Source organism: Hakea prostrata, chromosome 11 (assembly GCF_041222555.1).
Source record: "Hakea prostrata isolate BN-2017 chromosome 11, UWA_Hpros_2, whole genome shotgun sequence".
NCBI classification, from domain to species: Eukaryota; Viridiplantae; Streptophyta; class Magnoliopsida; order Proteales; family Proteaceae; genus Hakea; species Hakea prostrata.
In genome coordinates this window covers 17,053,862-17,198,040 of record NC_142610.1, presented here as the reverse complement: position 1 = coordinate 17,198,040, position 144,179 = coordinate 17,053,862, and the positions used below count along the sequence as shown (strand labels likewise).

Genomic DNA, 144,179 nt, shown 5'->3' with positions numbered 1-144,179 from the left:
TTGCTTTGTTTATTGCTTTGTTATTTACTTTCTGCCTATTCATTCATCATCTCGGACCACAAAACCGGAGCAAGCCTACAGTCGTGCCTCTGCTTCTGGTGACGGGTGGTGTTGCATCTGCATTTTAGCTATTTCATTTTCTTTTTATTGCTTTGTTTATTGCTTTGTTATTTACTTTCTGCATATTCATTCATTATCTCGAACCACATAACCGGAGCAAGCCTACAGTCGTACCTCTGCTTCTGGTGACGGGTGGTGTTGCATCTGCATTTTAGCTATTTCCTTTTCCTTTTATTGCTTTGTTTATTTATTTGTTTATTGCTTTGTTATTGTTCGCATTTTTTTTCCTGTCTTTTATTTATGCATTGATTGTGTTTAATTTATTTTTTGTTTCAATTCGATTGCATTAGACATATAGATTATGATCGTTTAGTTTAGTTAATTAGTTAACAAAAAATTGAATCATTCCACTCTCGCATTACTATTAAGAAGTTCAATTCTAAGTGGCATATGTCACACCCCACCCGTCGGTCTCGGTTACCCGCCCGACAACCCGTGGGTGCGATCCGTCACAAGATCCAAGGTTTTAGTCTATCAACAATATTTAAGACAAATACAGATAATCATGAGCAAAGAATATTCAATAACTGAATTAAATGAATTACAGAAGCCCAAAATGCTTCAATAACAAAGGAAAGAAAATAAAGAATAATGAATAAAACAAAAATGAGGGCAGCGGAATAAAAGTATTTAAATCAGTTTCTTTCCAGTTTGTTTCTCTAAGTCAATGAACTTAGATTCCAGTTTAATAAGGTGAGGGGTTCTCCAATTCTTCTCCAGTCTCAGTGCGAACTGCCTGACCACCTTTCGCCTCTGACCATCAACCGGTGCGATAAGCGCACTCCATGCACCCGCAGGAACTCCCGCACATGCTATTTCCATCTCCCCATTGGCGGTGCCACATCTTCTTCAAACGGGATGGTTCCTTCATAGGGAACCAGCCCATCTTCAGATACAAATCCTTCTTCTGTATAGGCTAAAAACATACAAAGAATAAAGGAATGAGTTCTAAAGAACTCAGTAAGAAACAATCATATATCTCATCCATCATCCAAAAATGCCATGATACAACAGTAATATGAATGAATGCAAAACATGAATGATGCTATGATTTCTAACTATGCAAGTCTCTAATAGCTGACATGCTTTAAGATAAACACCAACCCTCCTCCGGGTAAGTCTCATCACTCGATCCGGCAAGGACTGGTTACCTCTCGTAGGGATCCGGGGAAAAAGGGAAAGTCCACACCTGGCTCACAAACCATGGTTAGGGGTTAAGTCCACACTCTCTCACCACGACCATTGGTAATGAGTACTGGCGCATGTCTGGGTTTCTAATCCAATGCAAGGTCATAATGGTTACATGTCTACATGAAGTCCAGATACATCCCCTATGGCACCAACCAACTCGGTTCAGTATCCTTCGCAACCTAGGAGTAAGAATCCTCACGGACTGGCTACCTCTGTTGGACTCTACTCCTTAACCCTATGGTCATCCACATATCATTGGGGCGGATGCTCTCATGATTCCTCCCGACACCCGGTCCGGTCCTTGGACATCCATGAGCCCAACCCTAACATATGCAACCCTACCATTTCATGACCAACAGTGGACCACCAAGTCACACCACTGTCATCACGGGTCACTCGGTTTCAATTCCCCTACCGAAAGGGTAGTAGCATGTGGGGTACCTAGCCATGCAATCTAGACTCATCCTAACAATGTCATCAATTAATCATGATAGTGCTGAAGGCATCAGCAGGCATGTGTCCCATTCCACAGCCTCCTGATAACATCAACCAAGATATCCCAAAAGGAACACCCCAACTATCATAATCATATACCAACTACCACCATCTCATAACAATCACAAACCATAAAGTAAATATGAAATCAAAGTAAACAGCAGTAGTATAACAGAATTATATATGAAACTACAACAGTTTATATTGGTACAAATTAAGAATAACAATTAGTAAATCAACATGCTGAAGTATACATAAATAGATAAGATAGATTGTCCTTACTTGCATATAACTGAAACGTCCATAAAATGGAATCCAGTAACTATTAGTAGACTTTTCTTTTAAACAGTAATCACCTAAACACAGGGTTATTAGAATATATAAGTCACATAAACCAATTTGAATGAGAACCGAAATCTATTTGGTCACTGTTTACCAGCCGGTCGCTTGTGCCGGTCGCTTAGGTTAAGCGACCGCCACTAGTGACCGCCCAAAATGATGAGTTTCAATCCGAAACTCGGGCTTCGATTACTCGATTTCAATCCGGTTTTCGAGTAATCTCATCCTAAGTCTCGAATTAAACACTCCCTAAGCCAAAAGGGTAAGAGAAAACAATCCACTATCATCAGTAGATTACCCTAACCCTCTCCTTGATTGGATTTACCATCTCACGGAAGTAGGGTTCCGTTTACGGTTATTCCATCTCAAGTAGATTAAAAAAAAGAGGTAAAGAATATCCAAGGGGTAATCACAGTGACGAGGGAAAAAGGGTAAAACCAAACTAACGGAGAAAAGAGAGTAGAGAACGAAGGGTTAGTTCAATACCTCACACCAGAAAGCCAGAGAAGAAGAGAATTGATCTTCCAAGCCACTGTCAGTACTCCAGAGACTCTTTCGGATCTTCCCCGCAGCCGTCTAAACTCCCAAATAAGAAATAACGAATAAAGTAATCGTTAATGAGACGGAGGTTGCCTTTTATAGAAGTCTGGGGGCAAAATAGGGCAAAATCCCCGAAAACAAACCGGGCGGTCGCTTGGGCCGGTCGCTTAGGTTAAGCGACCGCCACTAGTAACCGCCCCCATGTAATTTGCCATACAAGGGTGCTTTTACTAGGGGGTTGATACCCAAGGCCAACCTAGCCCTAAATAAGAGATGGGGGAGATCTTACCTTCATTCCGGACATCTCTGAACGACACCTGACTTCCAGAATTTCCCACTCCAGCCAAGGCAGGCTTTTCAGATAAAGGATCCAGATCCATGGGTCTTGGGTATGGATCATGGGCTTCAATCCGGATACTCCACAAGTTCACCCGACTAGACTTTCGGGTTCTCGGACCTGGAATACGGATCTCGGGTTAGAAATACGGGGGGTATTACAGCTTTTCCCCCGGGGGCGGGCCCGTTTGCCACCCGTGCCCGCGCGCGGGTTTTTTTTTTTATATAAAAGAGGGGGGGGGGGGGGGGGGGGGGGTTGGTTTTTTTTTTTTTTTTTTTGTTTTTTTTTATGTTAGTAAAAAAAAAGGGGGGGGTCCCTTCACCCACCTAGAGGCTGGGTCACTTAAGTGAGTGAGAGGGCATTTTAGTCATTTGACCATACGAGGGATGCTTTGGTCAGTTAACCACTCAAATTTGAAAAGATAACGATCAAAGCTTGAGAAGTTAACAGTCGCTAACTTGGAAATAAATAAATAAATAAGGTAAATTGTGGGCTGTTTGAAAATTTTCTCATTTAAAGTGGGCAGTCAAGAATTGATGCCCAACTTAAGTGGCGCCATGAAAAAAAAAAAAACTCTTGTATTAATGAATATGCTGAGAAACATGTATGCAATGTGCACATATATGTATAGACACTGTTATGCCAAATTCATTAAGGGTTTCACATCTATCAATGTAATAGAACTGTTTCTCTTTCCCAGCAGACTAACTACTCAATTAGATCACTTTAAACTTGACATTGCTTACTACTAATTTTGATTTGGAAAAACATTCTGATGAGGGTAAAATAGCACTGAACTGGGTTCGACCACGATCAGTCCAGTTACCCTGGTCGGGACTGGTTTAAAGATCGAACTAGGGGGTAACGTAAGGACGAAGGAACTGAACGGTTATATGATACGTGATCCCGCAAAATTCGGAATACACAATCGTGCCACGAAAGGAAATTCCCACTAACTCCTAATGAGGGGTAAAACCCTATGATCGGGCGGCCACAAAGAAAGGGCATGGATTGATCCAACAATCAAGAATGACAGATAAACCCTATATAAACTAAGAGATGGCACACAGTGAAGGTATCTGAATCGTTTCCCTCCATTATCATATTTCAATTAAGCTATGCAACTAGCCAGGGCTCTGTAGTGTCCCAATTGCTAACTTAACCTTCGGAGGTGGCTTCACGACCGTGTGGTCTGTCCACATCTAACCTCGTTTTGCAGGCAAGCATTAAGGAACCCAGAGGCTAAACAGTTTTTGGACGCATCACATTCCCATTTAATATCATTCCTCAAACCATGGTCTAGGTCTTAACGCCATTGGTAGGTGTCATGCATCATGTCTTAGATCAATAAATTGACTGATTTTTATAAAAATCCATCACGACGTAAACACGGGCAGCATATATACAAGGAAGGAGAGCAGAAATATAGAGTGGATTGGAGCTTAGACAAATATGCTTCTAATTATACGTATCATATAGACGATTAATATCGCTTTTGCATCTCAATAATGTTAATAGTGACAATATAGATTGGAAACCACAAACTCCTCCTTACAACATAGGTTTCTATTCTTACAACGGTTCTGAGAGGAAAGTCAATTCCAATTGACTCACAAAGAAATAAAGAAAAAAAAATCCCAATTGAATCTTGGGATGGAATCGGCGAGCCTACAATGAGTCCGCTGATACCGATCTGTTGCGCCGATTTTGAAATTTTATACAGTGCTTCTCCTTATAACATAGGATCCAACAAAGTAACGAAGCCCTTTTTTTTTTGGTTAATAATAACGAGTCCAATTGATTACCGGAAAAAAAAATAACGAGTCCAATTTTTTTTTTTTTTATTACAATAAAAGTCCACTTACTTTTAACCTTTTCTAAGCAAACTTCTCACGTGCTATCTGCACGTGTGGATCACACCCACACTTAATTTTTAAAAATATAAAATTACGGAAGTACCCTGTTATGTGACTCATTCTATTTCCATTCGTTACACTTTTCGCCTTTTTAATAGGAAGATTTGCCTTTTACCAAAAAAAAAAAAAAATAGGAAGATTTGCCTATGTGCAAACATTTATTAAACAAGTATCGAACAGCCAACAAAGACAAGGCGAGAGCGTCGTTAAAGAACTGTGAGATTTAAGTCTAGAGAGAGAGAGAGCAGGGAGCAGCTAAAGCAAGGAACTTCTCAATAGTCGCTGCTGAACGTTCCAGTTTCGAGATCGGAATCGACAGTCGTTTCTGAAACCGAAACTATCACTTCGATTGCTTCTGCAGCACGATAGGTGAGAGACAACTCCTCCGCTTTCATCGCCATCGTCATTCCTCTTTTTCTGCTTCGTGGTTAGAGTAATCGTCACCATCGTTGTTTTTGTTTCTTGGCTGAGAGAGATTTCAGATGCCTATACAGGACGGTTATCATCGCTCATTGTCGTCGTCGTCTCAGAGAGATGTCACGTATAGGTACTCTTGATCAGCTTTTGTTGTTTAACCTATGATTTGGATTTTAAGTTACTGTTTTGAATGTTTATAGGGATGTTCTGTTCTGTTTAATTTGAATCCATATGGTTGATAATGAAAATTCGATTAGTATACGCCATACGGCTGTCAATCCCTATTGAAGCAGTGGTGTTTTTTTAGGCTTTAACAGATTTGGTCACTGGAGTAATTGTTTCCTGATTGCCATTGAGAGTAATTGGATTTAATCTTAGTTGCAGATTTGATGAATGCATTGTATGTTCCTTCTATTTTACTACTTCAGTGACCTAGTGATTCAGATGTAACACATTCCATGAGCCATAGGGTTTGCTATACTGCTAGATTAGTGGGACTATACAGAATTACATGCTTCAATTAAGATTGGACAGAGCTTCAATTTATTCTTCTGATTGAAAAATGGATCTCGTGTTTCTCAGTATTGTTGCTTGAAGTTTTTAAGGGAATGACCTTTCTTTACTTTACTGATTTTTCTCTATCCCTTTTTGGTCTCTGACCACTAAATCTTAGAACGATTATTATTACTAAAATTGGGGGTTTCTAAGAACAAGACTAAAGGGTTTTGCACTCAGATTCTCATATCTATCCCTCATCTTTAAGGGCAGGTGGTTATGTGACTTTCCTATCCATATGACATTCATAGATCTGACGTGGGATTGTTGTCCACATCAGCCAACATTGTTGCTTGATTTGGTTTCCAATCATCATATCAATCTATTTTCTGTGTTTCATTTGCTTGATTAGTGAGATTAAGTGAATTATAATCTAAGCACTTCCAATTGATTTTTGAGCAAGTTACACTTGGTTCTAATCCAGTGTACTTTTCATAGTTGTATTCCTTGAAAGTTCTTAATTTGATCACATGATCTCTCTGAGTACGTGGCAATAAGGAAACACTCTGTGGTGCTTCTTAAAATTTGAACCTCAAAAGATCCTAGTTATGTCTGAAAAGTTTCAGTACGAAAGGAAGCTGTGCTCTAGAAACTCACATCTTCTTTCCTTACTTCACTTCAATCCAATTCTAAGACATACGGGCTGTTTGAAAATGTTCACCACAATTTCCTGGCACCTGAAACCTCTGGAAAGTTTCTGGACAACAATGGAAACTGTGCACTAGAACCTACTGTGGAACAAAATTACTTACGCACCGTTTCAGGATTACTGATCACCCAACCTCAGCACAGCAGTGTAGGGGCGCTTATGGTATTACATGACTTACAACATGAAAAAATATCACTTACAGGTTGTTTGTCAATTGTTTATTAACTTTAAGACGGCCTGATAATATGGATTTGGATGTGAAATTTGAATGGAATTGTCTTTTTCAACCAAAAGAATTAGAGATTTAAAGGAGAAAGGTAAGGTCATATTGTACCGCACCACTAGGAAACCTGTTTCAGTCTCTTGATCTCCATGAGTTTATCTATTAATATGGAAGGCTCCTAACAATTTTTTGGGCCATGAAGAGATAAAATGACTGTGTTAATACGTGCCCTGGGAGTATTTTGCCTTTCCCTCTGTTTTCAAGGCTTATAGCTGGTGGCACTTGAAGCCTTGGAGAGCCTCCACAGGACATTGTTAACTTGGCTATAAAAGTTTACATCTTTCATTATTCTCTTTTTCCAGTTTAACTAATGTATTCTCTCTCTCTTTCTCTGCTGTTTTCCTCATAATTTGAATGTTTTTATTCTGAACTGCCCAGGAATTTATTAGATGGATATTGAAGGTCCCTTTTAATTTTTAATCATAAATCATATCCTGTTTATGATGCAGCTGTGGTTCTTGTGGGTATACATTAAACTTAAGTTCCTCCAACCGGAACACCTCAATCATTGGATCTAAATATGGAAAATCAATGAAGCGAGGGATCATATCATTCTTATCAATTGACGAGAGCAGATTTCAGCAGACTGATGAACAACGTTGCATACCTGATTTCCTCTCCAAGCACTCCTGGGGCTTGTTTCGACGACGAACAAAGATTCGCTGCCGTAAATGTGGGAACCATATAGGCTATGCTAATGAGGCTTCTTCTTCAGGCCATGAATATGATGGATCAGAAGTCAGCTCAGCAAATGGGAATTCTGTTTATAGGACATATGATGTCAGAATTCGTGCTTTACAGCCCTCATCCTCAGAAGAATATGGTACCCCATTAGTTATATGATTTACATTGGCAAGCAGCTAAGCTTGAGGAAGATTATATTTATTGTGGGTTGGAGTGTGAAAAGTCATCATCCTTCATCTCCATATCAAGTGTCATGGTTAAAAATTCATTGCATGAGAAAGATCCTCTAGAAGAGACATCCATTGGCGAATGTTGTCCTCGAATCATAAACTATGGATGAGGCCACATTACTGGAATGGTTATGGTGGTTTGTTGTGTAGTTGAACCTGTTTTTCTTATGATAATGAAAAAAAATATATCTATTTGATGCTAGGATTTTGTAATAGCCATGGCTTCATTTGAAGACATGGATCTGTTCTTATGTAAATGTATGTTTCTCTTCTTATGGATATGTTGGAATTTATTAATATAATTAATAAATTAAATGCCCAAGGGCAAATCTGGAAACTCACTATTAGGGCAGTTACAAAATAGGGTTATATATTTTGGTAACCACCGCATAATTGAGTGTGATTACATTATGAAAGTTTTTCCAAATAAGAGGCTGCTCCCATCTCTCTCCCTTTTCTCCAAGAAACACAGGAAGGAGAACCCATTGGAGGTTTCCTTCCTTTGCTTTAGATCACTCTTCCATCTTCTTCCAGCACGGCATTTGGGTTGTGGAAATAATTCCCTTTTCTAGTGCTTGTGGGTTCACCCAGTTAGAGCTTTGGTGGTGGAACAAGAACGTGGATCCAGATTTACTTCCGCTGCAAATACTTTATAAAAGGGAAAGCGAATCCAGGTAAGGATCTTTCTCCATCAATTATAGATTTGAATATATATGGAGTATTACTAACATTGGCATTAGAGCCATTGGTTCCCACGGTTCTTTGTTCCTCCCTATTGTTTAATTTCATTGTATGGATCCTATGGGAGGGTCAAGGGTTTATGGAAACCCGCGGAGAATCCACGGTTTAATATGAAACCCATGGGAAATTGATAGGGTTTTTGAAAACCCTTATGTTTTGGGTTCGGATCCGAGTCGGAGGATCCTTGTGAATTTCCCTAATGAAGTTTTGCATGAATTGATAATCCATGATAATTATTTTTGTTTAAGATTTATTGCTGATTTTTTTTTCACATGTTTTTGGATGATTTTTTGAATGAAAAATGTGTTTTTTCGTTTTTTGAGAAAATTTCGTTCAAGAAAAAATTGAAAAAAAAAATGAAGACACCGTTTGGTCACAGTAGACCAGACGGTCGACCGTCTATTGGTCTGACACTGTGGACCATCACAGGACGGGCAGACAGCAGTCCGTTTGGGAGATAGCTTTTTTTTGGATATTGGACTATCTAGTTTAAAATGTGTTTCTACTTACTGGACACCAATGGCCTAACAATCTGTGTGATGTTTGGGCATTGAAGGCGTAATGGGGCATAGTGGGAGCTAATGAGGTAGAAGTGTTCTATGTGAACCACCTCATAGCATTAACATGATTGCATGTTTTATTTTATTAAAACTGTTTTAATTATGGGGCTATCAATCATGTTTTCTTGCACAGAATGAAACTAACAAATAAATCTCTATGGGTTTGCATGAGAATTTGATTGAATGTTTGTTAGCATCTCTTTTGGTTTAAATGCTTACCCCATAGGTTGACTATGCTAGTGTGATTTGTTGTTGCTTGAGTTGTGTTTTATGCTAGAATAGTGGAATTCATCCTTGTATGTAATGTCTCTAGGATAAATGGCTGCTACAAAGAGCATAGTTGTTGGCCTCACTAAAGGAGATAAGCTGAATGAGAGGAACTATGACATCTGGCACCGAAAGGTGCAATATCTCCTGGAAGAGCAGGATATGCTAGAAACCATAAACCAGACCATGAACCCACCTGAGGAAGGATCCACTGCACAGCATCGCAGGGACCGTGAGACATACAATGCTTGGAAGAGGAAAGACCGGGTAGCTAGGATTACAATCTTGAGCTCCATGAGGGATGACCTGATGCTTCCGTTTGAGAAGCATAGGACTGCAAAGTCTTTGTGGGAGGCTGTGAAATTCCAGTACGGAGGGACTTCCACCACAAGAGGGCACTAGCTCAGACTCACCTTTGACGGTTATAAAATGCGCTAGGGTCACACCATGAGGCAGCATATAACCATCATGTCTAACATGATTAGTGAGTTAAGCGCATTTGGGCGCCAAAAGACTGATGAGGAGCAAGTCTCCGCACTCATCAGGTCATTGCCAAAGACTTGGGAGCATATGAAGATCTTCTTGACTCATGATGATGATGTCAAATCTTTTGATCAAGCTGCCAAGCACCTTGAGCTAGAGGAGGATCGGATGTTGGCTGATGCCCCTCAAACTAAAGTACTTGCTGCTGAGCTAGCACTGGAAAGGGTGCAGGCTTCAAGCGCAAGAGAGAGAAAGCTCAACCTCAGCGGTCCAAGCAAAGTAACCAGGGTAGGAACAAAAACAAGAGTGGCCCCAAGCGTTCAAGGGGGACTAGTGCTGGCAAGAAGAAATCACCTTTGATTTGCTTTAAGTGCCGAAAGCCTGGTCATTTTGCTCGTGATTGCACTAAGCAGGAAATATGTACTATGTGTTATACCTCATCTTGTTATGTAACAAGTTCTACTATGCTTGCTGAACTAAATCCTTTGTGGATTGTTGATTCAGATGTGACAAAACATATAACAAGGGAACGCTCGAGCTTCGTGGAATACAGTCGTATTCCAAGAGAAAGCAGGAGGATAACGATGGGGAACAATTCAAGTGTGGAGGTTCATGGCATGGGCACATGCAGATTAGTTTTGCAAGGTGGCTGGACGCTGTTACTCCATGATGTGATGTATGCTCCAGACATTCGGCGGAATCTTGTTTCTGTTATTTATCTTTTGAGACATGGTTTTAGAGTTGTCTTTGAAAACAATTCTTTGGTTTTGTATCTAGGTGATACAGTTTATGGTTATGGTTTTCTTAATAATGGTTTTATTGTATTGGATACAATTGATAATTTATCTAATCCTATTAATGCTTTTGTTTGCCAAAATACTGTGTGTATTGATTCTAATTTGTGGCATGCTAGACTAGGACATATTGGCTTAGAAAGGATGAACAGGTTGGCAAGAGAAGATCTCTTAGGCCAAGGTTCACTATCTGATCTGTCAACCTGTGAGTCATGTCTAGCAGGAAAAGCAACTAGAAAACCATTTAAAAAGGCTTTGAGAGCCTCTCTTCCTTTAGAACTTATTCATTTAGATGTGTGTGTCTCATGAATGTGCATACTAGAAAAGGACAGGCTTATTTCATCACATTCATAGATAACTATACACAGTATGGTCACATTTACTTAATTTCTCATAAGTCAGAAGCTCTAGAATGTTTTAAGAAATTCATGAGCTTAGTTGAGAATCAGTTAGATAAAAGGATTAAAAATCTTAGAACGGATAGAGGTAGAGAGTATCTCTCGGATATGTCCAAAGGGTTATGTGATGAAAAGGGGATATCTAGACAACTTACTATTCCAGGGACTCCACAAAAAAATGGGGTTGCGGAGAGGAGGAATAGAACCTTGCTAGACATGGTGAGATCCATGATGGCACAGGCAAATCTACCCATTGAGTTGTGGACCGGAAGGAAGCCATATTTGAGTTACTTGCGCGCATGGGGATGTGCAGCATATGTTCACTCTACTTCTCACCAATATGGAAAGCTTGGACCCAAAGGAAGAAAGTGTATCTTTGTGAGATATTTTGAACCCTCAAAGGGCCATGTCTTCATTGGACTAGATGAGAGTGATAGGAGAACGGAACTTGAGTCTAGGGATGCAACATTCTTGGAGAATTATTTTCCATCTCTTTTAGGAGTTAACAAAGAATCATCGGAATTCTTTGAAATACAAGATAGTGGTCGCGTCACTCCAAGGATTCAGATTCTGGATAATGAACCTGGGGTTCATCCAGAAGATCCTAGTGAGAGTGGGAGTGCAGATGTGATAGCTACCTCAGAGGGTGAGCAATTTGACATGCACTTGTGCAGTAGTGGGCACGGGCTAGTTCCTCTTCGACGTTTCGACATAGAGGATGAAGCCTACATGGTAACTCCTGAAGAGATCGACTGTGAGATGACTTCAGTCGATAAGCATGAATCGAAGAGTGTGTAGGAAGCTCTTGCGGGGTCAAGCTCAAAGGAATGGTTGAAAGCAATAGAGGAAGAGTTGGAGTCGATGAAAGTTAATCATGTCTGGGACTTGGTTGACTTGCCGCCGGGCCGAAAGGCAATTGGAAACAAGTGGGTTCTCAAAATCAAGAGAAAGGCAGATGGATCTATTGAGAGATTCAAGGCTCGTTTAGTGGCTAAGGGCTACACCCAACGAGAGGGCGTTGATTATGAGGAAACTTTTTCCCCTGTGGTTAGGTTTGCCTCAATCCGCCTCATACTAGCTATTGTTGCTCAGTTGGACTTGGAGCTTTATCAGATGGATGTAAAAACTGATTTTCTCAATGGAGAACTTGAGGAAGAGATCTATATGGATCAACCTCAAGGCTTTGAAGCTAATGGACTTAAGCGCAAAGTGTGCAAGCTTAAGAAGTCCATATATGGCTTAAAGCAAGCATCTAGACAGTGGAATGTGCGCTTCCACCAAGCTATGATGGAAAAAGGGTTTTCCATGCTTGAGGAAGACCACTGTGTTTACACCAAGAGATCTGATAGTAATTATGTCATTCTGACACTGTACGTAGATGACATACTTATGGCTAGCAATAGCAAGGAGCTATTGGAAATCATTAAGAAATGGTTGTCCTCCGTATTTAATATGAAGGACATGGGTGAAGCAAGCTATGTGCTTGGTGTCAAGATTGTCAGAAATAGGCAAAAGAGATTACTGGGTTTATCTCAGGAGACCTATATTGACAATGTCTTGACGAGATACTAGATGCACAACTGCAAACCAATTGATACTCCAGTGGAGAAGGGTTTGCATTTGAGCCTTGATATGGGTTCTAAGACTCCAGATGAGAAAACCAAGATGGAAAGAGTTTCATATTCCAGTGCAGTGGGTAGCCTTATATACGCTATGATGTGTACTAGGCCGGATATTTGTTATGCAGTGGGTTTGGTTAGTCGGTACCAATCAAACACAGGCATAGAGCACTAGAAAGCAGTCAAGAAGATATTGAGATATCTCAAAGGAACGAGTAACTACATGCTGTGTTACCAAGGATCGGATTTGCGGTTAGTTGGTTATAGCGATGCCGACTGGGCTAGAGACATTGATGAGCGCAAATCAACCTCTGGATATGCTTTCTTGCTGAATGGCAGGGCCATTTCATGGTGTAGCAAGAAGCACACTTGTATATCCCTCTCGACCATGGAAGCAGAGTATGTGGCATGCTCAGCTGCAGTTCAAGAGGCTGTTTGGTTGAGAAGATTCCTTCGACATACTAGAATTGTGATGACATCCAAAGAGGCTGCCCTTGTCTACTGTGATCGTGATATGGAGAAATTATGATCAGACCGGGTTCATACCTGGTTCGACCCTCGACCCCGGTCGATACAGAGGGAACCGACTTGCTCCCGAGCGAATCGGATCCAGAAGATGGCTTGCTGAGGAAGAAAACTTATTCAGCTACAAGCACGCCCTAATCCTACTTATGGATTAGGATAATTACCCTAATGATGGCAGACTAGAATTGACGGCTGCGGCTAATCATTATCGAAGGGATAATCATCACATAACCTAAAAGGTTATCTCAGGAGTCCTCTACTAGTCCAAACTAGTAGAAGTCTATTGCTCAACGGATCTAACTGTTAAGATCCAACGACTACCCGAAAAAGGCTCAAGTGCATCCAACGAAGGAGATTCGAAGGTACACTCTATATAAACCTCACTACCATATGAGGTGAAGGGATCGAAAACACACAATCTGAAACTCAGACTCAGATTCAGATATAGACTGATAGACGTAAACTATCAGCGGCTTATGATCTAGATCACCTTTCCCAGTTCTTTATTCCTTAGCTTTGTGCTTCTAGCAGAGCCGTTTGTGATTAAGTTCATCAACTGACTTAGCCTTCGGAGGTGGACTCCCGACCCCCGCGGTCGGGCCACATCTGACGCTTTCGTTTTGTAGGTCATCACGAGGAGATCTAAGGGCTGAGCAGATTTTGGACGCATCATTTGGCGCCGTCTGTGGGAAACGACTTGAAAAGCCATGGTGACTAGATCAGCAGCAGCCGCTGCACAACGCAATTCCAGTGTTCAGATCCCCGGAGCGAATAATCCAGATATTCCCTAGGGAAGCCAAAATCCTATCGAGGTAGATGGTGGTCAGGGAGGACGTAATCCTCCTGATACACTCCAAGATCAATTGGATTAGGTAAAGATTCAACTTTTGGAGGTGAGCCAAGCACTCCGCCTGCTCACCAAACAAGTGGCTTTACCATAAGAACCTGATCAACGCGATTCAGGGAGACGTGCGTTGCCACGTGATCAAAGATTGGCTAAAGACCGGAATATCTGTCATAATTTTCGTGAAGGAGACCGAGGACCTAGGAGGATTGACGATCAACCTAGGCGAGACGATCGGTTAGACAGATCGCAAGAGAGTACAACTGATTCAAATACAAGGTTGGATACAGGGGTAAGAACTCACTCACCAACTGTCAGAAGAACCGTTCGCGATGATCGAGCAGTTCGCGACGAGCGGAATGTTCGGGAAGGACGGGCTGTTCGTGATGGTCGAATAGCACGGGATGATCGTGTTAATTGAGGTCGTGATCATATTGCTGAAGATCACCCGACCCAGATTGGTTAGGAATTGGCCAACATCAATGAGAAATTAGGGCAGTTGGCTAAGGGAAGGATAACTGAGGATATTTACTTAGTCATTCGAAAGACCCCTTTTGCCGAGCCAATTGCGGGATATCAGTTTCCCCATAACTTTCGTTTGCCTACCTTTTCTACATTCGATGGCTCCGGAGATCCAACAGCTCACATTGGCTATTACTAGCAGACCATGGCAGTTTCAGGTAACTCTGATGAAATTTTATGCAGGGTTTTTGGTTCATCTCTAACGGAGCCAGCACAAAAGTGGTTTTCGAACCTCCCCTCTGGAAGGATCGTAAAATTTGATGAATTGGCGCGCAAATTCATAGGGCGATTCCAGAGTGGAATACAGGTCAAGAAAATGGAAGAAACCTTGTTTACTGTCAAGCAAGGAAAGAACGAATCAATCAGAGAGTTTCTGAAAAGATTCAATAAAGTAACAATGGAGATTGAAAATTTGGATGAGCAAGTAGCCAAAACTGCTCTATTCACGGGACTCACTAATCGGAAACTCCTGGAGTTTTGTAGTAATGCCCGCGACTTATGCTGAGTTGGTACAGAGATGCCAGAAGCAGGCTGAAGTCATGGAGATTCTAGATGCGCGCCAAGGAGATAATAAAGTCTCCAATAAGGAACAGAAGGCTCCTGAGCAGAAGCAGAAGCCAAAGAAAAATGTCCGTGATCGGGTTGGAAAATCTAAAGGCTTGGCGCCAAAGGTCTCCCGGTAAAAGTGAGTACACTCCATTGAATGTTCCTCGAGCTGATATTTTAAATATCATCAAAAGAAAAAATATCTTGAAGTGGCCGCCTAAAATTCTTTTGAAACCTGGAGAGCAGCAGGATCGAGAAAAGTATTGTCGATTCCACAAGGACTATGGGCATTATACAAATGATTGTCGTCATCTGAAAGCAGATTTTGAGAGATTAATATCTCAGGGACACTTGTCCAGTTTTGTTAGCAGAAGGAGGGAGGAGCCACGCGCGGCTGCTCCTAAAAGGGATCGTTCGGTTAGTTCAGAACGATCAAGGGAGGCTCCGAAGTCTAAGAAGGGCAAGGAGGTGATTGAAGCTACTCGGTCACCGATCCTTACCATCTTCGGGGGACCAGAGCCCTAATCACTCCGAAGTTTGAAAACAAAATCCAAATTTGTCGGAACCGGAGAGACGCAGAAGCGAAAAAAGCTGAATGGTGAAGATTCTATCACCTTTAGCGAGGAGGACGAAAGAGGCGTTTGTTTACCTCATGATGACGCCATAGTCATCAAGGTAGAGATTGCACGTCGGGAAGTGCATAGAGTTTTGGTTGATACAGGGTCTGCAGCTGACCTAATTTCTTATGAAGTGTATCAAAAATTGAAGGTGGATCAGGACTTGATGGAACCTTCATCCACACATCTATATGGTTTTGCAGGGTCATCTGCGGTGGCGGAAGGATCGGTCCAGTTGGACTTATCTATTGGAAGTTTTCCTAAGGAAACAACCGTCCGAATCAATTTTTTGGTGGTTCGGGAACTGCCAGCTTACAATATTATCCTCGGGCGACCATCTTTATCCAAGATAGGTGCTATTGTTTCGACAAAACACCTGAAGATAAAATTCCCGACTGATATGGGAATTGGTCAAGTCTCCTCTGACCAGAGGATCTCTCGGCAATGTTACGTTGCCTATTTAAAAGACAAGGAGGGCCCGAGGAAGGTAACTGCCCTACCTATAGAAGTTCGAGACGATCGGGAAGAAGCAGAGATGCAAAGACCCGAACCAGTGGAGAAGCTGGAACAAATCCAGTTGTGTACCGAGGATGAGAAAAATATTACTTATATCGGGTCTGAACAGCTGGAGAAATTTAAAGATGAGTTGAAGTTATTTCTTCAACAGAATAAAGACGTATTTGCATGGTCTGCTAAAGACATGCCAGGAATCGATCGGGCTGTCGCAGAGCACAAACTCTGGATAGATCCTAAGGTGAAACCAGTGATACAGAAAAGGAGAAATTTCTCCATTGAAAAATATGAAGCCGTTCGTAGTGAAGTTGAAAAACTCAAGAATTCTGGTTTCATAGAACCAATTGAATGCCCAACTTGGTTGGCCAACGTGGTAATGGTAAAAAAGGCGAATGGGAAGTGGAGGATGTGTACAGACTACACAGATCTTAACAAGGCTTGCCCTAAAGATTGCTATCCGTTGCCTCGGATTGACCTCTTGATAGATGCGACTGCAGGATATGAAACTCTAAGTTTCATGGATGCCTACTCAGGGTATAATCAGATCCTTATGAATAAGGAGGATGAAAAGTTTACAGCTTTCATGACTGATCGTGAAAGCTATTATTATAAGGTCATGCCTTTTGGCCTAAAGAACGCAGGAGCAACATATCAGAGGGCCGTCAACAAGATTTTTAAAGATCTGATAGGAAAGAATGTTGAAGCTTATGTTGACGACATGCTAGTGAAGAGCTTTACAAAAGCAAATCATATTGCAGATTTGACTGAGGTATTCTCAGTACTGCGAAAGTATCAAATGAAGTTGAACCCAGAAAAGTGCGCCTTTGGAGTCTCCTCGGGCAAATTTTTGGGCTTCATGGTATCACAGAGAGGAATTGAGGCTAATCCTGCCAAAATACAAGCTCTGGTTGATATGGAGGCTCCCAAAACTGTTCGTGATGTGCAGTGTTTAACAGGGAGAGTTGCTGCTTTGAATCGATTCATCTCCAAATCTGGAGAAAAATGTTTGCCTTTCTTTAAGGCACTCAAAGACTTGAAGGGCAGCAAGGAAGCAAAATGGACCGAAGAGTGCCAGAAAGCTTTCGAGGAGTTAAAAGAAGCACTTGGACAACCACCGATTTTGTCCAGACCAGAGAAGCGGGAAATATTACAGCTATATCTAATGACGTCCCTTTCAGCGGTCAGTGCAGTACTTGTTCGTGAAAAAGATAAAAAACAGTGGCCGATTTACTATGTAAGCCACGTGTTGCTAGATGCGGAGACAAGATATTCGCAGATTGAGAAGCAGGCTCTGGCTCTCATGATGGCCGCCAGGAAGCTAAGGCCATATTTTCAGGCTCATCCAATTGAGGTATTTACAACTTTTCCTCTTAGTAAAGTTCTTAATAAACATGATTGTCTGGAAGGATGGTGTCCTGGTCAGTTGAACTCAGCGAGTTCCAAGTGAGCTTTAAGCCCATAACTGCAATCAAGGCTCAGGCATTAGCCGATTTTGTAGTAGAAACTACTGCACCGGTGGAATCCACCATCGAGGATCCCATTATACCAACCACTTGGGAGGTATATGTGGATGGTTCGAGTAATAAAGATGGAGCAGGAGCTGGAATTTTATTAAAAAGTCTAGCAGGATTTATTATTCGATATGCTTTGAGATTTGCATTTGAAGCAAGTAATAACGAAGCAGAATATGAAGCTCTGATAGCTCGACTTCGGTTGTCAAAAGCATTGTCTATTGCAGATGTTACTATTTATAGTGACTCTCAACTTATAGTCAACCAAGTCCAGGGGGAGTATGGTATTAAAGAACCAATTTCGGAATTTGAAGATATCTCTGATTTCGAGGAATGAAAATTCAGTGGCAGATGAGCTATCCCGACTAGCCAATGCCAAAGAAAAGAATCTAGACCCTTCGGTCTATATTGAAGAGATAACTTTCCCAAGTTATCATGAGAAAGAAATTTCTTATATTGAAGCAGAGCGTTGCTGGATGGATCCGATAATCGAGTATCTGAGAGATGACAAATTACTTGAGGATTCGAAAGAGGCAAAGTTGATCAAGATACGATCAGCTAGATTTGTCATTCAGAATGGGAGACTATACAAAAGATCTTATTCTGGACCCCTTATGAGATGTATAGGCCCCGAAGGAGCAAAATCAGCTTTGGCTGAGGTTCATGAAGGAATTTGTGGAGCTCACATGGGTGGACGAGCCCTGGCTCACAAAATTCTAAGACTTGGGTTATATTGGCCTAAGGTCCAAGAGGCTGCTATGGAATATGTTCGTCGGTGTGGTAACTGTCAAATTCATGCTACAGTATCGAAGCGCCCGGCGGAAACCATGACTTCAATTCTAGATCCCATTCCCTTTGCGATGTGGGGAATTGATATCATGGGCAAATTCACCAAGGCGTCAGGCGGACGGGAATATCTGATGGTAGCAATTGATTACTTCACGAAATGGGTTGAAGCCAGTGCACTGGCAGCAATTACTGAGAAAAAAGTGGAGAAATCCGTGCTTGAGTCAATCATATATCGCTTTGGGATTCCAAAGATTATCGTCACTGACCATGGTACTCAGTTCGACTGTCCGCAATTTGAGCAATTTTGCGGAACATATATGATCGAGCATCGTATGTCCTCAGTGGCATACCCCCAGAGCAATGGACAGGTAGAGGTTACTAACCGAACGCTACTGGAAGGAATAAAGAGAAGACTCGAAGCTGACAAAGCTTCTTGGGTTGAAGAACTTCATAATGTACTATGGGCCTATAGAACTACGGTTCGAACACCCACAGGAGAAACTCCATTCAGGTTGGCATATGGATCCGAAGCATTGGCACCAGTGGAGATAATGGCCGGGACATTACGGGATCGTGAGTTCGAGGAAAAAGCAAATGAACAAGGACTGCTTGATAGTCTTGATCTGTTGGACGAGGTTCGGGCAGAGGCAATAGCACGAACTCAACATTATCAAAGAAGGATAGCGTCTCATTATAATACTCGAGTGAAGAATCGTCGGTACTTAGCCGGAGATTTGGTGTTGAGAAACACCCTAGCTTCCGACCCGCGTCACCAAAGAAAATTGGACCCTTCCTGGGAAGGACCTTATATGGTTGTAAAAACAGTTAGTTCAGGAGCTTACAGGTTGAAGAACATCAACACCCAGAAAGAGTTGGATCGGTCGTGGAATGCCAGGCATCTCAAAAAGTTTTATCCTTGATGATGATTTCAATTTTGTTCGCGATGTAAACATTTTCAACTCAATCAATGCAATTTTTGACTTTCAACAAATTATCTTTTGATTGGGGGGCATCATACACCACATTCAAGAACAAGATCCAACTATAAGGCATCGGATGAAAATCCGTGTGGGTCCTTCAACACTTATGGAATTTTTTCGGATCTTCTTAAGTCGAGGCATCGGATGAAAATCCGAGTGAGGTCCTTTTGCAAGGCGTCGGTTTGAAACCCGAGTAAGTTCCTTCAAGACTTATTGAATTTTCGAATAATCCTTAAGTAAAGGCATCGGTTTAAAACCCGAGTGAGTTCCTTCTAAGACTTATTGTATTTCTCTGGAAATCCTTAAGTAAAGGCATCAGTTTAAAACCCGAGTGAGTTCCTTCTCAGACTTATTGTATTTTTCCGAAAATCCTTAAGTAAAGGCATCGGTTTAAAACCCGAGTGAGTTCCTTCTCAGACTTATTGTATTTCTCCGGAAATCCTTAAGTAAAGGCATCGGTTTAAAACCCGAGTGAATTCCTTCTCAGACTTATTGTATTTCTCAGGAAATCTTTAAGTAAAGGCATTGTTTCAAACAACTAAGACCTAATGCAACAACAATTCAAGTGGCTAGCAAAGTTCAAGATGAAGTTAATTTCTTATTTCTTCAAAAGATCGAAAGAGGTCAGTATCAAAACAATTACAAGAGCTGGATACAATCTTCGGTCAAAAAAGAAAGTCATCATCGGTGATTATTAAGAAGTTATACAAGATCGACACAACTTTGCTAGAACAAACATATGAGTCAACCATTGGTGTGGATTCAAGAAAAAGAAGAGGAGAAATGAGGATTACAAAAAGTATCTCGGTATGCATAAGATCCTCCGCGATTTCATACTCTTTGTCTAGCTTATCCAGGAGAAGTATGGTCCTCGACCAAACTTGCATTCAAGACAATCTCGTCATAATTGACTCCTTCCAGGGGAGAATAAACAGAAGAATCTTCCAGATAATGCATAATATCTGGATCGGAAAGTGGAGGATCAATCTTATCTTTGGTCCAGTCAGGAGGAGGAATACCCAGGTCGGTAAATACTTCAGGATGGCAAACAGCATTGTAGGGAGTCGTATCAAAATGAGGATCCTTCCTTAATATTGATTCCCATACTTCATTCTCACCATCCCGGTACGCCTGCAAGTTATAAGCATTCAACATATCAACAAAGGGCTTACTATGTAAATACTTGAAGACGCAGGCTCTGTGAACATCAGTTGGAAGGGATTCGGGCAAAGGAACGACAACTTGCCTTTGGGGTAACGTTTCAGATCCTTTGGCTCCTGACTTTCCAACTGCTCGCTCCAGTTGCCGGATCTTCTCCCTGGTATCATCCAAGTCCGACTGAAGACGACCGATCATCGAATTCTTTTCTCCTACAACCTCCCAAGCTAGTTTCCGAAGGCGAGCAATCTCAGCATCTTTAGCTTCAGAGATTTCTCGAAGCCTGGAAACTTCATTGCTCAACCTATTGAGCCGAGAGGCTGCTTCCACTTGGTTGTGGAAGTTACCAGTAAGACTCTTGCAAATAACTTCCGAGTTAAAAAGGAGCAGAAGAGTAATTTTTCAGAATCAAAAGATAATGAAGAAAGACTTACATCACCAGCGATTTCATAAAGACTTCATCTGGGAGTTTGGAAAGCACTGCGCTCTCAGAAGTCATTCGAGCAGCAGTGCACCACTCCAACGCTCTGTCAAACTCGTTTGACACTAATTCGGGCGAAGGATGAGAAGGATGAGCTACATCAAGAGAAGGATGAGCTGCATCACCTGTCACCCGACAGCGCTTCCTGGTGGCAAAATCCTCCAACTCCAAAGGAGAGGAGGTGGATGCCAAACAAGCACTAGAATTGGAAATAGGAGCAGCACTTGCTGGGACCACACCTTCATCAGACGCCAACATAGTTGCCTCAGATGCCCGAAGAGTCTCCTTCGGGGGTGCACCAACGGTCTCTGCAGCAGGGACGTCAGCAGCGCCATCAACAACGGAGTGATCAAGATCTTCCTGGGAAAGACGAGCGATCACTTCGGTCAAAAGGGGTGTATGGGCAGCATCAATAGAAACTGCGGGAATCTTACTTGAAGATTCACCAACAGCAGTCGCCTTATGCTTGGAGGATTCACTAGCTGAAACCACCTCACTGGCCCCAACCACCGGCGACGGAACTATTTTCTTGCTCGACTTCGCTCTGATAAAGTTCGGGTTGATCTTGGGAGCCACTATGTAAACAGAAAAGCCGTATCGTACAGATATCCAACGACGACAAAAAGAAAAGAGGGAAAACCCTAGTTCTCTATCACTTAAGAAAAACCCGATTAACTAAACCCCAAGTACTACTACTGTGCAGTTTACTCAAGGGGGAAGTGGGGAAAGAGATGAGTAATCAAAAAAGCTCACTTGTTCAGAAGTTGATAGAGCTAGTGTTGGAGTACGAGGAATACGGAAGCAGGCAGAAGGACGGAATGTCGCTTTAGCACTTTAGCAAATCTAACTTGCAGATAGCAGGATAGATGGAGAGTACTCACGAAGGCTTTAAATAGCCTCAGATATTAAGACGACGGTTGAAAGCTAAGGACAACCAATGGCCTAGATCGAAATGACGCTTTGAAATCCGCAGAAAGCAAGATCAACGGTCGAAGGGATGCCACATGGAAACATGTGGAGGCGAGTGCCCGATGCAAAGATACCTCCAATCGTCGCACCGCCATTGTAATAATGGGTGTATTTCCGATTCATTGGAAATAGTGAATGGTATACCAGAGCAAGGAAACGTTTGGACTTCACAGATACGAGAAGGGAAACGTGTGGACTTTGCAGTAAATGAAGTAGTGGGGAAGATTAATGCATCTTTCCGAAACGCATCTTCACAATATCTCTACAAGATTATTATTCGTCGAAGAATGTGAAGTTAAGTGATAAGTTTTATCATTTATACTTTGATATTCAAGACAAGATTTCAGCAGGAGACAGGGAAATGGAAAGGCCAACATGAAAAAGAAATGTCTATTCATTAGCAAGGAGGTTAATCTTTACAAAAAAAAAAAAAGAGATAACTCCCTAAGCCTATTCTTCATTGTTGCCCGAGGGCCCCTGGTCGGGAGGACTTTTCTCAGGATCTTGAGAAGAGTCTTCCTCAAGAATGACATTGTCAGAGTCCTCTTTAGCAGCAGCTTGAGACTCGACTTGTGACTTCTCCTCTGGAAGCGCCGGCTCGTTAGCCAGGTATGCCTCATATTGAGGGTCAGCTGGAAAATGATCATTTTCTTCCCGAGCCCAGTCTGGGAGATCCATGCCTAATTTCCCGAAGACCTCTTTATGGCACGCCTCACGAAAGGAACCAGTATCGAAGGAAGGGATTAATGCGAGAATTCACTCCCAAACGTCATTCTGCCCCAAGCGATAAGCTTGAATGTTGTAGGCACCTAGCAGCTCGGAGAAAGGTACGCTGTTCAGGTATTTCCGAACACACTCCTTCCGAAGCTCTGGCTTGATATGCTCGGGCTTGCTAGGGACCGCCCACTTCAGATATTCTTCGTTCTCCCTACATTTAAATTCAAGCCTGTCACCGAACAACGTGGCAGCTTCTTTTTACTTCCTGGCCTCGTGCTCGGTAGCAGCGGCACGAGCCTTCGAAGCATCAAGGGCATCCTTGAGGGAGATCACTTCTTCCTCATGTTTTCTCTGCAGCTCCTCAGCAGCTGCAGTCAGCCGGTCTATCTCAGAATTGGCCTTAGCCAAATTCTCTTCACAGGTTTGTAGCAAAGAGCTGTTGCGGCCAACCCGGCTCAATGCTTCCATGTGTTGATAGAAGCTCAACACGGCATTCTTGGGAAGGCGGAAAATATCAGAAAAAGTCATAAGAAATTATGAAAAAATAAGTAAGCGAGAAGACTGGTAACTTGTGGATTGACTAACAAGGGCAACGTCATCCAGGTTTTCAAATTCCTGGCGATCAGAAGGAACAAGACTGAGGGAGCTCCACTCAGCAGCTTTCTAAGGGTCTCGAGTCACCCTGTCGGTCAACTTCAGGGTCCACTCGGGGGTGAAGACCTCACAATCCGTTGAAGCTTTGGATTTTTTATGGGAGGAAGCATCAATTGTATCATGCCTCCTTTTGGTTCGGGCGGAGGAGGAGACATTAGACCTCTCCATCATTGGCTTCTTCCCTTTACCCGAAGCATCAGCCACGGGCCTGATATTCCTAATACCCCTATAAGAGGGGCTGGGAGAGGGAACAGAAGCCTCTTGATCTATGGTCAAGGCTCTGGGTGATCGTTGCTCGGCTGTTGCAACGGCCCTAGCGGCCTTCACTCGCAGGTTCTCGGGGTTCATTCTTGGAGGCACTGCAAAGAAGAGCAAGAGTCAGAATTAAAGACATATCACTTCAGTAAAATTAAAGGATGATGGTTAGAAGCTCACAATGAGCCAAGCCCCAGTACTGAACAATGGAGTTATACTCCACCTCAAGTCCATGTATCTCTTGATACCATGGAATGGATTTGATCTTCCTGACGGCCGCCTCGTCTTCTTTGGATAAGGGGAGGCCTCGGTTATTCTCAGAAGAAGAAGTACACCGCCTCCAGGCGGTTGGGAAGTTAAGATCCGATGGAGGCGCTCGACAGAAAAAGTATTGTTCGCGCCATCTTTTGTGATTAGAAGGGCAAGTTCCTTTGGCAAGGATGCTGCCCCTCCAATCAAGTTCAGCCTTATTGCGTTTGGACAGATCGAAAAACCCATCTGGGAGGATGGGAGATAGAAAGAACATGAAAATGTACAAAGAGAGAAAGAGATGGCGTAATACCAAGTTCAAAACACAAACCCAAGAAGCCGATGATGAGATGCCAGCTATTGGGAAGGAGCATTCCGGGACAAATGTCCCAATGATTCAGAACTGCGGAGAACAAAGGATTAAAAAAGGGAAAGCGAACCCGCTTTCCAAGTGCATCTATGTACGAGAGAAAATTCACCTGAAAGGGTTGAATCAACCCTCTCATCAGAAAGGGGAGCCCTAACCTGATAAGAGGAAGGAAAATCAAAATCTTGGATGGCTGAAAGAAGGGTTTCCTCATTGTAAATGGAGGGAACAGAGCCAGGTCCACCGTCGGACCTGGAAGTTTGAGGCTGCCTAGAAGACTCGGCAATCTTGGAAGATCCAGACTCAAGGAGGGCAGAAGGAGTTTCGGTTTTTCTCTCTAAACCTTTTTAAGAAACTTCAGCAAACTCGCGCCAGAGGACAGTTAGGGTTTTGTTATCACTATTCGACTGTTCGGAAGGAGAAGCAAAAGCTTCATTACCACTACTATTACCAACACTGGGTACCAGAGAAGCCCTATTATCCGCCATTACTTGTTTCAGTAAACTACAAAAAGAAAAAGAACAGTAAACTTACTGATTCAGTGAGGCAAAAGCTTGAGAGCAAGAAGGCGCGAAGCAGACAACAAAGGTTCAAATTCCAGACAGGAAGAATGAAACCTACAAAGACAACGAACCGCTTTTAAAACACCCGCACGAGTGTTCGGGAATCTGAACGATCGAGATTGATTCAAAATCGACGATCGAGATTGAAAGACGTTTTGAAAGTTTGAACTCACGAATCCGAAATAGCCGTTCGGAAACCGTCGCTTGGATTACGTGAGCCACGACAGATAGACTGCAAGGAGACACGTGGCCTTACCCTCACAAAGCTCGAGGAAAAGTGACCACCACATTAAATGTGATATGACATTTAATGGAGCACGCAGAGACTATCGCCTGACGAAGAACCCAGTTAAAAACCAAGCCCTCGGGATCGACAGAATGCTTGGTCTGGGGGGCTATTGATATGGAGAAATTATGATCAGACCGGGTTCATACCTGGTTTGACCCTCGACCCCGGTCGAGACAGAGGGAACCGACTCGCTCCCGAGCGAACCGGATCCAGAAGATTGCTTGCTGAGGAAGAAAACTTATTCAGCTACAAGCACGCCCTAATCCTACTTATGGATTAGGGTAATTACCCTAATGATGGCAGACTCGAATTGATGGCTGCGGCTAATCATTATCGAAAGGATAATCATCACATAACCTAAAGGGTTATCTTAAGAGTCCTCTACTAGTCCAAACTAGTAGAAGTCTATTGCTCAACGGATCTAACTGTTAAGATCCAACGACTACCCGAAGAAGGCTCAAGTGCATCCAACGAAGGAGATTCGAAGGTACACTCTATATAAACCTCACTACCATACAAGGTGAAGGGATCGAAAACACACAATCTGAAACTCAGACTCAGATTCAGATACAGACTGATAGACGTAAACTATCAGCGGCTTATGATCTAGATCACCTTTCCCAGTTCTTTATTCCTTAGCTCTGTGCTTCTAGCAGAGCCGTTTGTGATTAAGTTCATCAACTGACTTAGCCTTCGGAGGTGGACTCCCGACCCTCGCGGTCGGGCCACATCTGACGCTTTCGTTTTGCAGGTCATCACGAGGAGATCTAAGGGCTGAGCAGATTTTGGACGCATCAGATAGTACGGCAGCTCTTACCTATGTCAAGGACCCCAAGTATCATGGGAAGACCAAACATATACAGTTGAGATATCACTTTGTTAGAGATATTATATCAAGGAAGAAAGTTGTACTTAAGCACATATTTACTAGTCAGATGGTAGCTGGCCCTCTTACCAAACCTATAGCCAAGGATGTTTTAATTTCTCATGTAAAATCATTGGGTTTGCGTAGATTGTGACTTACTTTTGTATTGAGACTTTCTTATTATTGAGTAAAATAAGTTCATTCCAGCATTTATTTTATTCACTTTTTGTGTGATTGTGTTTCTTCTAGCATAAAACAAGATATGTCAATAGGCAAGAGAATGGCTCACTCACACGAGCATTCGCCTCTGGCGCCTTGGAGGCGAGCAGAGATGAGACGGGTTGTGAATGACTTTGTGTAGGTCAGTTCATAATCATGATGTTGCCTTGATTTGGAATCAAGATGAGTTTCTCTATTGTGAAGAGAATCGACATGAATGTTCCCACTATTCATGTTGCCTATAGGAGCCAAGTGCGAGTACTTTATGTGGCACTAGGGTGGCTACAATAAAGAAACTCGGGTTAGGTGCAAGAGGTTGCAATTAGACTAAGACTAATATGGTGTTGAGATGGACATACGTTCTATTGTATATAGAATGCTCCACCATAGCACGTATATCATACTATGTGTGCTTAGCGATCACTGGAAATGAGAGGATGGATCCCTGCTCCTCTCATTGTGTGAGTCATGGACTTTATGGTCTGTTAGTGTTCTTAGTGACTTTCGACGACATCATGAAACAAAGGGTTGATGTGGCTACTTTGGGGTGTTACCTATGGTCATGATAGATTCGACCTAAAGGGGCACTACCGGGAAAGGAGTCAATCTTAAGTGTAGTGATGGTTTGGGGTGAGAGGAAATGTTTAATTCAACTGCACCCTAAAAGTGTTTGCTGGGGCCAACTGTATGTGTTATAGTAATGAACATTTTAAGGACAAGAAGGTGATCTCTCAGAGGGATCGAGATACCTTTAGTCTGGTGAGTTTGAATAAATCTAGGACATTGTGGTATACTAATAATTATTTGATATGTTTCTTTGAGTGATGTGCCATTCTGGCCTTCTGTAAAGGTTTTTAGTTTGGGGCTCACGCGTGTAGGTATATCGCCGGTCGCACAATTCATTTTGCCAGTATGACTTGTGGATGTTAGTGTCTGGGACACAGATGGTCTATGTATCTGGGATACATAGCGAAGATATCAATATATATATGTATATCTGGGATATACATGCATGTTTGGGACACAAGAGGTCTATGTATCTGGGATACATAGCAAAGACTGAATGTGTATATCTGGGATATACATGTGTGTCTGAGACACATTGAGATATTAACACTTGCCCTTGTACAAGTGGGAGATGTTGAAATTTATTAATATAATTAATAAATTAAATGCCCAAGGGTAAATCTGGAAACTCACTATTAGGGCGGTTACAAAATTGGATTATATATTTTGGTTACTACCGTATAATTGAGTGTGATTACATTACGTAAGTTTTTCCTAAGAAGAGGCTGCTCCCATTTCTCTCCCTTTTCTTGGAGAAAAGGGAAGGAGAAAATAATTGGAGGTTTCATTCCTTTATTTTAGATCACTCTTCCATCTTAAACAATTGGAGGTTTCATTCCTTTGTTTTAGATCACTCTTCCATCTTCTTCCCACACGTCATTTGGGTTGTGAAAATAATTTCATTTCCTAGTGATTGTGGATTCACTCCGGTAGAGTTTTGGTGGTGGAACCGTGGATTCAGATTTACTTTCGTTGCAAATACTTTATAAAAGAGAAAGCGAATCAGGTAGGGATCTTTCCTATCAATTATAGATTTGAATATATATGGAGTATTACTAACAGGATAGGTATTCACAAGCTAGGAAATTGAGGCAACATATTTTTCTATAAGAGACCAATTTTACTAATAACAAAAGGAGGGAAGTGGAGAGGGAAAATAAGTGTTTTCATTATGCAAGCAAGGATCATAGAAGCCTCTAAGCCTCTTGGGAAATAACTTGGAAACCCCATGTGATATGGTGCTCATTGAGAAGGCTTTACACAATCTGAATCGTCCTCAAGGCCAGAACAGTTAACGAAAAAAAAAAAAGAATCCGACAGTTGAGATGAACATAGTGGTAAATCTAATGAAAAAAAAAATATAATAGAATTGCAACTAACAATAAAATCTGATTACTCTACAAAATAATGAAAAAAAAATCTCGCAAAAAAAACTGCAAATCTCGGCATCAATCTTTTGCTGCGACAGTTGACAGCTACTTCTTTATTCCCGTCAAAACGTGACGGTCTCGTAAAAGTTTAACCCATCGAACTCCAATGCAAATCTCAGCATCTTTTCCTGCTTCTGCTGCTGCGCCACCACCGTTGGTGGCAGCGATGGTGGTGGCAGCGATGACTTCTTCTTCTCCTCCACTTTCTTCTTCATCTCCATCGTAGAGTCTCCTCCTTGTTCGTCAGCTCTTTTACTTTCCTTCGGAAGCCTTCTATATTCATCCGCTCTTTGGCTTTCCTTCACCGTTACCATCCAATTAAACATGGTTGTTGAGACTCAGAAAAACGATTTAACAGATAAAGATCAACAAAACTCAGAAAAGGTGGAGACTGTGTGAGAGAGAAAGACTGCTAAATTACTCTTATATATAGACGAGAGTTTTCTTTTGAGGGGTAACTTCGTTTCCTTTTGTGACTCAGTTTCTGCTGTTAAGAGGATTTGAAACTGAGTTCCGAAAAGGAAATAAAATAAACGGTTGGTATTTCTAGCCACGTCACCTTTTCCCCAAATCTACAGAAATCTATTTCAAGTTTCTATTGACTAAAAAACCTGTGCATCGTGGCATTTTGATTCTTTTGAATTGAACTCAGGAGGGTAAGAGAGTAATTCAGATTCCTACCTCTTACGCGTTTTCAACGTGTGGGGTTTTCTACGGTCTGTACTTCTCGCCACGTCAGATTTTCCCAATTCTAAAAGGAATCGAATTCTAAGTTTCTACTGGACTAAACACCTATCATGTCATGGCAGTTTATTTGAAATTTGAATTCTGAATTTATGAGGGTAGGAGAGTAATTTCGTTCCTACTTTTGACCTTTAAAATCTTATGCGATTTCACCAAACAGGTTTTTCACTTTTGTTCCTCGTTCTTTCCTAAAATAAGAATAGAAACAGGAGCGTTTTATAAACCTATCTCGGGGGATTCCTGAACTGATCAGTGATCATCGACTTCTAGGGCAAATTCTCTTTTCTTGATCACTGAACAGCAAAGAAGTATGAGAAAAAGAGTTATGGCGAAAGAAGGTGATAATGGTGACAATAAGGATCTTTTGGAAGCTCTTCGGCAGCTTGGTGGGCAGAATGAAATCCTAGAGTTTTTATCTGAAGGGTTTTGTACTTCGTGCAAGGGTTTGTTGCAGAATCGCTTGGAGAATATCCGCAATGGTAACTCTTCTCCTTCTTTTTCCTCTCAGTGTTAGTTTCGTTCCTTTTTTTGATGGAACAATCAGAAAAGTCAACGAAAGTTTGTAAAAAAATTTGAGCGTTGCTTACCCTAATCATGTCTGTTAATAAGTCTTCGGGCGAATTTGACATCTGGGTAGTGTTCATGCGTTTCCTCTGTTTGTTTAATTTGTTTAATTTTATTGGTGAACTTGCAGGAAAACTTGATACGACTTCGTCTTCAAATTTAAATCATTCTAAGAGCAAAGATATTTTCTGTTCTATGGAACCATTGAGTTCGTCAGAATCTGGGGAGAAACACACGTCTTTGAGAAAGAACTCTTCTCCTTCGCATGAGAGTTCTGCACATAGCTTAGTACGAACTCCAGTACCCAACTCTTCTCCCTCGCATGAGAATTCTGCACAGAGCTTAGTAAGAACTCCAGTACCCATATCTTCTGCGAGGCACCATACTGTTTCACAATATTCACCGGTTCAATCTGAGGTATCAGTTGAGAATGAATTCACAGAGATGTCACGAGTTATTAGGAAGAAAGATTTTGTGTACATGGAGAGCATTGATGGGAAGCCGGTAAATATACTGAAGGGGCTTGAGCTTCATAAAAGAGTTTTTAATGAAGTAGAACAGAAGAAGATTGTTGACTGCGTCTATAAACTACAACGTCTAGGACACGAAGGACAACTTAGAGGTATAATATGCTACCTTGGTTTTCCTTTTGTTCCTGAATTTAAATTTGGTTGCATGCTTGTTGATATAGTTTAGCATTGCTATTTTTATTTTTTATTTTTCTTTCATGTGAGGACTTTTCAGTATTCTATACAATAATATTGCATAACTGTTGTTAATGTTTGTTTCAACTGAAGTAAGAACAATGAATGATAATTCCTCTAATTTCTTTTGAATTTGATCAAACAGGTTCAACTATATAATGTCAAGAATTAAAAAAACTCCATCTATCTTACACTCAACACGACAGCTATGTAACACAGACAAACAAATTAAAAACTCATGACTTACTAAAAGGAAGTATATCATAAGGTTTTTGTTTGTTAACTTTACGCAACCAGGACTTCAAGTAACACAAAGTTACATCAGATCTTTGCTCTTGCTATGCAGTGAGAATTTTATATTAACAGAACAGTGGGTCCCCCACCCCTTTGGGTTCAAGGTTTTTTTCTTTTTTTTGGTTTTGGTTTTGTTGTTGGGGGTGAGAAGAAAATCATGTACCATATTATACCATATTAACAGATATAGAAATCAGTGACAAGGGGCATCTTATCTTACTTTAATATTGACATGATGCATTACCCTCATAAATCAGAACTATCAGGTACATATAGCCTTCTTAGGCACATAACTCAAGGTACAGCATGAATTAATTTATGCTATAATCTATATTGCCATTTAGAGATGTAGAGGGCCACTTGGGTTTGGTTGTGCTTCAGAATTTTAGATTCATCTTATAAGACTTTGGAGTTGTTTTTACTTGTACTTGTGGATTTTTTAGTGAATGCATTGACAAGGAAAGTGCAATTCTCACATCTTAAGTAGAACACATAAAATATCAAACTACATCGATCAACAGTCAACTAATGTAATCAGAAAACAGATCATATGGAGCCCAGAAACAATTAGTCTGCAATAACTGTTCCAAGATCAGATAACATCAAACCGCTAAAAGACAAACTCTCTCTCAAACCTCAGGATAAGATGTCAGACTTTTGAGTTCATCGTCAAGATTTTTTTTTTGTACCATTGAGTCCACAATCTGGTATGCTGGTGTGTGGGAGTCATTTCATTGACTTGCTGTTACTTCTACACCTGACTGGTTCTCTGGATGGGAGGTTGAATGGACTGGAGGGAACATGATGAGTGATGCGTCCTGCAAGGAAATCAAATGAGCCTGCTACACTAGTCGCATATTTTACTTTTTTTAAAATAAAATAAAAAAATAAAAAAAATCAAATGAGCCCTTATTGTTGGTTTTTGTACTTCTAAAACAAACACCTTTTGTTATGGTGTTTAACTTGTAATAGGAACATTTAAAGGGTAACTGTTACATAAATGGTTCTGTTTGTTTGCAGCAAATTATAAGTTCTCTGCTGCTGTTCCTTTCAACTTGATAATCAATAACAGAAAACTTCACTAAACAGGGAAACTTTTTCTCCAAATCAACTAAGTGGAAGGTTGATCACCTGCTGGTCATCAAGTCATGAACTAAATTCCAAAAAATCATGTCAAATTAACCTACATATGTATTTTATAGGAGTATAGCATTAGTTGGTCAGAAACTCTTTATTCTTTGGCAGCATTAAAAGGCTATGATATTTCTCAAAGTAATTTGTAATTTTGTGGTGACGTTTGATTAAATTTTTCTGTCTACTGCTTGAATATGCCTAAAGATTTAAAGGTCTATTATGCCAATTGAAGACTTCAATTCAGCTGCAACTTAAGATGTGGCTAATGAGTCTGGTCTGCCCCACCCATTTGATCTATGGCGCAACATATTTTTTAGGGTTCTTTAGCTGAGACTTCCGAAGTAGACCATTTGAGCATTTAAGATAGTAATTGTTCATCTCAACTTCTCTTTGAAAGTTCCAATGCTGTTATTACTTTTAGTTATTTGGTTGAAGTTACATCTTATTAGAATATGATAAATTTTCATCTGATGAGTGGAGCCTCCTGCATAGAAATCAAATGAGCCTGCTACACTATCGGCATGTTTATTTATATAAAAATAAATAAATAAAAGGTCAAATGAGCCCTTATTATTGATTTTTATACTTCTAACACAAATACCTTTTCTTATGGTGTTAACTCATAATTGGAGCGCATTTAAAGAGTGACTGTTGCATAAATGGCTTTGTTTGTCTGCTGTAGATCATAATTTCTGCACTGGTGTTGCTTTCATCTTGATAATCGACAACAGAAAACTTTTACTAAACTGGGAAAATATTGATAATTGATAACTGCAAACTTTTACTAAAGTGAGAAATATTTTTTCTAAATCAACTAGGTGGGAAGGTGGGTCACCTGCTTGTCATCATGTCATGATCTGAATTCCAATGTATGAATTTTATAAGAATACAGGATTAGTTGGTCAGCATCTCTTTATTCTTTGGCAGCATTAAGAGGCTATGATATTTCTCAATGCAATTTGTATTGACATTTGATTAAATTTTTCATTGTCTACTGCTTGAATATGCCTAAAGATTTAAAGGTCTATTTTGGCTATTGAAGACTTCAATTTACACTGCAACTTAAGATGTGAGCTAATGACACATAGATCTACCCCAACCATTTGATCAATGGCTCAGCATATTTTTAGGATTCTTTAACTGAGGCTTCCCAAGTGGAGCATCTGAGAATCATTTATTAGGATCTCAACTTCTCTTTGAAAGCTCGAATGTTGTTATTACTTATAGGTATTGGTTGAAGTTATGTCTTACTAGAATATAATAAATTTTCATCTGACATGTTGTTCTAAAATTTTCCAGCACGTACGTACTCAGAGCCAAGAAAGTGGATGCCTGGTAAAGGGCGAGTTACAATTCAATTTGGTTGTTGCTACAATTATGCAGCGGTAAAAGTTTCATTTCAGCATATATTTTCTGCAAGTCTGACTTGCTTCCGTTATTTATTTGTTCTACTTCTTCCTTACAAAAGTTTCTTTGACAGGACAAAAAAGGGAACCCTCCTGGTATAATCCGAGATGAAGAAGTCGATCCCCTGCCACCCTTGTTCAAGTTCATGATTAAGAGAATGGTTAGATGGCATGTCCTTCCCCCCACATGCATCCCAAACAGCTGCATTGTTAACATATATGACGAAGGAGACTGCATTCCTCCTCACATCGATCACCATGACTTTGTCAGACCCTTCTGTACTGTATCATTCCTGACTGAATGCAACATATTGTTTGGTTCAACCTTGAAAATTGTGGGTGCTGGTGTATTCTCTGGTCCAGTTGCCGTACCTTTGCCTCTCGGGTGCGTAATATGTCTCAGTTCTCCATTTGTTTTTTTTGTTTTTTTTTTGCTATTAGAGCGAGCCATTGTAGTTAACAATTGCCATTTATTTACTTATTCTGATTTGTATGGGAAAAAAGAAAGTAACGAGAATTTCATACATTATTGTTAGGAAATACCACACAGGGTTATCGTATTATTTTTGCTTTTCTACATTATTGCCATTTGCTCAAGGTATTTTGTAACATTTGCCCTGCAGGTCAGTACTAATCTTGAGCGGGAATGGTGCTGACATAGCTAAGCATTGTGTTCCAGGGGTGCCTTCCAAAAGGTAGTATTATATAAACCCATAAAAATTGGAGCTTGATCATGTTTTCATAGAATATTTTATTATTTACTAATTGGTTTTTCTACTGTAGAATCTCCATCACATTTAGAAAGATGGATGACAGCAAGCTACCATTCGGGTTCAGGCCTGATCCAGAGTTGCAGGGCCTTCAGCCTCTCTCTTCCTCTTTGATGAAGTCTCCAGTTCAGCAGGTTCTACCTACAAATCCTGTTCATCAAAATAAGCAAGCTTCAAGCAATGGGTCTGTTCTACTGACAAAACCTGTTCATCAAAATAAGCAAGTTTCAAGCAATGGGTCTGTTCTACTGACAAAACCTGTTCATCAAAATAAGCAAGTTTCAAGCAATGGGTCTGGTGAGAGTGTTTCGGAGTCAGCTATTGGTTCTTTTAACCTTGTTAATCAAGATTTCCCCCCACTTGGTGGCTCAAACTCAAGTAGCAGATCAAAGCCTAACAAGAACAAATCGTAGTGATAAAATATTAATTTTTTTGACTGACTGCTTCTTTGGCTGTAAAAGGTCCACCCGGAATCATTTTTATTGTATCTATCCATGTATGACTATAGTAGCAGGCTTTCTGTGTCTCTGTTTTGATGTATCATGATTCACCTAAGTTCAAATTTTTTTGTAGCTTATGAGAATAAGTTTGAAGAAATTTACTTTCTCACAATGTAATGGTTTTAGATAGTTAACAGTTTTGGAATATGAGATCCTTTGTATTGATGTGATTTTTTCAGTTGAGCAAGAGCAGCAAATTAGGACATGGATCTATTCTAGTACTCTTTCATGTTAACCAAATAGTTTTAGCCCTGTAGTTTTGGATCAGACCATTTTGTTTGGGGAGTTGGCACTAGTGATCCATTTCCCTTTTGGCTTTCTAAAGATTTTCAAGCTTCAAAGGGTATTATGATCCCTCTTGAGCTCTTTAACCACAAGGGAGGCATCGTTGTGTCTGGGGCATTATAGGTAAGTCTATTTAATGGGTTTGAGCTCTAAAAGCTTGTGGGTTCTATTCCTGTGTTGGAAGTTTGGATAGATGTTTAAGACTTGAGCTCGGGGTCTATTGAGATGGTTGGGCTTTTCGTTAATGGGTCGCAATGAAGAACAGGTCTCTTATGGATTTAAATCGGGCTTTCAGCTCATGTGCTAGTTTTGAATCTAAGCTGTCAGATGGTACCTGTAATTTTCACGATACGTACAGATATACAATATTCAAAACCGAAACCGTATTGTACTTGTTGGTGTCGTATCTTCCTCTAGAGTTCGCTCACCAATCACACACTTGAATTGTTAATTGAAGCAAATCTTTTCAGAGTTATTTCATTGGCTTCAAGTCTCCTAGTTTGCCTGCAAGAACTTAGAAACTCCGTTAGAAGCGGCTGATTGGAATGATTGGCGGGTCACCTCTGATAATCAAATCAGGCAATGGAGGAAGAAAGTTTTGTCTGCAGAAATTGCAGAGAGCAAAAAGAGAACGAGAGTGATAGCAAGCAAGAAGACGAAGTTAAGTGGAAAATGTGATGGGGTCGTACCTTTCTTCCACTGTACTTACCTGTTTTGGGCACGTGTCGCACCTGAATGCGCTATTAGAAAGTGGCTTGAAGTGGCATGCAACCACATTCAATAGAAGCCTGTAAATGCTCTTGTTCATAAAAGTGATGTAATCTAGATTGAAAGAATTATAAGAGTCAGGCAAACCTAAGATAACCTTGTTTAGGCCTTGTATTTAGCATGTCCTCAAATAGAGCTCATTAGAAGGAAGAATCCATGTTGTCTTCTTCTTCTTGTTTACAAGCAGTTAAGGGCTTAAACGACTTAGGGCCTGTTTGGTTACACGAGTCTGGAGATTTCAAATATCTAGAGATTTCAAATTTATAGATTTGAAATCTATGGAGTCATAATTTATAAAATTAAATGTTTGGTTGTAGAATGAAATCTGTGGATTCATCCTAAAAAACTATTTGATCTACGTGATTTTTGTGAATGTGCAAATATATAGCTTTTTTGAAATCTCTGGATTTCACCCTTTACCCATAAATCTACAGATTCACGTTTTTAGTGTAAAAATGTGAATCTCTAGATTTCATGAATCTAGAGATTTTTACAACCAAACGGGTATATATAGATTTGAAATCTCTGGATTCATGTAACCAAACAGGCCCTTACCAAATTCTTGCAATTGAGTTGATTATAGAAGAAATCTTGAAATGCTATCTGGATTTTGAATCTAGCTTATCTCATGTGAATGGGACAGCAAATACATTATTGATTTTTTATTTTTTATTTTTTAATTTTTTTTTATATAAAGAAGTAAAAAGACTTCATTCCATGAACTTGAAGGGAATGCAGAAAAAAAAAAAAAAAAAAGAAGAAGAAGAAGAAGAAGAAGAAGAAGAAGAAGAAGAAGAAGAAGAAGAAGAAAAGAAAGAAAGAAAAGAAAAGAAAAGAAAAGAAAAGAAAAGAAAGAAAAAAAGAAAAAAGAAAAAAGAAAAAAGAAAAAAGAAAAAAGAAAAAAGAAAAAGAAAAAGAATGAAAAAGAAAGAAAAAAAATAGATGCATGAAAACACAAGATTCAATCCAAACTAAGGAGAAGAAACTGACCAAACTGTCATATATACAATAGATAGGGTCATCTAGGCTAAGGGATTGGTCAAGCCTAATAGACCCTTAGAATAAGGGTGGAGATACAACACGCCACAAGGGTGGAGATACAACACACCACAAAGGTGGAGACTGACAGACTACAAGGGTAGAGATACAACATGCCACAAGGGCAAAGACAAAATAAGCTACAAGGGCCGAAAAACACTGATGGCGACTCGATTGTCGCAGCGGTGGCACCAGTAGTGCAGAGAAGGTTGTTGTTGCGATGGATTTGAAAGAAGATGAATCCATTCAAGGCAAAATGGGCTCGATCTCAATTGTCATCCGTCGTTGCCGCCAACACGGAGACCAACAGCAGTAGAGAGGAGATCAACAGAAGCTCGCGGTTGCATAACCTCCAAACCTGCGGGATGCACTTCCAGACTTGGCGCAAAACCTCTAGATTTGTGCAATGCACTTCCAGATCTCACATCTACAAAGAAATAGGAAAAAAAGTAGGAGAAAGAGGAGGAAAGAGAAAGGGTTAAGGAGAAGAGAGAAGAAAGGAGGAGACGAGCTCCGCCTGAGGATGTTGTAGGATGTTGCAGGGTGTTGTCGTTCTTCAAAGACAAAACTTCTTGAAGGACCTAACTCAGACTATGAAAAAGATAGACAATCCTTCTAAGGGATTGTTGACTTTCTTGTTGGGGGAGCTTTAAAGTTGAGCTTAAGGAAATTTTAGGCTCTCTTTGTTATAATTTTTCTTTTCGATTTTTGACCCATAAATCATTTATGGTTGTGTTTGGTACAACTTATGTAACCTATTTCTATCTAATCTCCTAATTATCATGTTTAGTAATATGAACTTTTTGCGTGTCATGATTAATCAATTTCTGTTATAAAATAAAGAAGATATTGAATACAAAGAAGAAAGACAAAATGAGTTCAATCATAACTAATTCATTCAGTTGAGTGCATTACATATTTATAGTAGAAGGAGCATCTACTCTGATATGGAAATACAATATATGATTCTTGCACACAATAAGATATTCTTGATATGGAAAGATAGATTGCTGCCCAAGATAGAAGGTGCATAGAATGGAAATATTGACTGCCAACATTGCGTGTTGAGATCATTGTAATCTTCAATTAAGATGGGAATGTGAATCACCAAGATTGTATGCTGAGGTGGTTGAGATCTTCAATTGGAAGTATTGTCTATTGGAGGGTGATGGATATCCACAATCAATATTATTTATAACACTCCCCCTTGGATGTCCATCAATAGATAATGTACCTCGTTAAAATCTTACTAAGAAAAAACCCAGTGGGAAAAAATCTTAGTGAAGGAAAAAAAGTATACATATCTAAATAATACGTATTGATAGTTGCTTCATTAAAAACCTTACCAGGAAAACCCAGTGGGACAAAACCTTGGTTAAGGGAAAAAGAGTGCAGCACGTATTTTACTCCCCCTGATGATAACATCATTGAGTATCTTTAAGTACGTACATTCCAATATCATATACCAGCTTTTCAAGATTTGAAGTATAAAACTTCTCAGTAGATAAATCTGTCAAATTATCACTTGAACGAGTTTGTTGAACATCGATTTCACCATTTCATTGAAGACCATGAATGAAGAAGAATTTCAGTGAAATATGTATCGTTCCATCTCCTTATCATCGCTTCAATTGAGCTATGCATGCAGCATAATCTTCATATAATATAATTCAAATCCCTTATTCTAGTAGAAGACTGCATCCTTCTTGAATGTGTTGTATTATTGATCTAAACCAAATATAAAATAGCTAACATTCACTTGTGAATAAATAGCCTGTTTGAGATCTAGTTGCATATAGATCAGATAAAAATCTTGCATCTGCATAACAAGTAAGTTGATATCCACATTCATAAAATAATATCATGTCAATAATTTCTCAAATATACTGAAATATATGTTTTATAACATTTCAGTGTCTTCGTATTGGAGAAGAGATAAATTTTGCTAATACACTTATAGAAAATGCCACATCCGATTGTGTATTATCAGCAAAATACGTTAATGTCTCAATTGCACTAAGATATGGTACTTCAGGACCAAGAAATTCTCCACTGTTTTCTTCGGGTCGAAATGAATCTTTCTTTATATTGAGTGATCTCACAACCATTAGGGTACTCAATGGATGTATTTTATCTAGATAAAATCGCTTCAAAATATTCTCTATATAAGTTGATTGATGAACGAATATTTCATTCGTCAAATACTTAATTTACAAGTTAAGACAAAACATTGTCTTTTCAAGATTTTCATTTCAACTTTCTTCAAATAATCTACTGCTTTTGGAAACTCTTCAGGAATTTCGATGATATTTAAATCATCATCATATATACTTACTAAAATTAAATCCATGTCCTTTAATAAAGACACAATAATAAATTGGATTATTTTTATACTTTTCATTTAATAAATATCCACTAAGGAGATTATACCATATATGCCCTGATCATCTTTGAAGCCTTATTGAACAAACTTCCTAGGAATTTTTATATGCTTCAGTCATTTTGAATCCTTCAGGGATTTTCATATATATTTCACACTCGAGTGAGCCATATAAATAGGCTATAATAATATCCATTAGACGCAAGCCAAAATTTTCATATATTGCCAGATTAATAAGATATATGAAAGTGATTGCATCCACCACAAGAGAACATGTTTCCATGTAATCAATGCCAGACACTGTGAAAATTCCTGTGCCATAATTCATGCTTTATCTCACTATTTCATTCATTTTTCGCAGAAAACTCAATTGTACCCCACTGGCTTTATACCTTCAGATGTTGGACTACAGGTCCAAAAACTTTATTTTTCAAGCGAATTAAATTTTGCTTGAATTGCGTCTTTAAATTTTGGCCAATCACTTCTTGATTTATATTCATCAACAAATTTATGTTCAAGATCCTCGTCTTGTTGTATTATTTCAACAATAACATAATATGCAAAAATGTTGTCGACAACTTTATCTTTTCGGTTCTATCTTTTTCCTGCAACGACATAACTAATTGAGATCTCTTCATTATTTTTAGGTACCTGAACCTCTTCTGGGGTTTTATAGGAAGTTATGTCTTCAGGATCTTCATAATCAATTGTCTCCATATTATGATCATCTTTATCATTTGCTCCTTTCTTTTTCTAGGATTTTATCCTTAGAACCGATTGATCTTCCACGTTTCAAACGTGGTTTAATTTCATTTGCACTGATAGATTGTCCTGTTGGGACATCAATTCTAATTGGAGCATTTACAGCTGGAATATGAGATTTTATTACTCTTAGTAGGTCAGCAAATCTGGTAGTTGATTCATAATATTTATTGCATTATCCTTCGAACTTCAAGTTCACAGTGCTCAATGCGAGGATCTAATGAGATAATGATAATGCATACAATCAATCTCTTTTTCCAACTGTTTATTCTCTCCCCCTCATGTTGGAAAAACTAATTCATTAAATAAATATCCTATCATTGACAATATATTGCATTATATAAGGAGATTCATATTCAACATATATTCCCAACTTTATTTGGGAACTCATCTTTATGCGCTATGGTGGAGCAATTAGAACATAAGCCGCACATACAAAAAATTTTTAAGATGATAAATATTTTACTTTTGACCATAAGCCAATTGTAATAGAGAGAATTTATGACAATCTTTTGGCCTGATGCATAAAAATGATGCTTTGTTCTCATAACCAATGGTTTAGCTATTAATTGGAGACATTTAATAAATGATTTTGTTAAACCATTTTGGATATAAACATAAATAACAGGTTATTCAACTATGATCTTAGTTGTTATACAATAATCATAAAGCCTGAGATGTAAATTCATCAGCATTATCAAGACAAACTGTCTTTATCTTATAATCCATAAATTATGCTCTTAATCTCATTATTTGAGCAAACAATCTCGCAAACACCAAATTGCGAGTTCATAATGAACATACATGTGACCACTTTATAGATGCATCTACTAAAATCATATATTATCTGAATGGTCCACATGATGGGTGAATGAGCCCATATATTTCACCCTTTATACGTTTTAAAAACGTAGAATGTTCAATCTCAACTTTAGCTGGTGAATATTTAATAATAAACTTTTCTTGAGAACAAGCAATACAAAAAAATTCATTTAATTGAAGAATCTTCTGGTTCTTCAATGGATGACAATTGAATTTTCAATAATTTTTCGCATCATACTTGATCCGGGATTGTCCAACCGGTCATGTCAAATAATAAAATTATTGGAATCAATGTTCATTTGATTTACCCAAGCATGTGTTTCAACCATGCGATATTCGTGTAGTACAAATTGGGAGAAATATCTAATACCTTTGTATAGATATTTACTTATATCATTATTTGTAGTCTCAATCTGATAATCATTTTGGCAAATAGCTTTGAAACTTAATAAGTTTCTTTGAGACTTACTACAAAATAATGAATTATTCATAGCCAATTTTATCTCCAAGATAATAATAGATTAGCTCTTCCGGAGCTTCCAATCAATGTTGTACTAACAATTCTTGTATGAACATTGGCTTCCGTGTCATCAAATAAAATAACCATAACCAAATCTTCAACTATTATCTTCAAGGGAGTTTGCAGCATCTAGATGTGTAGTATCTATGAAGCCATTAAAATCATCATTTTTTTATAGGCAAACATTGTTCAAGTATCATGATTTTGGAAAATCCAATTTATCTCCACATTATTTTTATTTCTTTAATTAAGCCTTAACAAAGGTTAATTAAATATTGTGGAGTACGACAGATACATGTCTAATGGCTTTCATACCACATCGGTAACAAATATTATCTTCACTCCTTGAATTGTTATATTGAAAATCTTTATTATTCACTTATTTATTTCCATAATAATGATGGTAATTATTTCGTCTTTTGTCTCATCTTCTTCCACAGTCATGACCATAATTTTAATTTTGCCTTCTTTCAGGCATATCATGAATTGTTGCATTCACTTCAAGGAATGGAACAGAACCAATAAGACGAGCTTCATGACTTTTCATTAATAGTCCATTATTTTACTCAGCCACAAATAGGCATGATATCATTCAGAATATTTCTTAAAACTCCTTTTCATGAATAATATTTTCTCCTTATAATTTCAAAAGAGAATTAATTTCAAAAACTACAGTTTTGTATTTATTTACAGTTTCAAATCTTGTAGATTCAAATCTTGCAACTTCATGTGCATCTCAGAAACTGTATTTATTTACAGTTTCAAATCTTGCAACTTCAAGTGCATCTGCAGAACTGTATTCATTTACAGTTTCAAATCTTGCAACTTCAAGTGCATCTGCAGAACTGTACTTATTTACAGTTTCAAATCTTGCAACTTCATGTGCATCTGTAAAACTATATTCATTTACAGTTTCAAATCTTGCAACTTCAGGTGCATTTAACAATATTTGTGGTGCAAAGCTAGCAATCACTATATACAATAAATAAAACCACAATCGTTAAAGCAACATAATATCTTATTATTTGATTGATTCTTAGATTTAATAAAACACATACCTTTTTATCATGATGCACTTACATTTCAAGTTGGACAAGGTAAACTCCATTGTTTACAAAAACGTGCGAGGAGGTCGATCATTCTTTTCACTTTGGAATAGAAAACATAATGATACATAGTCTGCTGTCTTTCTTCTCAAAACGCAATACTTCTAGCGGAGTCGTTCTTCGAGCGGAATCATGCTGATAACGTATTATAAAATAAAGAAGATATTGAATACAAAGAAGAAAGACAAAATGAGTTCAATCAGAACTAATTCATTCAGTTGAGTGCATTACATATTTATAGTAGAAGAAACATCTACTCTGATATGGAAATACAATATATGATTCTTGCACACAATAAGATATTCTTGATATGGAAAGATAGATTGCCGCCCAAGATAGAAGGTGCATAGAATGGAAATATTGACTGCCAACATTGCGTGTTGAGATCATTGTAATCTTTAATTAAGATGGGAATGTGAATCATCAAGATTGTATGCTGAGGTGGTTGAGATCTTCAATTGGAAGTATTGTCTATTGGAGGGTGATGGATATCCACAATCAATATTATTTATAACAATTTCAACCGTTTTGGTTTATGTGTTGCTTGTTCTACTTAGTGTAATTAAATTTAGTTTTTACTAAAAAACAAAAATTGCAAAGTCTATCCGTGTTTGGTGTACGGAAAACTACACGAACACATGCTTCACAAGCAATGCATTTATCAAAAAAAAAAAAAAAAAAGAAAAGAAAAGAAGAAGAAGAAAAAAACAAAAGGATTCGACCACATCAAGCTTAGTTAATTCCCATTTCAATTTAAATAAAATCAGTGGTTTCCTATGCAAATTAATTTACACACCCTAGATTAGAATGGCTTGCATGTATGTTTTATTATGTTAGCATGTATAATGCTTATAGTCCTAGTTTAAGGCTGATATGGAGAAAATATGATCGAACTTGGTTCATTCTTGGTTCAACCCTCGACTTCGGTCGGGACGAAAGGAATCCACTCGCTTCCGAGCTAGCCGGGTCCAGGAGATAGCTTGCTGAGGAAGAAAACTAACTCAGTCACAGGCACGCCCTAATCCGATACTTTCGGAATAGGTTAATCAACCTAATGACGGCTAGCAGAATTCGGCGGCTGTCACTCATCGCTATCATACGGATAACCATTAAATAACAATCGGGTTATCCTAGGAGTCATCTACTAGTCCAAACTAGTAGAAGCCTATCACTCAACGGATCTATCTGTTAAGATCCAATGACTACCCGAAGAAGGCTCAAATACATCCAAAAAAGGAGATTCGAAGGTACACTCTATATAAGACATCACCTACCCACAAGGTAGGGACGGACGAAAACACTCAGATGCTTACTATCTGAATCGTATTCTTGTTATTCATTCCTTAGCTCTATGCTCTAGTAGAGCCGTTTGTGATTAAATTCATCAACTGACTTAGCCATCGGAGGTGGACTCCCGATCCCAGCGGTCGGGCCACATCTGGCGCTTTATTTTGCAGGTCACTCTCAAGAGATCTAAGGGCTGAGCAGATTTGGACGCATCATTTGGCGCCCTCTGTGGAAAACGTTTCAGAAAGCTATGGTGACTAGATCAGTGGCAGCAACAGCAGCTGTTGCACAGCGAGATGCTGGTGTCCAAATTTCCGGAGTAAACAATCCAGATATTCCGGAGGGAAGTCGACCCCTAGAAGTAGATGGTGGTCAAGGAGGTAATAATCCTCCAGATTCACTCCAGTATCAACTGGATCAACTGAAACTCTAGATGTTGGAGGTAAGTCAGGCACTTCGTGCGCTAACCAGACAAGTAGTGATACCGCAAGGACCCAATCATCGTGATACAGGAAGGCGCGCATCACAGCGGGATCAAAGACTGATCGGTGAACAGAATGTCAGTCAAAACTTCCGGGAAGGTGACCGAGTACCTAGGAGAACTGAAGATCTCCCTAGGCGCGACGATTGGTTCGACGAACCGCAAGGGAGTACTACCTGTTGTGACTAAAGTATCCATTTCCGGTTTACACCGGTCAAACCAATCTTAGTCGGGTTCGATTGAGAGAATAAAGGAAGGATGATCAACGACGTCCAAAGAGGAGCGATGATCCAATGGCTATGATTGAAAAAGTGTTATAAGCGGGAAAGCTAGTATAAAAGGGAAGGAAGATTCGTAAGAAGGTAAGTCTCTGAAATCAACCAAACTCTAAACTCACTCTGATTGAACTCGATTAAAAACACTTGAGAAGCTCCAGAGAGCTCTGAAGCATCATCTTCACCATACTGATTAGATCGTCGAAGACGAGATGCTGATTAAGACGATCAGCTCCGTTGCTTACTGGTATTCTGTTTCTTTCAGGAGTGAGAGGTTGATTGATCGAAGAGCAAACCAGATCGAATCAGATCTGAGGAGTTCGGTGCAGAAAGCAACGATTCAAGGTGATTGGCAGAATTAGCACCAACATTTTGGCACCGTCTATGGGAACAGTAACTGGAACAGGTTCAGGACAGAAGCTATGGCTCAATCACCTGAGCGGGAGGAAGAATTACCAACCGAAATGGCAAAGACAAGTCAAAGAGAACCGAGGAGAGCGAATCCAAAGAGGAGAACGAGAGAAGTGGTTCCGATACCACAGATTCCAATGATGCAGACTCGACAGAGGCAGAGAATGGTGGAGGATCATTCACTTCATCCAACTGATCAGTTCGAAAGGCAAGAGAAGCAATTGGCGGATACATTGGCGGCATCTCGTCCAGAGCTAGATCCAAATCTGATTGCTGAACGATTTGAGAGCATGCAACATCAAATCCTGGAGACACAAAAATGATGAGGACATTCATCAAGCAGATTGGAATTCATCCGGAGGGAAGAGTCCCGGCTTCGCCAGCTAGAAGATCTCGAACTTTTTCCCGAGCCGATGCAATTTCTGTCCCGAGTCAGATTCCAAGGTCAGGAGAGAACCAAAGGAGATCAATTCTGAAGGAAGGATCAGGAGAGAGTGCGGATCCAAACTATATTCCACTGGAGACCGAAGATCGAGGATCGTCCAAGGATGATCAATTGAGTCACATTTGGAGCAAAAAGAGTAGAAGCGTTGGAGATCGGAGAGATAAGAAGGAAATAGAAAGGTCAGGAGGTTGCAGATCTGAAGTTCATGGATCGGAAATCAGTAAAAGATTTCGTATCCTGGATGATCAAATTCAACGATTGGCGAACAAAGACTCCGGAGAAAAAGTGGAGGAAGTGATGAATCAAAATCCATTTGCTAAGGAGATTATGTCAGCACCACTGCTGCGGAATTTTAAACTCCCGGTATTCACGATGTATGATGGAAGCACAGATCCGATGGAGCATCTGGCTCAGTTCAATTCTGTGATGATGTTGGCAGGTAATTCTGACATTTTAAAGTGTCGATCCTTTCCATCTTCATTGAAAGGTTCTGCAACAACTTGGTTCTTCAGTTTATTACTAGATTCTATTAAGGATTTCAAAGATTTGATGAAGATATTCTTGTCGAGATTCCAAAGTAGTATGAAGAGTAGCAAAACTGTTGATAATTTGGCTGCAATTTGTAAAAAATCAGGAGAATCAGTTTGAAGTTACATGAAGAGATTCAATCAAGAATCGATTCAGATTAAAAATTTGAATGAGGTAGTGGCATATGATGCTATGTTCAGAGGTCTGACGGATGATCATTTATTAGAATTCCTGATCATGAACAAGCCGGCAAATATTGCGGAGTTGACGACTCGTTGTAATCAGTATGCTAATATGAAAGACATCCTTCAGGCGAGAAAAGAAACTGATGGCGGTGGAAGCAAAACGAAGGAAGATGGAGTCATGAGATCTGATCAGAGGGATCGTAGAAGTAACAGAAATTTTATGAGAAATGGTCCTGATCGCCAATTCAGAAGGGATATTCCAAGACCATTCCAGGAAAATTATACTCCTCTCAACACTAGAAGATCAGAAATTCTGATGCGGATTCAACATCAAGGAATTCTGAAATGGCCATTACCAATGATAGAAAAAGCAGATGAAAGGAATCCAAATAGATTTTGTAGATATCACAGGGATCATGGTCATGATACTGATGATTGTAGAATTCTAAAAAATGAGATTGAACGATTAATCAGTTAGGGAAGACTGGATAACTTTGTCCAAAGAAGAAATGGAGGTAACCGGAGAAATGTTCCTGATCAGCCAAGGAGATGGAATAACCAACCCCCAACGAGGGAAGACCAACCGAAGGGAGATTTTCAATATAATTCTCTAGACGAAAATACCAAACACCAGGAAAACCAGCAAGTTCAACAGAAGCAGTCTCCTGTTATGACCATCTTGGGAAGTTTAGATTTGAATTCAATTTCAAAGTCTAAGGCACATGCCAGGTATGTAAGTGTTGTCGAATCTCATGTTATTCCTAGAAGGATCAAAATGATGAAGGAGATAGTCTTCACGGAAGAGGAGATGGAAGGAATTCAGGAACCACATGATGACGCCATTGTGGTAGTCATTGAGGTGGCAAACATGGATACTCATAGGGTTCTAATCGATACGGGATCTTCTGTAGACATAATGTCTTATGAAGCTTTTCAACGATTGAAACTAGATACAGTCAAGATAAAGCCTTGCGGCACGAGACTATTTGGATTTTCTGGAGAATCTACCTCGGTAGAGGGAACCGTGGAATTAACAATAACATTGGGAACACATCCACAAACGGTAACTACGGTTACCAAATTCTTGTTGATAAAGAGTTTGTCGGCATACAATATAATTTTGGGGAGACCAACGTTGAATGCTATTGGAGCTGTAGTTTCGACAAGACATTTAAAGGTCAAATTCCCAACTGAAGGAGGCATTGGAGACTGCAAGTCTGATCAGAGAACATCAAGGCAAAGTTATACAACTTTTTTAAAGGATTCAAAGGAAGGGGAAAAATCTATTTATAAGATAGCTAAGATGAGGGATAGGAAGAGTAGAGCTCTTGACCATGTTAGATGTATTAAAAATGGAGATGGTAAAGTATTAGTTTGTGAGGAGGATATTAAGAAAAGATGGGAAACCTATTTCTCTAGTTTACTAAATGAGCATTCTTCAAGCACTTATGTTTCGGACGATTACACTTTTCACCAAGGCACCAAGGTCCGAACTTATATACGTAGAATTTCGATGTCCGAAGTAAAAGAAGCTTTAAGGAGGATGAAACTTGGCAAGACACAAGGTCCTGATGAAATCCCAATTGAAGTATGGAAGAGCTTAGGAACCCATGGACTAGTTTGGTTGACTAAGTTGTTTAATAAGATTATGAGCACAGGGAAAATGCCAGATGATTGGAGGAGAAGTGTTGTGGTTCCAATTTACAAAAATAAAGGAGATATTCAAAGTTGTAATAACTATAGGGGCATTAAATTGATGAGCCATACGATGAAATTATGGGAGAGAATAATTGAAACCCGTTTGAGACACTTAACTACGATTCCGGAGAACCAATTTGGGTTTATGCCAGGAAGATCTACAACGGAGGCTATTTACTTAATTAGGAGACTTATGGAAAGGTATAGAGAATGTAGGAAAGGTCTTCATATGGTATTTATTGACCTAGAAAAAGCTTATGATAGAGTCCCTAGAGCGTTAATTTGGCAAGTACTAGAGAAAAGAAGTGTTGCAAGTAAATATATAGATATAGTTAAGGATATGTATAATGGTTCGGTGACTAGTGTTAGAACAGTGGGGGGACAAAGTAATGAATTCCCGATAACAGTTGGGCTACATCAAGGGTCAACTTTAAGCCCATATCTATTTGCACTTTGGTAATGGATGAATTAACCAAAGACATTCAAGATGAGGTCCCCTGGTGTATGTTTTTTGCGGATGATATTGTGTTGATTGATGAGACCCAAGTGGGGATTAATACCAAATTAGAATCATGGAGATTAGCTTTGGGATCAAAAGGCTTTAAACTTAGTAGATCGAAGACAGAATATTTAGTTTGTAACTTTAGTCATGATCGGCGGGATGATGAGGTGGTGATACTTGACGATAAAGAGATTTCTCGAGTGATTGTTTTAGGTACCTAGGTTCAATCATAAGTAAAAGAGGTGATTTGGAAGATGAGGTTTCCCAAAGAATTAAAATAGGGTGGATGAAGTGGAGAGGTGCGTCCGGGGTCTTATGTGATCGGCGTATTCCATTAAAGCTTAAAGGAAAATTTTATAGGACCGTTGTTCGACCAGCTATGATGTACGGTGCAGAGTGTTGGGCTGTTAAAAAGAATCATATAGATAAACTCAGTGTAGCAGAAATGAGAATGCTAAGATGGATGAGTGGCAAAACTAGGATGGATAAGATAAGAAACGATCATATTAGAGTTGGGCTGGGAGTTGCTCCCATAAGTGATAAGCTTAGAGAAAGTCGTTTGAGGTGGCACGGCCACGTTCAACGGAGACCTATAAATGCTCCTGTACGGAGAAGTGATATAATCCATATTGAAGGAACTAGAAGAGCTAGGGGTAGACCTAAGATAACCTTAGGAGAAGTGGTGAGAAAGGATATGTATAGCTTAGGCCTTGTATCTAGCATGGCCTCGAATAGAACTGATTGGAGGGCAAGAATCCATGTAGCCGACCCCATTTAGTTGGGACAAGGCTTATTGTTGTTGTTGTTGTTGTTGTCAAAGGCACAAGGTAAAGCTCTTGCTCTCATTGTGGAGGTCATGGACAACAGGGATGAAGAAAAAATTCAAAGAGGTGAATCAGTGGAAAAGCTGGAGAAAATTTGTTTTGGCCTTGAAAATCCAAATAAAGGAACCATGATTGGAGCTGATCAGAACAATCAGGACAAGGATCTGTTAAAGGAATTTCTACAGCAAAACGCAGATGTCTTTGCTTGGTCAGCACAGGATATGCCAGGTTTAAGTAGAGAGGTGGCAGAACATTGTCTCTGGATAGATTCTTCTATCAAACCAGTAAAACAAAGGTGGAGGAATTTCTCATCAGAAAAGCATGACGCGATTAAAATTGAAGTGCAGAAGCTTCAGGAATCTCAGTTTATCGAGCAAATTGAATGTCCTAAATGGCTGGCGAACGTTGTAATGGTGAAGAAGCATAATGGCAAGTGGCGAATGTGTGTAGACTATACTGATTTGAACAAAGCATGTCCTAAGGATTGCTATCCTCTGCCGCGGATTGATCAGTTAATTGATGCCACATCAGGTCAACAGATGTTGAGTTTTATGGATACTTATTCTGGTTATAATGAAATTCTTATGAAAAAGGAGGATCAACCCCATAAGGCATTCATGACAAACCGAGAAAGTTATTGTTATAAGGTTATGCCTTTTGGGTTAAAAAATGCTGGTGCAACATACCAAAGGGCGATGAATAAGCTGTTTGCTGATCAGATTGGAAGAAATATGGAGGTTTATGTAGATGATCTTTTTGTAAAAAGTCAATTCAGATCTGATCATCTTGCTGATTTAGGGGAGTGCTTTGATGTACTAAGGAGAAATGGAATGAGACTCAATCCTGAGAAGTGCGCGTTTGGGGTTTCATCTGGTAAATTTCTTGGTTACATGGTCACGCAGAGGGGTATTGTGGCGAATCCAGAAAAAATCAGGGCTATCTTGAACATGATGGCGCCCAGCAGTATGAAGGAGATCCAAAGTCTAACAGGGAGAGTAGCGGCATTAAGCAGGTTCATATCGAGATCAGGAGATAAATGTGCACCATTCTTCAAGGCGTTGAAAAATCTAAATGCACTCAATGAATTCAACTGGACAAAGGATTGTCAAAAGTCATTTGAAGAATTAAAGAGGAGACTGACCAGTCCACCAGTTCTATCTCGACCAAAGCCAGGAGAGATCTTGCAGATATATTTATCTTCTTCGAAGGCAACAGTAAGCGCAGTGTTAATTCGGGAAGAAGGTACTGTCCAAAATCCTATCTACTTTGTAAGCCATACATTATTAGATGTAGAATCTAGATATCCGAAATTTGAAAAACAGGCTTTAGCTTTGATAATGGCAGCTAGGAAGCTCATACCTTATTTTTAGGCTCATCCAATTATTGTTCTTACTAACTGGCCTTTAAAGAAAATATTGCATAAGCCTGATCTAGCGGGGAGAATGGTATCATGGGCAGTAGAATTAACAGAACATGATATAGATTACAAACCCAGAACTGCGATAAAAGCATAGGTGTTGGCTGATTTTATTGCTGAAAGTATTTCGCTACCGGAGGAGGAAAAGGATTCCAGTGAGATGTCTTCTGGTTGGACTTTGCACGTTGATGGGTCAAGTCATTCTCAGGGATCAGGAGCAGGGGTGATTTTACAAAGTCCGTTCAGATTTGTAATTCAGAATGCACTTCGATTTAATTTTCATGCTTCAAACAATGAAGCGGAATATGAAGCTCTTATTGCAGGTTTGCGATTGGCCAAATCTCTCTGTGTACAAAACATTGAAGTAAAAAGTGATTCTGAGCTGGTGGTCAGCCAAGTTACAGGAGCGTATGATGCGAAGGATGATCGAATGGTCAATTATCTTAAGAAGGTATGGGAGTGCAAAGAATGGTTTTCACAATTCTCAATTATGAGAATATCCCGAAATCAAAACAGTGAGGCAGATTCTTGGCGAAATTAGCATTTGCAAGATCTACTTCTATGCCACAGGCTGTGTATTTTGAGGAGCTGAATATTCCAACATATTCAGAGCCAGAGATAATGGAAATCAATGCAGAAATATCTTGGATGGAACCTATTATACAATATCTTAAAGATGGCGTTCTTCCTGAGGATAGAGAAAAGGCCAGAACTGTGAAAAGAAGAGCCGCTAGGTTTATCCTAAAGAATGAGCTGTTATATAAAAGAACAGTTTCTGGGCCACTTCTGAAATGTTTGTGACCATCTGATGCACAATACGCTTTATCAGAGGTCCATGAAGGAATCTGTGGAAGCCACTTAGGTGGGAAGGCTTTGGCTTATAAAGTTCTAAGACAAGGATTTTATTGGCCACGCATGCAATCTGAAGCGATTGAGTATGTAAGAAGGTGTCATCAATGTCAAATTCATGCACCAATTCACAGTCAGACAGTAGAACAACTAACATCAATTCTTAATCCTCTTCCATTTGCTATGTGGGCGATGGATTTGTTAGGCCCATTTCCTGTTACAATTGGAGGGAAAAAGTTCGTAGTGGCCGCAATTGATTATTTCACGAAGTGGGTAGAAGCAGAAGCCTTGGCCACGACTACCAAGAATCAAATCGAGAAGTTCTTTAGAAATCATGTCATATTCAGATATGGATTGCCAAAGATTCTACTAACTGATCACGGACCACAATTTGACAATGAAAGATTCAAGGAATTTTGTGCAGATTATCATATTGAATGCAAGCACTCATCTGTGGCATATCCTCAATGCAATGGTCAAATTGAGGTAACCAACAAAACACTTTTGCAAGGAATAAAAAAGAGACTGGATGAGGCACATAGCTTGTGGATCGATGAACTACCTCATGTATTATGGGCGTATAGGACTACAGTCAGGACTCCAACGGGAGAAACACCTTTCAGACTAGCATATGGGTCAGAGGCGTTGGCTCCAGTGGAGGTTATGGTGGGATCAAACAGATATGAAGGATTTGATCCAGTAGCTAATGAAGAAGGATTGCGAGCAAATCTTGAGTTCTTAGATGAAGTCAGAGAAAGAGCATTATACGGCAATATAGAATATCAGAGGAGCACAACGGCGTATTACAATGCTCGAGTCAGACCTAAATCTTTTAGAGTGGGAGATTTGGTTCTGAGGAAAAAATCAGCATCAGATCCAAGAAACTGTGGAAAACTTTCGCAACGGCGGGAGGGGCCATATGTGGTGATAAAACTGTGAGAAGAAACACATACTGTCACGCCCTCCCAGCCAGTACCCTATCTGGCATACCCGAGAGTGTGATCCACAGCCCGAAGATCAGGTATCGGGTGATCAACCTCCCACATAAACAATAACATAATCATGAACAATCATAATAAAAGTGCGGAAGATAAACCATAGATCCAATAAAGAAAGAATGAATCATAAATGAATCAGAATAATAGATATAATCAGAGTGTCAAACAGATAAGTAAAGTGAGGCAAAAATCCCACTTTACAACCAGCGGAAAAGTAGCTCTAAAAGAATAAACTAGACAAAATCTAATCCCAGTAGCAAGTACATTGGGTAACTAAATTGTTCTCCACTTTATAGACAACATCCTTATAAGTGTAAATCTCATAAATGGCACAAGGACGCTTCCACTCAATGGTCGGACTAAGCATCGTACGGAGCATAACCACTCGCGGGATCTTCGAGTAATTGTGGTAACCGCAATCACCTTCCCCGGAGATATGCCTCTTCGCCTTGCGCTTCTTCATAGGGACCGTCATAATACTCAAGCACTGCAGGATAGTCTAACAAACATTGTACAATAAAGGAATGAGTTTCAAAGAAACTCGGTAAAGGCGATTAAAATCCATAATAACATAAATGGCGGGATTCAGAACAATCATAAATGCAATATGATATGAGACAAGCAATGAATGAATGAATCTAACTCTATGTATGCTGGTCTCTATTAGCGCAGACATGCTTTAAGTCATAGCACCGTACTTCTTTAGGAAAGTCCACTCACATCCTCAACCATTTAAGATATCTTGGATTCTCTCACGGATCATTTCACCGGTCTTGAGCAGCCGATTGGTAATGGGTCCTTCATCCCTCGGGACAAACCTTGGCGGGGATTAAGTCAACACACTCTCTCACAACCATTTGGTATAAGTACTTGGCGCATGTCGGGTAAAACCTAGCCAAATGCAAGTCTTCTACTTAGTTACATCAAGTCGGATCCAGATACTTCCATTCCTCGTCCCCCGACGATCCTTTCCGGTATCCTTCACACTAGAGTCCTCATAGTCCCCGACTACGGACTCATCAACCCTATTGGTTATCCACATATGGTAAACGGGAAGCTCTCACGTCCTCTCACGGGTTGGTTACCGGTCTTAAGCGCCCGTGAGCCCAAGTCTAACCATATGCAACCCTACCAATAAATGGCCCCCACAATGTGATTCTTGTCCTCTCACGGGTTGGTTACCGGTCTTGAGCGCCCATGAATCCCCATTGCTACCACGGGTCATTCGGTCTCAATACCCCTCCGATTAGGGTCTGACATAACAGGACATCCTAGCCAAACACTACTAGACAATCCTAGATATGTCATCCAACAGTTTGGGAAGGTGTCTCGAGGGCATCTCCGGAAACATCCCATAATATTCCCGTAGTAGTCCAAGGACAGAAGTGTCAAAAGGACACCTCTCCTTTCCAAACCATACTTAAGCATACACATGCATCAATTCATATCATCACATATATGGTAACTTCATATATGGAAAGAAATCAATAATTACAATCACTTGTATAACATTGGTAAGTAAATCATACATGAATCAAATCAATATGAATAAGTAATGCTACTGTAATCAAAGTTATGCAACAGTAGTATATCATTGTAAGAATCTAATTTAGGAATCATATCTATGATATTCAAATATAGAAACTAGATTCATGCTATCTATGTAATTAAGGAAATAACCATCCTTACCTTTTATAACTCGCAAGGGAATCCTAAGAAATCAAGTAAGATCTTGGCAAACTTGAGAAGAATGTCCTAAACAAGTATATACAAAATATTAGGAAAGATCCCTAACAGAAAAGATACCAAAACATCCAACACAGACCAATTCTGGAGTTGCTGTACTCATTGGTCGAGTGGATTGGTCGACTGGCCCAGTCGACCAATCAGTCGACCAATGCAGACAGTAGCCTAGAAAAACAGAGTTTTAAGATATGAAATCCGAATTTGGTGGTTCAAAAGGGTACTAATCAAGGGGTAAACTACATCAGCAGTATTCCAACATATAGGGTACCTCAAAACACCAATCAAATCAAGATATCAAGATCCAAATTAGGAAACAAAAAGTTACCATAATTAGATCAACCATGGATCTTGATGAATTCGAAATAGAAATCAAAGACAAGAACAATAGGAGGATGGATCATTGCTTCACGTAATGGTATCATGAAAACATACTTAGATCTTCAAGGAACAAGGCTTAGAAGCATAAATCTAAATTAGGAAATAAAACCTACCACATATGTAACTACCATGATTCATGAAGAACACATAGTATGGTAGAAGAGAACAACTAGAGATTGATAGATCATGGATCATGAAATGAAAACACAGTAATTAACTACTAACATGATCAACATAGAAGATCCAAAGAGATCAGAATTCAAATCATATGTTTAACAAGATTAGATCATGGTTTGATCATGATTCCTTCAAAAGCTTGCAATGATCATGGTTAAGATCATTGTTCTAGCCTCAAATCCTTAGGATGATCATGAGAACATGTTCAGAGATGTTTGCAATAGAGAATGCAGCATCTCTTCTACTGTCTCAACTCAAAAAGGAAAGAAAAACAAAGATGGAGGAGAAGAAGAGAGAGTAGACATACCTTTTGATGCAAAAAGAAGAGTTTCGACGAAGATCCGTCAAGAAAACACCAAGGATGCAAGGGAGATGACTTGCAGAGGTCTTTTGGTTCGTTCCAGAGAGTTTGGAGGCAGCAAATACGAAGTAGACTCGAGATTGGACTTAAATAGAGCAAGAACAACCTAATTGCCAAAGACAACACTCATTGGTCGAGTGGATTGGTCGATTGGCCCGATCGACCAATTAGTCGACCAATGCCGACAAACAAGACCAAAACAGGGAATTGAAGGCCCGAGATCAAATCCAATCCTAAAGGGGTTTTGCACACAAGTCAAGTGACTTACCTAATAGGTAGAAATGCCTTCAAACCAAGATAGAGAGCACTCCAAGTCCATCAACTAATCCAATCTTCATCAAGATTCAGTTTCCATAAATAGAACTTCCTCATCAACTTTCATGGATTCAAAGCCAGACACCAAGTCCTCTACTGGGATGGCCCAAAGCTGACTTCTTACTTTACTTCGGGTCACTGGACCTACAAATAACAAGGTTTCCGGGTCAAGGTTAGGGCTGGGTTTTACATTCTCCCCCCCTTAAAGAAATTTCGTTCTCGAAATTGAAAGCGTACCTGTGCTTCCAAAGAGGTAAGGAAACTTCTCCTTCATATCTTCTTCCTTCTCCCAAGAAGCTTCTTCAGGGGTATGGTTCTTCCACCGAATCTTCACCAAAGGGATGGTGCGATTCCGCAGCTGCTTGTCCTTCCTATCCAAGATTTCAACCGGTTCTTCATCATAGGTCAAATCAGCACTAAGTCCTTCAGGTGCTTGCAGCAAAATGTGTTCCGGATTCTCTATGTATTTTCGGAGCATCGAAATATGAAACACATTGTGAACACCAGCAAGAGGCGGAGGTAATGCTAATCGATACGCAACAGGTCCAACCTTTTCCAAAATCTCGAAAGGTCCAATGTAACGAGGGCTAAGCTTTCCCTTAACATTGAATCTCATCACACCTTTCATTGGTGAAACCTTCAGAAAGACTTTCTCTCCAACTTGAAATTCCAAATCGGTCCTTCTCTTATCAGCATAAGATTTCTGTCTTGACTGGGCAGACTTAATCCTTTCTCTTATCATATCTACCATAGCACTCGTAGCTTCAATTATCTCAGGACCTAAGACTTTTCTTTCACCTGTCTCAGTCCAGTACAAAGGTGTCCTACAAGTACTGCCATACAAAGCCTTGAATGGAGCCATGCCTATTGTTGCTTGATAACCGTTGTTATAGGCAAACTCAACCAAAGCTAGGTGTTCATCCCAATTACCACCCATATCCACCACACAAGATCCGAGCATGTCTTCCAATGTCTGAATTGTCCGCTCGGATTGTCCATCGACCGTGGATGATGAGCTGTACTCAAGTTCAATTGGGTTCCCAAGGCCTTCGCAAACTATTCCAAAACCTTGAGGTGAACCTAGGATCACGATCCGAAACAATACTCCATGGCACACCATGCGGACGAACCACATTATCCACATAAAGCCTTGCTAGCTTATCCGGAGTATGAGTGATCTTCATAGGAATGAAATGGGCTGATTTGGTCAACCTATCAACAATCACCCACACAGTGTCATTGCCTTTACTTGTCCGAGGCAAACTAGTCACAAAGTCCATGGAGATATCCTCCCACTTCCAACTAGGAATAGGAAGAGGCTGAAGTAATCCAGATGGAGGTTGTCGAACGGCTTTCACACGTTGGCAAGTCTCACACTTGGCAACAAAATCATCAACATCCGCCTTCAGACCAATCCACCAAAAATGTTCCTTCAAGTCCTTGTACATCTTGGTGCTTCCCGGGTGTATAGTAAAGACCGATTGGTGTGCTTCCTTCAATATTTCTTTCTTAACTTCTTCATTTGCAGTGCACGCACAGTCTTCCCCTAAACAACAAAGCACCATCCATGGATATACCAAAGTCGGGGTCCGACTCAAGATTCGAAGAAATCTTCTCAACTTTGATCAAAAACTCTTGGTCAGAACTCTACAGAGCAACAATCTTATCTCTAAGACCAGATCTTGCCGTCATTGCGTAAAGAATAAAATCAGAATTCTCGGGACGATTTCCAAATCAAAACTCTCAATAGAAGACCACAATGGTAAACTCAACGCATTCAAATCCAAAGTCTTCTTCGGTTCTTCCTACTAAGAGCATCAAGCAACAACATTTGCTTTCCCGTGGTGATACTGAATATCACAATCATAATCAGAGACTAGTTCCAACCATCTCCTTTGTCTCATGTTCAACTCCTTTTGGGTAAAGAAGTATTTCAAACTCTTATGATCCGTGAAAATGGCAATCTTCTCACCGTAAAGGTAATGTCTCCAAATCTTCAAAGCAAAGACAACGGCGGCAAGTTCTAGATCGTGAGTGGGGTAATTCCGCTCATAATCCTTCAATTGCCGAGAAGCATAGGCTACGACCTTGCCATGTTGCATCAGTACACAACCCAAACCAATCTTTGACGCATCGGTATAAACTGTCATACCACCGGAACTATCAGGTATAGTCAAAACCGGGGCACTTGTCAATCTTTCCTTCAACTCTTGGAAATTCTTCTCACAGGCGTCAGACCAAACAAACTTTTCTTCTTTCCTGGTCAACTTAGTCATAGGAGCAGCCAACCGAGAAAAGTTCTCAATAACTCTTCGGTAGTAACCCACCAATCCAAGAAAACTTCTTATTTCCGTTACTGACTTCGGTCTTTCCCAATCAGCCACAGCTTGGACCTTTTCAGGATCGACACGAATACCTTCGGCTGAAACTACATGACCAAGGAATACCACTCTCTTAAGCCGGAAATCACACTTGCTAAACTTAGCGAACAACTTCTTTTCTCGCAACCTTTGCAAAGTGAAACTTAGATGACTCGCATGCTCTTCTTCGCTCTTCGAATAGATCAAGATGTCATCAATAAAAACAATCACAAACTTGTCAAGCACATCATGAAATACTCGGTTCATGAGGTCCATGAACACCGCAGGAGCATTAGTCAATCCGAAGGGCATGACTCTAAACTCGTAGTGACCATACCGCGTTCGGAAAGCTGTCTTGAAGATATCACTAGACTTCACTTTCAATTGGTGATATCCGGACCTTAAGTCAATCTTTGAGAACACAATCGCACCCTTCAACCGATCGAAGAGATCATCAATTCTGGGCAGCGGATATCTATTCTTGATAGTCAACTTATTCAACTCACGGTAGTCAATGCACAAGCGCATACTACCATCTTTCTTCTTGACGAACAAGACCGGAGCTCCCCAAGGTGACACACTAGGCTGTACGAAACCTCTATCAATGAGCTCATTCAACTGATTTTGCAACTCTTTCAACTCAGTAGGAGCCATCCTATACGGAGCTTTAGATACCGGAGCGGCACCAGGGACGAGATCAATAGAAAATTCGACATCCCCTGTCCGGAGGCACTCTCGATAGATCATCGGGAAGACATCAACAAAGTCGCAGACAACTCTGACTTCATCGACTCTTTTCTCCACTATACTCTTGCCTTCAGATGAAGCATCATCCACTAGGGCATAGACTTGCATTAGTGCGGACAACACTTTCTTACAAACCCTTCTCTTTTCACCCTAAAATTCAAAGACCGGACTTCCACAAATATGGAACTGGATCTTCTTTGAGGAACAAAGGAACACAGCTTTGTGGGCTGTCAACCAATCAATTCCCAAAATAACATCGAAGTCCTTCATGTCAAGAATCACAAAATTGGCTTCCAAGTTCTTCTCACCAATCAACACAGGACATTTAGATAACCCCTTATCTAGTTTCACAACAGGACCAGTAGGTGTACTAATCAATAAACAACTAGACAACTCCTCAGGGATTAGGTTAGTCTTCTTGATGAATGCAGATGACATGAACGAATGAGATGCACCCGTATCAAATAAGACAAATGCGAAATAGAAGCGACTAACAATGTACCTGTAATTACATCATGGCTTGAATCCCGCTCAAAGACCGGAAATACGAGAAAACTCTACGAGAGGGAGGAGCAGGAGCACTCTTCACCACCGGGGCGGCTGCTTTGGGCAAGCCGCTTCGGACAGCACGAGCAAAATGACCAGCTTGCTTGCGGTAGAAGCAAACAGGATTGCTTGGATCCAACGGGGGTGGCTGCAACAGAGGGCTTCGAACAAAAGGCCTTGCACTTGCACTTGCACTTGCACTTGCTGGTGGTCGGTTTCCGCCATACTTTGTCTAAACCGGCCGGGCTGCTGAAAACCCGTGTTCACGACCTACACTCTTAGCCTGAAAGGTAGGAGTGGGGTAGGGTGTAGGTCTCACAAAACGACGGTCACTACGATCCACCAAACCAGAATTCCTTGATCGCCGGGGCTTTTGCACACGAGCACTTTCCTTCTCTGTTTCTTCCAACTTCTTCGAGTTCTGCACCACTTGAGCATAGCTCACTATAGGCTGGACCGTGAGGTAAGCTTTAATGGCAGGGCGCAGTCCTTTGAAGAACTTCTTTGCTTTCGCGAGGTCATCCTTCGAGAATGCGGAGCAAAGAAATGAAGCTCCTCGAACTTCTGTTGGTACTCCAACACGACAGAGTTCCTTGAGTCGAATCATGAACTCGGCTTCCTTCGCATCTTTCACCGCCTCGGGAAAGTAGTTCATACAAAAAGCCTCTTTGAATAATTCCCAAGTTACAACTCCCGCATGCAAACCTTCCAAAAACAGGCCGAGTGGAGATCCACCATGCATTAGCTTCTTGTTGCAACTTCGTTCCGCAAACAAAATCTTCGAGCTTCCGAGCATTGCGGATGTCGGAAAGCCTTCTCCAACTCACGAAGCCACTTGTTAGGAAACAAGGGGTCCTTGGTAACTCCGGTGAAAGTGGGTACTTGCATCTTCGTAAAACTCTCCATCAGGCGAGTATGCGGAGTTCCAGCTAAACCTCCCGCATTCGGGACTGCGGCATGAGGATTCACATTAGCACCAGCCCGGGTCTCATTATGCGAGTCATGAAACCCACCAACATCTGGTTGAACCGAGCCGCTTGTCTGCTGCATCATATTGCCCATAATATTGGCAATATCTCGAAAACTTCCAACATTCGGGGCACCGGGTATCTCATGAGTACCCGATCAACATTTGGTATCTCACCACCTCCATGAGGTACTTCACCACCTCCCCGAGGTATTTCACCACCTCCATGACCACTGGATTCACCACGCCCACTTCTCGAGTAACCATTCGCAAAACCGAGAACATCAAAATACCGAATTTCGAAGATTCAACATAAACCACAAGTCCAAATGATTTGAAAACTTAAATCATGCTTAAATATATCCATATAGTCATCAAACAATGTTCCATAAGGCAAAAATCACATTTTCAAAAAATCCAACAGCAATTGAGGTCTCTGTGACCATTGGTCGAGTGATTGGTCGACTGACCCAGTCGACCAATGAGTCGACCAAATGATGACAATGCGAAAATTCGCATTATAAGCCTCATTTTCACATTCCAACCTCATTCTAACTTCTTCCAAAGGTGAGAGAGCCCTAGGGAAAACCTCCAAGAGTTCTCACAAGTGTTCTTGAGGTGATTTGGTGCTTCAACAACAACACAACAACACACAATCATCTCAAACAAGGTAAATCTCTTATTCTTTCTTCCATTTTCATCTTCTCATGCTTGCATTTCAAAAAAACCATGCTTTACTTGTATCCAATGCTAGAAATCATGCTTAGGAATGCTTAGAAACACATTCCCTAGGTTTTAAACACAATGCCATGCATAGACAACAAGTTTTAACATAATGGTGTTCATCTCGCAAAGTTTTATACCGAAATCAATATCTTTAGAAAAATTCCGTTTTCTCTCAAACCGCTTGAAATTTTCACACGAGATCAAATGCTACATGCTCAAGATGACATTATAGATAGGTCCATACAATTTGATTTAACCAATTTCAACTTTTCAAAAATCAAATTTTGACCTAAATTGCAAAATCCCCAAATTTCCTTCTTGCTGAATTTTTCGCTTTAATCCAAGTTTTCGATCGATTTTCATCAAACAAACTTCATAGACATGAAATTCCAAGTATTGCGCACATGCTAGTATGTTCAAATCAAATTTCCCCCAAATTTGAAATTTTTTGAAAAATTACGAAAATACCCTTTTGGCTCAAATCTTAAAATAGCACTAATCGGAATTGTCTCTTGTCTCTTTCAGGGATATCCACTATGCGAGAGGGAGGGCGAGGACGAGGTAGAGGTCGTGGTCGCATCGTAGGTGCTCTTAGGGGCAGAGGTCGGGTTCCTTCGAGCCTAGACGGGAGGTTAGGAGACCGAACATGTTTGACACACCTCGGGCCGAGTTCTGTACGAGGCCTACTTCGAGCCATCGCAATATCGAGATGGGACGTCTACTTCACTTACGCCAGCTCGAGCCTTTAGGATTCGGCAGAGATTCGACACATTGCGGTGGACTCATCTCTTCATCGAGGATCTGCCGATATACCCGGAACTAGTGAGGTTGTTCTTCGACAACCTTACTTACACGAGAGGAGGCTCGAGGCCAAGGACATCCACTTAGACTTGTCCTCGGGAGCAGTGGTCTTCCGGACTTAGATTCGCTTCTCTACCCGGACACCGGCTGAGATCTTGCGGGTTCCTTACTATCCACAGCAGTGTGTGTGGATACCTGCAGGAGCAGATCCGGACAGCCATTTGATGCCGTACGAGCTACGCGAGATATGCTCTACGCTATGGGATAGCCGTCGATGCTTCACTCCGTGGACCAGCGGACGGATGACGGATTCTCGCACGGATTATCGGTCGCATAGTCGGCCGAAACATTATGCCGAAAGCCGGACATCACCATCGGGTCACAATGATGGAGGCCTTAGTCATCTACCGCATCTACATGGGCTTCGAGATCGATCTCTCCTACATCATTCAGCAGGTCATGCTGGACTTAGTTCTGCGGCCTAGCATGCGGAACCTTTGCTATGGGAGGCTACCGACTTTGGTCTTCGGGCATTTCGGGGTGAGTTTCGAGGATACACCGGTGGACACCGGTTCACAGGGATACTCTATTGGGACTCGGACCATTCGTCGGATGAGACTACAGCGAGTCGAGAGAGATCTCCCTGGTTCGGAAGGTGAGGATGATGATGAATCGGAGGATGAGGATCGGGGGTCGGAGGATGGAGGAGAGGATATCGGTCCCGATAGTGATGATCAGGCCGGAGATGATGCAGATATGCGCGAGGCTGAGCCTGTGCATCACGAGTTTCCTTCATCACACTTCGAGGCGGGTGGCCCTTCACATGTAGTTCCGGAGACTTCGGATCTTGGAGCACGGATGAGATCGATGACTTCCATGCTAGAGAGGATGGAGGTCGGACAGAGCAGATGTACGAGAGGATGGAGTCACGACGGGATAGGATAGAGCATCGGGTGACTCGGCTAGCGGAGGAGTTCGAGCATACAGAGATCGGAGAAGATCACCTAGATAGACCGTACCTTAGGATTTCCATTTATGCATTTCGGATGTAATCATTGTAAAAACTTTTGAAATTAATGAAGTTCATTTTGTTTCCCTTTAATTATTGTATGTTATGCACCTTTCTTTTCCTTGCATTAGTGACATTTGTTCAAGTATAATTATGGTATGTTATTCGGAAATGTTCGTTATGCTTCAAAGATCAAGTTTCTAATTCGGTGTTCTATCATTCACTTCTAAGAGTAGAAGAGTCATTTCGGATCAATGACTCGAGAATGTTTAGTTGTTGTCTTTTGTGGTTAGGATCTCCTCGAACCTTGGGCTCGATACCAATCTGTCACGCCCTCCCGGCCCGGTACCCTATCTCGGCATACCCGAGAGTGTGATCCACAGCCCGAAGATCGGGTATCGGGTGATCAACCTCCCACATAAACAATAACATAATCATGAACAATCATAATAAAAGTGCGGAAGATAAACCATAGATCCAATAAAGAAAGAATGAATCATAAATGAATCGAATAATAGATATAATCGAGTGTCAAACAGATAAGTAAAGTGAGGCAAAAATCCCACTTTACAACCAGCGGAAAAGTAGCTCTAAAAGAATAAACTAGACAAAATCTAATCCCAGTAGCAAGTACATTGGGTAACTAAATTGTTCTCCACTTTATAGACAACATCCTTATAAGTGTAAATCTCATAAATGGCACAAGGACGCTTCCACTCAATGGTCGGACTAAGCATCGTACGGAGCATAACCACTCGCGGGATCTTCGAGTAATTGTGGTAACCGCAATCACCTTCCCGGAGATATGCCTCTTCGCCTTGCGCTTCTTCATAGGGACCGTCATAATACTCAAGACTGCAGGGATAGTCTAACAAACATTGTACAATAAAGGAATGAGTTTCAAAGAAACTCGGTAAAGCGATTAAAATCCATAATAACATAAATGGCGGATTCCGGAACAATCATAAATGCAATATGATATGAGACAAGCAATGAATGAATGAATCTAACTCTATGTATGCTGGTCTCTATTGGCGGACATGCTTTAAGTCATAGCACCGTACTTCTTTAGGAAAGTCCACTCACATCCTCAACCATTTAAGATATCTTGGATTCTCTCACGGATCATTTCACCGGTCTTGAGCAGCCGATTGGTAATGGGTCCTTCATCCCTCAGGACAAACCTTCGTAGGGGATTAAGTCAACACACTCTCTCACAACCATTTGGTATAAGTACTGGCGCATGTCAGGGTAAAACCTAGCCAAATGCAAGTCTTCTACTTAGTTACATCAAGTCGGATCCAGATACTTTCATTCCTCGTCCCCGACGATCCTTTCCGGTATCCTTCACACTAGAGTCCTCATAGTCCCCGACTACGGACTCATCAACCCTATTGGTTATCCACATATGGTAAACGGGAAGCTCTCACGTCCTCTCACGGGTTGGTTACCGGTCTTAAGCGCCCGTGAGCCCAAGTCTAACCATATGCAACCCTACCAATAAATGGCCCCCATAATGTGATTCCTGTCCTCTCACGGGTTGGTTACCGGTCTTGAGCGCCCATGAATCCCCATTGCTACCACGGGTCGTTCTGAAGTGGACCGGCTGAAGAAGGCAGCCGAAGAGTTGAAGGAGAAGCATGATGAAGAGATGAATTCTTTGAGGAAAGAACTTGACTCGTCAAATCTTCGTGCCGTTGCCGCCGAACGTGAGGCCAATAAACATAAAAATGAGGCTACTGCTTTTGGTGAGAGCCTTGAGTTTAAGTCCTTGGAGAACAAACGCCTGTTGAAGATGGTAGTTCCTAGCAAGCCCGAACATCTTAGACCAAATCTTCGGAGGGACTGCATTCGGAAATATCTGAACAGCGTTCCCTTTACTAACTTGTTGGGCTCCTTCAACCTTCAAGCTTACCGAGCAGGGCAAAATGATGTCTGGGAAAAGATCCTTGAATCTAATCCTTCCTTCGACACAAAAAAATAGTGGGCTGAGCAGATTTTGGAAGCATCAAGGGCAAACAACCTAAACAAGAAAACTAACTTGAAGTTTCACAAACAAGATAGTTGCCAACTTTGGTCATAAATGAGAAAGCAACTCTCAAAATTTCTTTTAGATTTTTCATTTGCCGCATCTTGCGTCTCTTTACTTGATGATGGCCTTCATATAAATAATAATTTTGCTTTTGTCTTTATAAAAAAAATTATGTTTGTTTCTTTCTTATCATCAAAGGCAAAGCTCCATCATATATACACTTGAATTTTTTTTTTATTATTATTTTATGGTTAGGATTCATCTCATGATTCATGAGATCTGCTTAAAGGGACATTTATTTTAATTTATTATTATCATTATTATTTTATGGTTATGAGTGACCTCATGAGGTCACTTATTTAGAAAGGCATGTGCTAACTTTAAAAAGAAATATATAATAGTAATTAAAAGTCAAGTTCTAACCAACTAGCTATTCTACCTAGTGATGGATTTGATATAGTGTTTTCTCCGTTAATTTACATTTAAATCACATTTAATGCAACCTCATTGTATTATTATTTAATGAATAACAAGTGGAAGTCATGAGTCGCGAAATTAAATCCTTTTATCCGCTAATTTCGCCTAATTCGCCGGGATTCGTCCAGGTGCAAACCGCGAAATTTGTCGAAAGTTCACACTTTGATGTAGATACCTTAAAGTTGATTCAAACCTTTTTTTTTTAAATAAAAATTTATATCTCTTTATATCCAAGGTGCGCAATATCGCCGAAACCGACTCCGAACCTCGACATGGTGAGATATCGCTGATATATCGGCAAAATATTGATATTTTCTCGATTTCTTTCTATTTTTAGGCGATTTCTTGCAATTTTTAGACGATTTCTCTTGTGATTCTACAGCAGAATCTTTAGCATCAATGGACAATCTTACCAAATTTGTCTCAATGATTCAATACTCAAAAGATAACGTGCTATATGTGATTAGGGAGGAAAATCTAAATAGAATAATTTCTGGAAATAATTCAAATTAAGAAGGCATTTTATTGCAAAATTTTCAAGATTAATGAACAATCTTACCAATTATATTCTAGAGATTTAGGCCTCAAAAGTCAATGTGCCAAATGTGGTTGTGAAGAGTATATACATGAAATAATTTATGAAAACAATTTAAATTATGAAAGAATTTTGTAATACATCATCAAGGTGAACGGGTAACCATTCCCCGAATGATTTAGGCCTCAGAAGATGATATGTTAAATGTGGTTAGGAAGGAGAATTTTTTCGGATGCAGGAAGACTGAGCCTTCACTTCTCTGTCTTTAGTGCTGCTTCTCCACAATAAATTTTTTGGTGTCCTCCTGCTGCAGGATGGGTAAAACTAAATATTGATGGGTCTTCTTTAGGGAATCTAGGAAGGTCTGGCGGTGGAGGAGTATTTCGAAATGAAGTTGCTGCGGTGGTTTTCAATTTCAGTATTTTTTTAGATGTTAAAACCAACTTTGAGGCTGAATTGGAAACTTTCATTCACAGATTACGTTGGGCAAGGCATTTACAAATTACAAAGCTTTGAGTAGAAAGTGATTCAAAAGTTGTGGTGACTTTAATACATCAGAAGAAAATACCTTGGTATATCTTTCATATGTGGAGAGAGTTACAAGAATATTTGCTGACTATTGATTGGAAGATTTCACATTGCTATCGTGAAACTAATACAGTGGCCGATTTTTTGGCAAATTCGGTAGCTAGGACAAGAACTTCTGATACTAACATTCCTTGGTTAGCTTCAATCCTTAATGAACTTGATGTGGATGCCTTTAGACGTCTTAAATTTCGTTTTATGAGTTAATGATTTACTAATCTGAATAAGAACCAATGAGGAAGGGTATATTGGGGGCAATAGTTGTTGCGGGTAAAGGAAGTTGGTTCCTTATAAGGTATTAATTGATGTATTTTTAATATTTCTTCTTCGCTTAATATAATGATCCTTTTAGCGGGAAAAAAAAAAAGAAATGAGAATTTTCATAGAATAATTTATAGAACATAATTCAGAATTTTCAAATATTCGCATCAAATTAGAGTGGACACCAAATTTTGGCTAAAAAAAAACACACACACCCGAAATGGGGGTCAAAATAAGGTAGCGAATTTACGATATTTCGCATATCAAAAGAAAAACTATGCGCACATCATCAATTTTATGATCAAGATGTTTTATATATTTTTTTATTTCTTTTCTTCAACTTGTGGTATATTCAGTTAGAAAATTTTTAATATCAAATTGTTAATATTTCATATTTTTATAGAAGATTTAGGCAAGTAGAAAAATAAAAGTGGTGTTAAGAAATCTAACTCATACACAGCGGATAAACACCAAGAAAGATAGAGAAGAAAGAAACAAGAGACAATAGACAGGGTTTTTACTTGGTTCGGTCAGAGACCTACATCCAAGGATGAGATGAGCTCTCACTAAGCTCATGCAATCTTCAAATAACAGAGAAGGACTACAGCCCTAAGATCAGTGAAAAACTCTATACATAGACTAGGGAGAAAACAACCAAGACTAAGGATTGACCACACTTGATCCAGTAGGCAACCAAAGCTTCAACTCCCTTCTTGCGTGAATCCAAGAACACCAAAGCACCAGTGCCTTTCCATGCATCAATAGCAGGTGCTGTTACAGTCTACCATGAGAGCCAAGAACCATCTCCAAGATCCACACCAGAGCCAACCGAAACCTTTCACTCGCAGATGAAGAAGAAGCAGAGAACGAGAGCAAGAGAGAAATCAAGAGGAGAAAGAGTGATTTCTTCGAATGAATAGAAATCCCTAAAACCATTATTACATATTCATGAGATAAGACCAAGTGCAATTACCCTCTTACCCCTAAAACAAAACAATAAGACATAGCCTATCCTAATACATGTAGAAAGACCAACATGCGCTTGTTTACATATTACATTCTCCACCTTGACTCTGTTAATTTGCCGATGCATAAACCTGAGAGAAACACAACCCATCAAATAAAATATAAAACAATGTAAAGCAAATTATAGAGATAATAATTTCAATGAGTTTAAGGCAGACTTAAACTTATTAACAGGTACAACTTTAGTCATAATATCTGCAGGGTTAATGGAAGTATCTATCTTACATATATCAATTAAACCCTTAGCAATTATATCTCTAATGAAATGCAACTTTACATCAACATGCTTTGTTCTTTTATGAAACACACTGTTCCTAGCAAGACACAAAGCACTCTGGGAATCACAATAAACAAGAGAATGCAAGTCATGAAAACCAAGCTCCCCTAGAAGCCCCTTAAGCCACATGCATTCTTTCAAAGCCTCAGACAAGGCAATGTACTCAGCCTCAGTGGTTGAAAGTGCCACCACATGTTGAAGTGTGGACTTCCAACTCACCAGATTCCCACCAAGAGTAAACAAGTATCCAGTAATAGATCATCTCTTATCCAAATCAGAGGCAAAATCAGAGTCACAATATCCAACAATGTCTAGCTTATCAACACAAGAATTATCATGAACAATCTTATAAGATGCAGAATTTTTCAGATATCTCAACAACCACATAACTGCATCCCAATGTGAATCACATGGCCTACTCATGTATCTACAAACAAGACCAACAGAGTATGCTATATCAAGCCTACAACAAACCATAGAATACATGAGACTACCAACACATTCTTGATATGGTCTATCAGTTACAACAGCATTAGAATTCATTCTAGCTTGAAATGAGCACCAAGAGGAGTATTAACAGTCCTAATATTATCATGTCCAAACTTGTTAACAAATTTATGAATATAACCAACCTGAGACAAGGTCAAAACACCATTAGGCCTATCCCTATGAATATCAATGCCAAGAATCCTTTTAGCAGCCCCTAAATCTTTCATTTCAAACTCAGATTTCAACATAGACTTAAGCTTACAAATCTGAGATTTATCCTTTGATGCAATAAGTATGTCATCAACATAAAGTAAAAGATAAATGAAAGAATTAGTGCTAAACTCACAATAATAAACACAATTATTGTGAAACCCAGCCCTAACCTTGACTCGGAAACTTTGTTAATTGTAGGTCCAGTGACCCGAAGTAAAGTAAGAAGTCAGCTTTGGGCCATCCCAGTGGAGGACTTGGTGTCTGGCTTTGAATCCATGAGAGTTGATGATGAGGTTCTATTTATGGAAACTGAATCTTGACGAAGATCGGATTAGTTGATGGACTTGGAGTGCTCTCTATCATGGTTTGAAGGCATTTCTACCTATTAGGTAAGTCACTTGATATGTGTGCAAAACCCCTTTAGGATTGGATTTGATCGGGTCTTCAATTCCCTGTTTAGGAGTTCTTTGAACCGATTGGTCGTTGATTGGTCGTTGGACCGATCGACCAATCCACTCGACCAATGGGTTCTGTCTTTGGTAATTAGGTCTTGCTTGCTCTATTTAAGTCCAATCTCGAGTCTACTTCGTATTTTCAGCCTCCAAACTCTTTGGAGCGAACCAAAGACCTCTGCAAGTCATCTCCCTTGCATCCTTGGTGTTTATCTTGACGGATCTTCATCAAAACTCTTCCTCTTGCATCAAAGGTATGTCTACACTCTCTTCTTCTCCTCCATCTCTGTTTTTCTTTCCTTTTTGAGTTAAGACAGTAGAGGAGATGCTGCATTCTCTGTTGCAAACATCTCTGGACTTGTCTCTCATGATCTACCTAAGGATTAATGGCTAATGCAATGATCTTAACCATGATCATTGCAAGCTTTTGAAGGAATCATGATCAAATCATGATCTTGTCTTTGTTCATCTTTTGATTTAAATTCTGATCTTCTTAGATCTACTATATTGATCATGTTAGTAGTCAATTGCTGTGTTTTCTTTACATGATCCATGATCTATCAATCTCTAGTTGTTTCTCTTCTACCATACCATGCTTTATTCATGAATCATGACAGTTACATCTATGGTAGGTTTTGTTTCCTTATTTAGATTTATGCCCTTAGGTCTATTTTCTTGAAGATCTAAGTATGCCTTCCATGATATCTTTATCTGAATCAATGATTCATTCTCCTATTGTTCTTGTCTATGATTTCTATCTTGAATTCTTCAAGAACCATGATTGATCTAATTATGGTAACTTTTTGTTTCCTAATTTGTATCTTGAAGACTTGATCCGATTAGTGTTTTGAGGTCCTCTATATGTTAGGATACTACCAATGTAGTTTACCCCTTGTTTAGTACCCTTTTGAACCACCAAATTCGGATCTTATTTCTTAAAACTCTGATTTTGTAGGCCACTGTCTTCATTGGTCGACTGGGGCAGTAGACCAATCCAATCGACCAATGAGTACAACAACTCCAGATTTGGTCTGTTTTAGACGTTTTGATATCTTTTCTGTTAGGGATCTTTCCTAATATGTTGTATACACTTGTTTAGGACCTTCTTCTCAAGTTTGTCAAGATCTTACTTGATTTCTTAGGATTCCTTTGCAAGTTATAAAAGGTAAGGATGGTTACTTCTTTAACAACATAAATTGCATATCTTAGTTTCTATATTTGAATCTTGTTAATTTATTTCTTTAATTAGATTCTTATAATGTTATACTACTGTGGTACAGTCTTGATATCAGTAGCATTACTTATTTATATTGAATTGACTCATGTATGATTTACTTACCAGTTATATACAAGTTGATTGTAATTATTGATTTCTTTCCATATATGAAGTTACCATATATGTGATGTTATGAATTGATGCTTGTGTATGCTTAAGTATGGTTTGGAAAGGAGAGGTGTCCTTTTGACACTTCTGTCCTTGGACTACTACGGGAATATTATGGGATGTTTCCGGAGATGCCCTCTGGACACCTTCCTAAACTGTTGGATGACATATTTAGGACTGTCTAGTAGTGTTTGGCTAGGATGTCCCGTTATGTCAGACCCTAATCGGAGGGGTATTGAGACCGAACGACCCGTGGTAGCAATGGGGGTTCATGGGCGCTCAAGACCGGTAACCAACCCGTGAGAGGACAGGAATCACATTGTGGGGGCCATTTATTGGTAGGGTTGCATATGGATAGACTTGGGCTCACGGGCGCTCAAGACCGGTAACCAACCCGTGAGAGGACGTGAGAGCTTCCCGTTTACCATATGTGGATAACCAATAGGATTGATGAGTCCGTAGTCAGGGACTATGAGGACTCTAGTGTGAAGGATACCGGAAAGGATCGTCAGGGACGAGGAATGGACGTATCTGGATCTGACTTGATGTAACTAAGTAGAAGACTTGCATTTGGCTAGGCTTTACCCTGACATGCGCCGGTACTTAGACCAATGGTGATGTGAGAGAGTGGTGACCTATACCCCCAGCCATGGAATGTCTCGAGGGATGCCGGACCCATTACCAACTGATGATGAGTGAATGAGACCTTCCTAAAGAAGTACGGTGCTATGACTTAAAGCATGTCTGCCATTAGAGACCAGCATATGTAGAGTTAGATTCATACATTCATTGTTTGTCTCATACCATATTGCATTTATGTTTGTTTTGTAATCCTGCCATTTATGTTATTATGGATTTAACTGCCTTACTGAGTTTCTTTGAAACTCATTCCTTTATTGTACAATGTTTGTTAGACTATTCTACAGGTTCTGAGTATCATGACTGCTCGTATGAAGAGGAGAAGAGGCATATCTCCAGGAAGGTGATTGCGGTTACGACAATTACACTGAAGATCCCGCGAGTGGTTATGCTCCGTACGATGCTTAGTCCGACCATAGAGTGGAAGCGCCCTTGTGCCATTTATGAGATTTATACTTATAGGGATATTGTCTATAAGATTGAGAACAATTTAGTTACCTATTGTACCTGCTATTGGGATTAGATTCTATCATGTTTCTTCTCTTTTAGAACTACATTTCCGCCGGTTGTAGAGTGGGATTTCGCCTCACTTTACTTATTTGATTTAGACACTCTGATTATATTTAGTACTCTGATTTATATATGATTCATTCTTTCCTTATTTGGATCTATGGTTTATCTTTCGCACATCGATTATTATTGTTCATGATTATGTTATTGTTTATGTGGGAAGTTGATTACTCGATACCTGATCTTCGGGCTGTGGATCACACTCTCGGGTATGCCAGTTAGGGTACCGGCTGGGAGGATGTGACAATTATCATAAGAGCTTCTCTTGTAACTATTCTTGAGCATGAATTCATCAAATCTTTTATACCATTGCCTAGGTGATTGTTTTAAACCATACAATGACCTTAACAAAAAACAGACCTTAGTCTCACTCCCCTTCACAACAAAGCCCTCAGGCTGTACCATATAGATATGCTCATCTAATTTACCATTCAAGAATGCAGTTTTCACATCTAATTGTTCAAGTTCAAGATCAAAGAGAGCAGCTAGGGCAAGAAGAACTCTAATAGAAGTATGTTTCACAATAGGTGAAAACACTTCATTATAATCAATTCCCTCAACTTGAGAATACCCCTTAGCTATTAATCTTGCCTTATACCTTGGTTGTTCTACACTAGGAATACCAGCCTTAAATTTATAAACCCATTTACAACCAATTAGTTTCTTTCCTTTGGGTCTATCTACAAGAGTCCAAGTCTGATTTTTCATTAAAGATTCCATCTCATCTTTCATGGCAACAAGCCAAAGCTTGCTGTCCCCACATTCAAGAGATTCTTTATATGTTCTAGGCTCACATCCCTCAAGCTGGTCAGCTACATTAAGAGCATAAGAAATCAGATTTGGACTACCAGTAGATTCACACATATTAGCATATCTAGAAGGCCTCTTAATCTCTCTTTTAGACCTATCTCTAGCCAATAAATAACCATCTAAAAGATCCTCATCTTTAAGCTCTTTATTAATATTAAAAAAACCACTACCAGCTTCTAGATCATCATCCTCAACCTTAGGATCAGATTCATCAATCTCAATCTCAGACTTATCTTCTAACTCCACCTCAAGTATAGTCTTATCTAGATCATTGGAGTTAGGTCTACCACTAGATGAATCAACTTTCAGAAATTCAAGTTCATTGAATTTACATCTCTACTAATTACAATTTTCTTATCCTGTAAACACCAAAGCCTATATCCTTTAACACCTAAAGGTTACCCTAAGAAGATACACTTCCTACCCCTAGGGTCAAGTTTACCCTTGTTTTGATGAACAAAACAAACACAACCAAAGGGTTTCAACAGATTGTAATCAGTATGCACTTTACTCCACCTAAAATCAATTGTTTCAAAGTCAACAAAGGAACAAGGAGATTTGTTAATGACATAACAAGCTGTACTAGCAGCTTCAGCTCAAAATTTCTTACTTAGGCCAGATTCAATCAACATACATCTAACTCTATCCATGATTGTCCTATTCATCCTTTCAGCCACTCCATTCTGCTGCAGAGTATAGGTGCATGTTCTATGTCTAGTAATACCATATTCCTTACAAAAAATCAGAAACTTTTCATTTACAAATTCAAGACTATTATCAGTTCTAAGTTTCTTGATTTTCTTTTCAGTTTGATTTTCAGCCAAAACTTTCCACTCTAGAAATTTATCAAAGACAGCTGATTTATCCCTAAGAAAATACAGCCAAGTCTTTCTAGAGTAATCATCAATAATAGACAAGAAATATTGGGCACCAGAAAGAGACAAGGGTACATTTGGACTTCCCCACAAATCAGAATGTATATATTCAAGCACATGAGAGGTCTTATATGAAGAATGGGGGAATTTAGTCTTATGGAGCTTATCCATGGCACACACATCACAAAAAGTCAAGGGGCTAAATTTCTTAAGACTTCTCTGGCCACTTTTATACAAGTGTCCAAGCCCCTTACTACTTATATGACCCAATCTGCTATGCCAAAGCTCCACCTCACTAAGAACCCCACTAGAGACTGATGCAGCCCCTAAAACCACACTTCCATTCAAATAGTATAAACCATTCTTCAAATCAGCAGTTAGAATTACACTACTACCCCTCATAACCCTAAGAGAACCATCCCTAGAGGTGTAATGAAAACCCCTAGTATCAACCTAACTCAAGGACAGTAGGTTTCTCCTAAGTCCAGGTACATGTCTCACCTTTTCTAAATCTCTAACAGTCCCATCATTCAATTTAAGTCTAATTGATCCAATCCCCACAACATCACAAGCATGATCATTACCCATTAATACTTTACCACCTCTAATAGACTCAAAAGTGATAAACCACTCCCTTCTAGGAGTCATATGAAAGGTACAGTCTGAATCTAAGATCCAAGCATCATGAACACTACAAGGGAAAACCACTAGTGCATCACTAGTCACATCAGCTACATGTGTAGCTTCCATTCTCTCATTTCCATTCTCACTTTGTAACTTTTGAAGTCTCTCTCTACAATACTTTCTAATATGTCGTTCTTTCTTACAATAATAACAAACCCTCTTATTATTATTAAATTTTTCATTAAAATTCTGATTTGCACTTACATTAGTGTTCTTTGCAACAAACTTCTTCTTTTTCTTATTATTATTATTGAACTTCTTCTTAGTTTCATACATGCTTCTATTATCAGAATTAACATACAAGCCATTACTAACATGCTTTACCTTCCTTTCAATTTTCAATTCTATATCCCTAATTTTCAATGCTTCCATCACATCATCAAGGGTTATAGACTTTCTACCATATTTAATAGCATTTTTAACACTAATATGAGAATCAGGCAAAGATTTCAATAATAGGACAGCAAGGGTATTATCAGATAACTCTTCATCCAAATCAGCCAAATCACATGACAATTTATAAAAGTCTTCTACATTATCAGTTAAAGACTTAGAAGCATCCATCTTGAAACTAAATAATTATTCTTTCAATAATGTAACATTAGGAATAGAGGCAGCCATATAGAGTTGTTCAAGTTTAAGCCAAACCTGGGCTACAGTCTTACACTCTCTTACCCTTCTCATCACGGTGTTACTCAAGTGCAAATGATAGTGCTATAGCACATATCTTGCATATCTTCTTTTTCTTCATTAGTCATGGACAAGGAGATCTCTTTATCAGTCTTTAAAGCCTTATGGCATTTGTTTTGAACAAGAATGGCATGCATCCTATTCTTCCATACCATATAGTCTCCCTTACCATCAAATTTCTCCAACTTATACCGGGTTGGGGCCATGACAAAAGAATAAAAGAACATACAATCAGATTATATCTAACTAAGTAAACCAGTAACACACTTGATATTATATACTAAATAAATTTCAGAATTTAACTAAACAGTTTATGAAATATATAATAAGTCAATATCAGATTTGAGACAAGAGAAAAGATAACAAAATCTTTAAGACTAGATCAGAATATTACACTTCAATAATAATAAACAAAGTTGTTAACAGTAAGTGACAATACAAATCAGAAATCCAAAATTATATGCAAATAACAATCTGAGAATCAAGACTTGATTAATATCAGATTATAATCATGAAATAATAATCAATTTCATACAAGCAACCTGCATATCATAAAAGCCCCCAAAATTTACAAGCAACCCTAATGGCCGAACCACTGTACAGGTTAACAGAGCCAAAATAAATTGCAAAATCAAATCAATAATTAGGGATTTTATATACAATTTACTCCACACATTCAATTACATAAAAGCCCTAAACAAATATAGCAAAACCCTAGATTAGGGTTTCAGTCAGAGGTTAGGGTTACCAGGAATTGAAACCGAATGTGAGAATTGTATCAGCAGAAATTGGAAAGCATATAGTATGATAGAATTTAACAGAAAATTGCAAGAATAGAGTAATCTATGATAATCAAGAGTTAACAGATGCAGCCAAGAACAGAAACGAGTGCTCTGATGCCAAAACTGTTAAGAAATCTAACTCATACGCAGCGGATAAACACCAAGAAAGATAGAGAAGAAAGAAAAAAGAGACAATACACAGGGTTTTTACTTGGTTTGATCAGAGACCTACATCCAAGGATGAGATGAGCTCTCACCAAGCTCATGCAATCTTCAAATAACAGAGAAGGATTACAGCCCGAAGATCAGTGACAAACTCTATACATAGACTAGGGAGAAAACAACCAAGACTAAGGATTGACCACACCTGATCCAGTAGGCAACCAAAGCTTCAATTCCCTTCTTGCGTGAATCCAAGAACACCAAAGCACCAGTGCCTTTCCAAGCATCAATAGCAGGTGCTGTTACAGTCTACCATGAGAGCCAAGAACCATCACCAAGATCCACACCAGAGCCAACCGAAACCTTTCACTCGCAGATGAAGAAGAAGAAGAAGAGAATGAGAGCAAGAGAGAAATCGAGAGGAGAAAGAGTGATTTCTTCGAATGAATAGACATCCCTAAAACCCCAATTACATATTCATGAGATAAGACCAAGTGCAATTACCCTCTTACCCCTAAAACAAAACAATAAGACATAGCCTATCATAATACATGTAGAAAGACCAACATGCCCCTGTTTACATATTACAAGTGGATTCTACCATAAAAAAATAAAATAAAACAAAAGTGGATGAGCACTAGGGTTCAAGATATCACGAGAAAGGCAACTACAAAATGTCATTTATGTTGGATAAAGAAAATGCTCGCATCAAATCTCAGGTCTCAAATGAAAATACGTTTTTAATTTTTTTTTGAGTGGATGGGTGGTTGGGGTGTGAAAAGCTGAAATTCATATGGATAGCACCTGATTAGATTCTTGCAATGGCAGAAGCATATATAGCAAATGGCAGAGAAGAAATTATAGCACTCAACCAAAAACGAAAAAGGGAGAAGAAACATACAGAAGAGATGGGAAGCATTCCAGAGATATCCATAGGTTCCACAGGTCAAGGCATCCCATCCCTTGGCATGGGCACGGCAGTGTATCCTTTCGATGATGGTTCTGAAGTCATGAAGTCAGCCATTCTCCATGCAATCCAACTCGGTTACAGACACTTTGATTCTTCTTCTCTCTATCAATCAGAGCAGCCTCTTGGAGAAACCATCAAAGAAGCTCAAAGCCTTGGCCTCATCAAATCGAGAGATGAACTTTTCATCACTTCCAAATTATGGTGTACTAATGCTCACCATGACCGTGTCATTCCAGCTCTCAAAAGGACTCTCCAGTAAAAGCAAACCCATCTAGTTTTGCTTACTACATAGCTCTCAAAAGGACTGTTTCTTTGTAGGAATCTTCAATTGGAGTACCTTGATCTCTACCTCATCCATTATCCTGCAACTTTGAAACCAGAGGAATTTGAATTTCCCTTTAACAAGGAAGACCTTCTTCCTGTGGATCTCAAATCTGTTTGGGAATCAATGGAGCAATGTCAGAAGCTCGGCCTCACGAGATCCGTCGGAGTCAGTTAACTTCTCTTGCAAGAAGATCCAAGATTTACTTGCATTCGCTAAGATTCCTCCAGCCGTCAATCAAGTGAGTTTGTTTGGATCTCAATCTTCTCCAAATATAAGCTGTGGTGTAGCTAAGCCTTAGTACTATTTGTTTATTTCAGGTGGAAATGAACCCACTTTGGCAGCAGAAGAAGCTGATGGAGTTCTGCAAGGAAAAGGGAATACATATAACAGCATTCTCTCTCTTGGGTGCTAAAGGAACAGCTTGGGGCACCAACAGAGTTATGGAGTGTGCGACTCTACAAGAGATAGCAGAGGCAAGAAGAAAGACACTTGCTCAGGTGAAACTCTAAGTTCTTGTTAGATTGATTTTTGATGTTTCTAGGTGAGAGTTCATTCTTTGTTTGGAAATTGAGTGTTTGGTAATACCCATATTAGAAATATTCCCAATTGGGCTCATAACATGTAAATTTTAATATTCGAGCAAGGCACCGGGTAAGGGAGCAAGTTAAAGGGGTTTGCAAATAGGGGTGGGGTGGGTGTAGTCTTGAGAGACTTTCATTGTCGGGACCATTTTATCATCAAGTTTTTGTTCTCTTGACATGACATGCAAGTGCAAAGGCCATTCTTGAGACCATTTTTCTCACCACACTACAAGAAAACATGGCAATTGCCACGGAAAAATGCAACCGTGGCAAAAGGCCATGTAATTGTCACGGAATCAAGATAACCGTAGTATACACGGTATTATATGCCACGGTAGAAAATTCCCGTGGCAACAACTCCATATATGCCACAGTAGAAAATTCCCGTGGCAACAACTTCATATATGCCACTGTAGAATATTCCGTGATAATAGATTAACTGAATACTACGGTAATGTACCGTAGCAAATAGATTGACTAAATGCTACGGTAATTACCGTAGCAAATAGATTACCAACCCATTGGTCAAATTGATAATACTTGGACCATTCTTTTGGCATGAATACTTAGACATTTGCTGGCAAATAGATTAGCCCTGAGCTTAAATACTTAGATCATTTGCCACGGTACTAAATTACCGTGGCAAATAGATTACCAACCCTTACATACTTAGATCATTTGCCACGGTACTAAATTACCGTGGCAAATAGGATAATCAAATAGATTACCAACCCTTAGCTTAGATACTTAGATCATTTGCCACGGTAATTTAAACTAAATTACCGTGGCAAATAGGATAATTAAGCCGATAATAGACCACTTAAAATATTAGTATTTAGATTATATGCTACGGGACAGTTTCCCCGTAGCAAATAGTTTAATATTTAGAATATAAGCTACAGTATGTACTTACCGTAGCAAGAGTTTGTGCTTAGTAATGTTATGCTACGGGAATTTTTATCCATAGTAAATATTTTAGCATTTAATATAGAAGCTACGGTTGGTACTTACCGTGGTAATAGTTTTTACTACAGATCGATTATACAAATAGTACAATATATACCACGGTAACTAATTACCGTAGTATATGTATTCATTTTATTTCAAAAAATGATTTTACGCGCTTTCTATTTATTCTCGCGCGAAGCTAATATGACTTTACTTCTCTGTGATTAACCTTAAATCTGAATTAAGCTCTCCTAATAATTTTCTCAAATATCTTGAAACCCTCTCTTACGATACACTGAGCAGAAGTGAAGAATGAAGTGAAGAACAGATTGACCTTTCTCTGAGCAGAAGTGATGAATGACTGCGAATCCTTGGAAATATTGGGAGATTTGACCCGTCTGCTCACATAGCTGAGGCATTTACAACTTTTGATTTGCGGTTTTTGATGGACTAAGGAATTTCCTCCCGCATTAGAGTCTAGGGTTTTAGTGGTTCCAGCGGAGAAGCAGCGCACGAAGCTGAGAAGCATAGGTGATTGCAGCGATTGCAGGAAGTGATTGTTGTTTGACGCAAGCTTCGTCTTCCGTCGGTGATTGTAGCGAACCAACGGTTAGTCTTCGATTTCTCTTTCATATGCTCAACCAATTGCATTGCTTGAGATCTATATTTTCTTCGTTTCAACTGTTAGTCTTCGTCTTCCATCGGTGATTGCATTGCTTCGTTTTCCCTTAGATCTATATTATCTGTTTCCACTTACTATTTCATCAACTCAAGTTTCTCCAACAGTGGTTCCCGCGTCTTTTCTTAATTGAAAACGGAGTAATCGTGATTGGTGTTTAGTAATTGTCCATTTCTTTTCTTCTGTTCAACTATTGGAGATATTGGATACTGTAGTAACGGTGACGTCTGAATACCTTTGTTAAACTATTTACTTTTGCAGATTTGGCTCGATAAGTGTTTCCTTGTATTTAGCATCGTGATTACTACTGTATATTGGTTCAGTTTTGGTTTATTGACTCAATCAACACGAGCCAAAGTATAATGTTGTTTCGAGTTTCATGCTTGACATCCCCTGTTGTAGCTGAAATTGTTTTTGAGTCTGTATTACCTACCACTTAAGGAATAATAAGAGGACTTTCTCCACCGTGAAAGCAGAAAGGTTTATGATAACACTGTTATAGATGAGTATGGAAGATCATCTTGCCGCTTCGGTACTCTAATACTCTTACAGATAATAATACTTTTTTTCCTTCCGGGAAGCAGAGTAATATAAGCTGATCAGCTGTATGAGTTGATGTGAATCATTGATGGTGCCTTTCAAATGACCTATTAGGTTCTCATTAGCAGTTTTGGTATCTATTTTCCCTTGAGAGGTTCTCATTAGCAGTTTTGGTGATTTTTCTTAGTAATTTCCTGGTTTACTTTAATTATGACACTTGCTATTGGGCAAACCCTTAGGTATCCATATGTCTTAAGATTTTGGATAAATTATGGTTCGTCCGCAACTCAACAAACTTTCAAACAATGATTAAAAAGAGAAGCTTTTGCTGTCATGTTTCTACCCAACTTTGTTTTCACCAAGAAAATGAAAATAAAGAAAAATAAAACAATAATGTAAATCCTGATGGAGTCAAACCATCATATCCTGATTAATCAAGTGCTCTTCCATTTTGAGCTAAGGCCTCAGGATGAAGAATGAAAAAAGAAGAAGCTAGATTGACTTTATCCCCTTTAGGTTTGCATTCCCATAGCCTGAAGATTAGACTAGCTCTGTCTGCATTGCTTCTAATTCTTTATTAGTTGATTGGCTTCTTGTTTCATAGGCTCGTAGTAGCTGCTCTTTGTGGCAGCATTACCTGCTGGGGGTCAGAAGGTTGTTCTGCTTCTTCATAGTCTGGAGTTTAATTTTTGGATACTTTCTAATTTTCTTTTGTTTCTGTCTTAGTATTTTCTATTTCTATTTGTTTTTATTTTGGACAGAATCTTCTATCAATTTGCTCTGTCATTTTCATGTACTAGTTGCTTCCTTAAATAGAGGATAAATTACTTGTGATAATCTCTGATAAAATTTTTGTCCTTGATTTCTCAATATCTTGCAACTTTTTTCCTCGATTTGCAGTCCAAAACGATGGAGAAGCATATTGTAGGAAGTCAAAGGCATGTTTAAGCATGTAGCAGAACCATCAACATTGTGTGTTAACCACTTTATTACACTTGTGGATGTAGATCACCCAATTTCATTCACCATCACAATCCAACTCTCACCCTTCCCTCCCTGTGGGGTTTCTCTGCTGCTGTGTTTTTCTAATATTGCTTCAGTGCTCTTGAATCTGTAATTGGGAGGTCTTCTCCTGTGGTTTTTGGAAGATGTTTGTTTGTTTTTATTGCTTAAATGAGTAGCGTGAGAGGCTGGGACTGTATTAGTTTGATGATTTGAATCATAGGTTACATCCAGGAAAGATCAACAAAAGTACTGGATATCTAAAGATGAACTTTACAGATTAATTGCTGTCGATGACCTTGTGGAGGCATTCCAGTCAGTCCATGTTGGTCATAGACTAGGAGATGAACTTCCTACCCTGTTTGATAAGAGCAAGAGTCACCTTGCTGGCCCTGACTACTGATAATTATGGTATTAGCAAAAAGAAACTGTTGAAAGCCTGCACAGAAAGAGAGTTATTGTTAATGAACAGAAACTCGTTTATCTGCATTTTCAAGACAATATGGCAGTCTATCAAACTTGTATCTTCAAAAATTTCTCTTCTAGTGTTAGTAATTCTGGGGTCTTCACTGAAGCTTTTGAGCATATTGTGTCAATAAATAAAAGTCTTAAATAACAGTCATGATCAGAGTTCCATCAGCATCTGTGGATGTACTTCTTCCTTTTCTTGTTAAGTTATTTGCTACTTCATGCAGGTTGTTGCCAAACATGAGTGACAATGAGTTCTCTCCTCCATCTTCGAGTTCAGGGTCTACAGGTAAGAGATTAAACATCTTTAGCAAATTTATGTTTGTTTAACTAATAGTTAATATGTGTATCTCACTAGAATTGAATATTTTTAGGTGGCAAGAAATCTGGAAGAGGGCCGGCTCGAGGGAAGGCGATTGAAGAACTCGTAGGCAAAATTGATGTACAAATTGATGATAATGGTCAACCTTGCAACGAAACAACTGCAAAGTTAATGACTTGGGTTGGAGTTAAAGCAAGGGATGCACACCTACTTCCTTTATCCTATTCTGATTGGAGGAAAATCCCACAACCTCTGAAAGATGACGCGGTGGATAAGATATATGTAAGATATATTTCCCATATCATATTTCTTACCAATATTTAGATGTTTGTATTCATATATTGCCTAGAGCTAGACTAACTTTTACCATATTATATTTGTAGGAAAAATTCAATCTCCCTGATGGTTTAAGGAGTTGGGTGGAAATTAAGCTCAATGAAAGATGGAAGGATTTTAAGCATGAGCTTAAGGTAAATGTGTTCAACAAGTACGGAACACATGAGGAGAGGTTAGCCCATTTAGATAAGCGTGTTCCATTAGAACAATGGAATATACTCCTCGAGACATGGGGCCAAAAGGCTAGTCAGGTATGATGCCTAGAATTTAGCTCATCTTGTGACAAAATAGTAAATTATGTTAGCAATAATATTTCTAATCTAATTCTGTGTATTTGAAAATATTTTAGGTTGTGTCAGCCCGCAATATTGACAATAGGAAAAATTTAAAATCATTGCACAACACAGGAAAGACTTCTTTTGCTGTAATTCGAGAGAAAAATGTATATGATGTAATTTGAAAGTATAAATGTTGTTTATGGAAGTTCAGATGTTGTTTATGGAAGTTCACATGTTATAATATTTTATTGTTTCTTAATTATTTAGCGTCAGGAGCACCCAGAGAAAGAACCTCCCACTCGTATGGAAATGTTCAAGATTACACGTGACCCTACAGACGAGGTTGCTAACTTGATCATTGTAAGTTATTAAATCATAAATGAGGTACTATCATTTTATAGCTTCAATTAATATATCTTGTAACTGATTTTTGTGTTTCAAATGTAGGCCAATATGGAAAAACAACTCAATGAACTTCCTGAAGAAATGCGAGGGGACCCTGCCGTGCAAGATGAAGTTTTTAGAGATTGTGTAGGTGAAGATGTCCATGGTCGAGTACGGATGTGTGGAGTTGGAATAACTCCAACACAAGTACATGGGACAGCAAGAGAGCTCAACAAGTCATATGTTAAAGAGAATACACAATTGCGGGCTAAGATACACACATTAGAGGCAACAACATCGGCACAGGCTGAAGAGATAGCTAGTCAGGCTAAAGAGCTAGCTAGTCAGGCTAAAGAGATATCTTCGCTCCAGGGTGGCTACTCTTCGCTCAGGGCTGACATAGAGTTCCTAATGCAAGACCGACGACGTACTTGAGGTGAGTATGGTTCTTACTTTCAATATCCTTGCTTGATCCCTATTCTTGGTTTTGATTTTTCTCTAGTTGAAACATTATCTTTAGGTTCAAGTTCCATAGATAGAATGTCCTTCCGCTTCATCTTTGGGTGCCTTTGTCAATCATGCATTATCATTCTGCTTGCAATTATATCTTGATTAGTTAAATCAGTAGTTTTAGATGCCAATTCTGTCATAACTATCTATAGAATCACTGGCAGCATGACTGTCACTGGGTCTAGTTGCCTCAAGGAGTTGGATGATGCGTGGACCAAGGCACCACCTTGTCCACTCAAACACATGATTTATATCTTTGATGCCTAGCACATATCTTATGTGCAGGGAAAACAGATAGTAGGATCCATTTCATCAGTAACTTACCCATTTGCAAGAACAGAATATATCTTGATGTGATGATTGTCCTACTGAAATCAGAATTGGTGACTATATCAAATGCTTTTGTAATTTTTAAATTTTAGTTTTTGGTCTGCAGGTTATCAATTACAAAGAAAAATGGTGAAGATCTGTTCATAATGGGTTCATACACCTCTGTTCCTCTCTCTTTCTCTCACTACTCCCTGGGGCCTCTAGGATTAATATGCTAAATATTTTCCTTTATCAAGTCAGTACAGCATTCAAATGTGATATGGTGTGCCCCTTCAAATGACTGAATTATTGGTTTGTGTTTGATGTTCTGGAATGTGGGGTATGGTCTGAATTGAAATAGGTTTAGGTTTCAGTAGTAAGAAAATAATTTGCAAAAAGTTCAGAGGAAGAAGATGAAGTGCAGGAATTTTTCTGAACTAGGGAAACTAGGTTTAATTGGGAGAATAATAGTAGAACTAAGGGTGGTGTGATCCTAGGGAGAGAAAAGGAAAGTTAAAGGTGCTGGGGGAAAAGGAGACTAGAGGGTATGGGGTTTTGAAGCTGCTGAAGGGGAGGAGAGGGGGTAGGGGAGCTGTAGGGTTCAGGGAGAGGTGGGGGAGGGGAGGGTGATAAGGGTGCTGTTGGGGGTGGGGAAGGGCTTGAAAGGGTCTGCAGTGGAGGGAGGGGGGGGGGGGTTCCTAGACCTTGCGCAAAACAGGGGAAAGGAGGGGGAGGGTTGTGAGAGTGATAGGAGACAAGGAATGTGGGTGGGGGAATTCTGTGCTTATGTGGCTGCTGCTGGAGTGACTAAAGGCTTCTTGTTGAATGCTTGAAGATTGCTGGAATGAAGAAGAAGAAGCTCCATAGAATCAGCAAGGTTCAGGGGTGGCATTTCTTTAAGGGATTTGAAAGGCTTGTGAAAGCCAAGGAGATTAATACCTTGATTTATTTATGATAAGATCATGGCAATATTGTGTTGATGTTAATATACATCCATGCATGACTAGATTTTCTTTGATTGGAACAAGTTAAACCTATTGAGCAAATGGTATTCTGGATATGAGTCTTAGGTCTTAGACCTTTTGAAAGATATTAAGTTTGAATTCTCTTTCATTTGCTACTGTGAAATTGCCACATTGAGCTATTGATTCAGCTCTGTTCAACTTCTTTGTTGTTCCCTCATAATATGAATGAAATGTGAATGCAAATTAGTAATTTCTTCTTTCTATCCTGTACAGTCAAGGAGCTATAGTAAACCTGCTTGATTTTTCACAAACCATATTGAGTCAAACTGTCAAATGATGTTACTGAATGAAGTAACCAGCAAGTTCAAGAACTTCCATGACCATATTTTCTGGCTTGACTTGGTTTAGACAATTGTGAACAAATTGCAAACCTGCTACCAATTAATTTTCTTCTTTAGGTCCCACTCAAGTGGAAACAAACAGTTAGACAACAAAACAGGAGGCTTCGTCCAGCTCCATCTTAAATTTCTAAATGAAATTCTTTTTAAAATTTTTTTTTAGAGTTTAGCAGTAATTTCCTAGGAGTTCACGGTTAACTGCTTTTGATCCAAAGAGATGGTTCTTATTTGCTGACACAGTTTCACTTTATTATGTGCGTTTGATATTCATTCTAAAACTTCTTTTTTTCACTTGAGATTAAAGCTAGGGAAATCAATAGGACTATTTGTTTTCTTTATGCCTACATCTCTATTTGTAATCACTGCAGCCCAAGTATTTCTTTAGCCCTTCCCATGAGAGACAATACAGTTGCAGATATGTGTTTTGAAGTAAGTCCTTCTTCCATCTGATCTTTTGCTGAACCATGATCAATGTATCTGTCAGGTAGCACCAATGATCTCAACTGCAAACATTCAAACAAGCTCCATAGAATCAGAACAAGGCCTGGTATCTAATCCTATTGGTTGTGATGATAGTCATCTGGCATCAATATTGGCTATGGACATCCACAAGGGTCAGCAGGAGGTTGAGATGGAACTGTTTCTCAAAGGGGAGCATGCTGCAGCTGATAGGAATTTGTTCTTGATCATTTTGTGAAATTGATCTCTGGGTATCCTGTAAAGAGAAGAGAATCTTCTCTCTTCTTTCAAAGTCATGTAGTCTTCAGTTACATGAAATGTATAGGCGTTTCTTTGAAGAAATGTTGATTACAATATCTCTTTTTCATTCTCTTTTCTGAAAATATATCCCCAGCCAATCAATTGAAGTTCTCATTTCTCTTCTATTTTTCTCCTTTCTCGTGCTGGATTTATAAATATAAACCCACCAAAAAAGGAAAAAATAAAAAAAATCATAATAATAAGTATTTGCCACGGTACAAAATTACCGTAGCGAAAAATAGTAATTACCGTGGCATAAATGCAAGTATTTGCCACGGTAAGGTATTACCGTAGCTAAAGGGAGCAGAACCGACCCCCGGATATTACCGTCGTATCTCTTTACGACGGCTCCCTAACCGACGGAAATCCAACGGAATTTTTACCGTCGGGTTATTTTTTGCTACGGTTATTGGGCTTTTGCCACGGTAATTTTCCGTGGCAAAAGCCCTTATTTCTTGTAGTGCCAGCTTGTCCTTAAAAAAACAAAAGAACAAACCATGTAAGAAACACTAATCACCAGTTCTTATCAGGTGAGGATCGATAGTGCAATCATCTACCTTCAAATAGAGGATCTGGACTCATAATCTTGATCATCATAGCACCCAATAAGCAGCAATTAGGGTAAGAAAAGAAGAAGAGAGAGGTGTAGGTCTATTTGACATGTAATACCGTATTTGTATAGAATTCTTTAGTATTTTTCATTGATTCAACATGGATATAATGCTCTCTCTCTCCATGGATTTCTTGGGTTGACCTATCATTTTATCTCTGCCAACGTCACTTATAATAATCAGAAATTTAAAGAGAAAGTAAAGGTAGAAATACAGTTTTGAATGAATCTTTTCATTGAAAAAACATACCAATTAGCTTCCTAATGCATGATGCAGGTTTGCCTCAGATGGGTGCCTTGACAAAAGCTTCAACAAGGAAAGATTGAAGGAGAACCTTGACATCTTTAATTGGGGGGAAACCAAAAGGGATTTGTAAAAGAAAAAGGGGGTTTCAAAAATATGTTTTTTTTTTTTTTTTTTGCCGATCGCCTTGAACCGTAATTTCTCGCACCGAACTCCTCAGATCTGATTCGATCTGGTTTGCTCTTCAATCAATCAACTTCTCACTCCTGAAAGAAACAGAATCACAGTAAGAAACGGAGCCGATCGTCTTGATCGGCGTCTCGTCTCCGACGGTCTAGTCAGTATGGTGTCGATGGTGATTACAGAGCTCTCTGGAGCTTCTCAAATGCTAGTAATGGAGTTCAATCAGAGTGAGCTTAGAGTTTTGGTTGATTCTAGAGACTTACCTTCCTACGGATCTTCTCGGCTTTTATCTTGGCTTTCCCGCTTATAATTCTCTTTCAATTATGACCATCAGATCATCGCTCCTTTTTGGACGTCTCTGATCATCTTGCCTTTATCTCTCAATCAAACCTGGTTGAAGTTGGTTTGACCAGTATAAATCGGTAATGGATATATTAGTTACAACATAAGCCCCCAAGCCTGCTGATCAGGTCGAACTTGTATGAGACTCTGGTCAGGAGGTTTTATCCTTTTCATCAAAATCACACAGTATTCCTTGTCCAGCTATTACGCGTTTTCCCCAGGTAATCCTCGGTTTCTTCAAAACCTTGATGACGAGTTATCGTATCATATCATCATTATCTTGAAAATCTGCTTATAATCATATCTCTCATGAAATCATGTCCTTTGTATTGGTTGAAATTATATTACTTTGTACTCGCCCCCAAATTATCTTAAAACCGGCTGAAATCACTTGTCTTGTCGGGATCTTTTTCTGAATTTTCAAATATAACTTTTTAACTTCCTTAACGTTACCACCGCTTGATCACTGACTTCGTCTTTTTCCCATGCATTGCCATCATATTGTTCCCTTGCCCTTTCACACATCATCTTCATTCTTTTCAATTGCTGTTTTTCATGCATTAGCTGATTAATTCCACGCGTCGGTTCACGAAAGGTAATGACCATTGATTTTGGACCATCGTGTATTTCCCCCTCCTTTCAAGAAATCCTCTCTCATTCTTTATATATATCTATCAACTGTCGCCTTTTCCTTTCCGTACTCTATTCTCCTTCGCGAACACCAACATACCTATCTGCTAACTCCTTTATTACTCCTTTTCAGATTTTACCTTTTCAATTTTCTTCTTCTTCTTCCTTTCTTATCTCCGCCATGGATCCTGCTTCCAATCCTTCAGTACCCAGTATCTCTTCCCAACCTGATATACCTCCAAACAGAGAGCAAATGAAAAATGTGTCCGGTGCTTCTTCCTCTTCTCAACATAATCCTTCGATTGGAAACCGGTCCCGTATGCTCATGATGAAGCCATCCTTCCTTATACTCCTGTCAACATGTCCGGAGAAAAAATGGACCCAAAGCATGCCGGTCTGAATGGTATCCCACTAAAATAAAGAAATCCCACCTGGATTCTTATTTGGAAAGTTACCATTTTCCTTCTGATGCTAGAGTATGGGTTCCTGACTCCTCCGACCGTCCTTACTTAGTTGATCCTGGTGTTATCACCATCTACCTTGATCACCTTGATTCAAGTTTTAGAATCCCCCTGATTCCCGTAGTTCAATCTTTATTGGACTATTATCATGTCTGTCCTTCTCAGCTTACTCCAAATAGTTGGAGGCTGGTTTACTGTTTTTTTGCGTTTATTCTCCAGATGAATCGTGTCCCGTCTGTTGATCTCTTCAGAAATTATTACACCTTGAAAGTATCCCGCGAACGCGGATACCTTCACTTTGCCAAAAGAACCTGCATTTTGGGTGAACTGGGAAGAGAATCCAAAATTTTCATTGATTCTTCCATTCCCCATGACAATAAGCAATGGCGGGAAAAATACTTCTTCTGCGCTATTCCAAATCCAAACTTCCGGTCTCGATGGTGTCTTCATTCCTTGGAATCCTTATCTCCTCTAAAAGTACGTCCTGTGCTTACTGAATATGACCGAATAACCTGGAGTATGATTCCGACTGGAACTCCCATAGATGCGGCCAAGTTGAAGACAGGATGCGAGTCTCATTAGTCACGGCCTTTTTCCAGGTAAAGATAATAACTGTTGTATACCTTTCTATCTTTTTGTAATCCTTACTCATTATCATATATTTTTGCCATCAGAAGTAATTGCTCGTCCCATCCTTAATGTTGCTGACCTACGGAGAAGTGTTTCAGAGGAAAAGAAGTCTGATTCTAGGGTTATTAAACCCTCCAAGAAAAGAAAACACATTGCCCGTCATCCTTCGAAAAGAAAAACTGCTAAGAGAGATTCCCATGATCAAGAGAAAACTACCCCGGCTCCAGAAAGTGCCATCAGAGAAGATGCTGATGTGCAAATTGTGAAAACAGTTGCAAGTGAAATCCCTGGTCCCAAGATGAGGACCTCCAGAACCTCCAATACACTGAGATGTAGACTTAGGTCTACAGGTCCAGTCTCTGACCAGGGCCCGTCTGGCTCAAAGAAGAAGAAGAAAAGAAGAAAAGAAATTCATATTGCCCCCAAAGAAGTTCCCACTTTGTTGAAGATAATCCACGTGAAGAAATTCCTCATGATACTTCCGTCTTCCCAGAAAAAATGGTTGAGGACGAAGGTCAAGGTAAGGATTTATTTGACTATTCTTCTGACCACCTGAAGAAAATTGCTGAAGACATACTAACACATGCTGCAGGTGGTATTATTGAAGAAATAGCCGATCAATTATGTGATGAAAATGTTGATGTTCCTGTCTCTCCCTTGGATGTTGTTGCCGAGGATCGTGTGAATGAAATTTCCGTTTCCGTTTTACCTTTATCCATCCCTGTGTTGGATGTTGCTGTCCCAGATACTGATGTTCTTGCTCCTCCAGATATTGATGTTCCCCCTCCTGAGAAAAGTGATCAAGATGTTCCTCCCTTGGAGGACAATAACCAAAATGTTTCCCATGGAATTCATGAAGTAGTTCTCCCAGAGAATAATCTTGTCCCTCCTGAAGCTCTCATGGTAATTGACCCTCATGTCGGTCATGAAGACCAAGAAAATATCATCATGCGAGACTGGTTCAAATGATCTTTGCGGTGAATGTTAATCCCGAGAATATTCTTGAGATAGCTGATCTCCAACCAGCCCTTGATCGGGTTGATGATACCATGAGCAATGCTGATTCGGGAATCCTTTCCACCCCGAGTGGTTTTTAAAAGAAAATCACCACGACCCGGCCCGTAATTGGGAGGCTGCTAGAGAATGGGGTACAAAAGGCGAGAATCCCTCGTGACAAGAAGAATCTTGCACGGATGTCGATTCGATCTTTATTCTCATGGGTGGGGGTAAGAATTAGACCCTTTTTTTATTTATTTATTTAGAACTGATTTACTTTTGATCGATTATTTATATTGTCTTTAATATATACTATATATTGATAGATATATATAATATATATATATATATATATATATTATTGATTGATCGAGATGTTTTGGGGCTGCCTTCAATGCATTTTCCGAAGTGTTGGAGAGAGAAAAAACTTTGTCTCGGGAAAATGATGAACCGATCAAGAAGAACTTCGAATTGGTTAATGAGGTACGGGATCTTCGAAGAAAATTGGGATCTTCGGGAGAGAAAATTAACACAGCTGAGTTCGAGAGAAATAGATTTGATGAATGATCTTGATAGTTTGCATAATGATTATGAAATTTGCTCGACCATTGTCTTGAATTGCGGGAAGAAGTTTCTATGTTGAGAGAAGCCGTTTTGAATCATAGGAATGAGCTTTTTCAACTTAAAATGTTAAAGGATGATGCCCTTGACGAGGCCAAAATTGCCACGAGTGAAAGAGAAGATTTTAAAGGAAAGGCGACCGAGCTTTGGTGCGGTCACAAAGTATTGAGAAGGAAAAGAATGAACTCCGGGGAGAAGTTTGATGAGATTGAGAAGCTAAATTTTGCTTTAGAGTTGGCACAAGAATATCATGTGAAAGCTTTCAGTTCAATTCTGCTGGAGAAGTCTGCTTTGGAGGATAAGAGTAATGGTTTGGAGTTAAGGCTCGATGAGATAACAACAGAAAAGGATAATCTCAATGCTTCCTTTAATTTGGTTTCTAAGGAGAAAGAAAACCTTCATGCACTCCTGGATGAAACTTTAAAATTCAAAACTTTGCTGCATGAAGACTTAGAGGCGAGAGAGGAAACAATTTGAAATTGAAAAGAGAAGAATACAAAGTGAAAACCGAGATAGTTTTAAATTCGGTTACCTCCTCTATGAAGGAAGTTGGAGATAATCCAACTTTCCTAGGGTTTTGCAAAAATATGGTAAAGGACTGCTCTGACCAAATTTTTTCAGAGATCCTTAAGACTCATCCTGGTTTAGATTTCAAGTTGTTATCTCCAGAGTTTCTCCCTTCTAGAACCTTTTTTGATCTTAGGAATTTGAAGCATCCCAGTTCTGATTGTTCATCAGAAGATGATTCTGATAATGATATGAGTGACTCCTCCAGCTCGGCCCGGATCATTACGCCGGTGGTTGAGATGATAATGATGATGATAACTTACCCGCTCAAGGAGATGAAGATATTGCTGCTAATGATGTTGTTGATGTTGATCCGTGCGGTAATGCTACGAGATGTTGATCCATCTACAAAATCACACATATGAAGAAAACACTCTTTTTGCTTTATGAACTTACCTTTTTCTTTCTTGCCTACCTCTTTTGCATATGAGGTTTTTTTTTTTTTTTTTTAACTTGTTCAACTTTTATGTGAATGAAATTTTCTTCCCTCCTTCTATTGTGATTATTTTTATATTATATATCTTGCTGAAATACCTCGATGAAAAAGTATTTAAAAGGATTTTTAATACGATCGAGATACCTTGAGATGTTGATTTAATACCCGATCGACTTTTGAACTTCAATTAATAGACTTGAGTGTAACTTTGATCCTTGAGTTATTTTCTTGATTAATTCCGTCGTACTCGATCCGAATGCTGCCTTAGAAAGATGGCTCTTGGAGCTGACTTCGGAAAGTCGGGATCATCCTTGCAAAAGGAATGATCCGTGATCGGCTTCGGAAAGCACGACCGGGCCTCGGAAGGCTGGCTGCTTGAGCGACTCGGAATCGGGAAGTCGGGATCATTCCTCGGAAGGAACAATCCGGGATCACCCTCGCGAAAGGAATGATCCGTGATTAGCTTAGCGTGACCTGGCTACCGAGCACGACTTACGTAAAGTCGGGATCACCCTCGGTGCGGAATGATCCGTGATCGGCCTCGGAAAGCATGACCGGGCCTCGGGAGGCGGCTACCTGAGGCCTAACTCACGAGAGTCGGGATCACCCTCGGTGCGGAATGATCCGTGATCGGCCGGAAAGCATGACCAGGCCTCGGAAGGCTGGCTACTTGAGCCTAACTCACGAAGAGTCGGGATCACCCTCGGTGCGGAATGATCCGGATCAGCTAGCATAATCACGCCTCGGAAGGCTGGCTACTTGAGCCTAACTCATGAAGAGTCGGGATCACCCTCGGTACGGAATGATCCGTGATCGGCTTCGGAAAGCATGACCTGGCCTCGGAAGGTGACCACTTGGGTCGACTTCTGGAAAGTCGGGATCATCCTCAAAAAGAATGATCCTGGATCAGCGTTGAAATGGCTTGATCGGAAGAAAGCTGGTTCGCATAGATGTCTTTTGGATTAATAACGAGAAAGAAACTTTGGATGACCACGTTTAATAAAATGCATTCTCCAAGAATACCGGGAAAATTCTTTCTCTCGATAATATTTCTTAAGGTGAACTACATTCCACGGTCGTTTCAAACAACTTCCATGAGAGTCCTTCAGCCAATATGTGTTTTTGCTCCACGAGTTTTTGTTACCACATATGGTCCTTCCCAGTTTGCAGAAAGCTTTCCACAGTTCCTTGGATCTGATGCTGATTTTTTCCTCAAAACCAAATCTCCTACTCTGAAAGATTTATGTTTGATTCGAGCATTATAATACGCTGCTGTTCTCCTTTGATATTCCATATTACGGTATAAGGCCTTTTCTCTGACTTCATCTAAAAATTCGAGGTTTGCCCGTAGTCCCTCTTCATTAGTTATTGGATCAAATCCTTCATATCTATTTGATCCCACCATAACTTCCACTGGAGCCAATGCTTTCGATCCATACGCCCGATCCGAAAGGTGTTTCACCTGTTGGGGTCCTGACCGTAGTCCTATATGCCCATAGTACATGAGGTAGTTCATCAATCCACAAACTATGCGCTTCATCCAGTCTCTTTTTTATCCCCTGCAAAAGTGTTCTATTTGTTACCTCAATTTGGCCATTGCATTGAGGATATGCTACAGATGAGTGTTTGCACTCAATATGATAATCTGCACAGAATTCCTTGAATCTCTCATTGTCAAATTGTGGTCCGTGATCAGTCAGTAGAATCTTTGGTAGGCCATATCTGAATATGACATGATTTACGAAGAACTTTTCAATTTGACTCGTGGTAGTTGTTGCCAAGGCTTCTGCTTCTACCCATTTCGTAAAATAATCGATTGCAGCCACTACAAACTTTTTCCCTCCAGCTGCAACAGGAAAAGGTCCCAACAAATCCATACCCCACATAGCAAATGGGAGAGGATTAAGAATTGATGTTAGCTGCTCTGCTGGCTGGCTCTGAATTGGTGCATGAATCTGGCATTGATGACACCTTCTTACATACTCAATTGCCTCAGATTGCATTACGTGGCCAATAAAATCCTTGTCTTAAAATTTTATACGCCAAAGCTTTCCCACCTAAGTGGTTTCCACAAATTCCTTCATGAACTTCAGATAAGGCATAAAGAGCATCAGAGGGTCCCAAACATTTCAACAGTGGCCCAGAAACTGTTCTTTTATATAATAACTCATTTTTTAGAATAAACCTGGCAGCCCTTCTTTTCCACGATTCGGCCTTTTCCCTATCTTCGGGAAGAATACCGTCCTTCGAGATCTTTGTATAATAGGATCCATCCAAGATATCTCTCGCATCAATTTCCATTATCTCCGGCTCTGAATATGCCGGAATATCTAGCTCCTCATAATATACGGTTGTGGAATAGAAACAGACTTTGCGGATGCCAATTTTGCCAGAGAATCTGCTTCATTATTTTGATTTCGAGATATCCTTGTGACTGAGAATTGTGTGAACCACTCCTTACATTGTGATACTTTTTTAAGATAGCTGACCATTCGATCATCTTTCGCACCATACGCTCCCGTGACTTGACTGACCACCAGCTCTGAATCACTTTTTACTTCGATGCTTTGAACACAGAGAGATCTGGCTAGTCGTAACCCGCAATAAGAGCTTCATATTCTGCTTCATTGTTTGAAGCATGAAAATTAAACCGAAGTGCATTTTGAATTACAAATCCGAACGGACTTTGTAAAATCACTCCCGCTCCTGATCCCTGCGAATGACTTGACCCATCTACATGTAAGGTCCACACAGAAGACACCTTACTAGAATCTTTTTCCTCCTCTGGTGATGAAATACTTTCAGCAATAAAATCGGCCAAAACTTGTGCCTTTATTGCAGTTCTAGGTTTATAATCTATATCATGTTACGTTAACTCTACTGCCCATGATACCATTCTCCCTGCCAGATCAGGTTTATGCAGTATTTTCTTTAAAGGCCAGTTAGTAAGAACAATAATTGGATGAGCCTGAAAATAGGGCCGGAGCTTCCTGGCTGCTACTATTAAGGCGAAAGCCTGTTTCTCAAATTCCAGATATCTAGATTCTGCATCTAACAATGTATGGCTTACAAAGTAGATAGGATTTTGAACAGTACCTTCCTCCCGGATTAACACCGCGCTTACCGCCGCCTTTGAAGAAGATAGATATATCTGCAAGCTTTCTCCGGGCTTTGGTCGAGATAAAGCTGGTGGAGTGGTCAACCTCCTCTTGACTCCTCAAATGAATTCGACAGTCCTCGACCATTTGAATTCGTTGAGTGCATTTAGATTCTTCAAAGCCTTGAAGAATGGTGCACACTTATCTCCGATCTGGATATAAATCTACTTAATGTTGCAACTCTTCTGTTAAGCTTTGAATTTCTTTCATCTTCTTTGGGAGCCGTCATATTTAAGATAGCCCGATTTTTCCTGGATTTGCTTCAATGCCCCTCTGTGTGACCATGAAACCTAGGAATTTACCAGATGAAACTCCAAATGCACACTTCTCAGGATTGAGTCTCATTCCATTTCTCCTCAATACATCAAAGCACTCTCTTAGATCGACGAGATGATCAGATTTAAATTGACTTTTTACAAGAAGATCATCTACATAAACCTCCATATTTCTTCCAATCCGATCAGTGACAGACTTGTTCATTGCCCTTTGGTATGTTGCACCAGCATTTTTTAACCCAAAAGGCATAACTTTATAACAATAGCTTTCCCGATTGGTCATGAATGCCGTGTGAGGTTGATCCTCCTTCTTCATAAGAATTTGATTATAACTTTGAATAAGCATCCATAAAACTCAACATTTGCTGACCCCGATGTGGCATCGATTAGCTGATCAATTCGCGGCAAAGGATAGCAATCCTTGGGACATGCCTTGTTCAAATCAGTGTAATCTACACACATTCGCCATTTTCCATTATGCTTTTTCACCATTACCACATTTGCTAACCACCTTGGACACTCGATTTGCTCAATGAACTCGGATCTCTTAAGTTTGTCCACTTCAACCTTAATTGCATCATGCTTTTCTGATGAGAAATTCCTTCGTCTCTGTTTCACTGGTTTGATAGATTTATCTATCCATAAACAATGCTCTGCCACCTCTCTGCTTAAACCTGGCATGTCTTGTGCTGACCAGGCAAAGACATCTGCGTTTCTTTGAAGAAATTCTTTCAATTGCTCCTTGTCTGACTATTACGATCAGCTCCTATCATGGTCCCTTTTTCTCGGATTCTCCAAACCAAAACAAATTTTTTCTAGCTTTTCTCTTTGGTTCACCTCTTTGAATTTTTTCCTCATCCCTATTATCTCGTAACTTCAACGGTAAAAGGCAAGTGCCTTACCTTGTGCTTTCGAATCCTTCAAAAAAGTTGTATAGCTTTGCCTTGAAGTTTTCCGATCTCGATTTGCATTCTCCAATGCCACCTTCCGTTGGGAATTTGACCTTCAAATGTCTTGTCGAAATTATTGCACCAATAGTATTCAACGTTGGTCTCCCAAGAATTATATTGTATCTTTGATAGACTTTTTATTAACAAAAATTTGGTAACTGTAGTTACCGTTTGTGGATGTGTTCCAAGTGTTATCGTTAGTTCCACGGTCCCCTCTACCGAAGTAGACTCTCCGGGAAAATCCAAATAGTCTTGTGCTTTGCAAGGTTTTATCTTGACCGTATCCAACTTCAATCGTTGAAAAGCTTCGTAAGACATGATGTCTACGAGATGATCCTGTGTCTACCGAACTCTATGAATATCTCTGTTTGCCACCTCGATGACTACCACAACGGCGTCATCGTGTGGTTCTTGAATTCCTTCCATTTCTTCCTCCGTGAAGACTATTTCCTTCATCATTTTGATTCTTCTAGGAATAACATGAGATTCGACAAGTATTCACATACGGCATGAGCCTTAGATTTTGAAATTGAATTTAAGTCCAAACTTCCCAGGATGGTCATGACGGGGACCGCTTCGTTGAATCTGCCGATTTTCTTGCTTGTTTAGTATTTTCCTCTCGGAGAGTTATACTGAAAATCTCCCTTGGCTTGTTCTTCTCTAGCTGGTGTTCGATTGTTCCACCTTCTCGGCTGATCAGCAGCATTTCTCTGTTTCCCCCATTTCTCTTTTGAACATATTGGTCCAATCTTCCTTGGTTGATCGGTCGTTCAATTTCATTTTTCAGAATTCTGCGTCATCGGTATCATGACCATGATCTTTGTGATATCTACTGAGAACCTATTCGGATTCCTCTCATCCGCCTTTGCTATCATTGGTAGTGGCCATTTCATAAATCCACGATGCTGAATTTGCATCGGAATTTCCGATCTTCTTGCGTTGAGAGGAGTATAGTTTTCTTGGAATGGTTTGGGAATGTCCCTTCGTATTGACGATTAGGAATATTTCTTGAAAAGCTCCTGCTATTCCTTCGCTCTCTCTCGATCTCTCGATCAGATTTCACAACTCCATCATCTTTCCTTTTAACTCCTTGCTATCAGTTTCTTTTCTTGCTTGGAGAATGTCTTTCATATTTGCATACTGATTACAGCGAGTCGTCAATTCTGCTATATTTGCTGGCTTGTTCATGATCAGGAATTCCAGAAGATGTTCATCTGTTAGGCCTCCGAACATAGCGTCATATGCCACCGCCTCATTCAAATTTTTAATTTGAATTGACTCTGATTGAATCTCTTCATATAATTTCGAAACTGATTCTCCCGATTTTTGGCGGATTGCGGCTAAGTTATCAACAGTTTTCTTTGCTTTTCATGCTACTTTGGAATCTTGACAAGAATACTTTCGTCAAATCCTTAAAATCCTTAATGGAATCCGGTAATAAGTGAAGAACCAAGTTGTTGCAGATCCTTTCAAGGAAGATGGAAATGAGCGACACTTTAAAATATCGAGTTACTCGCTAGCATCATAACGAGTTGAACCGAGCCGAGATGTTCCATTGGATCTGTACTTCCATCGTACATCGTGAATGTTGGAAGTTTAAAATTGCGCGGCAATGGTGCTTGACATAATATCTTTAGCAAATGGATTCCGGTTCATTATTTCCTCGGCTTTTTCTCCACCATCTTTGTTCACCGGTCGTTGGATCTGATCATCGAGGACGCGAAATCTTTTACTGATTTCCGATCCATAAACTTCAGATCTGCAATCTCCTGATTTTCCTGTTTCTCTCTTATCTCTCCAATTCCCAACGCTCCTGCTTTTTTTGCTCCAGATATGACTCAATTGATCATCTCCGGACGATTCTCGATCTTCGAGTCTCTAGTGGAATATAGTTTGGATCCGCACTTTCTCCGATCCTTCCTTCGAAATGATCTCCTTCGGCTTCCTCCTGACTTTTGAATCTGAGAGTTTGGGACAGAGGTCGCTTTTGCTCGGGAAAGAGTTCGAGATCTTCTAGCTGACAAGACCGGAACTCTTTCCTCGGGGATGTACTCCGATCCGTTTGATGAAAGTCCTCATCGGATTTTGTGTCTCCGGTATTTGATCTTTGCATGCTCTCAAACCGCTCGGCGGTCAGATTTGGATCTAACTGCGGACGAGATGTCGCCAATGTATCTCGCTAATTGTTTCTCTTGCCTTTCAAAGCGATCGGTTGGACGAGGTGGAGAATGATCCTCCAAGCATTCTCTGCCTCTGTCGAGTTTGCATCACTGGAATTTGCGGCATCGGAACCACTTCTCTCGTTCTTCTTTTTGGATTTACTCTCCTTGGCTCCCTCTGGCTTGTTTCCGCCATTTCTATTGGTAATTCCTCCTCTCGCTCAGGTGATTGAGCCATAGCTTCTGTTCTGACTTGTTTCCCACAGACGGCGCCAAAATGTTGGTGCTATTTTTGCCGATCGCCTTGAACCGTAATTTCTCGCACCGAACTCCTCAGATCTGATTCGATCTGGTTTGCTCTTCGATCAATCAACCTCTCACTCCTGAAAGAAACAGAATCACAGTATGAAACGGAGCCGATCGTCTTGATCGGCGTCTCGTCTCCGACGGTCTAGTCAGTATGGTGTCGATGGTGTTTCTGGAGCTCTCTGGAGCTTCTCAAATGCTAGTAATGGAGTTCAATCAGAGTGAGCTTAGAGTTTTGGTTGATTCTAGAGACTTACCTTCCTACGGATCTTCTCTGGCTTTTATACTGGCTTTCCCGCTTATAATTCTCTTTCAATTATGACCATCAGATCATCGCTCCTTTTTGGACATCTCTGATCATCTTGCCTTTATCTCTCAATCGAACCCGGTTGAAGTTGGTTTGACTAGTATAAATCGGTAATGGATATATTAGTTACAACAATAGGGGTATCTTGCATTGGGCTTTATTTCGGAAAGGGGGCCTTTTAAGTGGTTTTTTTGGGTTTTTGAAAAAAAAAATTTTTTAAAAAAAAATTTTTTTTTTTATTTTTTTTTTTTTTAAATTCTTTTTTTTTTTTTTTTGTGGGTTCAAACTTCGACTTCATTGTAACCCTTTTGCTCTTTTTTTCTTTTTTCTTTTTCTTCTTTCTGATCTGAGATTAGTCCAGTCCAGCTTATGCTACTCAAAGGTACACATTACATGTAACTTAAATAAAAGGCAGGGATTAGCCCTTGCCCAAGGGGATTCAAATTCTTGACCTCGTACTATGTGGCATTGGTCTTTTGCCAACTAAGCAATCCCTCAATAGATATTCATTGTATATGTTTTGCTATCACAATAAAGGTTTGATGACTAGTGTATATGAAGTGAGAATTGTGATTTTGATGTTAGTGAGATTCAATAAAAATGTAGGATTTGTTTGATAATCACTGAAAAATAGTTTATGGTGTTTTTATAAGCAAAAAAATCGGCCGAGACAGGTTTTAGAAGGGATACTTACGGAATTTGGCACTCTAACATAACATTGCAAATTTGTAAAATTTATTACGCTTTTCAAATTTTCTACTTAAAAAGCAATTTTATCAAACACCTAAAAAGTGTTTCTGCTTCCAAGAACACTTGGAATTGTTTATAGTGTTTCTTGAAGTAGAAACATTTGGTGAGTCCATGGTTAACCTGCGCATAAGCTAACCCATAGGTATTCATCCCCCCCCCCCCTCCTCACCCCCAATCCCCACCAAAAAAGAAGAAGAAGGATTCAGTAGGAGTTGTACCCCTGTACCAACTGAGAATGAGAACTGTAATTTGTTGTAACATGGGTGCAAGGATGGAATTATCCTCGAAATTTCTTTTACTTGTTTTGATAATCTTTACTTGGAAAAATTTCACGGACGCCCAAAGATATTTGGCGAAAATGTAGGCACCCCAAAATTATACCAAATTGGTAGTTGCATCTTTTCCATTAAAACAATAATGGTTAAGTTAGAGACAGTATATATATATATATGTGTGTGTGTGTGTGTGTGTGTGTGTGTGTGTGTGTGTATGTGTGTGTGTGTGTGTTTGTGTTATAACATAAAGAAGATATATTGAATATAAAGAAGAAAGACAAGATTATTCAACTCTTCTATTGAGTTAGTCATTACATATTTATAATGGAACTAGCATCTTCTCTGATATATTATACTAGAGTTTACAAAGAAATACAATATATCATTCTCACACACAATAAAATAATCTTGATATGGAATGATAGATTGTCACCCAAGATAGAAGGTGCATAGAATGGAAATATTGACTACCAACATTATGTAATGAGATGATTGTGATCTTCAATAATATGAGAATGTGAATCACCAAGATTGCATCATGAGGTAGTTGAGATCTTCAATTGGAAGTACAATCTCTTTGGGGGTAATGGATATCTATAAATAAATATTATTTATAACACTCCCCCTTGGATGTTCATCAATAGATAATGTACCTCGTTAAAACCTTACTAAAAAAAAACCATGTGGGAAAAAATCTTAGTGAAGGAAAAAAATTATACATATCTAAATAATACATTTTGGTAGCTACCTCGTTAAAAAACTTATCAGGAAAACCCAGTGGGACAAAACCTTGGTAAAAGAAAAACAAAAGTGCAGCATGTATTTTACTCCCCCTAATGATAACATCATTGAGTATATTTGAATACGCACATTCCAATATCATATACCAGCTTCTCAAAATTTGAAGTAAATAATGCCTCAGTAAATAAATCTATCAAATTATCACTTGAACGAATTCAATGAACATCGATTTCACCATTTGGTTGAAGATTATGAGTGAAAAAGAATTTCGGTGAAATATATAGAGTTCTATCTCCTTTGATGTATCCTCCCTTCAATTGAATTATGCATGCAACATTATCTTCATATAATATTGTTGAAACTTCTTTTTCTAGTAGAAGACTGCATGCTTCCTGAATGTGTTGTATCAGTGTTTTTAACCAAATATATTGTCGACTTACTTCATGAATTACTATTATCTCTGCATGATTTGAAAAAAGTGAAAACTATAATTTGTTTTGTTGAATGCCATGAAATAGCTAACCTTCACTTGTGAATAAATAGCACATTTGAGATCTAGTTTTATATAAATCTGATAAATATTCTGCATCTGCATAACAAGTAAGTTGATGTCCACATTCATAGAATAACATAATGTCAATAACCCTAGAATGTACTGAAATATAAACATAATGTCAATAATTCCTCGATAGCATTGAGATATGATATTTCAGAACCAAGAAATTCTCCATTGTTTTCTTAGGGTCGAAATGAATATTTCTTTATATAAGTGATCTCACAACCGTTGGGGTACTAAATGGATGTACTTTATTTATGTAAAACATTTCAAAATATTTTCTGTATAAATTAATTGATGAACGAATATTTCATCATTCAAATGCTCAATTTACAAGTCAAGACAATACATTGTCTTTTCAAAAATTTTCATTTCAACTTTTTTCAAATAATCTATTGCTTTTAGAAACTCTTCAAGAGTTTCGATTCGATGATATCAACATATACACTTATTAAAATTAGATCCATATCCTTTAATCAAGGCACAATAATAAATTGGATCATTTTTATACCTTTTATTTAGTAAATATCCACTAAGGAGATTATATCATATATGCCCTAATAATCTCTGAAGCCTTAGTGAACAAACTTCCTAGGAATTTTTATGTGCTTCAGGCATTTTGAATCCTTCAGAGATTTTCATATATATTTCATACTCGAGTGAACCATATAGATAGGCTGTAATAATATCTATTAGACGCATGTCAAAATTTTCATATACTGCCAGACTAATAAAATATCTGAAGGTGATTGCATCTACCACAAGAAAACATGTTTCCATGTAATCAATGCCAGGCCTCTACGAAAATTCATGTGCCATAATTCATGTTTTATATATCATAATCATTCTTTTCTCATTTCATTTTTTGCACGAAAACTCATTTGTACTCCCATTGGCTTTATACCTTCAGATGTTGAACTACAGGTCCAAAAACTTTAATTTTTCAAGCGAATTCAATACTGCTTGAATTGTGTCTTTACATTTTGGCCAATCATTTATTCATTCATATTCATCAACAAATTTGTGTTCAAGATCATCCTCTTATTACTTTATTTCAATAATAACATAATATGCAAAAATGTTGTCGACAATTTAATATTTTCTATCTCATCTTTTTCCTGCAATGATATAACAAATCGAGATCTCTTCATTATTTTCAGGTACCTTAACCTCTTCTGAGGTTTTATAGAAAGTTATGTCTTCAGAATTTTCATAATCAATTGTCTCCATATTATGATCATCTTGATCATTTGCTCATTTTTTTTTCTAGGATTTTATCTTTGGAACCGATTGATCTTCTACGTTTTAAACGTGGTTAAATTTTACTTGCATTGATAGATTGTCTTGATGTTCTTGTACTTCTGTTTGTGGGTTTTAATGGCTGAATGAACTTGGATGAAACAGTTATTGTCTATTTGAAATATTTTTTATTTTTAGAGTTTAGTTTCTATGTTAGGTGTATTCATTTATAGAGAAGAATGTAATTTACATCAAAATGCATTTGATTTCAGGTTAGTACATCAAGAGGCATTGGATTGACTATTGATTCAGCTGTTGGAGGTTACTTGCACAGGTAAGGTATGGGTTATTAATTTGGGTATCAATGGATGCTTGTATTATTGTTTCGATTTTAAAATTATGATTTTTTGTGATCTACACAACCACTGCATCTGAATGGCACTTCACCAATAGCTTTTGGATCCCCATTCCATGTAAACATGATGTAATCCAACCATGAGAGCCTTAAATTCAGCTTCTGAGTTCATCTTATGTACGCTACTTCAGTTATAGTCTATGTGATTTGATGATTTCCCTAAATGTCTTGAAGCTTGAAAAGTATGTGCTTCACAGTTCACATAATGTGATTGAAGAAGTTAGTTTATGTTTTCTAATGAGGCATGAATTGATACTCTGTTTTATACCTGGAAGGGGAGTTAGTAAAGTTCACATTGTCTTTGAAAGATAGTATTGGAGTTAAGGTTTGTTTTGATTCACTCATATTCTTGGAAGAACGTTGGAGATTGCATACAATTGAGAAACTTGTAGTAAGCTTCCACTTTCCTACATCTATGTGGGAAGTTAAGGGAGTTCATATTATCAATTGACAGAGCCATCAAAGCTAGTTGCTTTTGAACTTCTTGCACTTTTCTAGAGTATTTTCCAGGAATGTAGAATTTAGAACAATGATGGACCAAAGAACTATTAAACAAACCTAGTGAGAAATAATATTGAGAAGCATCGTTGATAGAACTCGTTAGGATTTTGATTTCCTTTTGTTGCAACGGGTACATGTTAATTCATACATATTTCTAACATGTATACCTTAGTGAAGAACCCCACAACAGCCACAGGTAGAAGGCTTGGATGAAGCAATGCAACAATAGCAGGCCAAGCAAAATTCCAGAGCTGCTCCACCAAATTACCAGCTAAGCAACTGGCATTGATGCTTCAGGGGAAAAACTCCAAGTCAGAGACCAATCTATGTGACTCTTAAGTGCCAGACAACCACATTAGTGTAGTGTCAAGTAGGGAGAAACATGCATGTCACTTTAATGAAGCAATGAATGACTAATAATAACCAGACACAATAACCGAAAAAGGAATCCCAGAGAGGAAAAAGGGCCAGCAGCTATTTATGATGCAATAATGACTACTCTTCATAGGTGTGCTCCACAATGGCATGAGACAAGGTCTGCATATTGTAGCCATCTAATACTACAAAAAGATGAAAATGGGAAATGAAGTGACAGAGCTCTTATTTAAATGCCATGGCCTTATTTAGTTTGTTTTTGCCATCAGTATTGCTAGAAACATATTCCATAACTTCCATTTTTTTTCCTATCAATAATTTTCTTTTTAACTTGGATTCCTCCCCATGTTTTTTAGCTGTACTTTTCTGCATATCACTGGATGTTGTTTCAAGATGTCTATCTTTTCTTTTTAAATTGCATTTGTATGCTAATCTTGCAAGACTTATAGTGGCCAAATTTTTGTCTAACCTTGTAGGAGGCAAGCGCATCTCCCGCCTCCAAGAGCAGTTTGATGATCGCTTGGATCCTATCCAGAGCGAGATGAGGAGCGGTATGGGATGGCTAGAGAGTGTCATACATCATATCAGGACTACTTGAAGATCCCTCCTCCAGCACCACAGCCTTTTGATGATGATGTCGAATCATGATTTGTAGTGCAAACTATTTATGTTGTTTGTATAATGGGCTGACACTCATATGTCTTTTTCTATGGATGCTTTGCTTGATCATATATATTTTTGTGGCAAAGTCTTTTGTATGATTTTCTTGGAAATGTAATGATACATTTGAATAATAGAAAGCCATATTTTGTGAGAATTGTACTAGCTATAACATACCTCTTGGTTTTGTTATGTTCCCGTACATAGTAGATATTAGGTTGAACCTAGTCAAGACCTCAATGATGTGCCAGAGGGGATGGTGGTGTTCATGGGGAAAGAGAAATGAAATATCAAATCCAATATTGACTTGTCGAGAAAACTCAATATATAAATAAATGATAAAATACAATTTTGGAATTTAATTAGTTTGGCCTTTGATTTCTGTCACCATAAACATGTTGCTAACATGAAAATTAACAAAAGATAACTAGGATAGTAAATTTTCTGTAGGGTGCATAGCCATAAAAATTATGGATTATCCATAGGCCATATCTTCCCTGGAGTAAAGCAGCACAGGGTATAGGTACAAAATAAAATTTTAAAAAAAGGAAGAATGCCCAGATGGCCGCTGCCTTCTGATCAGACGGAGCAATCCGTCTGAGCAGACGACGCACCTTCTACTAAGAAGGCTTGCAGAAGGCACACCTTCTCTACTTTGAAGTCCCGCAGAAGGCATGCCGTCTTATCAGACGGAGCAGTCCGTCTGAGCTACTGTGATTCACCTATAGTTACATGTAAAGAGATATGGTTGAATCCATGGATGAAAGCTTGTTCACACACAAAAAAAACACAAAAAAAAAAAAAAAAAGAACAAAAAAAAAAAAACCAAAAAAAAAAATAAAAGGGGGGGTTGGTGCCCCCCCACCCCACCAAACACCCACCCAGCGGCGGCCGGCCGCGAATCACACAGCCCCCGTTCTCGTAGAATCATATTCGTAAAAAAAAACTGTTTGGTTACCCCGATTCCGGAAAGTGAATGCATCGAAAAACCATTTGGTTACCCTGATTCTGAAAGTGAATCTGTCTGAAAAACCATTTGGTTACCCTGATTCTGAAAGTGAATCTGTCTGAAAAACTGTTTGGTTACCCTAATTCTGAAAGTGAATCTATCTGAAAAACTGTTTGGTTACCCTGATTCTGAAAGTGAATCTGCTTTGTTATTTGATTTGATTAATGACTGAGCATAACAATTATTTACAAAATTCAAATTGCATCCACCAGTTCCCTTCTTTTGGGTCCTGCATTGCCATAGGAGATAAATGAACTTACAGATTCAAGGCAAAAAATTATAGCAACTGCATACCATCCATGTATACCATGCAGCTCATCTTGACAAAAATTCAAAATGGGGATGAATGGAGAACCAAACGCCTCCTTCTAGAATCAATCGGTCCCAAAAATCCATAGGATCAACGGTGGATCGAACCCAACCTGGATAGCCAAATAACCAACTTTATAGGCATAAGTGAATTTGTACATTATTTGTGTCTAGTGCCAAGTATGACCTCAGATGAGGCCTATTAGAGGGCTAGTATACATATCATTGGCACCATATAGTTGAGACTTCCCTGATTTCATTGGGGCTATTCTTTTCCCTCTTACCTTCACTTTCATTGGGGGTGTTGGTAGCCACATTTACATTGGGATTTTTGGCGGGAGAAATGTTGTAGAAAAATAAAGAGAAACTCCCAATTATTGTTAGCTATATTTATGATGAAACTCTCAATTATTTTTCATACTCGGATTGGGAATGTCAAGCAGTAGGATCTCTTTGTTTTTGTTGGAAACAAATAATTTTATATGCATTGTTGGTAAGGACCATTCACATCTACCACATGTTAGAATTGATCGCTTATTAAATTTTATTTATGCTACTATCTGAAGATAGTGACTCTTTTAGATTTGTTGTTTAACAAATAATAGTTTATGTTGTTTTGCCAACCACATAAATCTCTGTTTATCCAAATATCAGAAACACAAATTTTATCATTTTGCCAATGATCTTCCAACCTGTTACATACCAGAGAGAGAGGCAATGACTATCCCCAATTGAAGTACCTATATATACTATGATTCATCCAACCTGTTTCTCACCTGCTAAAGTTGTGAAAAAGAATAATATTTTGAACCATCCACAAAACCAACAGAAATCCAATCTGATTTCTTTCTAGAAGGCACCATTCATAACTCAATATTAATGTACCCTTAACAATACATGTTGAAAAGACAAATGTTTTTACCTATTTGTTGCAAACAAAAATACATAAGAAGAAAGAGTAAAAAACCCACACACATAAGAACAAGAATCCATGATACAACATTGTGATTCGGTTTGACAGAATTTCAATGTGCACGTGCTCAGTAGGTGCTCGGCATGCAACACCCAAATTCTTGTTGTTGATGATGTGATATGATGTTGAAGCTGTAGAACCCTCCTCCATTGTATGAATCTCAGACATATTATCTAGCCAAATAAAGGAATTTGGATGGTTACTACCACTTGGGCACTTATAAAATCTTCGACCTGGATTTTTCCTAGTTCTTGAAGTCATTAGGATCATCCTTCCTTGCCTACAATAGCACAATGGAGGCTGTTGTTCCATTCCAGTTGAAGTTTGATCTTCACAATAGTAACCTCCCATCACTTCACCTGTAAAACAAATTCACTTGGTATATATCAAATAAAGAATACTTTAAATCAGAATGCTCCTCTATAGATATAAAGAGACTCCCACTAGTTTAAATGACAACAATAAATAATTCTAGATGTGTATCCTATCTATATAATCAGTGATACCAAATGAAAAGAAGATGGGGACTGGCATAATTTATAAGAATTTGATAAACGTATAAAAATTCCCAGCTCAGTCGCTGCTATTACAAAAGAACAAAACAAATAGTGAGGTTACTGGAATCATTTATAAGCAGTGAACAGTATTCAAGAAACAAAAGGCTAAATATAATAGAGTAAATAGAGAGAGAAAATGAGGAACCAAAACGTAACTCCCTAATACCCGTAATGAAATGGCCTAAGTACCGAATCAAACCATCCTACTTTTTCCCAAGCACTCATTTCTGGGATATAAAGCAAACCGAGGCACTGCCCGATTGAGATGGCCCGACATGACCAGCATGCCCACCATACCGTACCCCCTCCACCCCTTCCATCCGCAAAAAAAATATCAACACATATACACCCCAGAGCAATGGAAACCGAACCATGACATCAAATGATAGTAAGACCTAAAAAGATACTTCCCAACGCAAACATATTAAACTCAACCCTCCAAAAATAGACCCACACATTTATCATTATTTCTTATCTTAATAGTTAAATACTCAATTACAAATCCCCAAAAGATCACGAATGGGACAAAAACAAATATTGACTTTCAATTCTATCACAAAGTTAGTGTTAACGTACTTCTGTAACCAAATATATATAAAGGGTTTTGAGAACATGCAATAATTCTGCATGCAAAATTTTTGAGTATCATCTTTGTAGTTGTTTAACATTTCTTAACCCATAATGCAATTGATGTTATAACACACATTCTCGGTTAAAAACCATGAGCAAGAATAGATGCATGAATATCTGTTTCTCATATGTTTATAAGGCAGACGTGAACACAATTCTATCCATGTAAAACCTGCAGAATTACAAGCAAAAATAAAAAATACAAAAGAAAACTTGCACCTTTAAGTAAGAAATCCAAAAGGGTTTGCAGAAATTCCACTTGAAAGGTCTCACACCCCCCTCCCCCGCCCCAAGAAAAAGATTAAAAAAAAAAGGAAAACAGAGCCAATATAAAGCACATATCTAGAGTTTTAACTTGATTCTAAATATTGCTCCTCCAAAGATAGGGTGGTTGCACACCAGCCAAAGCAAGTATTGAGCTAGGCAAAATCCATATCCCATCTCCACAAATCAAACTGGAGGCTAGTGCAGGCCCAAATGCGTCTGCTTTGGGTTTGTTCAATTCTCGTCATACAAATAGTATAAAAAGCTCCCAATACACATATCTGTTGCAAAGTAGCATCCAAGGTAGAATGGTATAGCCATGGCCATTGGGAGATAATTAATTATATCTTGACATAATTAATTATTGGACAGGTAAGCTCAAAATTAATCCACCGAATAAGATGAAGGACTGGAAACGACAAGCACAGTGCTCCAAAACTTGTGGGAATCTCCAAGAGGGGGTTTGACTCATAAAACTACTTGGCATCTGCCAACGGATGAGAGGCAGGGAAAGGTGTATTGAGGATTGCAAAGCAGGTGAAACCCAAAAAGAATAAATCTTTATGTGATGATGATCTCTGGCATGAAGTAGTAGAGAAGTACAATCCTGATTGTGAAGATTTGATGTTTTGTCTCTTGCTTCAAAACCTAGGGAGAGATGGAACTTGGCCTGATGAGTTTTTGTCGCAAGGAACAGAACCTTCTTGCCTCTACTGGGTAAAGAGGTTTGGAGGGAGAGTTGGTCAATATAAAAGAAAAAAACAGAAGTTTGAATTGGGGTCTTAATGAAGCGACATTGACGCTTCACCCTACAAGTGCCAACACGACCCAGAAGAATAACCTATTGGGGGTTTCAGTTGGTTTTTGAGGGATCAGGCGAAATTGGTTGACATAATTATCATTTTGGGAGGTCATGGAGTAAAATGTCAATAGTGTTGCTGCCAATAGCAGGTGAGCTAGGCATGGATGTGTGTGTATGTCCACATCCACCTGTACCTAAATAGACAGGGACATTCAAATTACAATTAGAAAATAAACAAGACAAGCCTGCTACGACTATTACTTAATATTATATTACCTTATAGGCTATGTCAACAAACTAAAACAGCATAACAAGGTTCAGCTGAATAAACCAAGTTTTAATTAATTCATGAAAACTTCAACTAAATTGGCAGAACCATAACCATTGTCCCCCTACCTGGGCAAAAGCACACAAGGAGAAATCGAGGATGCAACTAACCTGATATCCATAGGCAATATTCATTTTCCTTTTCAGTTGTCACACAGGAAACCCAACATGAACCCCCTTGGCACCATGAATGTGACAAACAACAACAATTCTTTTTTCTTATTTGTTAACATTAGGCAACCGATATCTCCATTAAGAGCTAGACAATAGAAATGTACAAGAAGCAAGTCCAGACACTGGAAGTAACATCTGGTATTGACTGTTCTTTTTTTTCTTTTCTTCCAACTAAATCACATCTGGTATTGCCTGTTAAGAGAAGTGCCACTGCTCATACTGTTCCAAAATGTACACAAGAATTCAACAGAAATCTTAAAACTGGAGCAGCCACAGTGAGTACTAAATTCAAAAACAAAGTGCTTTACCTACCTATACACACCAGAAAAAGAAGAAGAAGAAAAAGAAGCAGAAATGAAGAATTTCTCCGTAGATTCAAATCGAAAACGTAGTATACTCACCAACAATGTTGTAAAGGATGATAAAAACATAGATTCTCCCCATTGGAGGATTGATTAAACCCATCAAACTTGGCTTACAATAGTATAGTTCAACTTCTTAAAATTTTAATACCCTAAATTAAATCTTAAAAGTCATGTTATCAAAACATTATGATTGTTTGGGTGATTCAACAACACTAAACATCAGCCATATTTATCTAAGAAGTACTTGATGACGGTTGCTCTATCCTCCTCTTTCTCTGAAAGTAGTGCATTCCTAAGCCGGATGTGATTTCCAAAGAGGTCTTTTGCACGCAGCCGAGTCTCCAAGTCAAGCTCTGTCATTGCATTAATGGCATTTTGTAAAAGTTCATCCTTGTCTTCAGCCTTATGAGCAAAAGCCTTCTCAGCAATAGCAGCAGCCTTCTCAAGAGAAGCCTTCAAAGAATAAGACGAGCAGCCTTCTCGCAGAAGCAGCAGCCTTCTCAGGCGGCGGTTGCCCTCTCGAGCAGCAGCTTCTCAGCAGTTGCCCTCTCGACAAGCCGATTGCCTCAAGAAGCTGCCCTCTCGACAAGAATTGCCTCAAAGAAGCAGCCCTCTCAGCAGCAAGCTTCTCATGAGAAAGCTTCACCATGTCTACCAAAGCAACAGATATATTCTCCAAGGGACCCACTACTTGATCAACTCCTTTCTTCTTCTTCTTGTGGGAATCATGAGACTGCTCACCAGCTCTTGGCCTACCTCGAGATCGACTACTCTCATGTGCTGTAGATTGGGTCCACGACATGTCAGGTGTAGTGGTCTGAGGTTGAAAACTCGAGTTGCCAATCTCATTGTCATCCAATTGGATGTTGAACTCATAGGCTTCAGGTGAATTCAGTTGGGATTCATTCAAGAAGTCTTGACCTGTTCCAGCTTCAGAGCCTGTTGCAATCTCATTACCTAGGGCTGCAGCAACCTCTAAGTGAATGGGGCGCACCGAATGGTCCTTCCAATATTTTTGCTCTTTCTTCTACAAATTCAAAACATAAATTTGTAAACTTTGAATCAACTATAGGGGCTCATATTCACTCACTTTTTTCTGCTAATGTGCAGCGGTGAGGAAAGTGTTGTAATCTATAAAAAATTATGGTTTGTGAATATTAGTTTTTACCTTTACTTCAGACTAGAAATGGGGAGCAGCATCAAACCTCTTTTCACTTGGATTCCATCCAAGTCCACTTTGTTTTTGCAAGTCTGATAGCGCTCGCAACCTAGTTTTCCAAATCCTAAAATGGTTGCGGCATTGCTCCCAATCATAATTGGACCCATGCTTTTCGGAGATTTGTCTACTAATTCCCAACCAATGCTCTTTTCTTAGTCCATTGTCTCCTGCCCTCCCACTAGCATGTACTTGCAAGAAAAACTCTAGTAGAGAAAGAGACACCTCTATAGGCCATGAGGCTATGTCTCTTCCTCTTGCATGTGATGCATTTTGAGAGTCCATCTGGTAAAATCATAATTAAGGGACAAAAGTAAATACATATGATGAACTGTTAGTTATGATCAATCAAAATACATATGGTGTGGTGCAGAAGTGTAGCAATCATATGATGACATTAGTATTCATGATCAGTTGCAATTCTAACATTTGAAGCTAACATTTGAAGCAATCATAACTTGAGTTCGACATGAAATAATACCACAAAGTTTGAGACAAAGTAAAACAAAATAAGGTACAATCCAAACTCAAACTCAAACAGTTGGGAGTCATTCAAATTGAAGTACATAAAAATTTAATCATTTGATTCGACTCGAGTCTACGATCCCATGTCTTCATCATCTGCAGCATTTGTTGTTGCATATGCATTCCACATCTGTGTTGCCAAGTCATCCCGGAATGCTTCGCTTCAAATGACTCTGCATGGTTGTCTTCATCTTCGTCGAATCACTACTTTCCTCATCATCTGCATGGTGTGGTGCGGAAGAGGAAGGCGTTGTTGGCCCTAACCCCTCCGTCGACTCATGGGCAAGCCATTCCTCCTCTTCTTCCAAAGAGTCATGGTTTAGAATGTGGTTGTGAAGTAGTACACAAGCTATCACAATCTTAACTTGAGTTCTGAAAGGAAACTCCGCTCGAGTTGCCAATATCTTAAAGCGACTCTTCAACAAACTAAAAGCACCTTCAATGACTTGGCGTAACCTAGCGTGCCTCAAGTTAAACAACTCCTTTTCATTTTTGGGTCTTTGATTTCCCCTCTTCCATTCCTTCAGATGGTACCTAACATTTCGATATGGCCTCAAAAAACCTCTTTGGTTGGCAAACCCAGCATCACCAAGATAGAATTTACCATTTGGAACCACTAATTTTCCATCTCCATCTCTATGGAGAGCATCATCCAAAATGCGGGAGTCGGATGCGGACCCTTCCCAACCAAGCAAGTATATACGTGAACCTTTTGTCATGGTCGCATGCAGCTAAAATGTTTTGTGTAATAAGACCCTTCCTATCTCGAAACGTCCTATGTTTTTCAACGGGAACCCATGCTTGGTATATGCGATCCATCAATGGCTCCAACGCAATCTTTGAAGAATGGGTAGAAGCTGCGATGGTTACCTGCAATCTTCGGATGTGTGGTGAGACTAGGGGTTTTATAAGCAACGGGGTCAGTTTCATCATTGCATTTAACACTTTATTAAAATGTCGACTCACTGTCTCCCCAGAATGCCCAAAACGGTTCTTTAAAGTCGAATTCTTAATGTGGTGTGCAAGACAATGTAGAAACATCGTTACTTGTTCCTCAACTAACACCAATTTGTTGTCTTCTAACAGCCCCCTCGTACGCAATAATTTTACCAAGTTGTAATATGATCTTTGGCTCATTCGCAATTCCTCACGACATGTACGCTCGGTGCCACCAATAAAACGTTGGGTTTCAAGAAACCCACGCCGGACATCTACTCTATATGGTTGCCTCCCCGCGTATGTTCTCCTAATGTATTCAATTACGTAGACAACTGCTGCGCCCACTAGAGCAACTACCAACTCTTCGTCATCCATGTTGAACAACGTGCGTATGCGTTCTCTAAATTTAGGTCCTGAAATGTGATCATATAGACTCAAATTGGATATAGAGTAAAATTGGATATAGATCTGAAATTAAAGCAAAGGATTATCAAAAGGAAGTCAAGGGCCTATTACACACGGTCATAGCAAAATGTGCAACTGCCAACATCAAAACAATACATTGAATGTAGCGAAGTTGATAAACCAATACAGCAAAAAATCCATCTTAAAATGACTAATAACAGCCAAGTTGATAAACCAATGAATCGTAGATCATTCATAAAGTCTTTAAAAATTTAATATCAATCAACACATAATCAAGTAAACTTACTAAACTTATAGGCCTTAGCTATATCATTTTTTTTAACAAGAAATCTGCAAATTAGCCCTGCAATAGTACAGTCATATATATGCTATTATGCTTGCATATATTCACTTGAGTACTTGACTAATGTAACTGTTCAATTACCATCTTGTTTCAACAAAGCCCTGATCTTTATTAGATGTCAACTTGGATGTAGAAAGCTTGAATAATGTTCTGTAAATTTCCAGGTTTTTTCATTATTATGAGAGGTAAAGAAATTTTAAAACCATATACTAAGAGATAGGTCAAAACAGTGCAATGTGAAAAAAAACACTATGCTGTTTAATACTGGCAAGATTTATTAAGTGAATAAGTAAGGATTTTAAGGAAATAATATGTAGCCATTCTCTCTCTCTCTCCCCCCCCCCCCCCCTTCAACCCATTTTTCATGTTCATTTATGAAACAAATCTAAGTAAATAATCTGGTTCTCCAACTATTATAAAATTAGAAGAAGCTAGCATCCCACCTTCACTGCATTTTCAAGCAAAAAGAAAACAAATCAAGAACATAATTTTCAACAATGGCAGCTGCTTTCAGAATTTTGTATGTAGTTCTGGTATTCAGTTTGATTGCAAACGGTGAGAAATTTTTAGGGTGCTCTAAAAAAAAAAAAATGGCGAAAAAAAAAAAAAAAAAATTATATATATATATATATATATTTCCTGCCTAACAATGAAAACTAATCTATTTTCTTCCTTCCTCCTGTATAGAAATCAGTGGGCACCCTTGCCTTCGGCTATCTCAAACTATGACAGGAATACTGGTGGGGAAGAAGCTTGAGTATGTGGTGACTGTAACTAACAACTGCAACCGTTAAGAAAGAAATATTAGAGTCTCCTGCAATGGGTTCCAGACAGCTGAGAAGATTGACCCTTCATTGTTCAAACAAAATAATGATGGAAGCTGCCTTCTCATCAATGGACAACCCCTCGGTGTAAACCAATCAATATACTTCAAATATGCATATTAACACAAAATAATCAAAAGTTCAAATATTTCAGGGAAATCAAATCACCAAATCCTTCGCAACTGAACAACAAAATTAAAAAGTTGGAGAAGCACAAAACTCATCAAACAGCAATAAAGTTGTAAATTATTCAAAATAATTTTGTTGGGATCAAAACTCATCAAAAACAGGAAAAGATTAATACTACTGCTACGACTAATCAAGAACACACCCACTCCAGCAGAGAACCAACACAAAAACCTTAACAAACCTTCTTGTTGCCACAACTGAAGCCAAAGAGAGAAGAGAAAGAATGTCACAAAAATCTAAACCTTAACAAACCTTCTCGCTATCCCTATGAAATTCCATTCAAATCGTTTCTGGCCATACATTTTTGTTGACAAACTTCTTGTTCCTAAGCTATTTGTCGTGTTAGGAACACCGTCGGATCTTTCTATGTGAGAGAGGTGCACTTCTAGCAAACTCCAATGTTGACTTTGTAATAGAAATTAATAATCTCTAATCCTATCATGTGTCAATCACAATAAATGGATTGATTTCAGGTATGTGACAAGTAAAAGTCTCACATACACATTTGAATGGAGACTTAGAAATTCAAATGAAGACAATTTTTTTCTTGATAAAAAATGAAGATAAATTTCAACAAGGGTAAGAATGACTTTGGAATCCACTCCAGCCAACCATCCCACAATATTAGAAGTTTAGAACAGCATGTTGAAAAACTGAGGAGAGTAAGAAAATCAAGAAGACAGAAAATAAAGAAAGAATAAAAAATAAAGAAAAGACTTCCTGAGACAATAGATGGTGTTGTCGGTATAATTGCTTGTGAGCACCTCAGACATATAATCCTTTTCTTACACTTTTCTTCCAATTGGTGTTTTTATTTTCTTTTTCAAATTTTTTATAACTAAAATACAATCAATCAATGATCTATGATGAGCTCTATGCAAGTCAAATGGTAGGGAGGGTGGTGTGCGAGTGTAATGGGGGAGGGTGGTGTGCGGTGTGAAGTATTTAGAAAAAAGACAACTATTATTATTAAGAATTCATGAAAAAACAATACATGAAGGACCCTCAAGTGCCTCAAACCAGAGTAAAACCCTTGCAAGTGCTTCTATTTCCTAGGAGCAGGTTTTAATACAAGTACTGACTTAAAATTATTGCAAACAAAGTGATAAATTTATTTAGTAATCATCATTACAAGGAAAGCACTCACATGGAAGGCAGAAGTAGCCTAGTTAACCCTGGGATGGATTAAGGACCCCAAGTTGGCAACAACCGTAACCAGTGGCCAAACCGAATTGTTTTCCACCATTGTCGCATAATTTCCCTCAAATTTCCATCCGCCAAACATTCTTTTCTTTTGGGGGGGGGGGGGAGGGAGGGACTTCCAATAATTTCTGAAATTCAAATATGCAATATATAACCAGAAAATTTGAGCAACAACACCAGTTAAGGGCTTGTCAAATAAGTTAGGCACCTCATAGTTTATCCCACATAAAAGCCCATTGCCAAGAGGTCTTGGGTTCAACCTTCCTGGTCGACACCTTCCCTCCCAGGCAATAGAATAGAAAGGGGAAAAAAAAGGGAAAGAGAAGAGTTTTTTTTTTTTTTTTTTTTGGGGGGGGGGGGGGGTTTGGGTGGGGAGACGACCTTCGTGTATGGAGATTTGGTGACTTTCTTAGATGTGCCAAAGTACCCCTATCAATTGTGATGATATAGACAGATCATATCCGATGATCCGATTTGACCTTTGGGTAGTGGCTCACTAATGAGATAGGATGGAATTTGACAGAACATAGTCGTGGATCTGTTTTTGTGACTCTTCGAAATTCAGATATGTTTCTCTGGATGGCTCGAGACCTCACCTTTAATCTGATGGTAGATACAGCAAAATGTGAATCCAAATCTGGCTAAGAATTTAAGATTGACATTAACAGATCTAAACAACAGATTTCCAGAATTTAGACAAGAAAATAGAATAATCAAGTATTTGAAATACATAACAAAAATGGCAGAGAGGAGAAAAAAGATCATGAGTAACATAGAGCTGGATATTCTACCAACACCAAAAAACCCAAAAAAAAAGAACATAGAGTTGGATCACGAAGGACCTAGCCCCAGGCAGGATCATCTTGAAACTAATGCTGGTTTAGTCTTAGACAAAGCTAGGAACAATTGAAGAACTTTGAGCAGATCACACAATAAATCAAATTGAAACGGAATCAAGAAGAAAATAAAAAAATAGAAAAGAATGATAAGACTATTAAGTAACTTACAATACAACTCTATGGGGTCTCTCACACTTCCACCATATTTTTGTCTCTCATCAACTGCATCTTACCACTCTCTTATAAAAACACAACCACCTTTGAATCATGAACCATGAGAGATTTTTCTTGCCTTGTCAAAGCCACCGGAAACCCTTAACAAAAGCACTCAATCCATAATTTATTTAGCCCCAGCACCGTACCCATTCTAATATAAACTTCAAAATTTACAAAATCCCACGAGAACAAGCAAACACCCCTTTCACCCTTGCTGATGAATCCCAAAACACTCCTCTGCTCCAGTGAAGTTAGCTAAAGAAGAAGAGATTCTTGAAAAATTACTTATTACAACCTTGAACACTAGCCCCAAGCCAAAACCAAAATCGATATCGAATTCAAAATGCAAGAATACCAAGCCAACAAGAAACGAAGATAGAGAATAAGAAACCCAACACAAAACTAATCCAATCAGGGAAAATAAAGACTATGCAGAGACTTACCGCCTATTTCGATGCCAAAGTCGAAAACACGAACAAAATTTTGGGAACGCTGGAGTTGCAGAGCAGAGAAGCTCTAGCTTCTTCTTCCAGATCTGCCGAAAACACCAAGATTTGGGAACGCTGGAGTTGCAGAGCAGAGAAGCTAGGGTTCTTCTTCCAGATCTGCTGAAAACACCACGATTCAATAAATCTGTGATAGGGATCCTTCGTCGCAAGGTTGGTGGTGTTCGTCGCCTTCTTCAGATCAAGAAATGGCTCGCCTTCTCAGCAGTAGAAGTGCTTCGAGTTCTCAGCAATTGTAAGCAGCGGAAGTGCTTCGAGTTCTCAGCAACAGGAGTGAGGAGTGCAGGAGTGAGGAGTGCAGAAGTTGAAAGTTGGGAGTGATTCGAACTTCTTAGCAGCAGGAGAACGGATCTTCGACTTCAGCAGCGGGATGAAAGTGTCGAGTGTCGAGTGTCGAGTGTCGAGTGTCGAGTAGGTTTCGATGAAAGTGAGTTTCGCCGAGTCAAGTTCATTTTTTCCCTTTTATATCGAGCCCGAATTCGGCCGACTCGATTTGGAAACCACCTCAATAGGTGGTTTCCAACTCATTCACATTTTTAGGCAAAAACGTGGATTGTTGGAGATTCATGACTCACGAAGAAACCGATTCAATTTTTAACCAAACGCTTTTTTTTGTTGGAGTCATGATTCCCCGGGGCGGTGACCGGGAATAGGGGGACCCAACCCCCCCGCCCGCGGTGTTGGTTGGATAATAACATAAAAAATTAAAAAAAAAAAAAAAAAAAATAATAAAAAAAAATAAAAAAAAAAATAAAATTTTTTTTTTTTAAAAAATAAAAAATGGTTTTTTTGTTGTGTGATGGGTGTTGGTTTTATTAAAAAATTTTTTCTTTTTTTTTTTATATAAAAAAATAAGTAAAGAAAAAAAAAAAAAAAAAAAAAATAATTCTTTTCTTTAAAATAAAAAAAAAAAAAAAAATAAAAAAAAAAAAAAAAAAAATTTTTTTTTTTTAAAAAAAAAAAAAAAAAAAAAAAAAAAAAAAAAAAAAAAAAAATTATATATATACTGAAGATCACATACCATGAACCACTCCTTGAGTCCCAATATTCACACAAGACCACAACAGGAAAACAAAACACTACTACTAAACATAATGAAATTTAACATTTCCATTAAGAACCTCAAAACAACTCTTCCCTATCCATGAATCTCATCATCATAAGCAATTAGATGATCCACATTCTATTCCCATCCACCAGAAAGGGCAAGGAAGAGTGGGGTGGAGGGGGTCTTAAAATTCTGACGTTTACTAGCTCTGAGGTGTAGCAACATTCAACACCCCGTATCTTTTCATCACTCTCCTGGTTGCGAGTGTTGTTGCCTCACTTGCCTGCAGCGTTCCAGTAGCCATTATAGCAGAAATTCATTGGATATCTCTTCCTGCACTTTGCTTCTGGCATCCCCGTATGTTTCCAGGTTTCTGCATCATGGGCACTGCAACATTCAACAGGAAAGATACAAGAGACCGAATATGTTATTAACTAAGAGATAAGATGACACGGACATGCGGGTTGTGCTTACTGCTTCCTAGAACATGAAAGAACAAAGTTCAGAAAAAGGAACAAAGGTAACACAAAAATTGCGAAAACAATTAATGCCACAATAAAGCACCGGTAGCAGTAGATTAGGTGGCAGGAATGCTGCAATGAAAGAGATAACACAATAAGAAGTCTTCTGGATCAGTGAACGCACAGAAAATATATTACACATCGACACCCAAAACAAAGTGTGGGAAACTGTATTGGTCTAACAAACCCAAAGTTATTTTACAGGAAAGTAGTACGGAAATGTGAGATAACAACTATGAAGTTATTTATCTAGAAGGTGCCCCTTCCAATGAAACGTGAAGAATATTTGGTACAACCTTGGTCAATGATGCAACTATAAGTCTATAACCCATGGAGGACCCCAACACATGGCTGGATTCTTTTCATTACATAACCATATGCAAACATACTTCACTCTCATGAAAAAGACTTGGCGCAGATAGAAAAATGGGAAAGAAATATAAAATGTAGATTTACCAGTAATAATTTTTAGCTTGAGCCCCACAAAAAAATAAAAATAAATAAATAAATAAAAACACCAAACCAGATTGCTTTAAGTGTAGGACTTTGCAAGTTCAGTATCTTTCTTCATCACCGCAAACTCTGTCTATCTGCCTTTCCTGTTCTTTTACAAGAAACCTCCAACCAAATCACTGCCACCCCTAATTAATCCATTTGAATTTTCAATGGCAGTGTTATGGTTTCAAAATCAAAATCAGGTAGAACTACTACACTGCTAAGGTGAGCAAAAAGTTTGCATGAAGTAAAACTACAATATTTCAATATCAAATCAAAACTAAATAAATAGGCATACTGAACCAAGGTGAATGTTTATCTCAAAGAGAACATGAATCAAGGTTAAAAACAAACTCACATAAAAGAGCACCCGTTGGGCTGTTCATGACTTCATTCGGAAGCTGCAGGATATAGTCTGGAATGGTTACAACCGCTAAAAATTGTGCTAGTTCGTTAGTAAAGTTGTTGCAATTGTGAGTAAGCAAGTTGTAAGTCTCTGCTGTGTAACGAGGACTAATCTCACTCAGATATTCCTCAAAGACCTCTTTGGGGAGATGTGTAACACCCAAGTCCACCACATGGATCGGAGTTCCATATGGTGTCCTTCCAATGGGAGAACGCTGAATTCCCCCACCGAAGAAGTATTCACTTCCATAAACAACAATGCCTGTGTGCCTGTCATCATCCAAAATAGAAGAAATAAATACACTTGAATAATAACTAGACAAATCAAATAAAAGTCAAATTCCAAACAACCTGACTACAAAATACAGAACTACGTCACAAAGACTGTCAGTCAACTTCTTGACTGCCACCACTATATTTACTAGAGTTTCTCACGTCATGGAAGCTATTTGTTCAACCAAATGTTCTATCTATTAAGCAATTTTAAAGAATATAAAGAAGCACAAACTGAATTATCAAATAAACCCCCATGATGACCACATGTTAACAGCACAACCGTTCTAGAAATCTGGCCGCAGCAAAATCAACTGCTGCCAGAAATTATTTGGCAAATTGTATTGGATGCATTTACATGCATGGCAAATATCAACATTCAGATATATGACTGCCAGAAGCAAGGAGCTGTAGTTCAAACTGAACTTACCAAATGACAAAAAGATTGATCATGAAAGAGATGGCCAAGGCAACAGTGGACTCAATGGAATAGTAATTAAGGGCCTCTTGGACCCGGCCTTTCTGGTGGATCTCGATCTTCCTTGAATGTACCAGAGCAGAATGCAAAAACACATTATGAGGCATAATTACACAACCTACAAGACCAACAGCTTGCCGTATTGTCCTGGAGCTCAGTTTTGGAACCAAAACACCTACAAATAATGAATTATCCATCGAGTGTTTTCTGTCATGGAAGTACAGTAATAACAACTAATAGTGGGGAAGCACAGCACCAACTAGTTATCTCACCTAGAAGAAGTTCCTTGCCATCAGGCTTAGCTTCACCAAACATCCAGGCAAATGAAAGTGCCATTGTTCCAATAAGAACTGCAAAAAAGGCTTCGAATTTCCTCACTCCATAGTTCTCAAGAAATAAAAATATGAAACTGCAAACAAGAGTAGAATAAAATCTGTCAACTTCACATATTAAGCCATAACTATCTTTCTACAAAGAAATTCAAACTCGCCCATCCTCTGTCCTCTCCAGAATCAAATCCTTGCGCTGACTCAAATCCATCATTGGAGACTGGACAGGTGGGAAGGGATCTTTCTTAACTAAAATCGTATCCCATCAAATAAATTTGTTGTAAAGGTTAGAATTCTCAACAAAAAATCCATAAAAATCTTGAACTCACAAAATCAAAGACCAAATTCAGACAATAAAAGGGGAAAATCTTCCCTATCTCACTATAAAAAAAATTAGCAAAATCAATAACCCAAACTTAGCCCAAATCAGAATCAGAACAACCCAAGTAAGAAAAAAAACCTACCAGTCAAATGCAGTGATGAGAACTCCTGCCCAGAGTGACAGATGTCCATTACTGAGAATCTTTATCGCAATAGCACTGCCTATAACCTCCTGAATATCAGCTCCAATCAAGGCTACTTCTGTCATGATCCACAATGGTAGGTAGCCTATGGTGGGTACTCCTCCCTACAGAGCTCAGCCAAGTGCCGGCCGGTGACAACACCAAGCTTAGCCGACAACAACTGAATCAGAGGTCCCATGATAGTTGCCCACATCAACAGCCACAAATGAGAGTAACCCGCGATGGCTCCAGACTGAAGATCGCCTTCTAGGTTTCCTGGGTCCGGAAAAGCAATGCTCATCAGGAACCCTGGACCCGTAAACAACCACAGTTTCTTCCATGAAAAGGGCGGAACAGTTTCTAGGTTTCCGCTTGATTTTGGTCTTTTTGAAAAACATGTGTTGTCTATGGTTCGTCTGGCCCAATTCGTTAGCTGGTTTGGTGACAAAACCCAATTAACTGCTTAGTTTTCGCTCAACGGCCACGATCAGTTGGAAAGCATCCAACGGCTGGCTGAATCGTCCAAAATCGCTATTCCTTATGCCTTCAAATCTGTCTTCTCAATCTCAATAGTCTTTTTAGTAGCAAAATCCGTACTGGGAAGGTTTCTTCAAAGTAGAGCTGTATAGATAGAGAGTGAGAGAGAGACTGACAGAGGAAGAGGACGACTCATGGGGTCAGAGAAGAAGAGCAAGGACAAGCGCAAGCACAATGGGAAGGAGAAAGAACAAGTGGTAGCAGCGGGGAATGGAGAAGATAACATCAAACATGAGAAGGAGAGCAGGATCATCACCGATGCTCGTTTCTCCTCTGTACATTCCGATCCTCGATTCCGGAAAGTACCCAAGAAGCAATCTAAGGTCGCTATTGATTCTCGCTTTAATCGTATGTTTTCTGACAAGGGATTCTCTTCCTCATCTGCTCCCACCGACAAGAGAGGAAAGCCTAAGAAGGATACCTCAGAAAGTCATCTCCGACATTATTATCGTCTCGAAGAGGAAGAAAAACAACAACAACCAAAGAAGGAAGAGGAAAGTGATGAGGAGAGTGATTTGGGTAAAGTTGGACAGGAAAATTCAAGCAGTGAATTAAGCGGAGAATTAGAATCCGGACCTCCAGAGTCTTCTTCTGATGAAACAGAGAGTGATACCTCTAATTCTACTTCGGATACCGATGAAGATGATGATGTTGGAGATTCTTCTGAGGTATGGTATCTATCCAGTTAAAAAATTTTGGTTTCAGTTGGGTGGATGCGTTATCAAATTCTTGTGTGTTTTGTTATTATTCTTGTTGATTGCCTAATGTTTTGGAACAGGAAGAATCGATACCAGTAATTGAGAAGGAAACTCACAGACTTGCACTCGTTAACATGGATTGGAGTCAATTAAAGGTCTGGGTTCCTACTACGTTTCTTATTTATTTATTTCTCAAAACTCCTTTTTTCTTTTGGGTTAACTGGAGCAAATATTTCCAAGCAAAGTTAAAAGGATTCTTGTTTTATATTGAAGCTATTTCTGGAGCACATGTTTCAGAAACACCTTTTGTTTATACGTATTTAAATGTGTTGTTTTCAATTGATCTTAAGTTGGTTGGTTAGCTTGATAATTTCAGATACTCTGGCTTACAATGCCTCCCAACCAAATTCTTTTTTTTTTTTAAGAAATCAAAAAAAGAGGACAGGTCGAAGAACAACCCGACCTTCTGTGAAATTTCATAAAATGTGGTATATTTTTGCCAAGTTTCGGTGGGTCATTTTGTTGATTTTCAGACCAAACTAAGACCGAAAGTTCATGAAACTAAGACCGAAAGTTCATGGATACCTACTCTATGTAAACATATTTAAATGCTTATATTGCAAAACTAGATACCTGATTAGCGTTTTGGGTAAGAATTTATGATTTAATGACTTCTATAGAACTTCTAATGGTTGTATAATTATTCTATTCTTGAAAATTGATATTTTGAAACTCATATGGATGGAATTTTGATAACATTTAAGTTAGTTGATGCATTTGATATACTTACTTTTCATTTATATGCATTAAAGGTTCTATATTACATGTTGTATAACATTGCATTCCCTAATCCTACTAGATTTCGGTTTCACACTATGGGTAGACTTAGAAATCATACATTGGGTTGTTTCTGACAAACCAAGGCCACCAATATGTTTAAAAGGTCTTAAATAAGCTAAATATCAAGTTTCAACCCAATTGGGACCCTAAAACCCATCGAGATGGGCCACCGAGTTGACACCAAAAAATTGTATATCTCAACCGAGATCTCACTGAGATGGTTGAGATCTCTCTTCTTCAAGGTGGCGAGATCTTCTACCATGTCTGGATGATCTTGATATTTGAGGCCTTGATTGAAGAGTTTTCACTCCAGTGCTTATACCAAGCCTCAAACAGGGATCACAGGTTCAAATAAGAGCACTTAATAGATTTAACTATTATTTTTTAAAGGATAATGTTGAAACCCAAAAATGAAGGATGAACCATTTCGTTTGCCCCCCCCCCCACCAAATGAATCCCCATATCTTCTCAACTTTGAATCTAACATATTAAATTCCTTAAAGAAAAGGAAAATAAATGAGTCTCTGTACTCTGGAAAACATTGAAACCCAAATGCATTGGTGAGATAAATCTCTCTAACATCTAAACAGATTAAAAAAACCCATAGAAAAAGGACAAATCAATTGAAGAAAGCTGTCAAAGCTCATGTAATTACAGAACTATGAAATCGCCAATTATAGAAAAGTAAAAAACCTATAAGCAGAACCCCTTGAAACTCCATATAAAGCCCCAAAAATTGTTCATCTGCCACTGCCAAATCGATTTCTGGGAGTGTAAACAGAGGCTTACAGTGGGAAACTTGTTATTTGTGTAACAAATAAGCATACAAGTCTTCCCAATAGCTCCATCTCCGATTTTAACACACTTGATGAACCTTGATGCACTTGAAGCCATTTCATAAACGATAATCTCAGGAGTTGAAAATGTTTATAAAAACAAGAAGTATTAGAACAAATGGTGGGCTGCTTTAGCTTTACAGAAAGAGAAGAGACAGAGGTGCATCACATGATTCTCACTTTCTGTTACTTTTGCTGTTTCTCCTGTTTGTCTCCGTAACTGAGAAAGAGAGGGGGTCCAATAAAAACAAAACAACAAACCAGTCGGAAAAAACCACTGCAAGGAAATCCAGAGCGGAACTGAAGGGAGAGAAGATATAGGTGCTTTCTGCTTGATTTCTCTGTTTTAGATGCTTCCTTGAAGAAAGGAAGGAGAGTAGAAGACAGCGATTCACCACAGTTTGGATCATCATTTTGCTGAACTCGCTGGTTGGACAAATGAATCTCTCGCTTCCCAAAAGTGATGCCGAGTAATAGAGTTTTGCTGAACTCGCTGGTTGGATAACAGCGATGAGGAATAGAGTTTTCCGTGATTGATTGGGAGTAGGAGAGATGATGGAGTAACGGTGTCGACAGCTGAACTCGCTGGTTGGATGACAATGACGACAGCAACGAGGAAGAAGGTAGGGTTGCGGCAGAACTTAGTGGAATGCAAAGAGAGATGCGAGAGTGGAGAAGTCCGTGGTTTTTCATGTTTATAAGGTGAAAATAATGCCCTCCATCAACGCATTGCAGTCGTTTTTCACCACTTGTACCCCACGTTTTCTCAAGAAGTGCTTCTGTGACCAAGATTGGAGCTTCTTGGGCAAAACCAATTTGTGTGCCAAACACTCGGTTCAGCACACTTTTGCTGAACCAACACACCTTTTTTAGACCGGTTTACCATATAAGATTTTGGCGACTACTGTGCCAAAATGGGCAAATGGCACATAATAAGTATGCCAGAATCATTGCCATACAACCCCTAATTCTGGTGTCCTTTTCAAATGCTTTTTGCTTCATTTTATAGGTGTTGGTGAGTGAGTAGGTCTTCACCTCCTCTCTTTGCTGCTTTATCCTCCTGCCCTCTCTCTTCATCCCATAAAATGATACATGTAATGGAATAGTTTCAGGCAACTCTTTATTGGCTTACATTAGAATATTATGAAACTAACTTGAAAAGTAAAACTTTTAAGTGGCTTACGTTAACAAATTATGAAACTAACTTGAAAAGTAAAACTTTTAAGTGGCTTACATTAACAGATTATGAAACTAACTATTAAAGGTTGAAATAAGTGTTAGTATTTCTAGATTAACTTAATTTTATTCAATAAGTATAACCATTGTTCTATTTCATGTTAACCATGGTTCTATTGCATATTCTATGTTCTATGCAATAGCTCACTACTGATGTTTTAAAAAAAGAAGTCATGGTGATATGAGGTCTTTAGGACAAACAGGTGCTGGAGTTGTAACTTGTAAGCCTTGAACCTGAACTGATCAGTATCACATGCTTAGGTTTCATACTTCTATGGTATTGTTAAACTACTGTATTATTGTATTTTTAAGCTTTATGTAGCTTTTATATATTATTTTGCTACAGCATTTTTGATGTAACCATGACTCTGGTGTTGGGGTTTGTGATTGTTTACCTAGAATTAGGGTTTGCCCAAGAATCTTTTCTCTCTTGTGAACCGGTAAAGTAATTAACAAATCTGGGAATGGGCGATTCTAGCAAACATATATAGGATGGTTAAGTTTGTTAAATTTAGGGTTTTGGGTAAAGAATGGGATTAAAAAAATCCAAATGGGTTGCAAGGATCGAGATGGTAATGAATTTAGGATTTATGGGGGATTTGGAACAAGTTGGGGATGGGCAAATTTGATATGGGTAGGTTTTGGGATGTCTAAGGTTTTAAAAAATCCATGTGGGATGGGTTTGAGGTAACTAGGGTTATGACAAATCAAGATAGGAGTGAACTTCGGATACCCAGACTTACCCTCAGATGATTGGGGAAGCCTGCAGTTGGGTATGGGAGGGTTTAGGGGTGATTTGGGTTGACCTTGGGTAGGTTATTTGGATTCTTGGGTCTTGGCTTTTTTTTTTTTTTTTTTTTTTTTTTTTTTCTTTTCTTGATCTTGTCTTCTTTCTTTCTTCTTTTCTTTTCATTTCCCCCCCTTTCTTTTGCTGCTGCCGCAAGATCCAAGGGGGAAAAAGAAGAGAGGGAGGAGGGAGATGGGTGGGGGTAGGTTCTTGATGGAATCACAGGGTAGGGAAGGGGTTTAGGGCTGCTGTACTTGTTTGATTGGAAGAAGATGCTGTGAATTCTAGACTGCTGCTGGAATTAAAGATCTCTGGCTGATATGAGGAAAACTCTTTCAAAATCTGCGGTGGTCCTCCCAAGAAGACCATGACCTTGCTTACTTCTAAGACAGAAATTTTATTCATCAATTCAACTCCCTGTACAGTGAAGTAGGGTGGGCTGTTTATAGCCTTACAGTTGGAGAGAAAAACATAGATTCTAAGCTGGAAACATAACTTGACTCAACTAGGGAGTCCTTTATAGACTAGGATCCACCTTACAACTCAATAAATAATATCCACAAAAAAAAAAGGAGGATTTTTAAAGAAAAACAACTTGCAAGATTAGAGCTAGTTATCAAAAGGAATCTCACTTATAAATGAATTCCAAATGGGGTCCGAACATTGACTAGGACTCTAGCATAACTCATAAAGTACTAATCCAGATTAGAAAAGAAAAAAAAGAAAAAAAAGAAGAAGTTAGATACATGACCCTTGGATTGAGGGGGTTCCAACTGGACCCCTTTTTAAGTCCCCAAAAGGGCTGGAAAATGACCAAAATACCCCTAGGATATTCCGCCAGCTTTTAAGTGGGCCATTTGGGTCTGAGTGATGGAACCAAGGAGCGTGGGATGTATGAATTGTCAGATCTTTCCAATCTTGGGCAAATCTAGGATTTTGGTTTGGGTGAGTTTGATATGTTGTGGGAACATCTATTGGGGTAGAATTTTAGTGATCTAAGGGATCCAAGTAGAGTAGATATCTTTCCCTAAACCTTATGGGAGAGATGGAAATAGTTGTGGGATTGGTCAAAGGGGGAGTTCTTGGGTGAATCTTTGAAATCTCCCCAAAACTTCCCCTGTTCCTGCCTTCTTTTTCTTCTGCTTCCCCCCCCCCCCCCTTCCCTTTTCTTCCTTCTTTCTTTTCTTCTCCCCTCCCCAATTTTTCTTCTTTCTGTTTTACCACCAGAACAGAGAACCTGAGAGAGCGAGGGAGAGAGGGAGGGAGGGAGAGAGGGGTAGAGGGGTATCCCAGGGTCTGGGGAGGCTGGGAATGGATCTGGGGGAGTTGCAGGAAGGTGGGGAAGGTTGCTGTAGGCCTGAACTAGGTGGGGGGAGAAGGCTGGAGGGTCAGCAAGTGCAAGGGAGAGGGAATTCTGCTTTGCACAGGAACATAACAGGGGAGGGAGGGTTACGATGGGTTGTAATGGGGCTGTACTTACCTGGAGCTGATCTGAATTGGTATTCACATAGGAAAGACTGTATATGCTTTCTGGAGTCGATGATTGAAGGCTGAAGGTGAATGCTGGAACTGCAGAATTGAATGGAGAATTCTAGGAAACCAGAAACCTAGACAACCGGAGGGTCCCTCTCAAAGAAAACCTTCCAATTCCTTCTTGGCTGTAAACTCACAATATGTTTATTCATCAAAAAACTGATTTGCTCTGTGGTAGGCTTGAGAATTTATAGCCTTTACAAGACTTCAAGATAAAACCAAATTCAAAAGATCTGACTGACTTAAACTTAGATTCTTTATCCAATTAGCTGACTTTATTGAAGTAATTAAAATCAGATTAGAAACCCAACTGAAATACTTAACCAAATTAAAGGGAAAAAACCCAAAAAAGGACAAAAATACACCCAGAGGGTGCTTGTCCACTTGCAGCTCTTGCTGTTCACATCATTGGGTTTTGGTCCTAGTTATGGGTTTTTTTTTTTTTTGGGGGGGGGGGGGGGGGGTGGGCTCCACGTTACTTGCATCAATTTTATTCTTTTATTTCATTGTATTATCTTTGATGCATGGTATGGAATCTCAGTCTCGAGGCCAATCTCAGCCTTCCAAAAAACTGAGATATTGTGAGATCTCACGAGATCTAGGTCGAGAGATGATAATTTTTTAGGCCCAACTCGATTGAACTCAAGGGCCCATCTTTATTTATTTATTTATATTTTATTTTTAGGCGGGGTTTAAGGGTCAGGTTGGGATGAAACTTGGTATGAAATCTATTTTAGGCCTTTTAAGCACACTGGTGGATTTGGATTTGTTAGAAAACAAGCCTATGTATGAGTTCCAACTCGACCTTAAGTTAGAAACCAAAATGCTGCAGGAATGAACATGCAGTGTTGCAGAATGTGAAATATAGAACCATTAATTGAGATAAAGACTCCTTAGGAGTGTTTAAGAACACCCTCAAGTGACCTTGGTTGATGTTGTTTTGTTGATGTAGATGAGATAATGACTCCTTATGATTGTTGTAGGGGAAGATCCGGCAAAAAATCCAACAAAAAAAGAGTCTAGGAGGCTGTTGTCAAGAGAGTTGACCAAGAGGTGGGAAATCTAGTTGAGACGAGACTTGGCAAAAATGGCCTGGTCTCGACTGAGACCTTGGTCGAACAGAAATCTCAAAGCTAGATCTTGACTTGACCGATATCTTGGTCGAGTTGTGGTAATTTTCAGGTCTCACACTAAAACTCATCTCGACCTTAGAGAAAAATGGAGATCTTGGCCGAGATCTTGCGAGTTCTCCGACCATTCTTCAATGTAGAATACTCTTTAATTCACACTGTTTGGTGCCTCGTATAAGTACTGCTTTGTGGGTTGACCACTTAGGTTCAACCACCAAAATGAAAACAGCTGCTTGTTTGTTAATCTGTGCATCATATTTACTCTTAATAAATGGATCTGGGAAGGCTATCCTTTTCTTTCGAGGAGAACCTTTTTACTGCTTAATGCATCATATTTTACTAACTCTGTTCCTCCACTTGTTTTTCAACAAGCCTCACTTAGAGGCATAAGCCTCAACTACCTTTACAAATAATTGCCTTGTAAATGTGGTTTCAAAATCATGGTTGGGAGCTGTCATGTTTTTCAGGCTGTTAACCTCTTCATGTTGATGAGCTCATATCTTCCCAAAGGTGGACAAATTTTGTCGGTTGCTGTTTATCCTTCTGAATTTGGGCTTAAACGTATGGAGGAGGAATCAGTGCAAGGACCTGTTGGCCTATTTGATGGTGACAAAGAAAGAAGTGAAGATGTTGAAGATGATGATGACACTGATGAGGAAAAGTTGCGTGCATACGAGAAGACCAAGTTAAAGTGATTCCCTTACTCTTAGTATTTCTTTTCTTCCTGTTTACTTGTTGTTCCTCTCTCTCCCTTCTTTGGTATAGAAGGTTGTAGAAAATCACAACCATGCCTTATTGGAAAAACTTAACTGCTTTTCAGTAACATATGTACAAGTTTAAACTGATGTATGCTCTGTTCTGTGGGTGTTGATTATTTATTTATTTATTATTTTAATGAAATTATCTCTTGATTGGTAAACACTAGATTGTTTAGAACATGAGAAGTATGAACTGGAGCTTCTGGGTTCCTTCCGTTAATTTTTGGGAGATATTTCTTTTTAGAATTGCCCGGCACCCCAAAATGGAGGCCTTAAAGACACACCCACTTTATGTTTAAAAAGTACAGAGACCCCAAAATTGGATTTTCATTGGATATATTTGTCAAATTTGTCAGTGAAAACCTTTCAGACACTGTTTATTATAGGGATATTTTTGAAAATAAATAGTGATTTAACCATTTTAAGTGATAAATTTGACAAATATATCCAATGAAAATCCAAATTTGGGGTCTCTATGCTTTTTAAAAATAAAGTGGGGTGTCAGTGCTTTAAGGCCTCCATTTTGGGGTGCCAGTGCAATTTGCTCTTCTTTTTATCTTCTTTTAGTATCCTCCTCACTCAGTTAATGCTGGTTTCCAACATTTCTCGGTAAAAAACAGGTATTCTCCAAGCCAACTTTAAGCCTCTGTTTCAAGACCTAGGAGTTGTTTTTTCCCCCTTGATTTTTGTTTTGCTGCCTTTACTTGACATTTTGAACCCAAACAGTGCATTAATTTCACATAGAGAAGACTCAAACCATTACTTGTGGTTTTGACTTAAGTCTAATGGTGTATCTTCTTGGATATGGTATTAAGGATTGACTTGAACATAATTCATTCAATATAATCAGATCTAAGAAACCTTGGATTTGTTTGAAAGCATTGTTGGAATTTTTTCCTGCAAATTGAGTGTTGCTTAAATTCAATTTATATTGATGAGTTATTTTCCAGTCACTTAATTTAGTGTTGTTTAAAATTGCTTTAAATGTAAATAGAAGTTTATGGCACCAAATCAAATGAATATTTTTACGGCTTTTTTGGTTTTTATTGCAATGTTATATCATGTTAAGATTTATGAGATGTTTATAATTAGAAGAACCATATCGATTAGCAGTTAATAATTGCACCTATAGTGGAAAATCCAGTTTTTGTTCTTGAACAAGGGGTTGAATTTTTATCTTTCTAGGATTTAGTATTATTATTTGTTTTATTGGATTCAAATTGGAGGTATTTGCTGATTTATAATTACATATTAAGTAAATGAAGCCATCTGTGATGACTGCATCAATAAGTGTGTGCTCTGGTTTTGAGCTAGGTTTCACAAATTTCAGTGAGGGTAAGTGAAATTATTTACGTGTTCTAGAAGAAACTATAAACATGGCCGAGAGCCTGATATTGTTGAAATCATCTGAAGCCCATTGAAACCTGGTCTTAAAATTGATCCTTAACTTGTCTGGAAACTGCATTTATTTTTCTGTGCTTATTAATACTTAATGCACCTTCACTTTCAGTGATTCTAGTATGGTTGGACTCACTTTTTCCCCTTTCTCTTATTTTAACTAGTTTACAGATAATTTTTTCTGCTTCCTTCGTGCTCAAATTGTTAAAGATATGTTCATATATCCTTGTCCCTGTTTTTTCTATTATCTTCTTGGCTTGGGGTCTAGAAATTTTGTACCTTTTTAGGTCCTCATGAATCTTAGTCATTTTCAAAGTTGTAAACTACACTGGCTAGCCTTTATCTCTGCTTGAATTCTTTATCTATTAAAATTCATCCCACAGCCAAATCCAGTTTTTGTTCTTTAACTGGAAATGGACCTATTATCCTTTTGAAAAATTATTATTTGGATTCAAATATGAGGTATTTGCTTATTCATGAATAGCATCTCAAGTGAATGAAGTATAAAAACATTTACTTGTATGATATTTGGCATAAATAAGTATCCGTTCCTTTTCTGAGCCAATAAAATCCATTATATTCTAAAAAATAGGGTCAAAATTTGTATTTAAAAGCATTAAAAATCTTATGCACTCTCTCTTCTACTTGTATGGGGTATTCTTCCTATATTCCAAGAAAATGCTTCCAGTAAATACCATAATTGAGGACATGGAACTATCCTAGAGATCTCACTTATGTGTCGTAACTTTCAATTATTGGACCATTCATGCTAGGTAACTAGAATGTGTTTATTGGATAAGGTTGAATGTGGAAAAGCAGAGCCAAAATAGCATATCTGGGCTTCAAACCTCAAGTCAAGTTGGCTGGGAAACAACCCCAGGTTACGACCATGTTTGGTTTCTACCTGATCGAAATTGAACCTTGGTGTCATCCTCAAACCTATTTGCATGCTTCGACCCTTGTATGCACTTTTTTCATTTTAATTTAAGAGGCTTCAGCAGTCAGCTTGATTCAAATCAGTTCCTGTCTTCTACTTTAGGTAATTTGACGAAACCTCGCGGCATGATTACTGAACCCTGCACCATATATTTGTTGGTATAAAAAATGGTGTAGCTTTGACTGCTTTTAGAGGGTTCACCTGGTGACTGGTGTATGTTTGTTCTCCTTTGGCCCCCATTTTCCTGGCTTCCCTACCTTTGACTGTTTATAGAGTGATTTGCACTTGGACACCAGCTTTATGTTAAGGTGCTTCTATCCATGTCTTCCTAGCTCATCCTAACCCCATGTTCTTTTTTTCCCCCTTTGGCCAAATGATGGACGGTCTGTCTCTTTAGCACTTAAACCGTTTTCCTAAGAAACAAGTATCTACCTACATCTGTGGAAATATGGGGTAATTAACGGTCCAACTACACTAGTAGTTATTTCCCCTCCATCTTAAATTACAATATAGCTCTGTCCTGCCTTTGTTTTTTTTCCCCCCACTTAAATTGACAGCTTGCATTCATAATAGAGCCTTGTATCTGTTTACAACTTTTTAAGTAGAAGAAATGTTTGCAGTCGTCCTCTGTGTGCTTTGAAGGATTTTTTTCTTGGTTCAATCTTATTGGTGGATGTACCGATATTGTATGATGGAAGTTATTTCCTTTTGACCCCCCAAAAGAAGAGAGAGAAACATCATTTACCATCTCTTCCTTTGTATTCTTGCAGGTACTATTATGCAGTTGTGGAATGTGATTCAAGTGCCACAGCTGATTATCTTTACAATGCTTGTGATGGATTTGAGTTTGAGAGGTCATCTGATGTGTTGGATATGCGATTTATCCCTGATTCCTTTGAGTTAAAACATCCTCCCCGTGAAATTGTGACTGAGGTATTTAACTTGGTTTTATTGACCCCATGCCATTTACATAGCCATGTCTGCACTAATTGTTTGTGAATTTGTTTTGCAATATCCTTTTTCCATGCAGATGTCTTATGTCTTGCAACTCAAAATCTATTTGCTTTCTTTTTTGGTATTTTTTTACCCGAATCTCTTACATAGAATATTCCTTCATGGTTTATTGCATAATGGTCATGGCGTGTAGGAGAGGTGGTGGTTGTTTAATGAAAAAGAGGAAGGAGAAAGATAGAAAATCAAGAAAATGGAACAAGTAGGGGAAGAAAGAAATTAGGGCAAGATAGTAGTTTCTCTGTTTTTCTTCTTCTTTCTCCCCCCCCCCCCCCCCCCCCCCAAAAAAAAAAAAAAAAAAGTCTTCTTTTGGGTGCATTACTTTATAGTGCACTCTTATTTTTTGAAAATCCTCATGTAACTGTGGTTATTGAACTGTTTGAGCATCTGAAGAAGGTCCCAAGGATAACCCGTAGTAGTAAGAATCTATTAATCATGTTTCAGTCTTTTTGAAATAAAAAAAAAAAAGTAATGCATATCTGGTTAGTGTACTGCTATTCTATTTATTTTTTTTGTGTGAACAAGTGATTTTGAGTTCTAGGTATAGAAATAATTTCTAACGTTTAATCTTTTGGTGCTTCAGCCACCCGCAAACTATGAAGGTTTGTACTACGAGTGTCGTGCTCGGCAACAGACTAAAATTCAACTTACTTGGGATGAAGATGAACCACAACGGGTCAAGACCTTGAAACGGAGCTTTAATGTTGATCAGGTTGGTCAAGTGACTTTCTTGCCATAACTTAATTTGATCTCCTGACTGATAAGTTTCTGTCCAGAGGTTGATGTGTTCGACTCAGGAATTCATTATGTTGATACTTGATGTATATCAAAGTTATAATTATCATATGGTGTTCAGATGATAATGTCAGATATTTGGAAGTTTCAATGGTCCCAGAACCGGATTTCAAAAAGTTTAGATCAGCAGGACCCGTGGGGATATGCAATCAGTTATAGTAGTAAGGCTGTAAAATTTGGACGACGAAAAAAAAAAGAAAAAGTAAGGCTGTAAAAAGAACAGCAGTTTAGAGACATAGAGCAGGATTAAGTGTGTTGACGTAGGTCTAATCCAAAATTTCACTCAATACCGCAGGTCAATATGTTAGCAGCAAATTTATTTCCTTGCTACAGATTTAATAGAACAGGTCAACACTGCAGAGTACTCAACATGAGGACAGGGTTAGGGAAGAACCTTCTTGAGATTTGTGCAGAAATGTTGACCGAGTTCCATGATCTGAATTAGTTGCGAAATCTGAAACTCTCCATGATCTATGGGCCTTCAGTAGTATTAATAGATAGATAGAGATCCCTTCATACATTGATTGAGAAGGATCTGCAGTATCTAGATAGGACAGCAATAAGCAGCTGCACACCAGGAAAAGGGAAAAAACTGAGAAGTCGACAGAGAAGTAACAGTCCCTACGCGGATTACAGAAGCTCCTTAGAAATCACACGCTGAGAGTCAAACTAGATGCGAGATTGAAGAAGAAAACAAGGAAGAAAAAGAAGTAGAACCAGTAGGGGTGAGCTGCAACTTGCGATTCTGGATTAACTTCCCAGCATCGTAGGCCATTTATTTATAGTATTCAATTCTCCAATTACAATCTTGGAGGACAAGTAATTCTGTCATCTAAAAAAGGAAACAAAAAATATAAGAAAAATGACAAAATAAATTGATAGAGGATTCTGTCCAAAATTGAAATAGACAGAAATAGAAAGTGCTAAATTGGAAACAAAAGGGAGAACGGAAAGCATGCCAAAAAGGAAACTCAGGCTGCAGCCTCAAAACTTGTGCACCACTCCTTGCACAAATCTCAACAAACCTAAAACAGCAAATCTAATGATCTGGTTCACATGAATTTGGACCAAAGGGTATCAAATGGTACAGGGTTTGCTTAAAATTCAAGAGAAAGCTCCAAGCAAAACGGTACTAAATTGGAAAAACTTTTTAATTTTGGTGAGACCCCTGCTGTTTCCTTCTATTATTACATAAGCAACACAAGAGGGCACAAAAAGCCCATAATTTGTGTCAATCCAACTGCTGCTCAGGTTTCTCCCTATGGAGATTCCTTAGTGTTTTGTCTAAAGGTGGAAGAGCCTGATTCAGCGTAATCTTTTTCATCCTATACTGCTCTAAATCCATTAGAAGAGTCCCAACTTCAGATGATTCTCCCAAAATAAGTTCAGCAGTCGAATCCTTGTAACTTTCTAACTCGGTTATTGCTCCCTTGGCTCAATAATAATGCACAATAATGATTCCTCGGATGTAACCGGACCCACCCACGTAAATTCTATCGAAAATTGGACCACAAACCAGGCCCCATTGGCAGACCAAGGGCTGGTGTATATCTGTCTAGGGGTATTTCGGTCATTTTACCCAATCTTTTGGAGCCTTAGTAGGGCTGGTCAGATGCAGACTACTATCAGGAGTCCATATCTACTTTATTGTTGAGTTTGGGTTCGTTTTTGTCAAGTTATTGAATAGTCCCAGTCCGGGTAGGATTCCCAATTAGAGAGGGATTTCCTTGGTTACAGTCCACTCATTACAAGGATTCTAGGTCTACTTTTATTTTATAATTTGGATCATTCCTTAATGAGTTATGAGTTACGACAGAATCCTTGTTGGAGTGAGTCCTTACTCCGGTAGTCATTTTGGTTTATGATTTGAAGTCCAATCTTAAAGTGGCTTTCTTCTTAATTGGGAGTCCTCGTGTGTTTGCACTTCTATTTAAGAGTCATTTTGTTTATTTTGTTTCCCAAACTGAGTCCAAGTAGGTTTCTTAAGCTGAATCCAAGTTGGTTTTCTTTTGAGTCCTAGTTTAATTCTCTTTCAATGTAAGGCTATAAATAGAGCCACCCCCTCATGTAACTAATCAGATTTGATGAATTTAAAAATAGAGTTGAAGGAAGACTGAGTGGAGTGGTGGATTCCCTAGGAGGGAAACCCACAACTGATCTTACTGTTTTTCTGCAATTTCATGGTCTCTTCATCTTCTTCTACTTGTGGCAGCTACGGAACACCCCCAATTTCAACAACCTTCGAGTGCTTTTCCTTCCCCATCAAGTAAGTACAATCCCAACTCCCTTCCCTGCCATTGGCCACCCTAAAACAATAACCCTAATGCCTTCCTATCACCCCTATTTCTATTTTTCTGGAATTTCTCTGCAATTTCCGGACTTGTTCTTCGATCAAAAATTCAAGGTCAGATCTACAGCAATCTAAATGTTGGATCTGTACCAGACGTAGGAACAACATTCCCCTAACCTCAGTGAACTTCCCTCCCAATTTCAGCCCAATCGAATCCAAACCCTGGTCTTATCCCTAATCCTAGTTCCACTGAAACTCTTAACTCCCAAACCCCTCAACCAGACCCTAAACCCTTTTAGGATTACCTTCTCCTACACCTTCTCTGCCTCCCCTACAAACCCTTGCCATAACCAAGAGTCATAAGCAAAGTAGGAAGCCTAGTTTTGAACTCTAGGTTGAGAATAACTCTAACAAACTAAATTTTGATGAAACAGAAATATTTTTTGTCAGATTTCAGGCCTAAAACTAACCTAGCCTACCCCTAAAACCTTCCTCACGTAACCCTAGCCTTACCTATTCGTATCCCCAATGTTTGGAAGTCAAACGAGCTCATCTGCAAGTCATATTTGGTCTAGTACAGCTGCTGTCCATCGAGAATTGACTAAGATCAGGCCTGAAATAGTGAGATTTATCTGTAATTTTACTGTTTGTTCTATTTGAGAGGATCCTGAAGACTGGCCCAGACTCTGGGTTAGATCACCCTCATTCTTAATTTATAGTTACCACAATATCTCCATATAAACTGAAAAGACTGACATACCCTTCTATTATCTCTTTAAACATTAAAAAAATCCCAATTTCCCTTTGTGGTATTTGGGTTCTAGTGAATCGGTAGGTATTTTCTCCGATTCCAACAGCATTTTTTCCCTTGTGGCACTCAGAAATCAGTATGCATAGCAAGGAAGCGTTCAGTTCATGAATTTTTGGTTTCAGTTAGGTTTCTCTGTTGTTTTCTTTCCCTTCCAATAGCCAACTCACCCAATTGATCAGGCAAAACGAAGCACTGGATCTGCAAACAATGAAGAGGAACACTGCTGCCTAAATTTTGTTTTTTCTCTTTTTCCTTGTCTGCAAAACCCCGTCTTTTTTCCCCCCCAATTGTTTTACATCCTGATACACCTCTCCGTGTAACTCAGAACCTCTGTTTTACTGTCTCTGTTCATTTTGCCATGTCATACTTCCCAGTACACCTTGCTGTGGAACTCGGCACCTCTGTTTTCAATTTCTTTCTGATCAGTTCACCTCACTGCGTCATTCACCTTAACTTGTACCCCTTTTTATAGAAGCACCTATGTCTGCTCACATGGATCTACATGATTCAAGTGCTCCTGCTCATTCCCTAGTCATTATCTTGCTTTAGCACATTGAAAAGACCCATGGGTAATATGCATGCAACAAGGATTTAATACTCAAATTATGAGTTCTCAACAGCAGAAGATAAAGAAGTTGATTCTCCTCTTAGCAGATAAGTATAGAACTAAACACTTTTGAGATGCCATTGTGAAGGTTTTTCTTACCAATTAGCCCAAGGCTTCAATTTACATGAGAAAGTATTGAAGATACTGATCATACCCAGCCAGGTAATTGAGTCGAGGAAATCTTAGGATACTCGAAGTCAAACCCTCTAGCTATCTATATATATATATGTCTCTTTCTTATTTAAAATATTATTATTTAGAAGTCTGAAAGAGCTAGACAAGTGAGGGAGTCACAGCGGAAGAAGTGGCGAGACATAGGTTGCGGGATATGCCTGAGTGAGAGGCACTTGAGTATGTCTTGCCACGAGGAATGTTGACCATTTTTCCGGATATCAAGAAAGCAAACTGGGTGTCTTTAGAGTAAAAAAGAAGGGTTAGAGGGGGAAGGAGTTGCAGGTGAGAGAGAGAGAGAGAGATTGGTATGATCAGTATCTTCAATACTTTCTCATGTAAATTGAAGCCTTGGGCTAATTGGCAAGAAATACTCTCTCTCTCTCTCTCTCTCTCTCTCTCTCTCTCTCTCTCTCTCTATATATATATATATGTCTCTTTGCAGGTGAGAGAGAGAGAGAGAGATTGGTATGATCAGTATCTTCAATACTTTCTCATGTAAATTGAAGCCTTGGGCTAATTGGTAAGAAATACTCTCTCTCTCTCTCTCTCTCTCTCTCTCTCTATCAAGAAAGCAAACTGGGTGTCTTTAGAGTAAAAAAGAAGGGTTAGAGGGGGAAGGAGTTGCAGGTGAGAGAGAGAGAGAGAGATTGGTATGATCAGTATCTTCAATACTTTCTCATGTAAATTGAAGCCTTGGGCTAATTGGTAAGAGCTAGACAAGTGAGGGAGTCACAGCGGAAGAAGTGGCGAGACATAGGTTGCGGGATATGCCTGAGTGAGAGGCACTTGAGTATGTCTTGCCACGAGGAATGTTGACCATTTTTTCGGATATCAAGAAAGCAAACTGGGTGTCTTTAGAGTAAAAAAGAAGGGTTAGAGGGGGAAGGAGTTGCAGGTGAGGTGTTGGATGTCAAAGGATAGCTTTGAATCCTTTTATGTCTTGCTAAAGGGAAAACTGTAAACTGTAAAGTCACGAGAGGATAAGGGCAATTTAGGGATTGGAAAAGTTATACAACCATGATTGATGAAAAATGCCAGTAGAGTAATACTATTTTACAATTTTATATTACATTTTGGGGTGGCTGCCAATTTGGCATACTTACGGGATGATTGTTCTATATGCCATAAGTTGGGGGTGTGTCTGAAATTTTCCCAGTTTTTTATATATCAAACAAAATGTGATGCAGCCCTTAATTGAAGGGGTTCAACTAGGGTAAACTCTTCGGGGTCTTAACTCAAATGATAAGAGTTTAGGATTATATGATTTTGGGCAATCTAATTGGAATATATAAAAACGTAAGTTATAGTGGTTGGATGGTTCTGAAGTGATTTAGTAGTGGGGTATATAGATGGATGGCTAAGGTTCTTGAGATATGGATGAAAAGCCATTGGAATAGGCTGAAACTTGGAGAAAACTTAGGTATTGGTATATCGGAATGATCCCAAGTTCGGGACTATTCTAATGGTTATGTTTGTGTAGCTCTAAATTGGAAATTTGGGTTTTTGGGGAGATGAAAATTCAAGAAATGTTTTTAGAACCTTGAATTTTGGATGGTTTTTTGATGTACTCTTGATTGGAGAAGGGGATGATAGTTGTAGCCTATGCGATGGATTTTGATGGTTAGTTTGGGCTGGAGATAAGTTTTAATTGCTAGTGTCCAAGGAAAACGAAAATAGAAAGGAAAAAGAAAATTAAGGTTGGGGAAAGATTAGATAAAGACTTGGGTTAGGGTTAATTGACTTGTTTTTGTTGATATTCTTGGGGTTAGAGTTTCTTAGGTGATCTTACTGCATCAGAAATTTATAAAATGTGAGCAATTTTTTTTCCCTATCCGCCCACTGTGAGAAGCATATTGATAGGATACAGGAAGATACCCTACTGGGATGTAAAGAAAAAGTTGTATGGTTAAATGGAGTGTGGAATGTTGTTGTCAAATATTTCTTTGTAGGCTTTCTGTCTGGATAATTGAACCAAGGTATGAAAAGGTTGGGTTAGTATCTTATTGTTGTTCATCTTGCCGACTAGTGCCCTTGCTGAATTTAGAATTCTGTTCCTTTCCCCACCCCTGCAACAACAACAACAAAAAAAAAAAAAAAAAATCTGAAAGGAAGTTTCTGTTTTTCACAACTGAATAGAACCTGTTGATTTTAACTTGTACTATGAAAAATTTTATATATGAGGGGGAGATTAAATATTTTCTGATCACTGGTGCACCCGGCAGCTAAACAAGCATCAAAGAAATTAAAAAAATTTAAAGGGATTGGAGCCATTGATTTGATAAATATACAAAGGAAAAATAGCATGTTGGAGAGAAGACAATCATGAAATTTCAGTACAGGGTCAAATTTTCATTGCCAACACAAAGGTGATTTTGGCCCTTTTTGCAACTGACTCTTGGAATGTCTCCACTCCCCATCTTTTTCAGCTCAGTATAATGATGTTCCCTTGGAGACCTAGATCATTTGGCATCCTAATTGGCTAGCAGGAACTTCATTTCGTTTCCTTGCCTTTGTAATTAACTTCTTTATATATATATGTGCTCTATCATGCATGGTGACTGATGTTTGTTCTACTTGTAACTTCCTTCTTTTTTTTTTCTGGTGTCTTCCTAGCTAGCGGTGTTGGAGTTAAAAGAATTTCTGGCTTCTGATGATGGTGAATCTGATGACAATGACAATGAAGAAGCTTTGGATGGTCAACCTGACAAAAAACTTGATAAACGTGAAAAATACCGTGCTCTCATACAGTCTGGAGATGGTTCAGATGGTGAGGGGGAAGAGAATGATATGGAGGTTACTTTTAATACTGGGCTAGAGGATGTTAGTAAGCGGATTCTTGAGAGGAAAGATAAGCAATCAGAGACTGTTTGGGAGACCAAACTCAGAAAGAGAAGTGAAAAAAAGAAGGCTAGGAAGAAGAATACCAAGTACTCATCAGAGGATGATGGTAGTGATACTGATCGCGAGGTTCCTGAACAGCCTGATGACTTCTTTGTTGAAGAACCATCACTGAGAAATGGTAAAAAAGAAATGCAGCGGCCAGGAGCAGACAAGGAACAGGAAGCAAGTAGAGCTGAGCTCGAGTTACTTCTGGCTGATGATCATGTGGGAGAACAGACTCTGAAGGGATACAATTTGAAACATAATAAAAAGGCCAAGGGCAAGAAAGGGAAAGAGATCCTGATGGCAGACAAGCTCCCTTCAACAGACTTTGATGATCCACGCTTTTCATCGCTATTTACTTCTCCTTTATTTGCATTAGATCCCACGGATCCACATTTCAAAAGGTATGCAAACTGTCTTGTAATTTGTAAAATTATCCCATGAATCCACAATTTAAAAGATGTGTGAACCTTCAGCCCCTCAAAAATAAGGGGTATGTTGGAGGTCATTGCCATGTAAAAAAACCAGTGGGCACAGTGCGTATGGTACCAGTACCCATAGTCTATGCCTACTTTTTTCCCCCCTTTATGGGTTGGCCCCCGGCAGGTTGGTGGAAGATATCATCATCTGCTACCTGGATTGAAGGGTTGCAGTTAAGTCATCATAATCTCCTAACTTTTACTTATGAGAGAGAGAGTGTTCATTTTTATTTTTGGCAGCTAGATTAGAAAAACTAGTTAGTCCCCCTCAAGCATATTGGTAAACCTACGGATACTGCAAATAACTTCTGTTGGGGGCCATATTTGAAACGACATTCACTTATGTGGATTGCTATGAAACAGCAGTCGAGTAGAATCTGTCTTATAGTCCACATTGATTATATCAAGTAGATTGGTTCAGGTTGTCATGCATGAGCATAGAACTTCCCATGATGAGTTGGTTTTGCTTAAAAATCTGTATGTTGCAGGAGTGCAGCTTATGCTCGGCAAATGGCACAGAAGCAGCAAAAGGGCATTCAAGTAGATATTTCAAGCAAGGGGCAGAAGAAATCAGGCATGGAAACTCAATTGCCATCCGATGACTTGGCATCCGCTAAAGATGATCAATCACTGGCCAACATTGTGTCACCAGAGAAAAAGAAGCACGAGCTATCTTCCTTAGTTCGATCAATTAAGAAGAAAGCTCAACAAGTTCAATTACCTAGCAATAATCTGGCACCCAAGAAAGAGAAGCACAGACTATCTTCCCTGATTGATTCAGTCAAGAAAAAGGCTAGAACATAGCTATTATAGTTCACTGGCCGGAGTACACAATTGACAATTAACATTTTTGTGCGGAGAGGTTTTTGTTTGTTCTAGGTGGCTTAGTTTTTGTGTAGTGCAGTTAAGCTAGAGCTAAATTAAACATAGTGTATTAGTGCAAATGATTCACTTATGGTAGGTACCAGGTAAAGATGCACGGGCAAATGTTCGCGTTTTGAAAATTTTTTAATTATAAATTTTAAAAATGAAATATACTTTTTCAAATGTATCAGAGGTAGGTGGAGAAATTCATGTTATGCTTTCTGGTTTCTTCCAAGCCTTCGCTTCATGCAGTGAGAACTGAATCTATGGGTCTGTGATGGACATAGCTATGACTTGTGCCACACATCTCCCACTCTGATCAATCAGAATGTACACCCCTGATTTGGTACTGTGGAGTTTTTGCTTCTTGCAATAATAAGAGTTGGGTAAGTGAATAGTCCCATTAGGATTTGGATGATATATTATATCTAGTCCTATCATCTAAATCGATATAAAGGAGGCTTTTGGTCAAGGTTTAAAGTATTTTACGATACCATATGATATCAGTCGATACTTATCTATATTTGATCTAATTGATACGATACATTTCAATACGTTTTTCTATTAAATTACATTAAAATATATTAACTAGAGTGATACACTACTTGAGATCGATACCGATACTTTAAACCTTGCTTCTGATGAAGATTTATTCAGCCCAAGGAAATATATGATTTGACATGATCATAGGGTTTTACATGGTATACAACTATACATCCTACAGCGGTTTGTCTCGCAAATGCCCTCTTAAGGTGGCGACATCGTCTAACATTCCCCATGCGTTCCAGGGCACCTGAGTCTCAACTAAGACCATCTTCACGGCAACTCTTAGAGTCGGAGAACAGCTGCATCAGGTGCAACCCCTTGGCAGTTGGCACACGCCTCTTGCATCCCACTCCTGATGGCCATTTACTCACACGTGAAGGATTTATCCTCCATGCTAAGTGTTATTGTGACATAACCCTGGGGGGAGTTGCCCAATAATGGACGACGGATATTGGTCTATGGTGATACGAGACAGTAATCTTCCACCGATCGAAAAAACTCGAACTAAGATCTTCCACCGTGCTTGGTTCATCAGAGAAACGCAACCGAACACGGCCAGCAATCTGATTTATTAACTGCTCCATAGACTTCTCGCTGCTATGCCTTGCCACTTATCATACCAGTAAGTAACTAATTCAAGGAGACGTTGAACTTCCATCTAAACAGAATCATGTCCACCAGTAAGGCAACTCTAACTAAAAGTATGCAAGCTAGCAATCTTAAGATACTTCTAGGCTTCTAGCACAGTGGTGGCCTCCTGTGCCAGAATTTCGTTCGTTCCCAATAACCATCAACATACATATAGATGATGAGCATGTTCCAACAGTACTAATGAAGGATCAAAATTTGTAGAAGCCACATGTTGTAAATTAGATAAGGCTTTTTAGTTGAGGATTGAAGTAATCAAAAAGTTACTTCCATGTAATATTTTAGCAATGTGTAGGCTACAGCTGGAACAAAAAAGTGCTGTGCATTCCTTCAACCGCAAATAGAAAAGCATGTATAATGTATGACATCTATATCATAAAAAATTTAGGGCTGCAATAGGGCCGGGCTGGGCCGGGCTTTTACAATTCCAAGCCCAGCCTTATAAGTTCTAATCTGAGCCCATTCTGGCCTTGACCCTAGTTCAGAGCCAAGGATTACTGTTCCTAGCCCTAAGCCCTGACAGGGCTAACCCAAGCCCATTCCCACCCTGACCCTAGTTCAAGGCCAAGGATTATTGTCCCTAGCCCTAAGCCCTACAGGGCCAACCCAAGCCCATTTTCGCCCTGATTGGACCTGTCCCTAACTCTGACCCTGATTAGCCCTGATTGACCATTTCCCTAACCCTGCCCCTTATTGGTCCTGTATCTGACCCTGTCCCTGTCCCTGGCCCTGATTGACACTATCTCTGGCCCTAGCCTTGATTGGCCTTGTCTCTAGCCTTAAGTGGTCCTATCCTTGGACCTAAAATATCAAATGTAACATTAAAAAAAATCATAGAAATATAAGATGATTCAAGCTCCTACAAAATGATAAAATAAACAATAAGTTGATAGTGTTGCTTTAAACATAAATAAATTCACACTCTATAATTCTATATTGAGCTCTGAAAGTCTCCCATTGCTTTAGTGATGGAAATTGAAAACCTCTCCCATTACTTTGGTGATGGAAATTGAAAACCTCTCCCATTGATATCCTTATTCAACAAAAAAAAATCATATTCAAAACATTATTAACAAGTAAATCAATGATAATTTAGTATTGGTATTTTTTTCGTAGTTAAAGAAAATAATATTTTAGTTACAAACACAACTATCAGTCCTTAATAAGTTGTTATAAATATCACATTGGACTCAAAAGAAAGATGTCAATATTCATGATGAGAAGCTGGGGTGTAGATTTGTTAGATATTAATTATCTATATCCAAGTTTTAATTATTTATAATATATTATCTTGCCTCAGCCCAAAAAAAAAAGTCAATTTTTTTGAGAACTAAAAATGACTTAGTTTGAAAAATAAAAATTACCTTAAAAATAATACTAAAAGTGAACTCACAATCTAATATTATCAAAATGACTGAAGGTCAATTTCTAGACTTATAGTTGTATCAATGTTAATATGAAGATTAGGGTAAAAGTCTAATACATGATTAGGGTCAACATTAAGACTAGAGCCAAACTTAGGGTCAAGATCAGGGCCAAAATCTGATGGATGCTTACTAAATTGGTAATGAGGATATAATTTATTTTCATTAATTTTCTACAAAACATGATCATGTTTTTAAAATTGTATTCATCAGTGTGGATTAGAATTAATTCCTCTCCATATGGGTGGAGGGTCTAGACTCAAATCAGGGCTAGGATTAGGGCCAAAATCATGGGCCTAGATCAGTGCCAAAATCAATGCCAGAATCAAGACCAAGATCAGCGCGAGAATCAGGGCCAAGATTAGGGCCAGAATTAGGGCCAAGATCAGGTCCCAAATCAGGGCCTGGGTCTAGGTATAAAATTAGGGACGGGTCAGAATGGGCTGGGTGGGCTAGAGAGTAATCTCAAGCCCGCCCTAGTTCAAGGCCATGATATTTTGGCCCTAACCCGCCCTGACCAAAATCTTTAGCCCCAAGCCCTATTCGGGCTTAAGGTGGGTTAGGGCCTCTAGGGCCAAACTTGCACCCATAATCAAAATCCCTAAACTGTTCTGTATAAAGATAATTCAATAAAAAAATGGTTTCTCCTTGAAATTTAGAAGTAACAATTCTGAGAGAAGATAAGCACCAAAATAGTTTAGCAAATGTACAATGAAAAAGACTGACTTATAAACTCAATTCCTTAAACAGCACATATGAGACATAGAGGGCATGAGATGTCATTTCTCTGAAATATAGTTTCCCCAGCAGCAACTGTTTGATGTCCCAAACCTCACATGAAGTGTTCTATTTTTGGGAAAGTGGGCAAATTCTATATAAATTTCAGAAGCTTAGATTGTTAAATTGCCATAATCATCCAAATGTGTAATGTCTGTGAAATTTAAAAGTAACCGCAAGCGCACGATATCGTGTAGCTAACGGGTCGATCTCAAGGAGATATGCCACTTATAATTCAATTTCTTATTAGTAATGCGAGAGTGGAATGATTCAATTTTTGTTAACTAAATAACTAAAATAAACGATCCTA

General features: G+C 39.0%; 5 protein-coding genes across 7 annotated transcripts; 4 read left to right on the top strand and 1 right to left on the bottom strand.

Annotated features, from left to right (window-relative positions):
• Positions 1–5,144: 5,144 nt before the first annotated feature.
• On the top strand, positions 5,145–8,086 carry LOC149000457 (uncharacterized protein At4g08330, chloroplastic-like). The gene is made up of 3 exons (XM_089140056.1): positions 5,145–5,307; positions 5,421–5,485; positions 7,292–8,086. The coding sequence occupies exons 2-3, from the start codon at positions 5,421–5,423 to the stop codon at positions 7,683–7,685; spliced, it is 459 nt and encodes a 152-aa protein (XP_088996182.1). The 5' UTR covers positions 5,145–5,307; the 3' UTR covers positions 7,686–8,086.
• Positions 8,087–29,177: 21,091 nt separating this feature from the next.
• Positions 29,178–34,637, top strand: LOC149000456 (uncharacterized). The gene is made up of 6 exons (XM_089140593.1): positions 29,178–29,471; positions 29,687–30,178; positions 32,988–33,073; positions 33,169–33,479; positions 33,718–33,789; positions 33,878–34,637. The coding sequence occupies exons 1-6, from the start codon at positions 29,303–29,305 to the stop codon at positions 34,275–34,277; spliced, it is 1,530 nt and encodes a 509-aa protein (XP_088996719.1). The 5' UTR covers positions 29,178–29,302; the 3' UTR covers positions 34,278–34,637.
• A 42,094-nt stretch (positions 34,638–76,731) lies between these two features.
• LOC149000455 (uncharacterized) lies at positions 76,732–84,884 on the top strand. 2 transcript variants are annotated; one of them, XM_089140407.1, is made up of 7 exons: positions 76,732–76,813; positions 80,762–80,823; positions 80,909–81,138; positions 81,240–81,443; positions 81,738–81,830; positions 81,918–82,290; positions 84,521–84,884. In XM_089140407.1, exons 2-6 carry the CDS (start codon positions 80,775–80,777, stop codon positions 82,287–82,289), a joined length of 948 nt encoding a protein of 315 aa, XP_088996533.1. In that variant the 5' UTR covers positions 76,732–76,813; positions 80,762–80,774; the 3' UTR covers position 82,290; positions 84,521–84,884. The 2 variants fall into 2 exon arrangements, with proteins under 2 accessions (XP_088996533.1, XP_088996532.1); XM_089140406.1 differs by lacking the exon at positions 76,732–76,813 and having other exon boundaries at positions 78,973–80,823.
• Positions 84,885–117,090: 32,206 nt separating this feature from the next.
• LOC149000454 (metal transporter Nramp3-like) lies at positions 117,091–120,260 on the bottom strand. The gene is given in 6 exon segments (XM_089139485.1): positions 117,091–117,253; positions 118,241–118,557; positions 118,991–119,213; positions 119,311–119,447; positions 119,832–119,967; positions 119,970–120,260. Coding segments are annotated over 6 exon segments (1,086 nt in total). The 5' UTR covers positions 120,172–120,260; the 3' UTR covers positions 117,091–117,182.
• A 2-nt stretch (positions 120,261–120,262) lies between these two features.
• LOC149000453 (pre-rRNA-processing protein esf1-like) lies at positions 120,263–140,871 on the top strand. Of its 2 annotated transcripts, XM_089139483.1 has the most exons (7): positions 120,264–121,075; positions 121,186–121,260; positions 127,935–128,158; positions 131,331–131,493; positions 132,155–132,283; positions 138,862–139,535; positions 140,099–140,871. In XM_089139483.1, exons 1-7 carry the CDS (start codon positions 120,542–120,544, stop codon positions 140,412–140,414), a joined length of 2,115 nt encoding a protein of 704 aa, XP_088995609.1. In that variant the 5' UTR covers positions 120,264–120,541; the 3' UTR covers positions 140,415–140,871. The 2 variants fall into 2 exon arrangements, with proteins under 2 accessions (XP_088995610.1, XP_088995609.1); XM_089139484.1 differs by lacking the exons at positions 127,935–128,158; positions 131,331–131,493 and having other exon boundaries at positions 120,263–121,075.
• Positions 140,872–144,179: the final 3,308 nt, after the last annotated feature.

Excerpts from the sequence above, each read along its gene's own strand:
- LOC149000457 (XM_089140056.1), top strand. The coding sequence starts at position 5,421 with ATGCCTATACAGGACGGTTATCATCGCTCATTGTCGTCGTCGTCTCAG. Across the intron at positions 5,486-7,291 it reads CAGAGAGATGTCACGTATAG|CTGTGGTTCTTGTGGGTATA; the intron begins GTACTCTTGATC and ends TTTATGATGCAG.
- LOC149000456 (XM_089140593.1), top strand. The coding sequence starts at position 29,303 with ATGAGAAAAAGAGTTATGGCGAAAGAAGGTGATAATGGTGACAATAAG. Across the intron at positions 33,074-33,168 it reads GTTGCTACAATTATGCAGCG|GACAAAAAAGGGAACCCTCC; the intron begins GTAAAAGTTTCA and ends TTTCTTTGACAG. Across the intron at positions 33,790-33,877 it reads CCAGGGGTGCCTTCCAAAAG|AATCTCCATCACATTTAGAA; the intron begins GTAGTATTATAT and ends TTTCTACTGTAG.
- LOC149000455 (XM_089140406.1), top strand. The coding sequence starts at position 80,688 with ATGATCAGAGTTCCATCAGCATCTGTGGATGTACTTCTTCCTTTTCTT. Across the intron at positions 81,139-81,239 it reads ACGCGGTGGATAAGATATAT|GAAAAATTCAATCTCCCTGA; the intron begins GTAAGATATATT and ends TTATATTTGTAG. Across the intron at positions 81,444-81,737 it reads GGGGCCAAAAGGCTAGTCAG|CGTCAGGAGCACCCAGAGAA; the intron begins GTATGATGCCTA and ends TTAATTATTTAG.
- LOC149000453 (XM_089139483.1), top strand. The coding sequence starts at position 120,542 with ATGGGGTCAGAGAAGAAGAGCAAGGACAAGCGCAAGCACAATGGGAAG. Across the intron at positions 128,159-131,330 it reads TACGAGAAGACCAAGTTAAA|GTACTATTATGCAGTTGTGG; the intron begins GTGATTCCCTTA and ends GTATTCTTGCAG. Across the intron at positions 139,536-140,098 it reads ACGGATCCACATTTCAAAAG|GAGTGCAGCTTATGCTCGGC; the intron begins GTATGCAAACTG and ends TGTATGTTGCAG.